The following is a 126,198-nucleotide window of genomic DNA, read 5'->3' as shown; positions in this document are numbered from 1 at the left end:
ACGTATGTGTTCAGTTTTCAGCAGATATTCTAAACAAATATTTACAAAGAATAGATAAAATGTGCACAGTGTCTTATTTCGTCCTTTCATATTGAATATTCTATTTGTAATGAATTATAATTCAGCAATAATCTGTTAATATGGTGATCATCAATTTCGCTTCACACTGTTTCTCCAGGTAGCTATGTATTTATGAAATCATTTCCCGTGATCATCTAATACATTACTGCATTTTTTGAAATCCTTGAAATGTACTTTCAAGGACGTAGTGCATCATAAATCTTTGTAAAATATGGTCACTTGATTTACAAATTCTATGTATTTGGCGTGTCTTCTACTTCCAAGAACGTTTTGTGTTACTTTGTTGCAACATACCTATGCTCGCTTTTGTTTGTTTATTAGGCATACTTTAAATCATCAATGTTGTTGAGAATGTCGAATCTGAGGATCCACAAATACACATTCTTTAGTTTTAGCATTTGATAGAGGAAAAAAATTTTCAGCATGTTGTGCAAATCCTCTGTGTATTGGACCACAGCCTTTACAAACGTTGTTTAATAAGGATCAGTTTCATGTGAAGGATGCAAGAAGTATATCTTTAAGAAACACCAGACTTTCCCGCTGCACATTTTTAAATTACTGCCCTAACACAACTTAATTCAAACATATTGAATACAAACACGGGAAAGAGAATTCACATAAATATACCGAATACACATTTACACTCACTTTCTGTTTAAGGATCAGAATAAATCTAGAAATCGACGATTTTTCACCGTGAGTTTGAACGTAAATCCTACAATAAATGAACAGTAATGTTAAAATCTAAAAATGTTAGAAATTTAGAAGCAATGTTACCAATTAGTTTAACAAATTGACTATATTTGCTGCAAATATAGCTAGATATATTATCCATTTGTTCAAATAACTGTTAAACTATCCATGATAGTAACACTACGATTTCAGATTTGAATTTACTACTGCAAATTTGTTTGGCATTACTAACTTTCGTCTCTGATATAGAATATTTGTAACATAGTGATTAGAGGTTCAATGAGGAAAGACTTTCTGGACTATTGCACGATATTTTATTCTGCAGCTATGTCCAGTTAAAGCAAAGTGTTATAAACAGTTGTAGGCGTTTTCCAGGAAGAGACTGTAAATCTGGACATATGGTATGGCCTAGCAGAAAATAACTTGCCTAGTGATCTTGATATTATCCCATATGACAGTGGAGTTTGCATCTCCAGCTTTTCAAACGCGAATCTTTACAGCTCACAGATGACGAGATGAACCCTAGCAGAAGTAGTGTGACGTAGGTATGGGCTCGCCCACTTTTCGCATGGGGTTTCAAATGACACCATGGAATAGCACACTTATCACCTTACCCGGAGTAGCAGACGACATCAAAAACCGAAAATGGACTTGAACGTGTAGTTGACGTTTCCCCTGTTTTAGGGTTCTTCTAGTCATCTGTGAGCTGTACTTACCCATGAGAGTAAAATCTGAATTCAACACTGGTTATAAGGTCAACATTCTTACTTGAGAAACATAGATAGTTTGGTGAAATGTCTATTCACCACCTAATAGCAAATGTGATTCATGACTGTGTGGTTTGGCTACACTGATCCACATATCAGTTGACAGTTTTAAAATTGTTAGAAATTAGGATTTACGTTTCTGTGTCATTGGCATCTGTCGCCATTTTAGCCCACCACATATTAGGACATTTCTCGCCGAGCACACTACCAAGGGAAGTATGGAAGCAGGCTTTAACCTTTATATTAGATACCATCCCGATATTTGCTTCGTGTGAATGAGGAAACTCCACCAAAAACTTCACTCAGGTTGACAGGGTTGAAAAGGCTTTTACACTTTTCCATCTGAGTGATCGAACAGGGAAACGAACCTGGGACCTCTTGCAGCACTGGGACTAGACTGTCAACCACTACACTACATGGGGTTACTACTTAAAAACTGTGTGAGAATTAAAGGAACTTCAATTGATGATGATATATTACACTTTTTTTTCGCAATGAAATAACGTTAGGAGATAAAGTAATGTTTATATCTGAATAAGAATGCATTTTATAAATTGAACAAATAAATTAAAACAGTCGTTGTTTTTCTTTGAAAATTGGAATACCAAGAATGGCAAGTGTGAGTGGAATGAAATTCGTGTCACGGATTTGTTACATGACTACACAGAAATGACGACAATTTCACAACTGTACTATGTCTCTAGTCCTGGTAAGGTCAATATGACATGAAGCCTTCATACAAAATAATTAGAACTACTCCTGTATATGTCGTAGTATCTATCAAGCAGGCCTTGGATTTGATTTGAAGGAAGGAATCAGCTGGCGTGAAGGTAGTATGTCATTCCCCAATATAGTAACACTACCTAATGGAGTTCCATGGCAAGCTACCAGCTATACATCCACACATGTTTGATGGCCGATATAACAGGTGACAGCAATGGTAGGAACTAATGGTACCCGTCGTTTTTCTGGCTTGCACTTTCCTATACATAAAATATATGCGCGGCTAGAGGGAAGATAAAGTTAAGCGCCACTTCCATCGAAATTGAGTTATTAGGCGGAAGGTATTGTGAACGGATCACAGAACACTATGTAGATAGTTTGGAAATGTATCTGCAGATGTAAAGCGAAGTTTGTTTGATATGTGTTATTGCTTTACATTGCATGCAAATATTGAACTTTCTTTTCCACTATACTCGGAAGTTAAAAAATGCCTGTACCATTATCTTCCTTCGAACCGATCGACTCTTCGAATAAGGTGTTAGGGACAGGCTTTTGAAAGGAGAATAAGATCTGGGACTCAGCGGTCACTAATAATGCCCCTCAATGTGCAGCAGTTGAGATCGCGTGTTCTACCCAATAGTGTCTCCACGGATCCAGCCTTCTTGTCTACGATAACGGCATATATTTCTCAACTGTTCTCTCCAGATTTTATAAATATTCAAATTAATTAATACAATACAACTTTTATACATTTCATTCCTCATGTTTCAATTAAGTGGAGAACTCACAAGTTCTCGTGATAGCACAAGCACTCTGACATACTATTTGGAACATAATTTTTGAATTTTAGGTAACAAGAAATTCAAAATTATAATTTTACTACGAAATTTAAGAAAGTATTAGGTTAATGAAATCTCCACCCCTGGTCTCTTATTTTCAAAGGCTAAAATGTAAAAACTGAAATATTTAGTTACTGAAAATAGCTGGCGTTTGCTGCCACACATTTTTGCTATCACGCAATTAACGATTGAAGTCCGCGGCGAAAGAAGTCTGAAGTCTGTCATGCGAAAAATTCTCAACTGCAAGTTGCACAGTACAATCATCAGGAAATATTTTCTCTGCCAAAACTGGTCAAGATTCTGGAAGAGATGATCGTCAGTGGCAGAGATACCAGGAGAAAACGGTAGATGAGAAATGGTTTCATACTACAACTTATGGAGACTCTGGACTGCCTTTTGAGCAACATTTTGGCATGAATTGTAACGCAAGATGATGACATCATGCCACTTGAACATTGCTGGATGTTTGCGACAAGTTTGGGGTTCATTTAATGGATTTCTGGACTATAATGAAAAGCAGTAATTATTTGGCCTCTAAGGAGAAAGACATAATGGACTATTCCCACCATAGGCCACTCTACCAGCAACAACATTTCTGTTGATGGAGAGGTGAATGTGGAAACTGTCTTGGACGTTGATCACAATCCAATCTTTGTCTTGATTGTTACAATTGTCATAGCACATCCATTTTTTTTTTTTATGAAGGAACAATTCCTTGGAGGAAACTTTTCCGATTTTCTCTTACAGTCAGCGATCAGCACACCTACAGATGGCGATTTTTGTTCACCGGTGTCAACTCGTATGATACCTATTAGTCAAACGTTTTCGCTTTACCGATCACCCGGAGCTAGAGAACAACAGTGGTCTGGTGTATGTCTAATTCATCTACAAAATAGCACGGACACTTCGATAATGTTTCTGAGCAGCTTATGCGAACATGGTGTTAATCGGACCCCGGTTGCTCAGTGGCAGAGTGCTTACCCCTGGTGTGTGTGTGTGTGGTCCCTGGTTTTATCCCGGCTCCTATAAAATGGGTTTTGTGACGCAGAAGCTCCGTGTGTGTTTGTTTTCTCGGGACTGTTCTCCCATATCCTCGCACTTCATTCATTCTACCACTATCATTTATTTAATTCACTGAACAACACGAAATTTTATATTTGCTTAAAACTATGAATTTCTAATATATTTTTTGCAAGCAAAACACGAATTTGCACAGTTTCTTGTGTCATGCACAGTGTCACCCCCCCCCCCAAATATATACATGTATTATTTAAGAAACGATTGTGTATTCGTTTAATGATTTCCCTCCAGCACTTGACAAAAATTATATCGCTATCAGTTTAGCATTGTTATAGAAAGAAATGTTAAACTGAATCATGTGGTGATAAAATTGTTATAACTATAATCGTGTTGGCACCACTGACGAAGAAACACTGCTCTGTTTTGTGCTTTGCAACATGAAGCTTGTGCATTGCAATTGCAGGGGTTTGTATTGTTTTAATGTTTGTATTTGCTTTCCATCAGTAAGGTGTGGTAAAAAGGGAGACTGTCTCCAGTGTATCAAAATGTCCTGTCAGTGTAATAATATTCCTGATTCATTTTGTTATACAGGGTGTTTCAAAACAACACCGACCAGCAACAAGGACCATATACACATATCATAAGAGATTTTAAAAATTCATCCGATTTCAATCACATATTTCTAAGCAAACCTTTGACCTTTAGTTCCCGAGTAAGTAACCATCAAAAATTCTGATTAGAACTTACGAGGAAGGTCCATAAACCGTAAGAATTGAATTTTGATGAAAATTAGCGACAAGATTTAGTTCGAGTTGCTAAGTAACGTACTAATAGTCACTCGATGCGCAAATGCTTCGTTGAGCTGCTACACCAACGCCATCTTGAAATTCAGAACGCAATGTCCAAGAATACCCTTTTGGCAAAAAAAGAACAAGTTTTTTTGGTAGATCTTACTTCATATTGTAAACCGGGATAGAGCATCTATATGTGGGAGTACTTCCAGTACATGATCACCATCTTGAAAGGCGCCATATTGAATCGCGGTCTAATATGATAAATTGAAAAGGGTCATGTGGTGTATCAAATAATACTGGAATTTACTCTTGAGTCCATTTCCGTAACCGAAGCTTACATATCTGTTTTCACTTCAGCGCTAAGAGCTGTCTCCCACACAGGAACATATAAAAACTGTCCAACGCGGTCGTGAGAGTAGTTGCAGGGTTTTAACTAATGCAGTAGTAGTCACTTGATGTACAATAGCCACTATACCAATCAGATCTTGAGCCTATTGAGAGAAATCGTTAATTAAATTGAAATGCTTGTCGTGCAAAATGGAATATCAGCATTCTACAAATTATACCTATTTCGAAGCGCGATGGAATAGACTGGTGGTTGATGAAACAAATGTTTAATAGTATTGACGAGTAGAGAACACCAAAGGGATTGTTCGGATCTATACTAGAAAAATGATATAAACTGGTGCATATTAATTGAACGACCAAAGTTGCTCGGATTCCACGTCTCCTTTAGCGTAGCAGGCATAAGTGTGGGATGTTAAAGTGAATTAAACCAAAAATCTATTTTAAGCAATTTTTCATGGTTCATTATAGAGTATTTTCTTCTCTAATCTTGAATCCTTACGCAAAGTCCTTCATTGTTGCAGAATATTGTTTTTTTCCAATACTGATACTTGACAACCTTTAATTTACCGTGCATATTACGAGTTAAAATACTTAATGCATTTATTGTCAGTTTGTCTAAATAAAATCTATTATTTTTTGTCTAAATAACGCTGACGTATTAAACAATGAACGGGATTTAAATTATGAGTTAGCGGCCTATTCTTAGAAGAAGATACACCTGGAAACTTAGAATTCACTTTTCTTGCGTCTGTTCTGGTATTAGTGATAAGAGAATGCATACACACCTGCTAAAAATAGATGGCAATAAAGATTATTGAAAGATTAAATACCAAGTTGCAATCCATAAAACAAGCTTCTTTCTTGCTTTCCCTTTCAATATTAAATAATTAAATGTCTGCATCTTTCCACCTTTAACGATAAAAAAGACTCGCTTATAATAAGGGCAAGACTACTTTTCATATCAAAACTGTGATAAATAACTAATTGTGGCAGGTGTTCCTTAAAGTCTGAGGATTTATTTATTATCTAAATCACGTACTTGACAACTCAAGAAATTCATCTTGGGACTTGTTAATACATTTGTTTTAACACTCACAATGATATATACGGCTCTTTTTTGTGTTTGAAATACTCTATGGGAATGTGGTGAATTCTACCAATATTTTACTCCGTATTATTGAAAACTGACAAAGTAGACTTAGTTCTCTTGACTTCAGACTATTGTTTAGGGGTTTAAGACTTAGCACGCAGAATTTAGAGTGCTTTCCTACAGGCAATTGCAACATGGGTGTGCAGTGAGATTATGGTGTCTGTCTTCGAATGACAAACTGTAGTAGTACAGCGATTTTGGTGCGGGCAGGCGTGTGACGTCGGTACGAATACATTTGTTCGACCTGTGAAACATTCATTACGTACATAAAATGCGAACAATTAATCCGATAAATGTAGTCAACAATTTAAATCAAACAGTGGTGGAAAAATAGTGTCGTGAGTGAAAATGGTTTAGAAGATAAGAGATTTGGAGGTACATTGCTTGCAATGATAGCAAGCAGATATGATGATGACGTTTCTCTAACACTTAGTGACACATTAGATGTAGACACTGAAACAGAGAGTGAACATGAAGATTCGATAGACGAAACAGATAACTAGTCCATCAATTAGTGACAGTGAGCCTTTTACGAGAGAGTATGATAAGTCATCTCCTAGCCGGACTATATCTGTACGTGTAACAGAAGTTGTCGTCAACAAATACAAACAAATTCAGGAGCACGTTGCAGTATTGAAAAGGAATGGGAAACGCAAAACTGTTGCAGCTGCAGCGAAGAAATTCAAATGAAATATGGCGTTTGTGTATAAGGCTTTGAAGTTCCATAACAAACCTCCTCGCTCTCATGTCATGTCAATACTAAAATACAAAGTACTAAAGACATTGAACATTTATCGCACTAAAGGACGTACGGTCCATGATTATCATTTGAAAGCGTGAGGAGGAAATTAAACTATCCATCCGTGCTTCTCGTGGTTTCATTAAGAAATTTTAAAAACAGCACAGGATTCGCTGACGAAGGATTACTCAATTTGTAACGAAGAAAGATGTTGAAAACGAAGGCTAATTACTTAATAATGCCCAAAATTTTGTGATTAAAATTAATAACATAATACATGAGAAACCGTACAACAGTGAATGTATCTTCAATACTGATCAGTCTAGGTTTTAGTACGAAATGACCTCTGGTTGAACTCTGTCAGAAATAGGTGAGAAACATACTACAGCAGTCGTTCAGTCTTCGGCATCAGTGTCCCACGCATACACTATCCAAATTCACATTTCCTTAGAACGGCTAGGCACACACATATATGGGTCAATTCATCTGAAGTGGTCGAAAGATGGTGAAAATGGTTGCTCGTCCATCTCCGAAAATTATGAAAATTTGAGTGTGACGAACCGTGTGTATGAGAAGGTCAATAACATCATTTACGTTGTCGTATATACAAGTGTTCCTGAATGGCGGTCATCTTTGTCGTCGGTGGAGTTCCAATTGTTGCATTTGCAAGCGTTTACGAAAACTTCAGTTGCTCAGGACATACGAATCAGACTAACACTAAACAAAATGAATGTTTACAGGGGAGACTGAGCTACACCCAGAATATAAACTTTTGTTTCTAAATAGATATGCAGGGTCTCAACCCAATACATGAAATCACCAGAAAAACTACAGAAAAGAATACTTTTAAAGGGGTTGTATTTTGGAATGTCATAAAGTGGGAATTCATAAGTTTTGTACTGAATACTACTGCATGTAAAGACTCTGCAGAAATATCCACAGCTATGATATTACTGGCACTGTAGATTTATGGGGCTCCAAAAATTGAAGTTTGTGATTTTGATGCCTTTTTGGGGCGTAATATCTCAGGAGGAGAAAGTGCTAACAATCGCTGCTTAGGTCACAAAGTAATTTTGTATGTGAATAAACTACTGCAGAAAAATCATGACTCATATGAAATGGAAAAAAAAGTGAGAAAAAGGTAAAAAAAAGCTGAAAAAAGCACGTGCCTGACGATGGTCGTAGCCCGGAAAAAATTAAATGTTGGATATATATTTCATACTACGTCTCAAAAACTACGCATGATTCAGCAATTAGTTCCGCTTTCGTTTGTGTTCAGTTGTGCAAATGCTTGCGAGTGGCGTTTGTTTCATCTTTCAAGCTCCATGATCATTGTGACGTCTATATGGTAAGGGGGTTAGCTCCTCCTTGAACTCACAACACCCATCGTCGAACTGGACCGCGGTATTAATGCACTTAATGTATCAGCAAAGTATCATTAAAATCCACACCCTCATATATATAGAGAGCACTCTTTGGAATAGGTATAATTTGTAGAATGCTGCTATTCCATTTTTCACGACAGGCATTTCAATTTAATTAACGATTTCTCTCAATAGGCTCAAGATCTGATTGATATAGTGGCTATTGTACACCAAGTGACTACTACTGCATTAGTTAAGATCCTGCAACTGCTTGCACGACCTCGTTTCATAACACAAATTTAACTCGCACAGTATTTATATGTTCCTGGAGGTGGGAGAGAGCTCTTAACTCTGAAGTGAAAACAGATATGTAAACTTCGGTTACGGAAATGGACTTAGGAGTAAATTACTTTTTCATTTTTGTGCCAAAAGGATATTCTTGGACATTGCGTACTGGATTTGAAGATGGCGTCGGTGTAGCAGCTCAACGAAGCATTTGCGCATCGAGTGACTATTACTACGTTACTTAGCAACTCGAACTGACTCTTGTCACTGATTTTCATCAAAATTCAACTGTTACGGTTTATGGACATTCCTTGTTAGCTAAATCTTCACACACATACACAAATTGCTATTTATTCATACCCTTTCTCTTTCTCCTCTCTGCATCTCTCTGTATATATATATATATATATATATATATAGTAGCATGGTGAGCAATTTATCACCCGCTATAACGAGAAAAAACAAAGAAAGAGAAACAAAAGCGAAACTTTGCAGGAAGCCTCTGTAAGGAGGGGTCATCTTTGTATGTATTAAACTTAAAGACCCAACACACAATGTTGGCAACCCAATATATAAATTCATGTTTTTCAAATTGCACTACGTCAGATTATTTCATATTTCAAATCAACATGTGAAATGTAAACTTAAAATACCACTTTTGCTATTCAGTGTTGCAAAATAAGGATGTTATAGTATCACAAACATCTAAAGTTTGGAAGCCTCTAACGGACTTACAACACAACGGAGATGAACAAGATAATGCACATCGAAAATACTTTAGTGTTGGATTCCATGGTCATGGTAGGCCTATGACTTGTTTCGAAATAACAGGAACGAGGTTACCAGACCTTCAAAATTTTTTGAAACCTTTATTTCGAAAAAAATGCTGAGATAAGTATCATATTTAGTTACTTATATGGTTTGTAATGGATGTGTAAATTATTTTGCCCTTTACTGGAATTCGATAGCTCAAACCGTTTCGGACAATGATAAACATTGCTGAAGTTTGCAACACAGCTTAAATCGTGTAATTGCTAGAACTTGTAATTACAGCAACTAAAAGCTTTGGCTGTAATGCTATAGAAGAGAAGTTAAACAACAAACATTTAAAATATTTCCACAAATACACCATTTTCAGCAGTGTTGCGAACTTTATCAATGATTATCGTATCTCCCAGACAGTTTGAGTTATCGAATTGTAAACGGCAAAATAATTTACACATCCATTTCAAACCATATAAGTAACTAAATATGATACTTATCTCAGCATTTTTTTGGAAATAAAGGTTTCAAAAAAATAAGATTTTGATATCCTGGTAACTTCGTTCCTATTCATTCGAAACAGGTTATACTATGACCATGGTATCCAACACTAAAGTTCTTTCGATGTGACTTATCCTGTCCATCCCCGTTGTGCTGTATGTCCGTTAGAAGCTTCCAAACTTTGGATGTTTGTGATACTATAACATTCTTAGTTTACAACACTGAATAACAAAAGTGGTTCGACAAGTTTAGGTTCGACAAGTTGATTTCAAATATGAAATAATCTAACGTAGTGCAATTTGAAAAAAAAAAAAACTTTTATTGGTTTGGCAACACTGTTTATTGGGTCTTTCAGTTTAATACATAAAAAGATGTCCCTCTCCTTATAGTTGCTTCGCGTAAAGTTTCGCTTTTCTCTCTCTTTTGGTTTGTCCGTTATAGCGGATGATCGAGATACAATATTTACCCTGTATTGTGTGTGTATGTATGCGATAGCTGGGTGCGTGTATGACTGAAATTCATCCCCGTCTGAAAAAAAAAATCAATTCGTAAACTTAACGTAGTATCGTTATTTTGAAGTAATAGAATCCTTTCGCAAAATCATTCAATTGTTGAATAATGTCATGCAGTAACTGAAGTAACTAGTTTAAGAGAAGTAATATAAACCACCATGCCTATATTGTTATCTTCCCATATTTTCCTATAAGTCCCGGGTTCGATTTCTGGTGGGAGCTTATATTTTCTTATCCTAAGTTAAACTGCCTTACCACGCTAACGCTCGTTCAGTTCCTTCTCTGACAGGAGGTGCATTTCGCCAGCCCCCCCACCTTGGAGTTTCGAAACAAAACCTATGCCAATCGTTTGTGCTACGTTTGTGCAGGAATGTACCGCAAAAATTTTCGTTTGTACCACTTCCGGTACGAAGATATAAGGGTTTTAAAGTGGGGGGCTGAGGAAACGGCAGTCCCCCATCTACGAATTTCAAAACAAAACCTATGCCAATCGTTTGTGCTACGTTTGTGCCGGAATGTACCGCAAAAATTTTCGTTTGTACCACTTCCAGTACGAAGTTATAAGGGTTTTAAAGTGGGGGGCTGGAGAAACGTCAGCCTCTAACCTCGGAATTTCGAAACAAAAACCTATGCCAATCGTTTGTGCTACGCTTGTGCCGGAATGTACCGCAAAAATTTTCGTTTGTACCACTTCCGATGCGAGGTTATAAAGGTTTTAAAGTAGGGGGGCTGGAGAAACGGCAGCCTCCAACCTTGAAATTTCGAAACAAAACCTACGCCAATCGTTTGTGCTAGGTTTGTGCTGGAATGTACCGCAAAAATTTTCGTTTGCACCACTTCCGGTACGATGTTATAAGGGTTTTAAAGTGGGGGCTGGAAAAACGGCAGCCTCCAACCTTCGAATTTCGAAACAAAACCTATGCCAATCGTTTGTGCTACGTTTGTGCCGGAATGTACCGCAAAAATTTTCGTTTGTACCACTTCCGGTACGAAGTTATAAGAGTTTTAAAGTGGAGGCTGGGGAAATGGATACACCTTACCTTGGAATTTCGAAACAAAACCTATGCCAATCGTTTGTGCTAGATTTGTGCTGGAGTGTACCGCAAAAATTTTCGTTTGTACCACTTCCGGTACGAACTTATAAGGGTTTTAAAGTGGGGGGCTGGAGAAACGGCAGCCTCCAACCTTGGAATTTCGAAACAAAACCTATGCCAATCGTTTGTGCTACGTTTGCGCCGGAATGTACCAAAAAAAATTTCGTTTGTACCACTTCCGGTACAAAGTTATAACGGTTTTAAGTATGGAGGGCTGTAGAAACGACAGGCTTCAACCTTGGAATTTCGAAACAAAACCTATGCCAATCGTTTGTGCCGGAATGTACAGCAAAAATTTTCGTTTGTACCACTTCCGGCACGAAGTTATAAGTGTTTTAATGTGGGGTGCTGGGGAAACAGAAGCCTCCAACCTTGGAACTTCGAAACAAAACCTACGCCAGTCGTTTGTGCTATGTATGTGCCGGAATGTACCGCAAAAATTTTCGTTTGTACCACTTCCGGTACGAAGTCATAAGAGTTTTAAAGTGGAAGGCTGGGGAAACGGCAGCCCCCCCACCTAAGAATTTCAAAACAAAACCTATGCCAATCGTTTATGCTACGTTTGTGCCGGAATGTACCGCAAAAATTTTCGTTTGTACCACTTCCGGTACGAACTTATAAGGGTTTTAAAGTGGGGGGCTGGAGAAACGGCAGCCTCCAACCTTGGAATTTCGAAACAAAACCTATTCCAATCGTTTGTGCTAGGTTTTACCCGGAATGTACCGCAAAGATTTTCCTTTGTACCACTTCCGGTACAACGTTATAAGAATTTTAATGTGGGGTGCTGGGGATACGGCATCCCCGAACTTTGGAATTTCGGAAGAAAACCTATGCTAATCATTAGTGGTACGTTTGTGCCGAAATGTACCGCAAAAATTTTCGTTTGTACCACTTCCGGTATGAAGTTATGAGTTTTGAAGTGGGGGCTGGGGAAACGGCAGCCTCTAACCTTGGAATTTCGAAACAAAACCTATTCGAATCGTTTGTGCTACGTTTGTGCCGGAATGTACAGGAAAAATTTTCGTTTGTACCGCTTCCGTTAAAACGGTATAGAAGTTTTAAAGTATGGAGCTGTGGAGACTGCATCCTTCTAGTTTAAAACTTTTATATCTTTGTACGGGAATTGGTACAAACGAAAATTTTTGACGTGCATTCCGCTACAAACGTAGAAAAATAATTGGCATATACTTTATTTCAAATTCAATGGTGGGAGACTGTGAAATCGGCAGCCCCATAGATTAAAACTCCCTTATCTTTGTACCGGAAGGGAAACGAATTTTTTTGTTGTACGTTCCGGTACTAACATGGTAAAAGGGATTGACATAAGTTTTGTTTGGAAACACAATGGGGGGGGGGGGCTGTGGAAACGGCAGCTCCCTAGTTAAAACTACTATGTCTTTTTAACAGAAGTGGTAAAAGCAAAAGTTTTGCAGTACATTACGTTACACACGTAGTACAAACAATTGGGAAAATCTACAATTTTGGAAATTGAAAGGGGGAGTTTCCTTTTCTATAGCCCAGACTTTTAAACTCTTATACTTTTGTAACGGAGCTAGTACAAACGAAATTTGTTTACGTGCCTGAAGTTGGCCCCCCACCTCTCCCAAATTACACCAAACGTTGCACATCGTAAGTGCATCGTTAGTGCACGTTAGTGCATTTAGAACTAACGTTAGTGCTATCAGCGTTTCCGAGATATTGAAGATTTTTGGTGGGGAGCCAACTTCATATGAAGTTAGCCCCCACCCATCTTTTTGCAGACAGATTTTCACAAAACTTAGCGCATCGTTAGTGCATCGTTAGTGCACTTAAACACACTAAGCACTACCGTTAGTGCTACCATATTTTGGGATTTATGCAAGATTTTCGGTGGGGGGGCCAACTTCAGAAATATCAAATTCTATACAAATAGAGGTAGAAACATGAGGTTAACGGCAATCGTTAGTGCACTTAAAAGCACTAAGCACTAACGTTAGTGCTATCATATTTTGGGATTTATTCAAGATTTTTGGTGGGGAGGCCAACTTCAGAAATATAAAATTCTATACAAATAGAGATAGAAACATAGTGTTAACGGCAATCATTAGTGCATCGTTAGTGCACTTAAACGCACTAAGCACTAACGTTAGTGCTACCATATTTTGAGATTTATTCAAAAAATTTGGTGGGGTGGTCAACTTCAGAAATATCAAATTCTATACAAATAGGGATAGAAACATGGGGTTAACGGCAACCGTTAGTGCATCGTTAGTGCACTTAAAACACTAAACACTGACGTTAGTGCTACCATATTTTGGGATTTATTCAAGATTTTAGATGGGGGCCAATTTCAGAAATATCAAATTCTATACAAATAGAGGAAGAAACATGCAGTTAAAGACAATCGTTATTGCATCGTTAGTGCACTTAAATGCACTAAGCATTAAGGTTAGCATTACCATATTTTGGGATTTATTCAAGATTTTTGGTGGGGCCAACTTCAGAAACATCAAAGTCTATACAAACATGTAGTGCTTTCTAGAAGCACTAACGATACACTAATGAATGGCATTAATTTTTTGTTAGTGCTTGAAGTTGGGGCAAGTTCACCGTGCCCTCCAAAGATATTGTACCTGTAGCACCTACACTAATGAAGTACTAACGTTAGGGGTTGGTGCACTAAGAACCACTAACAATTGCACTAGAAGATATCACTAGTGCTTTTGAATATGGCGGAAATTTGATGCAATTAAAAATTCCCAATAAATTTCTTATGGGAGTTTCGTGACATGTAATTGTCCATAACTACACTAATATTGAAGAACAAACGAAACTGTTAGTGTTTTCTAGAAGCACTAGCGATGCACTAATGATTGCACTAGAAGAGATCATTAGTACTCTTGAATTTGACGGAAATTTGATGCAATGAAAAATATCCCATAAATTTATTATGTGTTTTGTTACATGTAATTGGCCATAATTAAAATAATATTTAAGTACTAACTAAACTGTTAGTGTTTTCCAGAAGCACTACCAATGCACTAACGAATGGCACTAAATTTTTAGTTAGTGCTTGAAGTGGGGGCGCTAAGTTCACTCTGGCCTCAAAAGGTACTTTAATTGTAGCACATTTACTAATGAAGCACTAACCTTAGGTGTAGATGCACTAAGAAGCACTAACAATGCACTAACGATTGCTCTGGAAGAGATCATTAGTGATTTTGAATTTGGCGGAAATTTGATTTAATGAAAAATTTGCCTAAATTTCTTGTGAGTCTCGTGATATGTAATTGGCCATAACTACACTAATAGTGAAGCACTAACGAAATTGTTAGTGCTTTATAGAAGCACTAACGAATTGCACTATTTTTTCCGTTAGTGCTTAAAGTGTGGTTGCGAAATTCACGCTGACTTCCCCATAGTTTTTTTTACTTGTAACACCTACACTAATGAAGCACTAACGTTAGGTGTTTGTGCTCTAAGAAGCAATTACTATGCACTAACAATTGCACTAACAGAGGTAATTAGTGCTTTTGAATGCGATGGGAATTTGATACAATGAATAATTCCCCATGTGTTTCTTATGGGAGTTTTGAGACTTATAATTGGCCATTTCTACACTAATGGTGAAACACTAACGAAACTATTTGTATCTTCTAGAAGTACTAACAATGCACTAACGTATAAAACTAATTTTTTCGTTAGTGCTTATAGTGGGGGCTAAGTTCACGATAATTTCGAAAGTTTTCTTTCCTTGTAACATTAGTGCTTCCTAGTGCACCAACACCTAAGTTTCGTGCTTCATTAGTGTAGGTGCTACAAGTAAGAAACCTTTGCGGGCCAGCGTGAACTTGGTTCCCACTTCAAGCAGTAACGAAAAATAAGTACATTCGTTAATGTATCGTTAGCGCTTCTGCAAAACACTCATAGTTCCGTTAATGCTTAACTATTGATGTAGATATGGCCAATTATATGCCACAAAAATCCCATAAGAGATTCATGTGGAATTTTTCATTGCGTCAAATTTCCGCCAAAATCAAAAGCACTAATGACCTCTTCTACTGAAATCGTTAGTGCTTCTTAGTGCATTAACACCTAACGTTAGTTCTTCATTAATGTAGGTCCTACAAGTAAAAAAAAACCTTTGGAAGCTTTCATGAACTTGGCGCCCCACTTCAACTAATAACGAAAAAATTAGAGCCGCTTTCGTTAGTGCTTCACTATTAGAGTAGTTATGGCCAGTTACATCTCAGGAAACTCACATAAGAAATTTTAGGGGAGTTTTTCACTGTGTCAAATTTCTGCCAAATTAAAAAGCACTAATGATTACTTCTAGTGCAATCCTTAGTGCATCGTTAGTGCTTCATCGTGCACCAGCCCCTAACGTTAGTGCTTAATTAGTGTAGGTGCTACAAGTAAAATATCTTTGGTGGTCAGCGTGAATTTGCGCCCTCTTCAAGTACTAACAAAGTAATTAGTGCATTCGTTACTGCTTCCTGAAAATACTGACACTTTGTATGGAATTTGATATTTCTGAAGTTGGCCACCACCAAAAATTTTGAATAAATCTCAAAATGTGGTAACACTAACGTTAGTGCTTAGTGCATTTAAGTGCATTAATTACGCTCTAACGATTGCCGTTAACTTCACGTTTCTACCTCTGTTTGTATAAAATTTGATACTTTTGAAGTTGGACCCCCACCAAAGATCTTGAATAAATCCCAAAATATGGTAGCACTAACGTTAGTGCTTACTGCGTTTAAGTGCACTAACAATCCACTAACGATTGCCGTTAACCCCATATTTATACATCAATTGTATAGAATTTTATATTTCTGACTTTGACTCCTAATCAAAAATCTTGAATAAATACCAAAATATTGTAGAACTGACATTAGTCCTTAGTGCGTTTAAGTACACTAACGTTGCACTAACGATTGCCGTTAACACTATGTTTCTACCTCTATTTGTATAGAATTTTATATTTCTGAAGTAGCTCCCCCACCAAAAATCTTGAATAAATCCCAAAATATGGTAGCACTAACGTTAGTGCTTAGTGATTTTAAGTGCACTAACGATGCACTAACGATTGCCGTTAACTCTTATGTTTCTATCTCTATTTGTATAGAATTTGATGTTTCTCAAGTTGGCCTCCCCACCAAAAATCTTGAATAAATCCCAAATTTTGGTAGCACTAACGTAAGTGCTTAGTGCTTTTAAGTGCACTAACGATGCACTAACGATTACCGTTAACCCCATGTTTCTACCTCTATTTGTATAGAATTTGGTATTTCTGAAGTTGCCCCCCCACTGAAAATCTTGAATAAATCCCAAAATATGGTAGCACTTACGGTAGTGCTTAGTTTTTTTAAGTGCACTAATGATGCACTAACGATGCGCTAAGTTTTGTGAAAATCTGTCTGCATAAAGATGGGTGGGGGGCTAACTTCATATGAAGTTGTCCCCCCACCAAAATCTTCAATACCTCGTAAACGCTGATAGCACTAACGTTAGTTCTAAATACACTGACGTGCACTAACGATGCACTTACGATGTGCAACGTTTGGTGTAATTTGGGAGAGGTGGGGGGGCCAACTTTAGGCACGTAATTTTTTTGCGGTACATTCTTGTAAAAAAGTACCACAAACGATTGACATAGTCTTATCTTGAAATTCCAAGGTGGGGGGTTCTGGAAACGGAAGCCCCCTAGTTAAAACTACTTTTGTACTGGAAGTGTTACAAACAAAAATGTTTGCGATACATTCCGATACAAATGTTGTTAAACGATTGGCAAAGGTTTCGTTTCGAAATTCCGAGGAGGTTATGAAAACGGAAGCCCCGTAGTTTGAAACTCTCGTATCTTTGTACCGGAAGTGGTACATAAAAGAGTTTTGCGATACGTTCCTGTTCAAAAGTAGTGGAAACAGTGGGCATAGGTTTCATTTCGAAATTCCCACGTGTGGGGCTGCCGTTTCCACAGCCCCCCTTGAAAACTCATATAACTTCGTACCGGAAGTGGTACAAACGAAAATTTTTGCGGTACATTCCTGGTCAAACCTAACACAAACGATTAGCATAGGGTTGGCTTCGAAATTCCAAGATTGGAGGCCGCTGTTTCTCAAGCCCCCCCACTTTAAAACCCTTATAACTTCGTACCGGAAGTGGTACAAACGAAAATTTTTGCGGTACATTCCGGCACAAACGTAGCACAAAAGATTGGCATCGGCTTTGTTTCGAAATTCCAAGGTGCGGGGGCTGCCGTTTCCCCAGCCCCCCACTTTAAAACTCTTATAACTTTGTATCGGAAGTGGTACAAACGAAAATTTTTGCGGTACATTCCGGCAAAAAATTAGCACAAACGATTGGCATAGGTTTTGTTTTGAAATTCCAAGGTTGGAGGCTGCCGTTTCTCCAGTTCCCCCACTTTAAAACCGTTAAAACTTCGTACCGGAAGTGGTACAAACGAAACGTTTTGCGGTACATTCCGGAAAAAACGTAGCACAAACGATTGGCATAGGTTTTGTTTCAAAATTAAAAGGTGGGGGGGCTGCCGTTTCTCCAGCCCCTACTTTAAAACTCTTACAACTTCGTACCGTAAGTGGTACAAACGAAAGTTTTTGGGGGTCATTCCGGCACAAACGTAGCACAAACGATTGGCATAGGTTTTGTTTTGAAATTCCTAGGTGGGGGGGGGCTGCCGTTTCTCCAGCCTCGCACTTTAAAACCCTTATAACTTCGTACCGGAAGCGGTACAAACGAAATTTTTTGCGGTACATTTCGGCACAAACGATTGGCATAGTTTTTTTTCGAAATTCCGAAGTTGGAGGCTGCCGTTTCTCCAGTCCCCCCACTTTAACACCCTTATAACTTCGTACCGGAAGTGGTAAAACCGAAAATTTTTGCGGTACATTCCGGCACAAACGTAGCACAAACGATTGGCATAGGTTTTGTTTTGAAATTCCAAGGTTGGAGGCTGCCGTTTCTCCAGTCCCCCCACTTTAAAACCGTTAAAACTTCGTACCGGAAGTGATACAAACGATAAGTTTTGCGGTACATTCCGGCAAAAACGTAGCACAAACGATTGGCATAGGTTTTGTTTCAAAATTAAAAGGTTGGAGGCTGCCGTTTCTCCAGCCCCTACTTTAAAACTTATAACTTCGTACCGGAAGTGGTACAAACGAAAATTTTTGCGGTACATTCCGGCACAAACGTAGCACAAACGATTGGCATAGGTTTTGTTTCGAAATTCCAAGGTTGGAGGCTGCCGTTTCTCCATTCCCCCCACTTTAAAACCGTTATAACTTCGTACCGGAAATGGTAGAAACGAAAATTTTTGCGGTACATTCCGGCACAAACGTAGCACAAACGATTGGCATAGGTTTCGTTTCGAAATTCCAAGGTGCGGGGGCTGCCGTTTCCCCAGCCCCCCACTTTAAATCTCTTATAACTTTGTATCGGAAGTGGTACAAACAAAAATTTTTGCGGTACATTCCGGCAAAAACGTAGCACAAACGATTGGCATAGGTTTTGTTTCAAAATTAAAAGGTGGGGGGGGGGCTGCCGTTTCTCCAGCCCCTACTTTAAAACTCTTATAACTTCGTACCGTAAGTGGTACAAACGAAAGTTTTTGCGGGTCATTCCGGCACAAACGTAGCACAAACGATTGGCATACTTTTTGTTTTGAGATTCCTAGGTGGGGGGGGGCTGCCGTTTCTCCAGCCTCCCACTTTTGAACCCTTATAACTTCGTACCGGAAGTGGTACAAACGAAAATTTTTGCGGTGCATTCCGGCACAAACGTAGCACAAACGATTGGCATAGGTTTTGTTTCGAAATTCCGAAGTTGGAGGCTGACGTTTCTCCACCCTCCCACTTTAACACCCTTATAACTTCGTACCGGAAGTGGTAAAAACGAAAATTTTTGCGGTACATTCCGGCACAAACGTAGCACAAACGATTGGCATAGGTTTTGTTTTGAAATTCTTAGGTGGGGGGCTGCCGTTTCCCCAGTCCCCCACTTTAAAACTCTTATATCTTCGTACCGGAAGTGGTACAAACGAAAGTTTTGCGGTACATTTCGGCACAAACGTAGCACAAACGATTGGCATAGGTTTTGATTTGAAATTCCTAGATGGGGGCTGCCGTTTCCCCAGCCCCCCTACTTTAAAACTCTTATAACTTCGTACCGGAAGTGGTACAAACGATAATTTTTGCTTTACATTCCTGCACAAACGTAGCACAAACGATTGGCATAGGTTTCGTTTCGAAATTCCAAGGGGGTTATGAAAATGGAAGCCCCGTATTTTGAAACTCTTGTATCTTTGTACCGGAAGTGGTACATAAAAGAGTTTTGCGATACGTTCCTGTTCAAAAGTAGTGGAAACAGTGGGCATAGGTTTCATTTCGAAATTCCCACGTGTGGGGCTGCCGTTTCCACAGCCCCCCTTGAAAACTCATATCTTCGTACCGGAAGTGGTACAAACGAAAATTTTTGCGGTACATTCCGGCAAAAAAGTAGCACAAACGATTGGCATAGGTTTTGTTTTGAAATTTAAAGGTGGGGGGCTGACGTTTCTCCAGCTCCTACTTTAAAACTCTTTTAACTTCGTACCGTAAGTGATACAAACGAAAGTTTTTGCGGGTCATTCCGGCAAAAACGTAGCACAAACGATTGGCATAGGTTTTGTTTTGAAATTCCTAGGTGGGGGACTGCCGTTTCTCCAGCCCCTACTTTAAAACTTATAACTTCGTACCGGAAGTGGTACAAACGAAAATTTTTGCGGTACATTCCGGCACAAACGTAGCACAAACGATTGGCATAGGTTTTGTTTCGAAATTCCAAGGTTGGAGGCTGCCGTTTCTCCATTCCCCCCACTTTAAAAAAGTTATAACTTCGTACCGGAAATGGTAGAAACGAAAAATTTTGCGGTACATTCCGGCACAAACGTAGCACAAACGATTGGCATAGGTTTCGTTTCGAAATTTCAAGGTGCGGGGGCTGCCGTTTCCCCAGCCCCCCACTTTAAATCTCTTATAACTTTGTATCGGAAGTGGTACAAACGAAAATTTTTGCGGTACATTCCGGCAAAAACGTAGCACAAACGATTGGCATAGGTTTTGTTTCAAAATTAAAAGGTGGGGGGGGGCTGCCGTTTCTCCAGCCCCTACTTTAAAACTCTTATAACTTCGTACCGTAAGTGGTACAAACGAAAGTTTTTGCGGGTCATTCCGGCACAAACGTAGCACAAACGATTGGCATACTTTTTGTTTTGAGATTCCTAGGTGGGGGGGGGGCTGCCGTTTCTCCAGCCTCCCACTTTTGAACCCTTATAACTTCGTACCGGAAGTGGTACAAACGAAAATTTTTGCGGTACATTCCGGCACAAACGTAGCACAAACGATTGGCATAGTTTTTTTCGAAATTCCGAAGTTGGAGGCTGACGTTTCTCCACCCTCCCACTTTAACACCCTTATAACTTCGTACCGGAAGTGGTAAAAACGAAAATTTTTGCGGTACATTCCGGCACAAACGTAGCACAAACGATTGGCATAGGTTTTGTTTTGAAATTCCTAGGTGGGGGGCTGCCGTTTCCCCAGTCCCCCACTTTAAAACTCTTATATCTTCGTACCGGAAGTGGTACAAACGAAAGTTTTTGCGGTACATTTCGGCACAAACGTAGCACAAACGATTGGCATAGGTTTTGATTTGAAATTCCTAGATGGGGGCTGCCGTTTCCCCAGCCCCCCTACTTTAAAACTCTTATAACTTCGTACCGGAAGTGGTACAAACGATAATTTTTGCTTTACATTCCTGCACAAACGTAGCACAAACGATTGGCATAGGTTTCGTTTCGAAATTCCAAGGGGGTTATGAAAATGGAAGCCCCGTATTTTGAAACTCTTGTATCTTTGTACCGGAAGTGGTACATAAAAGAGTTTTGCGATACGTTCCTGTTCAAAAGTAGTGGAAACAGTGGGCATAGGTTTCATTTCGAAATTCCCACGTGTGGGGCTGCCGTTTCCACAGCCCCCCTTGAAAACTCATATTTTCGTACCGGAAGTGGTACAAACAAAAATTTTTGCGGTACATTCCGGCAAAAAAGTAGCACAAACGATTGGCATAGGTTTTGTTTCGAAATTTAAAGGTGGGGGGCTGACGTTTCTCCAGCTCCTACTTTAAAACTCTTATAACTTCGTACCGTAAGTGATACAAACGAAAGTTTTTGCGGGTCATTCCGGCACAAACGTAGCACAAACGATTGGCATAGGTTTTGTTTTGAAATTCCTAGGTGGGGGACTGCCGTTTCTCCAGCCCCTACTTTAAAACTCTTATAACTTCGTACCGTAAGTGGTACAAACGAAAGTTTTTGCGGGTCATTCCGGCACAAACGTAGCACAAACGATTGGCATAGGTTTTGTTTTGAAATTCCTAGGTGGGGGGCTGCCGTTTCCTCAGCCTCCCACTTTTGAACCCTTATAACTTCGTACCGGAAGTGGTACAAACGAAAATTTTTGCGGTACATTCCGGCACAAACGTAGCACAAACGATTGGCATAGTTTTTTTTTTTCGAAATTCCGAAGTTGGAGGCTGCCGTTTCTCCGGCCCCCCCACTTTAAAACCCTTATAACTTCGTACCGGAAGTGGTACAAACGAAAAGTTTTGCGGTACATTCCGGCAGAAACGATTGGCATAGGTTTGGTTTTGAAATTCCTAGGTGGGGGGCTGCCGTTTCCCCAGCCCTCCACTTTTAAACCCTTATATCTTCGTACCGGAAGTGGTACAACCGAAAGTTTTTGCGGTACATTCCGGCACAAACGTAGCACAAACGATTGGCATGGGTTTTGTTTTGAAATTCCTGGGTGGTGGGCTGCCGTTTCCCCAGCCCCCGTACTTTAAAACTCTTATAACTTCGTACCGGAAGTGGTACAAACGAAAAATTTTTGCTTTACATTCCTGCACAAACGTAGCACAAACGATTGGCATAGGTTTTGTTTCGAAACTCCAAGGGGGGGGGGGCTGGCGAAATGCATTTCCTGACAGGTGGGTTACGAAACAAATTTTGTTCAAGTATACGAAGTGAAAAAAGTCATTAATAGATTAAGACATTTTAAATATTTGTCCCATTGTTCTTTGCTAAATGTTTGATAAACATCTTTCAATGGGACTGTTCCAACAATCGATCGTGATAAACTATCGAGTAGATGGCAAAACTCTCTATGAAACAAGTAGTAATGTATCATGTACACCACACGAAGGAGTTTGTTTTGTATGAAGCTATATTTCCCAATCATTATGAAACCGGAAGTGATTGATTTCTACAACCACTTCTGGTGTTACTAAAGAGAGATTAGAGTGGAGATAGAATATTATTTTTTGACGCTTGATTGATTGCAGAAAACGACCTTTCACTATCTGTGATCGTTTTTGATCTTTATAGATCAATATTGAAAACGGAAATTTTATCAGTAGTGAAATTTTATCATTTCTGCTTTCAGTAGAAAGTTAAAGATGGAAATGAAATATTCCTGGGACGTTTAATAGATTACAGGAAACCGCTCCTCACTATTATCGTCTTAGCTGTATAGTGATCAACATAAAAATTGGAAATGACTGATATTTACTACTTCCGCTAAGAGTATCACATCTGTCAAGGAACTGAATATTTAACTTTTCCTCTACGTCCTGCCCAATTACTAGTGATAGATCAAGTTGTTCTTGAGATTTTCCTGTCACTCGGAAGGATGGTTAGAATTAATATATTTTCTGTATAAAGGAAGCTTTGGTAAGCCAAATGCCTTAAATAACCTTAAAGTGGAATTTCATACTCTAATCGCTTTTTAAAAAATAAAGTGAGCTTCAATTGAATTAAAATGATTTCGAACAAAAGGTCAAAAACGTACATTCGAATGAAGAATGGAAATATCATTTGGAAATATCATATGTCAAATAATTGCGTAAAGCTTGAAGTCATTAACTGTGTAGATGACGCTTCTTTACTGCAAGCTGACATAGATATGCTTAGTAACTGGTGCACGACCTGGAATTTAGTTTTAAACCCCAACAAATGTTCTTTCTACCTTTTCTATCTTTTTTTTTTTTTTTTTTTTTTTAAAAAAAAAAGAATGTGCTTCTTCAGACGTTCAATATCAACAATGTACTCATTAAACGGGTTTCATCTCAAAACGATCTAGGTGATGTCTTTGATGAAAAGCTCTCCTTTACGGATCACATCTCATCGATCTTATCCAGAGCTATAAAATTACTTGGTCTACTTTGTAGATTTCCCGAAATACAGTCTCCCTGGCCTTTCAATGTTTAACAAGGCTCATATTTCCTTGATCATTGAATTTTGTTCATCTGTATGGAATATGGCACTACCTACTAATCTATCACGCATTGACTCGATCTTAAACTTCTATGTATGAGTAGCCACAGTTAGGTTTAGAATTCCCGAGTTACGTGACCCACACGAGACCAGAAATAACGTCTTTAATAAACTTATGTACCCCAGACGAACGACGCCAAGCTGCAGAAATACTTTACCTATATAAGATTATCAATGGTAAAATTGATTCTGAATTTTTACTACCACATATTAACTTTCGAGTTCCTCCCCGGCGAACTCGTTCTATTAATTTGCTAACTTACGAGGCACCTAGATTATCAATTGTAAAACGTTCGTTGTTTTATAGACTAGCGCATGATTACAGTACATTGCTAACAGGATGTAATATTTTTACTTCTGAACAAAACTTTAGAACACAGCTAGAGAGAATATTGTAAATTTAGAGGTGAACCTTCTCTGTTTATATTTCTTTTTTACTTGTTATTGTTTTTTTTATTTTATTTGTTATTATTATGTTGTCCAGTTTCAGTCAATTGGTTTAATGCTGTATGGAACTCTGTGAATAAATAAATAAATAAAACAATTAGGAAAGTCATTACTCCACTTTGCATAACTTCGACTTCCCTTCTAGAAGTAAAGTAAAGAAAATGAAAGTGCAGAGCCATTGGCAATTTAATAGACGCCATCAAGATAAAGGGTAGATTATCGAAGGACTCTGCTAGATCACCAAAGATTGTTTCTTTATTTTTTTGCTTTGAACGAAAATCTAAATTAATTAAATAAATAAATAAATATCGAACTCCACGACCAGTGCGCCAAGCGCACATCCTATAATTGCGTCTCTAGATGCACTGTCCGTATAGAAATCTCATTTTATCAAGCATATCTCTGTAGACGCTCTCCTGGGTTTAGCGTCGTCTTCTATCAAGTTAAAAGACGCTCGCATTTTTCATTAAATTTATTAACATTAATTCCTTATTTTAAAAACATGTTTTTTTTCTGTTTAAATTTAAAAATTAAAAAAAATGTCTTATATAGTTGAGTTGATTTTGAGTTTAACGTCCCTTTCAGCAGCGAAGCTATATGAGACGGAAATGTCTTATAGAGAATTTATATAACATCATTCATATAATCTTATGTAAAGTTTAAAGCATGAGATAAACTTCTGTAGAATTCAATATATACTAATATGGTTAATAATAACACAAAAATAAATCCATTTTGAGTAAGAAAAGTATATATTTAAAAAGGTATATATATTCAAAAATATAAAAACGTATATTTCTACATAATACATATTTACAAAATTTATAAGGTTTGCAACTATAAAGATCCGGTCATACAATAATTAAAATATTTAATAGTATATTATTTAACATTACCTTATTTGTTAATTACATGAGAATGGACAGAGACAAGAGAAAGTATTCTTGCATTTTGACGCAGCTCTTAATACAATTTATAGCAGCTCCACCTTTACAGTCATACTACGCCCACTATTGTTTTTAAAAAGAATTAGAATTTTCAGACTGTGATGCTCTCTGCTGCTGATCGTAATATGGGCCTTCTTCATCTCCAATACTGAAGTCGTGAATAAATGCTTCTTCGTCTATTTGAGGTGATACAGATGCTTTAACTGTTGATACAGATACCTCAAATGAATAATCTCTTAAAGGCTGAGAAGATTGTGCCCACAGGTATTGGCCGAAGCTTATTACAACGAGAAATAAATATATAAACAAACCTATAAATACACAAAAATAAGTCAGTGTACTGTTATGTTGTAATGAATCATACACTCATATGGCAAAATTTTTTTGGCTGTATCATATGAAATGATTGTGGTTAAAACTCAATACCTAAAATTGGTTTCTAATAATTTTAGGATTTAAATTTCTGGGCTTTCGGCATCTATAGCCGTGTTAGCCTGTCATGTTTGAGGGATGACGTCCCTCAGCGAGCACATTATCCGGGGAAATGGAAGGAAGAAAGGGTTGGGAAATGAAGGAAGCGGCCTGGGACCTGTATGTTAGGTACCAACCAAGCGGCCTGGGACATGTTGGGATTTGTATGCCTCGCAAGACTCGAAAGATTTAACCTTACAATGAAAACATTATTTAGCCTCAGTTCGGTTGGTTTTTACTTACTTAAAAGATTACTTACATAAAATACTGTTACTACTTATTACGATTATAATTCAATGATGATTACACACTGTTTTGCAATCACTTAAATGCACTGTATTTTAGAATACTTATTTGTTTCACAGCGATTCAATACACTTCTGCATAATATGGCGTCCTCTTGCATTATATTTTTAACAAGTATAGATAAACAAGTCTGGCAACGGAACTGTTACCATAGTAACCGTACTATTGTCCTTAACAACGAATCAGCAAACATTAATAGCAATCGACTGAAAACATCTACAAGGTAAGATTATTCATAACATTATATCATTTTCTTCTAATTCTATTGTATAGCAAGTGCATATATTAAAGCACTTTTGCCCTACATATTAAATGAAATAAACAACGTAAATATAGGTTATCGTTGTAACCTCATGTAATGTCTCATTTACTCATATATTGGATAATGGATTATGCTTTATAGAAATATTAAATGACCTTTTTTTCTCATGTATGAATATACGCTTTCAACATGTATCATCACATTTACACATGTATGTTACATAATGTCAGTTTTAAGTCGAAGTTACCGATTGATTACAATACTTACGGGAGAATTTGAGGAATGAAGAGAGACATCGGATGTTAATGCCTCAAATATAGAATTGCTATGATTCTGCTAAACAAATCATGACTATTGCAACAGGAAAAACTAAAATTTGTTACACTATAAGATTTTTCAGTTAAACTAGCTGAACCTGCGCTCTTTACACAGCGCCTGATTCACATATGAGCATGAATCTCCTTGTCATTTCTCACAACATCTGTACATGCACCTTTACAGACACAAGTGAAAGACGTCTTGTTAAAAATCGACAAGGGCACCATAAATGGGAGATATTTTATATTATTTTTTCAATATCTCGCACCTTGTGCAAGATTGGACTTAATTCCGGTTGGAGTTTCTAATCTATGTGTGATCAGTGTTTTCTTTCTTGCATGCAGTATGTAATAAGCAAATATCTTACATACACAACTAATTTTAATGACAATGATATGTGGTGTTCATTGGTCAAAATACTCCAAACAGTAAAGATTCATCTTAGCCTAGAGAAATGGTTATCCTTCGTTTCTCATTATCATTTGGACATAAAACAAACGCCTGAGAGATATACGACTCCTGTATACAAACATGTTCTATTGGAATGTATAACCCATAGATATGATGCTTTACTTTTTTTAAATTTCAACACTTTCAGTGTACCCCTAAAAACTGTAATAAAGAAATAACGGCCATGTTTTTTAAATATTTAATTAGAACTGGACAATTTACACAAAATTTGGAATCAACCAGTGAAAACGGCACGTTTGTAGCACTTGTGGTTTTCGAGATTACATTATCGAAAGGATTGGAGACAAACATATAAACTTTCCTTTGGAGACAAATATATAAACCTAGCGTTTTAATATGTAGATTATAATGTATCATTGGGGAATACATAATATAAGTTGTATTAAATTGTAAATTATCATCAGATATTCTATTGTTAATGAATTGAAATATTAAAACAATGGTAAATAGTTATTGCTACAAGGGTTGTGAGTCGTAGGTTGGTTCCTCAATAATAATGTCAATTTGCATCGTTGCATATTCTATTACATTGGAGTAGGAAATTTTATCGCGATGGATAAAATTGTATCAAGTGTGACCAGGTTTTTGTATCTTCAAGGAATATCTAAGCGAATGATCCATGATGAGATCAGGAGTGTATGACAAGAAAAATCCATTATGTAAAACTATCATATGATGAAAGAAATAACTCAAATATGAGCACACAAATCTACATATAGGTTGACTTAAGAGAAAGTCCATCCATAGCCACAAAATCAAGAGTAGTGACGAATGTACAACTGCTAGTGCTTGAAGATTAATAGGGGGTTAAAGTACAACATCTTGCAAATTAGTAAGGTAGCTACTAGCTTGTTGATAGATTTCCCAGATAGTAATAGCCCTATGTGGCATGTGCAAAATTCCCTTTGAATCCTTATCAGAAAGACCAAGAGGTAACTTTAAACAAAATGAATTAAATTTTGGTATACTTATTTGATCTTGAAACAAAATGAGGAAAACAGCAAATATATCTCGTCATTCATCCACAAAACCGACTACAACGCAACAGTATACTCAATAAAATCAAGTTTTTTATGTTTTAAGACTACAGAGGTGCTGTAATATTGCTTGTTAACTACAATACATTCAAGTTGCAGAGCCTTACTGCAAAAGTAACGGAATGTTATCAAGACATAATGCTGTCTAAAGGTGTGTTATTGCCGAGTAAAATTACATCCACGTATCTCACTGAAGAAACGTGTACTATTCACCATCTTCACCAATGTGATATCTTCCGAATTCTCATGTTCCAAAACTTCAAGTTTCTTACAAGGAACATGATATTAATAACATTACAGAAGTCTGGAACGTGGCTGTATAATGCAGTTACAAAGTCGCATGCTTTCCAATGAATACGAAAAATAGTAATTAAGCAAAACCAGCAATGCAAATCTGTCTTCAACATTGGGGGCAAGGGGTAAGATCATTCCCATAAACTTTTAAGGGATGTTCAAAGTATTTATGAAGTTGAAAAAGAATGCTGTGGAGGATCAGGGGAGCAGAGTTTTCTTCAACATTGGTAGGCGAGCAGATTTGAGGCTTATTCTGGGAGACATCAATTTCATGTCACTTTCCTTTATGACAATCGGACACAAATCATTACATTTCTCCCTCCAAAACACATTTCAAATCGGATTATTGGGGGGACAGTCCCCCTCAGTTCTAAGATTGGGGGGACATGTCCCCTCATCTTCCCCGGGATTTATGTCAGTGGACAAAACCAATGGACATTTCCATGGATGTTTTTTTTATTGATTTATAAAATATTTTAGAGCTAGCTGATTACGGGAAGCACTTCCTTTTACTAATGTGTTTATTCTAACAGGTCGGAATTTCCGTTTGAATTTCGGTCTGCTACTCGTGCGATTAAAGTAATGATCGCTATGTTTGTATGTCATACGTCGGTTCAGGAGAAACTGCGCTGCTCAGTAGGGAAACTGCTTAACGAAAGATACTTTGCATGTTTTTCAATATGTACGACGTTGCTCATAAAACAAAGAATAAAACAGTATCGGAATTTAGGACTTCTTTTAAAAGTGAACTATTTGTCTATTTATTTATTTATTACCAATTATTTGAATTTACTCGAATATCTAAGGATAAAGCTACAATGCACTAATTTGCAAGATTATACAACAAAGTATCGAAATATATTACTGAAGTATTATTGAAATAATAAAGCAAATGCATTGAATTTCCGAAATCATTTAAATAATACACAACAAGTATTACTTTCCTTAGCAGCGCAACACAATCAGTGTCTATGAACATACGTACTCATTCAAGTTTTTTTTTTTTAAGTTATATTAAAAGCTTTAATGTAAACTACACGTAAAAGCACACGAAGACAGTTGTGATAGTAATTTTATTTAGTACTTTTACGTAATTGCTTGCAGCCTGAGTTAATAAACTAATTAATGTTCTCATGTTTGGGTCGCCAACTGACCCTACGAAGTGAATTTTATTCACTCTTAAGAATTAACAATATATATATATATAAAAGAGCATAGTGATTTGATAGTACAGTGCTAATTTCTTGTATAAAAGTTCGTCGTGAATTCGGTAGTTATGCATTCAGAGGTAAGTTTGAGGAAGTTTACTCATGAGAAAAAATTTCCTCAAGTAAAAATAACCAAAATTCTTTACTAGCAAGGAACGGACATGAACGTGTTATCAACACCTCCGAATCAAACCTAGTTAAATCGATAAACATAACAAAGATATGTACACTAATGTCCAAAAAAATTGTCGTATGTCTATAAATATGTTGTTGTACGAATATAACTTGATAACGAATTCGCCCGATATTTCTTATAATGTTACTAGGTGTATAATCGGCAAAGACATGTATGTGGCAAATTTCATGTCAAAAGAGCAGTAAATAAGAACAATAAAACGAAAATAAATCTGTCTTGTCCATTTAGCAACATTTTGTTTTACTTATTCTAATTTTAGTATTTATAATTCATTTCCTGTGAAATTTAACACAAATATACATTTCCCGATTATACATATAGTATCAGTATTAAAAGTACCCTGTAAAATCATTATCAAATTATATTCTTACAAGAAGAGAGTTATAGATATGCGACAATCATTTGGGACATGAGTGTACATGCACAAAAAATTAGGTGCCATGGACAACAGAGTAGGTTTGAGGAGTAGAAAGCTCATTGAGGGTTCAATAATTTCGATCCCTCTTGATATGTTTAATCTTATGGTTATATTGGAGATTCCTTGTGGATATAGGTTATGAAAGGTGTCTTTGCTATGGAATCCAAGAATTTAATTTCCGGTAGGATGCGATTCAGATTATACATTATGCAGTGGGCCTACGTGTTGATGCTGAAAATGAAGAGTCGAACGAAATCTCATTTGGTTTAGAAACGAACGAAATCAAATACATTTGAATTTCAATTCATTATGAGAATATTACAAATGTCCATATTTTACACACATTATCATGGCCCTACCATTTAAATAATTTCTTAGCTTTTTGTATTCATTTCAAATCACACTGTTAATATAGCCATTCAGGAGTGACCTACAGTTGGGGAATACCGACACATCTAAGCTTAAAGCGCTGCCAATTCTTCCTGGAAGTGAAGGAGTTGGCATAATCAGCTCTAAGTGAAACTGTGTGATTTATGGAATGTATATCTGTAAAAGTTTAAAACTGAATAGAATAATTTGACGAGAAAGGTCTAAATTTATGAGGTAAGGTGTGAGACATATGTGAGAAGTTAAGGTTCATTGTAAAATTTGAGTCTGTTTTGTTAAGCTCTTGTTTGGAAGCAAAAGTTGTATTGTTTAGTATTCATGGTGGAAAGCATACAGCTGAAAGTTGTGCAATCACAGGTAGTAGGCTCATCAGTGTGTAGTGTTTCTAATTTGCATAAAATATAATTAAGTGCAACATATGCATTCAGGGTAGTTCCGACACTCACATTTTGGATACTTTCGACAGATGCTTTTTTCCCTTTTGTTGTGATTTTTAATAATTATATATAAAAATACTATATTAGTATGAACATATAGATAATAGAATGTCTGCATCCTTTTTCAATTGCATGAGATGCTCCTGGAATTTGAACAAAATTCAGTAGCTATAGAGGCCGTAAAGAATGCAGTACTACTTGCTACTGCTTCAAGAGCTTCTGAAGTTTCTCGGATTCGTTACATGACAGGTTATTCAAAGTTAACTGCAAGAAACATTTTGGTGAACGTACATTTGCTGAAGCAGGCACACACGCACTAGAAGAAAAGTTAATTATACTAGACGCGTATGTGTTCACCCAAGAACATAAGATGTGGTACTGTAAAGCGAAGACTAATAGTGTCAAACTTTTAACATTTGCACAGAAAAATAATAAAATAGAAAAATCAAAAGGTAGTAGAAAGAATGTACACATAAAACAACGTATAGATACATAAAAATGTTGCGGCTCAGCTGATCATAGTGCCGAAAGGAAGCATTTTTGAACACAGGTTGATCTATACTTTTTGTCTTATCTTGAATGTCAAGAATCACCTCCAAAATGTTGTCAGTGTTATTTTCAAGCACCCTGTATATATAATGTTAAAGGATACATTTTAATAATAATTTAAGATACTTGCGTGAAATCTAACATTAACGTTTACGTAATTTCTTCACAATGCAGATACCTTCCCCAATTGTCAGTCCAAATATCGTCATAGCACCCTGAAGGTAAAACCCATTTGTGAAGAAAGAATACACTGCAATAAAGGTCACTGGAATTCTTATAACAAGGACGATGACTTGAAAAACTATCCATGGCAACAAATACCCAGCTTTGAGCTGAAATGTAACAAGCGCAATGAATGTACTCAACTTATAATAATCGACAAAACTATATATATATATAGGCTATATACCCAGTATATGTTACACATTCTGTAAACAACCTGGAAACAAATTACTAATTTGAGTTCGATTTCCCAAAACATGCTGAAAATTATTTCGCTCTTCTTGAAAATAAATACTAAATTTAGTAACGATCGTTCAAGGAAGTTACATCGGCAAATTTTAAAATTTTACCGCTTCAAGCGAAGAGGAGAAATTTTATCTAATGCACTACTTCTTGTATACACTTTATGAAGCTGTATAAGGCTTTCTTCATATAGTTTGTAGTGAAGAAAAAATATTAACATATATCACTTCTCTAAGTGGCTTCCTGTGCCAAACTAAAAAAAATAATCAAATTTGTTTATTCATTGAAATGTACTCAATAGGGTGGCCACAAAGTTCAATTACCCCTTGATTAATGCTAATGTAAGTTTACCCGTTACCTCGTTATAAATGCTAATGTAAGGTTTTCCATTGCTTCAAATTGTGTGAACAATGGCTCATACTTTCAGTGAACGCGGCAAAGTAATCTTTACCGATGAATGTGCAATTTATAGGAGTTATCGCGCACACAATGTAATCTTTTGGTCCAAGGACAATCCACACATTTATGAAGAGTTGGAACAGAATCCCTTGAATGTGATGATATGGGCAGGTGTGGACAGCAGACACGTGTATCGGCCGTTCTTTTCTGACGGTGTTGTGAATCACCAGTGATACCTAGACATGTTGCAGAACTTGTTTGTTCCTATCTTGGAGGTACACGGAATCAATGAGACATGTTGATTTCAGCATGATGGGCACTTGTCCACTATGCCCTCGCCATACGCGAATATTTTACTGAACTATTTCCTGGGTGTTGGATTGGTCGTGGTAGTCCGGATCTACCACCACGAGGCCCAGACCTTACCACCTGTGATAATGTGCTATGGAGGTCCATAAAGGGCATCGTTGCACAAAACCGTTACGATACCACTGCCGAATTGACAGAAGTTGTGAAACAAGTTTACACCTACAATACTCCGCAAAATGTCGCACAGAACCTGGCGGCGTATTATCCTTTGTCATGAGAATGATGGTCGACAGACTGATCCTTTGGACATTTGATGTTTCGTATCTCAATAAAACTTCTCGAAAGCATTGTTGTTCATGCCATTCAGTTATTTTCGTGTAGTTATTTACGTATGTTTAGTGATTTTTGTTCCTTATTTTCAGGCGGAACTTTGTGGGCACCCTGGAGAATAACATGCTTAAGGCGGAAATTATTTTTGCTATTACCTACACCATAACGTTTCTAATTTAAGATGCAAAATTTACTGTTAAAAAGTGCAAGAATATAACGTATGCAAATGGAGGTTAATTATAGTTCTGTTACGCAGATACAGATCGTTATCAATTCAAGAAAACATCTGGAAAAGGTGCAACTTATCATATTAATATGACGTTGGGCCACTTTTAGCCCTCGAAACAGCTCTGATGCGACGTTGAATGAAATCATAGACGTCATGGCTGACAGACAATTCCACATGCATTGCATCACTCAATTCCGTGAGAAAGACTGGAGGCAGAAATCTGCTCCTGATTTCTGTTTCCAAAACGAATCACAGTTGTTCAATTACTTTCAAATCCTGTGGATAGGGGTGCTAGAGGAGGTTTTCAAGTTCATTCCGATGTTCCTCAAACTACCATGGAACTGATCTAACAGTGTGAATAGGCACATTATCATTCTATAAAATGGATGGCATCATTGCTCGGCAGCAACATTTGGACCATAAGATGCCTATGATCCTCTAAAGTAGCGTCCTAATCAGAAGCAATGGCGCGACTGGGAAGCGCCAATACAGAACTCACAGAAACCAGGATATTGTGGCTCACAGCAAGACATAACCGCCGTCATGTTTCACATTGTTTAAAGATAGTATGGATCATACGGTTTTTTAAGTGTCCGTCGTACATAAACAAGGTACGTGGTCTGGAGAAAGGCGAACGATGATTCTTTCGATCATATCATACGTTTCCATTCATCAGCGATTCTCGGCACCATTGGTTTCATACTAAAGCTTTATCTGCAGTTTTACTCGTGCAACCTGACACCGTATGCAGTGGCGGATCTAGATGGTAAAACCTGGGGGGACAACAAGAACCTAAACTATGATAGGTATATCATGATTTTAATATAAACGTTCAAATATATATAAACAATATCTTCAATGTTTCTGTCACTCAAAAAACTGAAGGGCATAGGATCCAAGGCCCGGGGCAAGATCCATCACTGACTGTACGTCATGTCATCTAACTGACTAGGGATGATTCCATACCGGGACCAAGTACCTGGGGAAAACCTATATATCGTCTGAAAGCTCTTGCCATGGGAAGTACGAAACTGTTTTCAAATCACGAGCAAATCCGCAACTTGAGCCTATAAGGGGCCGCTTTGTTGATGTTTGTGACCCTATGTTAGACATATTCGACAGAATAAAAATGAATGTTTAGATGTATCACGCGAAAGCGCCTGAGTCCATAATGTTATTTTTTGGCTCACTGCTAGAATGTGACTTGGGCAAGGGTTTCTCAATATCACTTCTCACCCAGATGTACCTATTTGGTCAGTGTTGCCAATGAACTGTAAATACAATGTGGAAGATGGTTTCTGTACTACTGGATGTATATCCATGAAACGTGGCATAAACATCAATTGTCATTGGAAAAAATATACTGTGGACGTATTCCTCTCCCAAGTACTCCAGTTTGTCAGTGTTGCCAACTAATTGTAAAAATGAGAAGTTGTAAAACAGGTTTCGTAGGATGAGACTTTTATACACCAAGCTTGGCAGAAACATCACACGACACTATAGCAAAAAGACGTTGAGAATTACCGTCTCCCAACCATCCTGGGTTATCAGTGTCTTCAACCATTCTAATATACAATTTCCCGAAAGGTTACCTCACCATGTCATAATGAAGCTCCTATGACCAGATGTATGTATGACTCATCCAACCCTTTCTTTCTATATGAGCTCCTAATCAGTGCCGTTCGTTGCTGTGTGGTCAACAGTCATGTCCCATGATATATGTTCAGCCACATGTTCATATTATTAGACAATGTAAAAATACCGTCAAGCTAGTATACTGTTATTTGAAGCACTTCCATTTTGAAAACGTTAGCAATACGGAAAGACGGTTGTTTGGGGAATGGTACCAACCACAGTATGTTGGCTGTTGTGCCGAATGATTTTTATTTCAAGTTTTGTCTCTATGCATGCAAAGGTCAGGCAACCTTTCGAGAAAATGTATTTTAGAATGGTTGGAAACACTGACAATATGAATGCTTGTGGGTTTACACTAACATAATACAAATTAGTATCGGTCGCAGTATAAATATGTAAGCCAATGCTGTCGACTTCATGTGAAAATCTTGAATGTTCGCATTGGATGACAACACTGCCAAACTGGGGTTTTTGGGAGACGGAAACATTAACACTATGTTTTCCATTGTCCAATACTGCTTCTGCCACATTTGTTCTCTATTCGTTCAATGGCACGCACACCATTTTCAGCATTATTATGTTTACACTTGGTTGGTAACACTGACAACCTAGGATAGTAGGGAAACGATAATACTTAACGTCTTTTTGCTATAGAGTCGTGTGATGTTTCCCCCAAGCTTGGCGTATAAACGTTTCATTGTTCGGAACCTGTTTTACAACTTCTCATTTTTACAAAACTTGGTTGGCAACACTGACAAACTGGGGTACTTGGAAGAGGAATACGTCCACAGTATATTTTCTCCAATGACAAATTATGTTTATGCCACGTTTCATGGATATTCATCCAGTAGTATAGAGACCATCTTCCACATTGTATTTACAGTACATTTGCAACACTAACCAAATGGGTACGTCAGGGTGCAAAGTGATATTGTGAAACCCTTGCCCAAGTCAAGGTTCTAGCAATCATTCAAGAAAAAGAACATTATGGGCTCAGGCGCTTACGCGAGATACATCTTAACATTCATTTCTATTTATGCCATACATAGGGTCACAAAACCAACAAATCGGCCACTTATAAGGTCAAGTTGCGGGTTTACCCGTGATTTGAAAACGGTTTCTTACTTCTCATGACAAGAGCTTTCAGACAATATATAGGTTTTCTCCAGGTACTTGGTCCCGGTATGGAATCATCCCTAGTGAGTGGTTCTCAACTTCTTTTGACTGACGGTAAGCTTTACTAAACTAAACTGTCCAGGACATCGCGATACAGTTGTTTGATATTTTTATTATAAATAATAATCATAATATCTATTATAATAGTGAAACCAACTAGTTTTATAATGACTCTATATAGTGCTGAGCATTATTGCTACCTCTCGATTTTGGCTAATTATTATTAAATTCTTCATAATTTTTAAATTCTAAAATTTCCCAACACACCTTAGGGGTCGTGACACATTGGTTGAGAACCATTGCTCTAACTAGTGGCGGAGTAAAATCGTCGATACGACTCAGCGAGGTTTTGCTTGAGTTCCTACATTACTTGCACCGCAGTCGCGCGATGGTCCTGCGTGACAATCAACTCGATGGGATCTGTGACTGAGAGCTTTCTTCTGATCATTGTTCCTCTTATACTACTCTTCACATAATACGGAGTTTCCTCTAACATACGAACATTAACAGTCTGGTGATGATGTCACCGCCCGACCGTTGCCAATCCAATCACTCGAAGTGTTTCAAACTGTAGATGTTTCCACAAAATTACAATGTGTATTTTCTAGAACGTTTTTAGTATAATGCCTAAACGAAAAACTTTCATGAATCGGAGAATAGTTAAAAAAAAAACAAAAAAAAAAAACGTTGCCCTGTTTAAGGGACAAAGTTACGCATTTCTGTAACTTTCCTCTATGAAAAACATTTCTAATGATTCTTTTCTTTTCTTTTTATTTCTATAAGGCCTGATTACAGCAGAACGCATGTGGTAGTCAACCCTTTTGTGTGGCACTAATCACATGTCAGAAAGACTCTGCATAAGGCCCTATATGTCTCTGTTTAGAGGATGGTTCAAAGTGTGGAAACCAAAAAATAACATTAGAACGTACAGAAAATACGAAATCTTAGCCTAAGGGTTGATATAGGAGAGGCAATAAATGCGAAAGAAAAAATGAAATATTTAAGTTTTACGTCCCACGGTTATGGTAAAGGAGACAGTGATGATGAGTGAAGTGGTGGTATGACGAAAGTGAGAGGAAACGGGAGAACCCCGGGAAAACCCACAAAGTCCACACGGCGCGAGCTGGGATCGAACCAGGTCACGGGGCACCGATGGTGAACGCTCTACCACTGAGCCACCGCGCCTCCTGATAAATACGAAAGAATATACAATTATTGTTAGAGGCTGAGAACACGATTGATTTTTCAGAATTTTACAAATAAAAGACACTGTGTCCATATAAAACCATGTTTATTGTGCTCGTTTTTGATAATAAACAGCGTTATTTATATATAACGAAGTATAAATTCATGGTTTTGTTGACATCGAAACAAATTTAATGAGGAAAGCTGCTTCGCAATAGTTAACTATGAACAGACAATTAAAATCACTATTTCTTTGATGATGCATCGCTACAACGACACCTAGGGCTCATGAGCGGGGTTATGGGGGGCATTGCCCCCCAACTTTTTGACAAAAAACAAAAATGCTACTTATAAGATCATTCAATTCTCATTTGTGATTGCCGTGCCCCCCCCCCCCCCAAGCAGACAAAAGGTCTGCCCCCCAGCAGAAAATTCCTAACTCCATCTATGCTAGGTGTGTGTGTGTATATGAATCTTTGTCAGTAGTAGTCTCTTTATTCTAACGAACAGTTGTGTATGCGCTATCCAATTGTGTCGTAATATGGGGAAATTGGATGAAAATCTGTAACATGCGATCTTACTGTTTTCATGGTGTGAACCAGTTGGATCGTGTGAACAACATACAAATACTATAAAATGCGGAAAAGAAAACTGCTAAGAGTCGAAGCACTCCTTAAGGTGGTAATTTTGAGAAAAGAGTCAGTCTCTGTGCAAAATCGTTGAGCGGTCTGGCGGAGCAGCGTGTCGGACTCTTGAAAGATACAAGTGGTATAAATATTACACGGAAACGCATGGTTCGTCCTTTTAACAACAAGTTCACTGAAAGGACAAGGAAACGGAATAGGTATTAACCGCTCCGGAAGAACGAATAGAACTATGAAAGAGCCATTTTCAATCGGTTTCGAATAAGACGGAGGCTCAGCACCTTCAGATCCAGGTCTTGCGAGTAGGGTTTCGGCAAAGAAACTATTTCTTCAAGCATATAGCTTTACCAAAAGATACTTCTGAACCAAAAGAATAAAACAAAATAAAGACCGGAACGATGAACAATGAAAGAAGTCACTCTGAACCGACGAATCTATAATGTAACGTTTCGTCTTCCAATGCTAGAAGTTTGTGCATCGTCATCCCGAAGAGCGCTTTCAACCGTGTACAGCGAGGCACGGAGAATGTAGCGTTCCTGTTTGGGGATGCTTTACAAATGAAGTTCATTAGTTCGAATTAATGGAGTAATTGAAGAAACGTGTTTCATAACGTTTAAGTGATACATGTAATCCCATCAGGAACGTGTATTTGAGACAGGAACTTTGTACTATAACAGGGTTACCATCCTAAACATTCTTCCAAGCTTTTCAGTAATTATCGTCAAAGAAAGTGCTTGCCTAATCAACAAATGGAATAGTCTTCACAGTCAACGAATTTGTTACCCATCAAGCTCTTGTTAAGATGAATTTGACAGTACAATCCATGAATAGATACCAATGAATACTGAAGGTCTTTGGAAGGCTCTTCAGAGCTATTGGAGACGCATAGCTTCGCAAAAGTTGGATAAATTAATCAAGGCAATGAATAGAATTTGTAAAAGCTGTTATTAAGGCTAAGGTCGGCATTTCATCGAACGCAAACATACTCAATAAATGTCTGAGTGGATACGGGAACACCTGTTTTAATTTCTTTATATGAGCCATTATGTATATTTTACAGAACATGTCCAACAAACTGGGTTTTGTATGGATATCATCTCCCTCCTTTTGCCTTTCTTTGTTTCTTTTTCTTCTTTTTAAGATTCTGGAGAATCAGTAGTGTGCTCAGACTTTTGACAATGAATGTATAAGCATCTCCATGAATATATAAGGAGGAAACAATCTTGAAGCTGTCATATTGCACCTGTGTCTGGTTTCGTTGATCAGAACCATATGATGTGATACGATTTTTTGGGAGCACGTGATCTCAGAGGCGCATTAGTGCAATTAATTGTGCTCACTCTTATTATTCACAGCTAAATTATTTTCATAAATATGATGCTTGGTTTATTAAGGGTGATCAGTGAAAGGTTTATAGAAAAAGGGAAAGAGGTTGGTTTATTAAGGGTGATCAGTGAAAGGTTTATAGAAAAAGGGAAAGAGGTGTATGTGGTATTTATTGATTTAGAAAAGGCTTTTGACCGCGTGAATTTGAAATGAAATGAAATGAAATCTTTGAGTTTTACGTCCCGCGGTTATGCCGGTTAGGCTAAAGGAGACGGTGATGATAAGAGATGAATGAAATGGTGGAATGAAGAAAGTGGGAGGAAACGGGAGAACCCCGAGAAAACCCACGCACACGGTGTTTGTCCACCACAAAGTTCACTTGGCGGGAGCAGGGTTTGAACCCGGGACCCCAAGCACCAGAGGTGAACGCTCTACCACTGAGCCACCGCGGCCCCAACGCGTGAATTTGAGTCGTTGTTGGAAGTTCTAAAGAAAGTTGGGTGGGAATGAAAAGATCGAAGACTCATAAGAAACTTGAATGTGAACCAGCAAGTAAGTATTAGAAAAGGAAAGGAAATAACAGAGGAGAGTGCAATTGGAAGGGGAATTCGACAAGGATGCTGTCTCTCGCCCATATTATTTAATAGCTATCTAGATCAGACAGTGAGAAAGAGCCTAGAAAATGAAGACGGCATTTCAGTAGGAGGTAGAATGATATGACGCTTCTTGCAAAATCTGAGGAGAAAACCAATAAGATGTTAGAAAACTTGAGGAAGGGCTGTGAAGAATACGGAATGAAAATAAAGTTAGAAAAACAAAAGCCATGGTGATTGGAAAGAAAGGGTCCGTGTCAAATATAGAAGTAGGAAGGGAAAAAATAGAACAAGTGACCAGTTTTAGGTACCTGGGTAGTATTATTATAACGATATGAAGTGTGAACGTGAAATAAAAGCAAGGATAGGAAAAGCAAAAGAAGTCTTGAGGAGGAACAAAATTCTGTACTACCTGTATTTTGTGGGATCTTGAACAAAGAGTTGAGAAAAAGACTTATAAGGTGCTTCGTGTAGAATATTGTACTGTATGGGTCAGAAACATGGACATTACGCAAAAATGATGAAAAACGATTGGAAGCTTTCGAAATGTGAGTGTGGAAAAGAATGGAGAGAATTAACTGGGTAGAGCGGAAAACGAATGAGAGGGTGTTAGAAATGGTGGGAGAGAAAAGAACAATTTTAGATATTATTAAGAAGAGGAAGAGAAACTAGTTGGGACATAGGCAAAAAACATATCGTGAGGGACGTTTTTGGGGGTATGTTTGCAGGAAAGATAGGGAAAAGCGAAGGAGACTACAATTAACGGACGATATCAAAACAGAAAAATCGTACGTGAAGACGAACAGATTAGCGGAAGACCATGGAGTATAGAAGCTTCTCTGTTGAACAAGTGACCTGCCAATAATTACATAGTACCTATGATAACGATGTCTATTTACAGTTAAGAAACGAAGATGGCGTTGATACAAGCAGAATATTTGGAGAATCTGCTAATATCAAGAAAGCACAGCACACAGGCTATTGTAGCTTATTTCAATTCAATATCGTCATTTCAAATTTTGCTTCAGGGGGAGGAAGGGGCAAGATTCTCCACTGACAAAAGAGTACAAAGTATTTTATTAGCATAAGATTGATTAAAAGTATGAATTTTTAAAACTATAGGGGAAATTTGCTTACTTCCAAATACCGGCCCCGTTTAAATCACCATCAATCAGAGAAGCCCCCATTGCTCACAGTGCTGTAGGAAGGTTTTGTTAAATTCATGGTAACATTAAACTAAAATTGACCATAGACTCTACATTCAGTATAAATAACAATAAAGCAAAGATAGTTACTCCGTCTTTAGTTTCCATTTACGAATTTTTACCCAAATCCAAATCCAAACCCAGTGCGAGTAACATTGATGCTTAGTTGCACCAACCGAGGATTAATCTGTGAATAGGGATATACCTAATGTTAGTAATTGAAATGAGGATGTTGCAACAACACTGATCTCAAGATTATTTCGACAAATTGACGGATTAAAATAAATCGTCGAAAACAGGAGATTCGTCCGTGATCATAGTTGTTGTGGAATTGCTTCCAGGAAATTATATAAATAATTTAAACGTTTATGTGGTTATTTGGATATAAATTATATAAATGATGTTACTGTGGTTATGTCAATTGTTCCTAAAGCAAGGAAAATATTTGTACTAATAATCTACATTCTGAACTGAAGAAAATTCGTTTTTAGTATCCACCTAGTACAGGTGGACATAGTAGGTTAAATTTATGTCGCACTTAACATGATTATGCGATTTTGCCCTACTCTATGCCACTCTCTTGGACTAAATTATATTTTATGACATACACGGCTCCAGCCAGAGTTGGCGTGGGTCAGTGAAAACTTGACCCACGACCCACCGTGACCCACGATCCACTGATCCACCGTCCAGCGTGACCCACTCTGACTCACTACCCACGATGACCCATTGTGACCCACCATGACCCACCACCTACCGTGACCCACTCTGACCCAACGTGACCCACCACCCACCATGAACCTTTCTCATTCACTGTGACCTACTCTGACTCACCAAAATCCAACGTCATCAACTCTGAACACGATCCACGGCCTCTTCTGTACTGACTAAAGAGTTTACACTTGTAATAATACAAGACTGAAATTGTCACTAATCGGAGTTTGAATTTCTAGTCAATCGCTCAAGCACCACTCTGTTACAGTAACGGTGGATCTGACCTTTACGATATAATATGGTTAAGTGTTTGTCAGTGAGGAAATTGAAACAGTCCGAAGTGGGGGGAAATTAGTGTGTGCCTAAAATATACTTGTACTAAGAGAGTATTCTTGTAAGTGTTAATTTCTGAAAGCATTCCAAACGAAACTTCTATTCGCAGGAAAATACCCCTGCACAATATGGGAAAGGTTATGGTTTCTCAGTTCACAGTATTTTTCTCACAAAAGACTTGAAAAGTCAGTTTTTCATAGTGTATAAAGGTGCTCGGGTACCCTATGTAAGAGCATCTCCATAAACTATGCTCATAATTGTAATTTGTGTAATCACTAAAACACAACGTTTAATTTAAGTTACAAATATGCATAATTGCAATTATTATGAATATTTATTCAAAGTAGTTTACCTAAAGCAAAGAAGAGACTTATTAAAAATTAGGTACAAAGTTGAATAACACAAATAAGCCATTAGTAATACAAATATACATTTTCCATAACTTCTAATTTGCCACTTTAATACAAATCTGAATAAGTGTTTATTTCCTGTTGGCCTTCAGAAGTTTTTCGTGGTAAATCATCCGCAGTGGAATGATGTCCATCCTTCAGCCAAGAAATAACTAGCTCGTTTACTTTGAACTTGTCTAGCAGTAGTCCATTAACATTAATGAACAACAAGTTAGACAATGTTTGAGCACTTAGTCTATTTCTAATATCAGTCATCTGTAAATTCATAAGGGGAAATCCTCGTTCGCACTCTGTCGTGGAAATTGATAATACTTCTACCCGATTTCTGCAACTCCTCATCAACAATCTGCTTGTTAGACTTAAGTCTGATAACGATTTTTCTTGGTCAGTTTTGTAATATTCAGCAAGAAGTATCATCTATTACCATACAACATTTTTTCCATATCGACCATGTCAGTTTACAATGTCGACTCATGGAGAACAGAAACTTCATCTACCACGCATTCGATAGGTAATCTTGTGAATAAATTATCAATTAAAGCCTGATAAACTAATGATTTCTTATTTGTTTATAAATTTAATTTTTATAATTACACATGAAGGTTTGATGCCATTACCAAGTTCCCTCTCCACTCTAGAAAGCGAAAGGGAACGAGGTTCCTGGAAAGTGTTCGGAGGTGAATGGGAATTTTCTTCCTTCTTCCCCTTCAAATACCACACTGCTGTTTGCCATGTGCCAAATTACGATGAATTTCAATTAAATTATCATAGTATAATTATTTCCTTGTTGAATTATCGATACTTTTCAGTGGAAAAAAGGATGAAATTTGGAAGTTCCAAATCAAGGCAAGTAAACCAACGTAAAGGGGAAAAAAGTGTAAAATTTTCCATATAATTATGCGAACAATCCAAACTTAAAATTTCCGTGTAATTAAACTTAGAGTACAAATTTTATGCCTATTTTTCTCACAACTTTATGGGTTGATTGTCCTATGCTGTAAGCGCTCCATATAATAAACATAAGCTTCAGCAATTATTGTAGTAGAAAGCAATGGATATATGAAGCCAAGCACTGTATTTTTTGTTCCAGATTTTTTTCTTAAATAACATCGATCGTTTTCGATCATTTTTACAAACCAACTCACTACCAATTTTCCATATAGAGAAAGTGCCTCCCCCCATAAAGGAGAATTTTAAAAAAATGCAAGGATACATTCTGTATATTTTCAATAGACTGAATTTCAGCTCCGTAAGTTTAACGGGATTCGCAAAAATTCGGATCCTCACTACCTCCTTATTATGCATTATGCATTATGCATTATAATGAAAGCAATATAATATCCCAGTTTGGATTAAGGCCTAACTATATACCAAAAGTAATGTCATTTGACTTTGCAATTTGACCGTGATGATCAGGCACACATAATTACATTCAATTTTTTATATAATAATTTATGTATTACAGTTATTCAAAAATGTGTATTTTCCAGTAGTTAGCTCCTCTAAAAACTCACAGGTCTAGAAAGTCAAACAGTAATAAGTCCTATTGCTATTATTACAATTAAAAATATCAATATCCAAAAGTACCTGAAGTTCTTTTTTTCACTTGGTTAGATATACTCACCTCAGGTAAGTAAACAGAAACAAATGGGAAAGGAAGGGAAATGAAGGTCTTGAAAGTAAAACAAAGACAAATTTACCAGTCTGCAGAAGATACTGTCTACAATGCAGTGAGCAGAGTGGGTCGGTAGATCATACTGAGTCGGTGGGTCGCAGTGGGTCATGGTGGGTGGTGGGTCTCAGTGGGTTACGGAGGGTGGTGGGTCGCAGTGGGTCATGGTGGGTGATGGGTCGCAGTGGGTCACGGTGGGTGGTGGGTCACAATAGGTCACATGCTGTTAACCCACGACCCACTGACCCACTCGGAAAACTTGACCCACTAAGTCTCTGGGCTCCACAACAGACCTATTGGCATTTTAAATCTTTATAACGTTGCTTTGAGTTGGATATATCCTAGTACAGGTACGGGCAAAATAAATGACGCGTCTCTTTATTCTGATGTTTTTAATCTCCATTTTCTTTGTATGTTTGAAATTTTTAAAGATTTCCACATTTGGAAAGGTTAGAGACAAACACAATTTTAATGTTTTGTGTTCAATATTATTTTAAAACTAGCATCAATTACCCGCTTCGCTGGGTTAAATTAAGAGAAAATAGTAATATGTTTCGTTAGTCAGTCACTTTTTACTATTAGTAAAGCGCTCCTTGACATTGGTAATTTTGATTATATATACTGTATATATTTGTATACCTTTCGAGTCCTCGTCTGGAGACATAAATTGCACTATGTGGCGACGTCGCAAATAATGAACCATAGATTAGATCTACCAATATATCAAATATTTTTTTTCAATTCTTTCCAGATGCCAGCTAAAGTCGATATTAATTGAAACTAGCATAACTTATTAGTGTTGCAATCGATCCAGCTGCTTGTTATATTCGTACAGTAATACAAACGGTTCAAAGTTAATCTGCGACGTTGCCACATTGTGAAATTTTGATGCCCCGTAGCTGCTGAAGGAGGCCCCGGAGAGCATTTCTTCACATTTTCGCTTTATTTTGGCCTGTAGAATAGTGCTCTATGCTCTATTGCTACCAGATAGGATGATTTTTAAAGGTGTTATATAATTACAGTAGCTTTTATAGGATATAATAAGAACATATCCGTTTTGTTCACAGGTACATTATGGTCATGTACCATTGAACAGACCCTCTTGTACCTTTGAACAAAATGATAATTATAACGTTTCCGTGGTAATAATATAAGAGGAAGCCACAAATTTTACTAGTTATAAATTGCAATAAAACGTTTAGCTATAAAAAGTTCCCCAGAATTGAAATTTTATTAATTAAATTAAAAACTGAAGAGAAGTTCTAACATAAACTTGTGAACAATTATGTTGAGCATACACAACATAACCTTATATGTTATACAATAAGCGAATATTTAGAAACTACTTAAAATCATGATTAATAACTATATATCCTAACCTAACCTTTATAAAATATATAATTGTTTTAACTACTTACATTGTGTAGCTTTAAACAGTATTATTTATCGTTCAAAGGTACACGATGCATTAATGTTCATAGGTACAAAAGGGTCACCATTACGAAAGAAATTTCTCCACTAGCTTAAATATTGAACAGATGTCAAAACTAAAAATATTACTGTATTCATCAATGATTCTACCCCAAGTTTGGACAAATAAATATAAGAAGTTGCGAAAACCAAAGAGCACAAAACTCAAAAGATAACTACAAAATCTTCGTTTCGGGGCTGAAAAAAATTAAAAGGAACATTACTCGGCACAACACTCAGTAAACAACAACCAAACGCGTTTGTAGCGCTTTTTTTTTCATTCAATATTCCAAACGAGTTTTAATCACTGCACCTAGATAGCTCTGAATTCGAGAAAACCACAGGTGTTCAAAGGTACATTGTTTCAAAGATACAACGCCTTCCCCTATTGAAAGTTTGATCGAGATCGGAAGGGTGGTTCAAGAGTTATTAAGTTTTATTTATTTTTTTCTGTCCCCCTCTGCCCCCTAAGTTGTACCGTCAATGTAAATAGCTATAAACACTTTCAGGCCAGAACCACATCTACGTTGAGAATTTGATTGATATCGGTCGGGGGTTCAAGAGATTATAAGAGTCACAAACAGTCATTTTCAATTTTATAATATTGTTATAGGATGTAAGAGGATGTCATATTATACTTTAGGATATTTATGGAATATTATCAGATATTATGGTTTTAGATTTCAATTTTAGTAAAGTTACAATATTTTATGTCATTTAGATTTAAGTTTATTCACATCATCATTTTACTCATTAAATCATGTCACACAAATATTAGGAATAACATTATGTCATGAAAATCATTTAGTTCGCTGACGCTTTATTATTTCATTACTAAAAAAGCAAATAAAGCAACCTAGTTACATTATGTTAACGAGAGAATTTATATGTAGTTATTACGTTTGTCAGACAATTACAATTGGATCAGCGTTTTCATTTTCAAAATTGAGAACAGAATGTTTATGTTATTGTAAGAATTATGTATCTTTTGTTTTTAAAAATTCTTGGATTGACAAAATTTAAATCATCCGAGAGATTGTGTCTGGAGATTCTAGAGATCTCTGGTCAGCAGAAAGTCCTGTCCCAATTGAGTTTCTCAAGAATTCCACGTGCTATCTGGAGCCTGTTGTTGTCATGAATATCTTCAATGTCTGCAACCTCATTTCTTAATCATATAAAACCGTTTCCTTGAAAAGAGAAGGCAGTTAAAAGGAAGGAGTTAATAAGAAGCAGTGAATAAGAATCAGTTAACAAGAATCGAGTTAATAAGACCTCAGATAATGAGAAGTTATTAAGAGATCTATTCATGACAAGCCGAGATAGTTACTTTAATCTAAGTTTCGGAAAGCTCGTTTATAAATTTTATTCGCGCACACTATCGAGTGATAAGCTCATTTTTCCATGGACGATTTATAAAGTTTGGAGCTGAACTGCAGATGGGATTACTTGACAACATAGGACCAGTAGTCACCCAGGTATGATATTCTTAAGGCCAGATTTCCCTAATTTCTTTCCTCATGACCTTTCAGATATTTAATCAAGTCAATCTCAGAACACTAAATTCATTGACTAATAAACTGTTACAAATCGAACAATATGTCTTTCTCTGAGTTAAATAACGCTTCCGTTGTTCACAACTAAATTAGTCTTAAATCTCATATTACATACTTGCCTAACTTTTAGGGGCATGTTGAGAGAGAAATTCCAGATATTTCTCTTAGTTTAGTTTGGTCTTCTCATTCTTGCTACTATCCCCACATTCGTTTCCGACAAGAGTAGACCAGGCTAACAATATAGATAAAGAAATTAGAAGCAAAAAAACTTAATTTGGCCGAGATTATGAAAATTATCAACACTGTTGGAAAGGGTATCAGTACTGAAATGATTAAGCGGGTAGTGGAGTGACATTTTATATTTTTAAGGCAGGGGCGCGGTGGCTCAGTGGTTGAGCGTTCATCTCCGGTGCTTGGGGTCCCTGGTTCGATCCCAGCTCGCGCATTGTGGACTTTGTGGTGGATAAATACCGTTCTCCCGTTTCCTCCCACTTTCATAATTTCATTCATTTCTCCTCATCATCGTCTCCTTTAGCCTAACAGGTATAACCGTGGGACGTAAAACTTAAAGATTTTATTACATTTCTTCTATTTTTAAGGCCGACAGACAGATTGCGTCAAAATCATTGAAGGAACAAAAAACCTCCAGTTCTGGGTAGCTACCTAGAAATGAAACTCATTTTATTGTTAACTGAAAATCTCTTACCTTGTAAATACCTCTCATCAACAATAAAGTAAAAGCTGCTTCTCCTGATCCTGCTCCGAAAAGTACCCAGCCAAGTGCATTAACATCTGCAAAGATAATGTATTAGCATATTACTACATACAAACAAACCTTTATGGCAAATGGCGGTCCGTTGTGAGTACCAATCAAGAAATACAACAAAGAACAACGAATACACGTGACAATTGAAACTTTCGGTCAAAGAACGGGACAAGCGTCAACCTCAGTAAACTTGTGATTTGTCAGAGGAACGTCGAGATATTAATATAAAACGAGATTCTCACTATAGTACGCGGCACCAGAACTGACGTATGACCTTCATCGCGGTGTTCGTAGGTTTCCTGAAGAAAGTTTCCCTTGTCTGGCACAAAATTTTCCCTTTTCTTATCAAATTTTCTCTAGTCTGTCGAGTGTCCAATTCCTAGGACTAAAGTTATGATAAGATTTATTTACCTATATTAAAGGAAGGTCAACCGAATTTGTTTTTTGCTTCTATTTTTATTTTTTCTTCAGTTTTCTCTTATAAAAGAATACACGAGCTCATTCGTGCCTAAGCGGTTATAACGTGTTTGGTTGCTAGAGTGTGATGCTGTGAGTTTTTGTTTTCGCCTTACTCCATATAATGAATCTTGCTTTTATAGTGCTCTTTTTTTTTTTTTTTTTTTTTTAAGTTTACGCTTACACAATTGAATACTGTGTGAAGATGTCAACTAAACACTCTAAAGTTTGATTTCGGCCCTCTCTCTGAGCGAACTGCGTCTCTTGTAATTCATGAGTTCTTGCACAAAACTTTCTCCTTTACTGTGGATCAGGTGTTGAGTATCGAAATGGATATGTATCGTAAGTGTAGTTTTGTCAAACTGGTTCCTTTACAGTTATGTGAGAAAATTCTTCGTGATATCAATGGTGGTGTAAATTTCTCGATTCACAAAGTTCATATGATATAAAAGTGACTTGGGCAAATGTTAGCATTCTAACAGTGAAACTGCTTGTCAGGGATGTCTTTGAGAAATATGGTAAGATATATATATATAGTATACAGGACGAACTTTATTCAGCTGAACATGTCTACCCTATTCGAACTAGTTGATCAAAATATAACTGAAACATGGCATCTCTTCGTTCATCAGTATTCAGAACAGTCGATATTGTGGTACCTATCCTGGTCAACAAAAGCAATTCTCTCCAACATCTACACTCGGCTTGTCCACTTCGTCCTCCACCACTGGTTATATCTGATACCTCGCTGGTATTATGCTGGATGAGTCTCTGTTCCAAAGCCCTTCCATTTGATATGTACGCCCGATTTTGTTCCAAAATTTTCCAACGTTGCCCCACCTATTCTGCCGCGAGGAAGTGAAGCGAGTTTACCTGCAGTGTCTCCAAAAGTTTCAGAGTCAGGAAATGGCGTTTCAAATATTGTGTGCATAATACCATCACGCCTGTGTCATCTGATATCTACAATACCAGTGAATTTCCAACTCCCATGTCTCAATATGCTGCTGCTCGTGACAAATTCTTTTCGTGTGATACTGAGACTGATGGCGGCCAATTTCTGAACGAACAACCAGCTGATCTCCCAGAAGCAATGCTGCCACCTCAACAATTAACTCCCTCCCCAATTGGCACCCCTTCTAATATGATTACTTCTTTCCCCTTTCGTTCAGAAGTGACTCCAGTACTCTGATTACCGATGAATGCGTAACCCCAATTTACTCAACTATAGGAAATCTCAGTGTTCCATCTCTGTCGTTCCCCGCTCTCAGTCTTCCAGCAGATGATCAAGTGCAGGAGCACCCCTCTCTACGAGAATCTGTAAGAAGTGCACCCAGCTCACCCGATCGTACTAAACGGAAACGCACTAAACGACAAAAGTTGAGTTAAGCTCTCCCTCAGAGAACTAATCAACTGTCTGAACATAGCGTTTCTACATGCTCCTCCCATAATAAGTAAGTACTATAACCTTATGTTAGTTGTATACCGTTTTCACTTCGTGTCTGTTCCTCGTTTGTTAATTTCTTGACAACACTGAACGTTGTATGACATTTCCATCCAGCAATAGTGAAGTTTATAGGATATTTCCATTCAACATATTGATTCCACTAGATTGTGTAAAACATGGTGTACTTCCCAAGCGATTTACATTTTCTGTTATGTTTCTCTTCATAATTATCATGTTTATTAAAATAGCTACCATCAATATTAACAACCTACAGTCACCTACGAAAGAATTTTCTTTACGTGTTTTTTTTAATACAGTCGCACATAGATGTTGCGCTATTACAGGAACTTGGCTTAGAAAGGCTAAATATTGGTGCAGATTACAATACAATAATTACAATGCAATACAGTATACAATAATTATACCACAAATGGCACAGATACTGCATTAGTGGCAAAGAGTGACGTAAACTTCACACCTGAAGAATTTCATCCAACCAGTAGAATAATGACTGGCACGTTAGGAGACATAAAGATCGTAAATCTGTGTTCACCATCTGTATCACATCATCGTGTAGAAAGGAATGAATTTTATGTACATGATGTTCCTTCTGCCTTCTTCCCAAACAATGAGCATTTTTAATGGCTGGAGATTTCAACGCCGTACTCTGTCCTGAAGACCAAGGTCCTGGTTTTAACCACTGTCCTACCTTACATGAATTTTTTAAAGGGTTTCTATTGAAACGTCCACATGAATTACGTCAGAAATAATTTCGTTTCGAGAATTGACTGTATCTATCTGTCACCCAGCCTTGCTAAAAAGATTATAGACGAAGAAGTTACTACTACCATCTTTTCTGATCATCACGCATACGCCATATCCTTGAAAATTCCTGATGTTAAAATTGAACGTGGTAGAGGATACTGGCATCTCAATACTTCTCTTCTCGCTGGCAGAAGTTACTGTGAAGAATTTACAGCTAAATAGCACTATTGTGTGACACAACGACGACATTTGCGAACACTCAGCGAATGCTGGCATCAATATCTGAAATCTCGAGTTTCTAGTTTTTCCAGATGATACTCCTCGGAGAAGAGTCAAGATAATCGTAACCTGTACAATTTTTATTTCAGATGTTTATGTGCTGCTCAACATTCAGCGATTTCGATCGTACGTTTCTACCTACTGTTAATAAATTTAAAGCAAAACTTTTAACCATGAACAGAAACAGAAGGCGTACTTATCAGAATTATATCTCCTATATTCGACCTCGATTAAAAGTCATCACTACATCATGTTCTGCAGGAGTATAAGCGTTGTACGAGTAAATTAATAGCACGCATTCAAGGTGGTGAAGGGAACACATTTTTTCCTTCCCTGAAATCAAAACAGCATTTTACACCTACTATAGTACCCCATTTGGTGAATGTGGCGAAGAAAACACCCACAACAGATCTTCCACAACCTTTCTCCAGTGCTCGATTATGATTCAGCTAGAGCGTTGGACACTCCGATTACGAAAGAAGAGGTAGAATCTGCTGTGATGAACGCACCTTCTAACAAATCTCCTGGTTTAGATGGCTTCCAAATTGTACCAAGGCTTCTTCCTTTGATTGGAGACACCTTAACAGACCTAGTCAATGAATATTTCAGCACAATTATAAATCTCCAAGAGTGACAGTACTTATTCCCAAAGTAAATACTGCAACTTTGGTCGCCGATTACCGACCCATCAGGCTAATGAACTCTGACTATAAAATTCTGGCCCGGTGCTTGAGTAACAGACTATAACCATATTTGATATCCTTGGCTGGGCCGTATCAATTCGCAAGTGTAGGAGATACGAAAATCTATCATCTTCTGCAAATGATTCGGGATGTAGTTGCTAGTTGCAACGATTCATCTAGCAGTCCTGTGATTTTATCTATTGATTTGCATCAGACATTTGACAGAGTCAATCATGCCTATTTATGGGCACTTCTACAAACGTTTGGCACAGGGGAGAAATCCATACGATGGATCCGTGTATTATATGATGAAGCACAAACAAAGCTTAAAATCAACGGATTTCTGAGTGATCCCATAAAAATCAAACGCAGTGTACGACAAGGCTGTTCTCTGAGCATGACCCTTTTCATTATTTCCCTTAGTCCTTTACTTGGCCACTTTGCCGCACATATACAAGGGATTTCTTTTCACAACAATGGATTAAAAATTTGCAGTTATGCGGATGATGTTACGGTGTTCTTATGTGACCAAGAAGATCTTCATTCTGTAGAAACTTGCATTGAAGACCATGTGAACATGTCCGGCACTCTGGTAAATCGTGCAAAGACTAAAATCCTGCCACTTGTACACAACTCTTACAACACGCAAATACGAACAATCGACCAACTGATGATTCTTTTGATAGCTTTCACGCCTCTCCTTACTAAGCATACAGTTAAAGGGTTTAGGATTTACTTTTCTGGGCTTTCGGCATCTAAAGGCATTTAGCCCGTCACGATTTGAGGGACGACGTCCCTCGGTGAGCACACAATCCAGGGAAAGGGAAGGAAGAAAGGATAGGGGAAGGAAGGGAGCGGCCTGGGACCTATAAGTTAGGTACCACCCCGGCATTTGCCTGGTGTAAATGAGGAAAACCCAGGAAAACCTCATTCAGGGTGGCTGGCCTGAAAAAGCGTGTTACACTTTTTCGCCCAAGTGACCAAGTCGGGGATCGAGCCAAGGAGACCATACAGTTAAACTATAACAAGTTAGTTAATACTGTGCGACATGTTCTCCCACTTCACAGGTTCCGTTCAATAAGCTTACAATCCAGAGTGTATTTTCTAAATGTCTTCGCATTTTCCAAACTATGGTATCTAGCCCAGATCCTACCTATGTCCTCCCGCATTGAGAACGTCTTACCAGTGTTGGTTTCTTTGGCACGGTCACGTCTTCAGGGTCAAATATCCATATAGCTGCCTACCAACCGGCCATGTTTAGGGCTTGTACATATTGGATGTAAAGCAACTGCCTTATTCAAGTTTCGTCATTTCAAAATATTCAACACAATGTGAATTAGGTCAGCCATGGCATCTTAGCTGATTGTATTAGTGACCTGCACGGTCCGAATTTTTCGGCCCGAACCCAATCCAGCCCAAATGTATCTAGGCCCGGCCCAGCCCGGACCCGGAAAGTTTTGGAGATTTTCGGCCCGAGCCCGGCCCGGCCAGATAAGTTTTTAAAATTTTTGGCCCACGCTCGGCCCGGCCCGATAAAGTTTAAAATTTTTTGGCCCGACCCCGGTTCGATAAATTTTTAAAAAATTTAGCTCGATCCCCAATCTTTCTCAAAATTTAGCATTAAACTTGACCTAACCCTCAGAAACATTTTCTAAACTCTGGTTGACAACCTGACGCTTGCCTCCCGAATGGTACTATTACCTCCTAGAAATTTGCCTGTTATCGAGAGAACAAAAACTCCATTTCCTGTAACAAAAATCTAACTTAATTGATTTCTACCATAAAGTGAAAATGGTAATATAGTTTAGCAACAGGTGAAATTTTCCCACCCCTTCTTTTCATATTTTGGGTTCAGTGAAGGTCAAGATCAGAACTCAATTTACCGCGCAATGGCTGGAATCCTCTATATTGAAAGTGGAGCCGCTAAGCCACACAAACTGTAAATAGCTTTGTAACATTCTTTGTAATATTTTTCACCGGCACACTTCTTCAACGTTTGTCTTTATTCCCATTATCGTTTAACGAAAGTCAATAATTATTAAACGAAGAGAAATCAGTGTTGGCCCGCCCAAGTCCGGCCCGGCCCAAAGAAATAACAGAATCGGCCCGCCCAAGCCCCGGCCCGTTCAGATCTCTAACACCGCTGCATTGATGTAGTATAATATTCTAGTTTATGGGTTTATTTGCTTCGGCTCTTCCGAACTTACGTTGGTAAAATCACATTAAGATCAAATAAAGACACTAGTTTACCTGATGCATAACAATAAGAAATGGTATAAAATGCAATGTATCCACCCTCAATACATACATACTCACACACACACACACACACACACACACACATATATATATATATATATATATATATATATATATATAGTGGTAGACAAAAATCTAAAAACACCTCATACAGGACACGCAAGTTTGGCCGCCACTGCACAACGCGTGTTGCGGTTGCCGATTGTTTTTTGTTTTCAATGTGTCATGTGGACCTTCCTCTTCCGTCAGCAGTAACCGTTCACCTGTGAGTGTCATGGTGTGAAAGTGGCGCGGTAAAATGGGCGACCTGACAGACTTCCAAAGAGGCATGATCGTTGGTGCCAGTCTGGTTGGAGCTTCAGTGAAAACAGTGGCGAACGTTGTGGCGGTATCGAAAGGCACTGTGTCCAATGTCACGAGAGCATACACAATTCATGGGCCAACGACATCTGCAAAGCACAACAGTGGTCGAAAGGCAATCCTGTCAGGTAGGGACCGGAGGGCATTAAAACGGATTGTAGCAGCTAAAAAGAAGACCACTGCAATGAAAATTAAGTCGGAACTCAGTTCCGGCCCATAGAACCCGGTTTGATTGAAAACAGTGCGACAGGAACTTCATAAAATGACAATTCATGGCAGGGCTGCTATCGCCAATCCCCTGGTCACAGCAGTAAGAGACGTATCGAGATGTGCAAGGACCACAAGGCGTGGACTCATGAGCAGTGGAAACACGTAATGTGATCCGATGAATCGACCTTCACCTTGTTTCCAACAACCGGTCGTGTTTACGTATCGAGAACATCGTCGCAGGCCTATGATACAGACTGTCTGCTCCCAACTGTAAAGCATGGGGGTGGTTTTATTACAGTATGGGCAGTGATATCGTGGTGATCCGCAAGTCCCATCATAGCCCTGCATGGAATGATGAATACTAAGGCGTGTGAGGCCATTTTGGGGGACCAGGTTCTACCCATAGCCCAAATATTGTTCCCTAATGGTGATGGCATCTACCAAAATGATTTAGCACTCTGTCACGCTGCAAAAACGGTGAAAACATGGTTTGAGGAGCATGACCAGGAGCAATCACACCTGCCCTGAGTCCCATAATCACTAGATTTGAACATCATTGAGCCATTGTGGTCTGAGTTAGAAAGGCGTGTTCGGTGTCATTACCCTCCACCAACATCCCTTAAGAAACTGGAGCATGTTTTGGAATAACAATGGTACAAAATTCCACACACCACGATTCAGGAGTTGTATACGTCCATTCCACGTAAGATCCAAGCTGTTTTTGGACGCAAAAGGAGGCCCCACACCATACTAGGTATGATTTTCACACTTTTGCAAACGATTTAGAATTTTTGTCCAACCCCAGTGTATATTTATATATCGAAAGAAAGGATACTGATGAACATTCCAACTTGATAAAGCACGAATGCTTCAGTGAACAATAATGCACTCACACTCACACTTGATACAACAAACAACAACAACAAAAAATAATATTAAGATATTTGTATATAAAAATAAATGAACTTTGAATATAACCCCTAACACATAGTTATTCCTCACGTCAAGTACACTAGAACACTATTCACGTGAATATGTGGCTTTCGCTATTAAACTAGGTAGTCCGGAATAGATCTAAACATTGAAGATAAAGACAGATCAGAAACAACAAAAATATTTTAACATCATCTGAATTGTAAAATATTATATTGAATAATAACAGTAAACTAAAACAATGTACACCTTTTCTTATGTTTACTTTTGATTTGAGAAAGAAGTAGAAAAAAGTGATAGTGCGCTAAACGTGAGTGGAAGTTTAGTTTTTCGTAATGTCTGCTTTAACATGACTTTGGACTTCCTATCAAGAATGCTCCATTCGAGCTATTCCGATGGCTTCTTTCTAGACACAGGTAAGTAGAATATACTTCTGTGCAGTAAACCTTGATGAAGATGTCTTGAAGTAGGGGAAAGACTCTGAGCTTCAAATCAAGGTGTCCTGTGTTCTAATCTCCCCTATAGTTGTGACATTTTAAAAAAACATTATTTCCCTATATAGTGATTGGAGCCCCTGCATTCAAATCAAGTTAGAAATCTTCTGGAATATATTTGTTAGCCCTCAAAAGACTGTTTTGGTTATCCGATTAATAGGCGATCCAATATCCCTCGGCATTAATATCACCCTTGATCCTCCTCGACATCCCTTAAATGAGAGTCCGCAGGTAACGCTCTCCCTCAGAAACTTCCTCCCAGGCATGACAAATTAAATTCCACAACTGTTTTCGTGGTGAGTGACGGATTAGGCCATTGTTTCTGCATAACTCTTTTAACTTCCGCCTACACATTGTCGATCGGGTTCATGTCGGTACCATTGGGAAATCAATCTAGAACATGATCAACCTGCTGCGCCAGTCAATCCTGAACTACCCGAGACATATTGGCGGGTGACCTGTCGTGCTGCAAATAGATCACCCAATCAGGATAAAGCTGTCGAGCAAATGGCAGCATGACATTCCAAAGAAAGTGCACATACTGTTCACCTGTTAGACTTCCCTTTGTCTGATGGAGTACTCCTAAGTCCTTTGACTTAAAGAAATCCCAGGTTGACACCGAAACACGTCCACAGTGCCGTCTGTGATAGACATACCGTGGGTCATGCCTGGTTCCTTTTGGTCTATACACGAAGACTGGTCCTGATCTTTCAGAGACAAACACGCATGTATCTGTGAAGATCATATTGTTCCAATTCCGATGCCTGTTCGTCTCTGCAAATTTAAGACGCAGTCGAATATGATCTTATGAGAGGACTTCTTTTCTTCCAGCACGACGAGCATGAAGGCCTGTTTTCCTAAGCCGTCTTCTAGCAGTAGATCGGGAAGGAGAGAGATTCGCTATCAGTCTCACTAGCCGGTAGGTGGTATGTGGTCTTTGCTATGCAACAGCAATGAGCCGGTTATGTTGCTCTTGTGTTGTTACACGTTTTCTCTCAGCACTTGGACGCCTACAGATTCTCCACTTTCGGGATATCGCTTTACACTTCGTTGAGCAGTCCTTGTGCATATGCCAACATTTATTTTTGCTTATGTGATACTGAAGCCGACTTTTACGAGGGCTAAAATGCGGTCTTTTGGATTTTCATCGATTACCCACAACAACGTGGTTTGGTTAACCTATGTTACCTCGTATAAGAAAATGCTTGGAAAGAATTGGAAATATTGACAGAATTTCAGTCTTCGTTTTAGCAACGAAGGTGACCTTATGAAAAATCACGTGGCTTTCTACTTGTTTCTGTGTCTTGTAAGTTTTAACATTGTGCTTAAAAGGGCAAATAGAAATAAAATCAATTGCTTAGTTCTTGTAAAACAATCTATAAGACGTTTTTGACTTTTATATCAATCATATTTGTCAAATTGCTGTTTGAAGCCTCTTTATTAATTATAAAAAGCTCCCCCATATCCAGATTCAGGGAAATCCACAAGCATTTTAATACAATGGTGAACAAATATTATCATTCAGATGCTTTAATATTTTATTACATAATATTTTTTGTTACTATTCATAGCAGTTAATATTCAGCAGGAAATTGACACTAGACTTAGTAGAACAGCTTCTCTTTGTTGAAAAAAATCGTAATTTGGCATTTATTAAAAGCAATATGGCTGGGTCTAGAGGCAGAAGAGAGAAGATCTTGAAAGTTACTATCGCCAGATATAAAATGAAAACCGTCTTCAACACTGGCTACGTATAAACCACGGAAATATTTTTTCTTAAAAAAAAAAGTATTGTTACTCCTTTTCAAAAGTAAGATTAATAAAATTACTAAAACCTGCATTCATTGAAAAACTCAGGGGTTGCAAGTTCATCCTCTTAAATCCGCTTCAGAGCGTTCGGGTTCAAATTCAGGTCAAGTTAAAAGAATGAGAAAGTTTTCAATTGTTTTGACGTGTGCAATTCTACGTTAAATGAAATTACATATTTGATAATGGAAGCACCGTCAGAAATGCAGTATCCAATAGAGCAACACTTTCGATGAGGCTTTTGTCTCAAGATAAATAGTAAAAACACCTATTAAATTAGTTGAGAAAGGTGCGTAATGCAGAAATGCTATTTTCTCGCCTGCGAACTTGAGGCTTCTGGAAGTGCAAGTTTTGACCACAGGTATTAGCATCCATGGTAATCATAATATTGAAACCAAATTATATTACTTAACATTCACAGACGGCATGATCAAGCACTGAAATTATTGAAAACTTACTACGTAATAATTAATGGGTATCTGCACTTTTTCTATTAAAGCACATAGTATAGGCTATATAATACTATAAATTGTCACTTATGTAGTAAGTGCTAATGTAATTTGTGATTTAAAAAAATGTTTAAAAAAGCGAAAGGATTAAGATGGACTCGAAGTGCCATAAAACGCATGCAATTTACTAACTCGCCTTGCAAGTCACTTGGCCAAACACTTTGGTTATAATGTTTACATGTTTTTCATTCTATCTAAAGTATAAGCCAATCTTAAATTGGCATTGCCGATTCGGGTTTTCTAACCAGAATTATGTTGCAACTTAATTTGGATGTAACATCCTGACTTAATTAGCATTTAAAAACGTTCCAGTACGATATGCATTAAAATAATAACAGAAGTGTAGTGAAATCTCAGTTTCAAACTTCACTTTTACCTTGATTCCAAATACCTGTACAGTTGTTTCTTTGTTCACCTAATGTTGGTAGGAGGCGAAAGTTGCTACTGATTTCTATTTTACGCTTATATCATCTTTATTTCTCACTATTTTTGCATAAAATTTTAATGAAATATTAGTTACTAACTTCGTTCCCCCTAGTGATGGGTAAATTCCCGGGAAGATATTTTTCGGGAATATTCCCTGGGAAGATTCCCAAAATGGGAATTTATCCGGAAATTTATGAAAGGAAATTGCATTCTATTACTATATTATGATTTCAAAGTTGAATTAATTTTTGTATCACAGCATATTATTACTGTTGTCCACAGAGGATTCTTTAAAATGTATAATCTGTACGGTACTATGTTACTTTATTAACACTTTATTATATTTAGAAAGAACGCATAAATATATATTTATTTACAATATATCCTATCAACTAAATATGTGTGGGAAAATTATATAGTAATAGTTTAAATTTATATGTAAGTGGATTTGCTCAACTTGACTCTATTACTGGTAACCAATTAGATTGGGTAAATGCTAGAAGATACATGTCTCACTAATTTATCAACATTTGCGCATACATATTTATGTTCACAAAATTTGCAAGATACTTACTTATCTTTATGATTTAGCACGTAACATTGCCATACACGACCTTTCATTCTACATATTTCTCGAAATTCCATACGTTAATTCACATGTAAAAGAAGTCCGAGTACTTCTTGAGAAATTCGAGTCAGAGAGAGGAGACAGCCCGACGTCTATTACTAATGGTGGTTCAGGGTTTATTAATAGTACTTCATCTCTATTTCTACATAATTCTAAATTACTTTACAAAATGGTTCCTTTTCATCATTTGTAAATTAGCCAAGTACTAATTTACAAATGATGAAAAGGAACCATTTTGTAGTACTTGGCTAATTTTGGCTACTTTTTAACATTGGGGGCCGGCTTTTGCACCTACTTTTTTGCGATATTCTATTCCGATGCGTTTGTTTTATGGTTTCATGCGTTTAATTACGTTACAAATATTAAATTCAGACAGCGTTGCAGAGCGAGCGTTAGCGAGTGAAGGCGGTTAGAGCCCCATATGCCACGTCGTTTTCCATCTTCGTTAGCAACAATTCAGTTTCTTTTCTCACATAAATCACTTCCACTTACCTTTCCGTTCTGTATAAATACCCTACTGCCCTAAAAAATGTGCTCGATACTTTCTTGACAACTTAAACATCACTATCAACTCATTTCTTTCATAAATCATCCAACTTTTTGCTAGCTTTTGCCCCCAATTCTAAACAATTACCTTACTTTTTAGTGCAAATGGAAATTGAACTTTAAAAAATCATATTATTAGTTATATAAAGTACTGTCAAATAATTTAAATTTTTTTAACCTCCAAATTCTTTAAAACCTAGAAGTAAAGCATAATATATTAAAATAAAGTAGTCATATGGTTCTTATAATTTGGAAGATAAAGTAAAGAAATGAAAATAAATTCCTTCCCGGGAATTTATAGGCCAGAGAAAAAACCCGGGAATATTCCTATTTTTTAAATTCCTTCCCACCGGGAATATTCCCTCTGCCCATCACTAGTTCCCCCATGAACACTCAAAGTAAAAAAAGAAAAAAAAAACGAAAACAAAGTCATTGCGAAAAAATATAAGTTACACAGTATACACGACACTTTTTGGGGGCATGGTTGTACATTCATTTCCTTATCATGTGAATATTCGAACCAAACGAAATATAGTTTTTATACCATATTTGTAACAGAAAATAATATTATTAATACGATACATACATTAATGATCCTATTAGTGTCAAAGTTTTTTTATTGTTATGATATACTGGATGTCGTTAGCGAGACGCATACCTTTGATATATGCAATATGCGCCCACTGGAAGGTGGTTTTTCATCGGAGGTTTGGCAACATCGCGCTGTGGACTCATTGGTTGACGCCATACGCCAGCTCGTACCACTGCAATCTTTCTGTTTCTGCGAATTTGAATGAAACAACGTACGTGCACAGTTCGTTTTCAGTGGGTACAAAAGGTACTAAAGGCTTTTAAATTGCCTCTCCTGTTGTTATAGATTAGTGCAAGTGCAACATGAGCTGAAGTGTTTGAAGTTTCCTCTTCAACACAACTTGTTTGATGGCGTTTGTCCTGTTGTTCCCTCCAATGTTTCAATTCATTAAAGTACAGTTGACAATACGGATGAGGTAGCGCGCCTGCTTTCTTTTCTTTCTTTCAGTTTTCTTTCTAAAGGGTAAGCGCCATACAGTTATAAAATAAATACTAGTGGCACAGACAGCACTATTATCTATATGACTTCGGTTACTAGCGCAACGCAAATTGAATAGTCATTTGTCTTTCAGTTGTATTGCAAACAGGGTTGCCAACTGGCCAGTTTTTTACCGGCATGGCCGGAAATATTGCTGTTATTTTGATTAAAGTTGGTGACCGGTACAAACTTCTTACCAGTTCGTTTATGACCAGTTTCTTTTTCAAAATTGTATCTACTTTGAAGTAATTTCATCTAGTTTGAAGTATAGATTTAAGAAGTAACTTTCATTCTGTAAATCCAAAACTGTTAATTTTAATCACCTATCAACGATTAATGTATTGTACATCTGTTTAGATAATTTTAAAGAGACTGTATCAGGGAAACGTTGAAATTTACTTGTAAGCAATTTTATACATTTATTGAAAAATGAAATGAAATTTTTAAGTTTTACGTTCCACGATTATGCCGGTTAGGCTAAAGAAGACGGTGATGATGAGAGATGAGTGAAATGAAGAAAGTGGGAGGAAACTGGACAACCCTGAGAAAACCCACGAGCATAGTGTTTGTCCACCACAAAGTACACACGGCGCGAGCTGGGATCGAACCACGGACCTCAAGCACCGAAAGTGAACGCTTTACCACTGAGCCACCGCGCTCCCTACATTAACTGAGAGTGGAAAAGTACTTAAAGCAATTTCCTGTAGTTGGACTATAAGTTTAAAGAACCCAAAATCCCAAAATTGTCACATAAAGATTAACTTTTGTTCATCTTTTTTGATGATTTTAAAGAAGTGGCAGTTACTGGTAAATACAATAAAATGATCAATACCGATTTCAGTTTATTAGTAAAGGTACTAAGGATATGCAGAATACAGGTGCTTTTTTTTATTTTCCAGAGCTGGTAACCCTAATTGCAAAAAAGCAATCGCCTCCTATTTGTTTCAATGTGTAAGCGATGATATCAAGTGAAGATGGAAACAAGATTTCTGATTAGCACTCATTTAAAACATATCAATTATTTAAAATCACAATATTACTAATGGATTAAAAGAGAATTATGTTTTTGGAGCGTGAGATAATGCATTGCTTTTATTGTTTTTATAAATTCACTCAGACAGCGATCTGAATGTGGACTAAGAAAAGCTATACACATAAGCACAGATTACAAATGATATAAAAACATGATAAATATGTCAGGCTTCTGGACACCTCATACAATACACTTTGCTACATGCATATTAAAATAAGGTATTCAGATTTAATCTCACTTGCGTGGTTAATCTTGATAAAACGAAGAAATAATGTATTTAATTGTGGGTAAGCGAAATATATTAATATGTTGTGTTTTTGCGAAATATGTTCATCTATAAATTAATTAAATAAAATACGTACTTCTACTAAGTAAAAGAAATACCCATTAAGAGTGTATCATTTACTCTATGTTTTAACTGAACAACTAAACTTAATGTGTAAATTACCTGGAGGATGAATGATAATCTCCCATTGTAATTAATAATAATGATTTCTATTATACAATATAGTTCCCAAAAGAGTTCTACAAATTAGTATTACTTCCGCTCTTAAATAGTATATTTTGTTTAAAAAATTAATTATGTCGTTGAAATAAGTGCAAATGTTTAATCCACATACTCGTAATTTAATTATTACGAATTCCGAGGAAAAAAAATACCTTGATGCATATTAACCAAGCAAAATCACTATTTTAGCATTTAGACTGTCGTCGGGAAATAAAGTTGGGACGGGAGTTCATGAAGAAAGGACTCTCCTGGTTTCATTGATTGGAGGGATTAATGACAGATTTAATTAGGAAACACGAAGATTCTTAATTACAAGTTAGATTAATGGTTTTCAGGAAACTAATTATCAAGTGTATAGCCATTTAGAGTACGAAAATGGGATTGTCGATGTTTTGTCAAAATATTAATTAGAATTTTTGTGTTTAAATTCATGATCGGCATAAAATTATATTTTTTTCTTTAACACACAAACTCAGTGATAATTTAAGAAGTTTTCAAGCAAAAGGGAATTCGAAATAACAGTGTATGAAACTAGTACTGTGAAAAACTGGTGACTTGGTTGAGCCCAAACTGAGAAAGTCCCGGGGAATGTCTTTGTTTCAGGGTCAAAATTTTCCCCAGGGAGACTCCCTAAAATTATCAGTGTTTAGGATTATTCCTTCACACGATATGTACAACCTCTGTCAATAAAGTTCGGTAAATGAAGTCGCTGTGCTCTACCTGACAATATTGGCTTAACGAAACACTACACACAAGTAGCGACAGGTGCCGCCATTGTAGACCCACCATTGTTCAGTTGTGAGTCAACTGTGATCTGTGTGACACGTGTTACACCAAGTGAGTGTTAGTGTGTCTGGTTCCAAATTGACAAAAATAAAATGAACGAACAAAGGATAAATTTAAAATTTTGTTTTAAGCTTGGCAAGACACTAAAAGAACTCATGATATGTAGGTATAGGTTTATGAAGACCAAGCAGTGTCCTTTAAGTGTGTGTACGAGTGGTACCTTTAATTGGCGATAGTTCGGGATTAATGTCCTCACTTTTTCAATGTTTTCGTCTGTGCGAGAACTTGACGGCCTTCCGCCACGGGGTTAACACAAACACTATCCAGTCCTTCTCGAAAACGGCCAAACAACTGGTAAACACACTTCAAGGACATTACTCGATCTTCATAAACCTATACTCGCATATCATGGATAACTGAGGTGCACGGTTAAGGATATGCATATAACAGAACGGTGGGCATGCTGAACATGTCATGCGATTGTAATTGTCTTATGTGTGTTAGCTCTCTCCTTTCCTGGTTATTTTAGAATACGTAATGTGAGATTTTACAAAGCTTGTTTTTTACTTTATCCTTCAATTTTAAATTTCGCACAACACATTTCACAGCATTTCACACGTAACATATTCTAAATCTATTCCCAACTTCACAACCGTTGCAGGGCTTGGAAAAATAACCTTACCGTTGGGTTTTTCTTCGAACGAGGAAGTTGTTTAATATGTCACACGAATATGTTACTATTTAAAATAAACAAATTTATTTCCAGGTGGCGGCCACCAAGATGGCGGACGACAACCTTAAACACGTCATAATGTTTCGCCCCTCCCACCAACATTGATCGCAATTGACTTCGGATCGTCTGAATTTACAGTTTCTTAAATATTTATCCCGGTTTATTTGTATTTAACTTAACAAAATATCATTTTTCAATTGGTTCGGACATTTGGACATTTTCTAATATGGCGAACGAAGAAGTTACGGAATTTTAGTATGTCATTTAAATAATCTTTACCAACATCTATGTCAAATTTTAACTTGTAAATAATTTCTTCCTAAGTTCAATAAAATTTTAAATCAGTTTGATGGTAGTTTTCGGAATTTTAGATTTTAGAGCTAAATATTTCTAAAACTATGGGTTTTATGAAAAATTGTTTCGCTATTAAAATATTGTGTTATCTATGTTCTATAAAACGACACTAAGTTTATCTCTTTATGTTCAACCATAGCGAAGATATTGCTATTTTTATGTGGGTATTACTCATTTGACACTTCCAGCGGCCATTTTCCAATATGGCGGCGAATTTCACATGGGATATCAGGGGACTTTTAGTATGTTGTTTAGAACATCATTCCCAACATCTGTACCAATTTTCAGCTTGTTGTTAATTTGTTCCTTTCTTTATTAAAATTTGAGCTTCATTTGCTGCACTAAAAGACAAGAATTAATCACTTGAAATGTTTTACAAGATACAACAATGCATTAATGCACTTATGACGCTTGCATACTGTATATTCAACTTTGGGGTCAAATGGCTAAGGCTTTTGGTTACTATTCGATTTGAGTTTAATGTCCCTGTCAGTAATAAGGGTATATGGGACGTAGACCTACAACTTCACAACCGAACCACATGAGCTCTTACTAGAAACCAAACTTGAGTCTCCAGCGCCAAAGATGCATTTGCTAACCGTATAGCTATGGGGAACTCTGCGTTTGGTTATAACTTTGATCTATGGTGTGGGAAATGTAATTTTGTATGTATCATAATCCGTATTAAGTGTCATTACACGTAATATATCTCATAAACTGATTTTTCTTTAATTGCTCATAGGATTGGTTTTGAACTTGTTGTTTACGTTTGATTTAAGCTCACATATATATTTAGATGTTCAGTCGTTTAACATTTTTACCGTACTTATCTTTTACCCCCCCCGCTTCCCAGCTCCGGGTGCGATAAAATATAAGTATTGGATAAGTCGAGTTTCGTCGCGGTATAGCTGGGAAGACGAGAGAAAAAAGGGAGGAAGACAAGTGATGATTTGTTTGTATTCGTAGGAAACTCTATCCACACGAAAACATCGATTACACGTGTTATGTATTTTAAGACTAAAATTCTTCAACATAATTCGGAAAGACAAATAGTTTGGAATTAATAATAACCACTGACGGCGCCAGAGGGGGGCAAGGGGGGCGAGCGCCCCCCTGGTGGCTATTCCTGGCCCCCTGACTGACATCTAGACTGCCCCCCCCAGACTCGTACAATCATAAAACATTCTACATATAGTATTTTATATCAGTTTCATAACCAATCTCATTGTCAGATCGTACTATCTATGCATTTACTATGTACCGTAGTAGATTAGTTCTCAAGCTTTCTTCTTTGAACGTCTGGGTATCCACGAATATTTCTGTTTTCTAATTTAGCGACTTTTCCGGTAAATTTTAGTTTTAGTTCTTTCTAATTAATTTTAATTATTGTGCCTAGCGAACAATAGTAGATTTGGTCCACTTGTTTTCTTCTCATTGGATCAACTTCGGTTAGAAACAAAAGAAAGGTAAAACCAGTTACGTAAATTGTTTGTATTTATCGAGATTTGAAGTTTTCAGTTTCATATTTTGTTTTATTTAAAGGATCTATACTTCTATTTCCTGAAACATTATTCTCTGCTTTCAATATTCAGAGGATGGGCTTATAACAGCTTCATTTGCGACTACCAGGACTTAATTTTTTGAAGGAAATAAAAAGAGTTGTGTTTTCCCTTCCTGCAAATGATAATAATAATAAATGTATAAAATAAATTGATATTTAGCTCCCCCTCCAAAAAAGGTGTCGTCAGAGTGCTGATTTTTAGTTAGTAATTGGTATTCATTACTGCTCCCTTACTTATTTTGTTTCAAAGTACTGACGTGACGTTTACCATATTGACTAGGAACTGCTTAAAAATTCATAGCCCCACCCAGAAGGAGTGCACGTGCAATGGTGAAGTTTTACTTCTACACTTCCCCCAAGAGTCAATATTCATATTCATATTCATATCGTCCTTATTGCAGAAACTTCAGAGGCCATCCAAAGCATTACCCTAATGTATATGAATTCTCGATTGTAATTCGAATACAATACAAAGAATAACGATTAAAACACAATACAATAGATAACTACTCGTACTATACATGTCTATTCATTTTTCTCATAGTTCTTCAATGCTATGTTATTTTTCACTTTAACTGCATTGTAATTTCCTAAAACTCTTCTATATCATATATTGGATTATCTAATAAGAGTGATTTGAGTTTACTTTTACTATCTTATACAGTGCTCCAGTTTTTGCATAAAAGTTAAAACAAAATCTGGAGACTTCCTCGCACTACTGTTCGTAGCACTACCCTTATCAGATCTAAAATGGCGTCCTTTCAAGTGTTATTTAAGTTGGGAAATAAGTACAGGCAATAGTTAGACAGAGGTAAATCTGGGGAATAAGGATGATGATCTAGACATTGCAATCCTAGATTATGCAATGCCAAGTGTGTTCGCAGGGGCTTGATGGACAGGTGTATTCTCCTGAAGGAACAGAATTTCTTTCTTTTCATTTTCCGCGGTGTTGAACTTTGAATTTCTCTTTCAGTTTTGTGAATAATGTGGATATTCTGGATTCAATATCTGATCGTTACGGAGGTAGTCTATGAGTACGACTCCATACTTATCCCAGAAGAATATTGCAGTTTCTCAACCTACTGCTGTGTCTTGAACTTCGTGGGGCGAGGGAGAAATAAGTGCTACTACTCTACTGACTGTTGTTTCGTCTCACGATCATAGTGGTACAACCATATTTCGTCCATGGTTACTATTCGTGAGCGAAATGATCAGCATTACAGTCAAATTGGAATAATACTTCTCTTAATGCCCTCACTCTTTTATTCTCCTGACAGATCTTTTGGGAACCCATTATATCGAGAACTTGCACATACCCAAGTCATTCTGAACTATGCTACCGACGCGTTCCAAAGAAATGACCACAATCTATGAATCAAGAAGTTTTGCTGAGACGGTAAAAACTATAGAAGGGGGTTGCAGCCAGATCCCAGACTATAATAAGTACCGTATATCGTGAGTTTACTATACACTTTAAAAAGTATATAAACAGTAGCTTAAATTATTTTTGTCACTTAAAATCTGGGGTGGAATAGGCTCCCCGGCCCCGGGCTATATCCACCACTGGTTGAAATTTTGAAGAATAATGTCACAAATTGCATACATGATTTCGAGAACAGTCACTGCTTTAAGTCATCCTGGATGTAAAGCATAATTTGTTGAGAAATTGTCACGTTTAAACTAAGCCACTCACTTCTTCACCACTGTATTTAACGGAGGAGAGTATCGTACTGTTTCATTGATTTCCTCATTAATTTACTTTGGTGACTATCCTTGGTGGAACAAAGGGAAGATTTAGGATTTAGATTTCTGGGTCTTTCGGCATCTAAGGCCATTTAGCCCATCACGTTTTGAGAGATGACTCCCTCGGCGAGCACACTATCCAGGGAAAGGATTGAGGAGGGAAGGAAGCAGCCTGGGACCTATAAGTTAGGTACCGCTCCGGCATTTGCCTAGTGCCAATGGGAAAAACCCAGGATAACCTCATTCAGGGTGGCTGGCCTGAAAAAGCGTTTTACACTTTTTCGACAAAAATGTTATAACAGTTGTGATCTGGATGTTCGTGAAATTCGCTGTTTGGGCACACATAATCACTTCAGAGGCCTGAGAAGGCAATAAGAATTTTATTATTAATATGAAAATTTGTGTTTGTACATACAGAGAGATGTTTTTCAAAACTACAGTTTCATCTCTGTACCTAGTACCTACATTTCTTCTGGGTTGGCCAACGAGATTTTCAGCAGCAGCTCCCCGTGAATTATATATATATATATATATATATATATATATATATATATATATATATATATATATATATATATATATATATATATATATATTGGCGGATATTATCATGGGAGGGGCTAAACCAAGGGAGGTGCTTTATCCAGTGTAAAACAGGATTGAAGTCCATTTTATCCAGTGTATACCTGAGCGTCAAGGGGGGCTATAGCCCCCATAGCCCCCTTGGATCCGCCACTGTATATATATATATACATAGCATATAGTACTAGACAAATGTGTTACTTGTAGCATACGCGAAAGTAATTCAATTTATGTTAAGGTTTAAAAAGTTGCATTGAAAAATATTTCATGTGCAGACGTTACTTATTTGTTAGTTACAAATTTTACTTGAAATAAGTTTATCATATAGGTCTAATATAAACAACAACGAAATACACAATGTAATATAAAGTAAGTCAAACATAATAAATGTCATTTTTTGTGTGGAAAATAACCGCCCCCCCTCCCGAAAATGTATCTGCCCCTCCTTTGCCCCCTAAGAACTTAAAGCTGGCGTCGTCACTGTTAATAACACAAATGCCCTGCATTCATTTGAAATTTTATTTTTTCATGGATGTAGTTATGCTCTATAAATGCCCACTCCAGATGTTTGAAGTGTCAACTTTGTTCAACAATGTTGCTTCATATTTTGACACTTTCAGAGTTTGTAGTATTACAGTGACAGCAAAGTTTCATGCATTTAGTTTTCTCTTTATTTACTTCTATTTAATATGGCACACGTGGTTTATTATAACTCACATTTCCGTTCTTTTTCTCCCAATCTATCCAGATACTGACGTTCCTTAAACCATGCATACCAATATTTCCAGCGGTTTGAAACCATCAAGTACGTGATACCAAGCAAAATAAGTATCACAGACGCAATCTGTAAAAATAAGCAAGAACATTACATCTATCAAATCTAATAAACACTTCATGCAATCACACTTATTCAAAATGGTTATAATACATCGATCGCGAACCAGTGAAGACGCTAGAGATGCACAAAAGAGGAAGGCGCCCCCGGTAGCATGGTCCGAACCCCGACTTTTCCCCAGGCATGTTGTATTGTAATTTAAGTCATGTAATGTAAAACTATTATTTTCAGTACACAACTGCTCTCCAAAAAGTGTCTGCCTCTCCGCTTTGCCCGTCAAGAAATTAAAACTGGTGTCATGACTATTGGAAGCGAACTTACCGAACGCATGTCAAAGAAAGGTCAATATTTTTACGTGAGGTTGACAACACTCATGAAGTTGAGCATGCATAGAAGCATACTTTAGTACTTTGTGCTTGCAACAGTGATAGAATCACCCGAGTTGAATTGCGTACGTGAAATCAGCAGGAAGGTGAAATGGCTGCCGTAATACAAAATCCTGCCAAATGTAAAGTGAGATCTATCATAGGATTTCTGAGTGTGAATGGACAGTGTGCAACTGAAATCCATCGGAAATTGTGTGCCATTTATAGACTAAAAGTAATGAAACAAGTATAGGTCAGGTAATGATGCACAGAGTTAGGGAAGGGCGTTCAAATGTTCATAACAATAAGCGTAGTAGAAGGCGTAGTTTTCAGACGGACGAACTGGTGGAACACGTTAACGAGAAAGTGTGATCCAATGACCGGTACACAATAACTGATCTCGCGAAATAATTTCCAGAGAACTGCGAAAACATACGGAAAAAATTAAAGATTAGAAAGTGATCAGGCAATCAGATTGCATCAAGGATAATTTTCCAACAATGATCTTAGACTATGACTTGCAATTAAAGATCAAAGTGTGAAATTGTTACTCGTGCATAAAAATAGGTTCCAAATCCGACACTGAACTTAGACTATGAGACATACTTACAATCCTCAGATACAAAGTGTCAAATTGCTAAGCAATATAAATAGGTCACGGTAATTTACTATGAGGTTTCAAGGCCGAAATTTGGAGACAAAGGTAAGGATTAACTGATCACATATCACCAGAGATTGCACTCAACCACATAATAAATTATCTTCTCTTAGACGCAGTCAAAATCCACAAATTGTAAAATTTGGTAATATTTCGTTCATGCTAAGGAGAAACTTGAATCATTCAAACTTACAAAACTATACCCAAGTCCTAGAGAACAATATTATCAATTTTATTTTTTTAACAATTCCGAAATTCAAGAGTGGAACTAATTCAAATTTCCTGCCAGAATATAATGTTACGTATAGTATTAACAGTTACTATCATAGGAGAATCAAGGTAAACCAATAAAATTTACTTACTTATATGTTGGAATCCTAGAGAACATTTATAAAATTTTATTTATTGAGAAGTCCTATATTTAAAGGTTGGAACAACACACCTTTCCCAAATTTTAAGAAGGAAAAATAAATGTACCCACGTCCATTGAAAGATGCCTCCTGTACTCATCTACATAGCCAATCAAAGAAGACAAATCAGATCCATTGTACATTTACAGTGTACAAACTTAATCATATGGTATGTAGGAAAGATATTATACGAATATGTCATTTAACACGAAAGACATAAGCCAAGAAATTACTCTTCCAAATATTGATAAGATAATCTGGAGAATCATTTTACAGAATTAGAAAACACGTGTTTATTTCCAAGCGTGAATCATTTTGTTTTCGCGAGTTGTCTGCTAATTCACTGAGGCTACGGAAGTGTAATACAGATCTGTCAATGTTTTCCGATGCATTCCTTTATTATCATGTGTTGCCACATATCAGACTTCCCCATTGTACATTTTCAGCACACGTAGCTCCAACAGTGTCCAACACTGTACTGCTACACTTCACTGTTATGTATAGCGATAATAGTGCGTTTTCAATCTGTGAGCACTTGTATATGGTACTATTTGAAATAAAATATTTTTACGCTGAGTTGGCAACACTGCTTCATCTACGGCAACATTATTTATGGTGTCCGATAGGGCATTTTGTTCTCATTAAATTGGGCAACTTTTGTTTTGAGTGCTTTAACGGTTTTCAAGATATTTACTTTAAACGTACATAATTCCATTATATAATTTTTCTGATATTAAAATTTTGAAGCCCCGTGGCTTCTATCCTTCTGGTTCATAGCACCTTATATTTTGCTCATTTTCATTTTTCATGATGCTCTATCAGATGTGCTATATGGCAATCAGATCTTAGTGACAACTTGTGGAACCCTCCCGTGTCAGATTTTCAGTATAAAACGTGGATTCATTTTTCCAGAGGAAGCTAATGTGGTACCAGTCTCAAGTTTACGTTCAAGATTTAAATAATACACGATATTAGCGATAAAACGTGACGTGAAACCATTTAAACAAAAAAAGAAATTTTTAAAATGGCACACGCAATATACACTTTAAAACGACTTTACTACACTGAGAAAAAAAATTGTAGGAGGCGTATTTAAGAAGGCAGGGTACCCTCATGCGAAAAAAAATGCCCGTATACTGTAACCTACGATTTTTTCACAATTATTCCATTTTTCTTCTGTTTATGGGTAAAATTCAGTAATTAGTAAGTGGAGATAATAGAAAGAAATCCATCTAAGAAGATATTTCCGAAAAAGATGATAAAATAATAAAAAAATATAGCCAAAAAACAAAATTATGCTTGGTTTTGTGTATACTGGCAATAATGCTTTCGAGGAAATTTTTCAGTAGCAGAGCACGACCGCAGAGGGAATTTCACGATTGGTAGTATCGTAGTATCCAGAAGTTGAATCAAGGGACTAGAAAGTGGAGTAAAATTTTGCATTTATTGGTTTAAACCTAGGGTGTAAAATTGTCTGCCAAATATAAATTAGATTAACAAAGATGTCGTACGGAAATATAGAAACAAAGAGGAAAGCTGTTTTCTTAAGTTTGGAAGTTTCATACTCTATAGCCATGAGCATATATTTGTTAAAAAGAAAAAAGACATGTAACTAAACGTAGCCTCTGTGTTCAAGTGGATAAAGTGGCGGACTGGTAGTTCTTATGCTGTTTTGACACCAGATCGAATCCCATCCCATACATTTTCCTTTTTTCTACAAAACGTTATAGAAAGTGTATAATTTTTATGTTAATAAGAACCGAAACAATATAATAAGGAAATAACTTTTTTTCCTCTAATGACGTATTTATTCAGAATTAGTGTACTATTAGTAATAGCGACTGTTTTCAGTTTATGGTATAGTATGCCTATTTCTCCTTTCTCCGTTTTCGCACAGCAGAAGAAACTTCAACTCACTTCGAGTGTGTCTACCAGTCAGGAACAGAAAAAAATGCGCGACCTGCAGCCTTACAGTCACAGCGAATGAAGTAGACCAGCTCGTTGTCATAAAAAAAGCTGATGTTAACTTATTGTTATAGTGTTTGTTTGTTTGTTTGTTTGTTTGTTTGTGTGTGTGTGTCTGTGTGTGTGTGTGTGTGTGTGTGTGTGTGCTTGTTTTTAGAGTATTGACTCTCTGTCTCTCCTTGTCTCTTCATATCCACAAGTGCAAGAAATGCAATCATAAGTCTGTGTAAGGAACAAAGAAAGCTTACTTTAAACAAAACTAAATTATACAGCTCTTTTTGTGAGGAACATGAATGCTTGAAAAATATGCCATGGATATTAACTATAATCATACCGTTGTTCCGAATTATACAGTAGCGTGAAAAACTGATAATAAAATGATGTAACAGGCGTAAGTTTTTTTTTAGCGTGACAACACATTAAACATAACAAATTAAATTTTTGGGATTACAAATTATCACTTTACGTGTCGATGTAGGCCTATTCATTTTCACATTCGAGCGACGAAAAAATAAACTGTGGTGATAGTTATAAAACTCGAATACGAGATTTCAATGAATTCAAGTTACATGGCCCCTACATATCGAAAAAATAATTTTTCGATGTGTGCCCATCTATTCGTCTGTCGGTTCGTCACGCATTTACATGCACTCAATTAGAATCCATACTGTTCAACGTATCTGGACCAGTGGCGGCCGGTGGATTGTAGTTTCGGGTGTTGCAGTACGAACGATAAGAGACAGAAGATATAAAGTTGACTCATTGACTAATCAGCATAACTTTAGATGCAAATGCTATGTGACATGTTAAATTAAATAAAATTCTGTTTTTAAAAAATAAAACATGCAGAACATTTTATCCGATTAATCACCTTAATTAATTAGTAAGTTCATTATCCTCTCTATGATTGGAGCAAATCTGTCTAATACATGCTGGTTGAACTCTGGTATTCTTATTGTCAGGTCTTTTTCGATGGAAAGCATAACCAATGGTGATAACCTTTCTTGGGACATTCAATTCCTTGAAAGTGTCAATTCTTTTTCATGAAGAAAAATTCTTTTCGTCTTTTGCTGACGCCATAGGTACAGTTAATATTAATTTCAGAAGCTTTGTAGATTCACTAAATATTTTTTCTAGATTATTGCGAACGATTCATTCTAGCAAACTCAGTCTCTGACAGTGATCAGAATTCCTCTTCAGTGTTGACTGAAGAGACTTCGTAGCAGAGATTAGTGTTATAAAAATGTACATTGAACACACTTTATTCACAGTTTATCCAGGAAAATTTAAAATAAATTGAGGAAATGTATCTGGTGCAAACAACACTATTGCCATAAGATATCCTGTGTAGTGGGCCGTAAATTCGCAAACTCTTTTTGCGAATAAATATTTCTTTTTTTTTACATTTTTAAAACTGCAACAGAATTCGTATTTCATTTACTTCTTTTAAAATACAAATTCGTGTTGAGTGTTCTTTTTTTCTCTTAGTTAGAACGAAAGACTTCTTGTCTTCCCGTTCTGAGTAACCGAGTTCCCCCTCCTTGACCTCAGGGTCAACCTTCTGGTAGATAACGACATTCCCTCTGTAACAGGGAAATGTCTGGCTCTGTGTCTGATATATATGTATTCTTGTTATTATTATTATTATTAGTGGTAGATTACTGTTAAGAAAACCCATATAGTCTTGTGTATCTTTTAAATGTCATTTTTTGCTTCTAAAAAGAAGATTCTTTTTCGTTCTTCGGAACATTAAATATATATGTATGTCTTTGGTCGAAAACAAGCAGATAAACTGTCGAAGGGTCTTGAGTTCATTATGTATAAAACCTTTCAAGTTTATTACTTGAAATCTTTTATGTTTAGTATATGTTTTATAGTTTAAGATACTATTTGTACAATTCTCTGTAAATCTCGATGTAAAATCATTCTTCCAGAGAAAGGGGCTCACACACCTAAACTCAAGGACTACACATCACACGCACACGCATGCGCACACACAAAATCTTATCTTTTGCCTGGCTCCGCCCAAGGCACCTTGTTCCAGCCAATCTAGATGTTAATGGCATGGCTTGTTCCAATAGCTAGTATCTCCGCCCCTCAGAGTGGAACCCTTCCGAGCTCTTATGCACCCGAAATCGTGTGCAAAACCAATAATCCTTCTTTTCAGGATACTGGTCCCCCTCGGGCTCCGCCCTAGGTACTTTTTACATCTCCACGCATGCTCAACCTCTGACCTTACGGTCTTGGTGCAACGTTTGCTCACGTTACTATTTTGCACACAGACCGTAAATTGGTGCCGGTTGCACCTCCGATCGAGGCCCTTAAAAACGCATGTTTTGGGCTCTCTCGTCGGACAACGTCCCTCTCCTGAACCCCTCAGAGACGTGCGGCCTACGAGGAGTACGCAATTCGTTAGGTACGTCTCAGTTCATAAACTTATCACGAAGAAGTCTCTAGTTGTCCATCCCTCTGCCTTCCAACCTCTCTGCCTCCACGGAGGCCTGCCTACTCACTCTCTTAGTTACCTACCTCACTCTCTTGGTTTACCCAGTACTTGGCAATCTGTTTCTGAAAGCTCGATGGCTCAGTCAGGGTTCTCCCATAATTGCTGGTCGGCTTAGGAAACTGACGGTCAAAGTACTACCCTACCTAATCCTCACGGTAACTTGGCAATCTGTTTCTGAAAGCAAGACGGTTCAGCCAGGATTCTCCCATAATTGCTGGTCTGCTTAGGAAACTGACGGCTAAAGTTACCTCCTTCCGAACTTGGCAATATACTTCCGCAAGTTTCGCTTCAGCCCGGACTCGCTCCAGAAACTGCTGGCAAGCTTAGGAAGTTGACGGCTAAAGTTCTGTCGCACCCCTATTTGATGTGTGTTTTGACAGACTCTAAGTTTATTGCTTAGCTGGCCTAAACACACGGGTAATCAAATAGTTACACCCTGTTTGATGTCTGTTCGCAGACCGGTAGATCAAACGGTAAACCTTTACACCCTCCTTGTTTGATGTCTGTTCGCAGTCCGGTAGATCAAACGGTAACCTTAATTCCTTCAGGTAACCAACTTTGTTTGATGTCTGCTTAGCAGACCGGTAGATCAAACGGTAACCTTTACACCTACCCTGTTTGATGTCTGTTCGCAGACCGGTAGATCAAACGGTAACCTGTTCCTAACCTCTGGTAACCTACCCTATTTGATGTCTGTTCGCAGACCGGTAGATCAAATAGTATACCTCTTACCTACCTACCCACTAGGACTGATTCGTGCCCTCCCAGTCTAGTGCAGTTTTGTTTTCCTTGTGACAGTGCTCTTTTAAACAGTGCAGTTATTTAGTGAGTTATTTTTTTACTATCTATTGGAACACCGCCACCTAAGTTAAACTCTTTTATAAATATACAAAGTACTTACACTATCGCCCCGGCTCTGGTTCTTGTAATTTGCTTAGAGCCAATAAACTGCAGGCTTACTGCAAGGAACATATTTGTCGAGTTTTGTTTCAAGAGATATCCCAAAGGATTGTTTGGTTATCAAACCTTAATCAGGATAACGATTCCATTGTTTCCACTAGAAGTTAAGTCTTGGCCCAGGCCAACGCTACCGTGCAATACTAAGATTCTTCAGACTGTTTTGTTAGCTGAGTTCCTGTTTCCAGTATAACTTTGCCGCTCGAGTTATAGTGGGTGTTTTGCAGAAACTTTGGTTGACTAATTAGAAGTATTTTGGTAAATTACAAAACTCTCTTGTGTGGGTGCCGGTCTAGGCAAACGCATACCGCCGGCCCGCCACATAATTTGGTGTTAGCTTTGTGGGATATCTTGAACAACCCTAGGATATCTTGAACAACCTAGGATATCGTGAACTTTTTGCACAGCCTTAGGATATCAGGAATAATCGTGACATCGTAAACTTTGATACCAGTTTAAGTTATTTAAGTGAACTGTGTTTTGTGCATGTGCATTTTGCATGTGTGATATTTATTGTGTGCTGAAAGTTTTTCCATCTGTTTAACTTTCATTCCATCCTCCTTGGCGGAAGCGAAAAAGGGAAAAGGGCGCTTTTGTTGTTTGACTGGCCATCAATCAGCAAAACATCCTGCTCACTGTATCGTGACGCCAAACGCACATTAGTGATTTCAGTTCATTAGTGTTTAAATAAGTGCAGTGCATTTTAGTGTTGAAATTAGGCATTTTAAAGCCCGAATAGGTGAATAAATCCCTCGTGATTAAACTCACAGGTGAATAAACTCATCGTGAATTTAGATTTAGTTAGGTTAAGTGAGAAATTCCTCTCAGAAACCATTATTGCTCAAACCTTCGAGTTTTCGCAAATCTAAGAGGTTCATTCATTTATTTAATTTGTTGTTTCCACGTAGAAACGTAATTTGAATTTTTAATCATGGCAGAAGCTGACGGAAGTAACGTACAGCCAGAATATGTTAAAGTTTCTCAGGCAATTCAAGTTATTGCAGAACCATTTACAGGAGATCGTTCTAAGTTGAGGCAATTTATTGATAGTTGTGAAATTGCTCAAGGGTTAGTTAACCCCCGTGATAAGCCTGTATTATTGAAGTTTATTAAGTCGAAAATTTTAGGAGAACCTAGAAATCGTATTTTAGTTAGATTGAACGTAGATACTTGGGAAGCAGTTAAGACAATTTTAGAAGAGAATTATGCTACACATAGATCTATTGATTATTATGCTTGTTTATTGTTTTCTGCCAGGCAAGGCAAAAATGAGGGTATTAGCTCATGGGCTAGCAAGTTAGATACAATTCGAGCTGATCTGAAAGCTGCTGCTTCGAAAATATGTAGTGAAACTGAAAGAGCTGGTGCTCATTCACTTATTGATCATTTGACAAAAGTATCTTTTGTCCAGGGAATTAGCGATCCCCGCATTCAAACAGTAATTCGTGGTAAAAGTACAGAAGATGATAGTTTCGCTCAATTAGTAGATTTCGCTCTAGTTGAAGAATCGCACATATTGTCTCAGAGACGAAAGCCATTAGATTCCAAGAATGAAGATAGGGCAAATTCTTCAAATCATAACCATAAGTCAGAGAAGAAATGAAATAGGAAATTTTCCCAGAAAAAGCATTCTGAAAGTAAATCTAGAGATTCTCATAACTCTTCTCATTCCCGTAAGGATAGGAGAAATTTTAAGAAAAAGGTTCATTGTTTAGAAGATTGCGATCATTCAGTAGACTCGCATGAAGAACCGCATGATAAACATTGTAGTAAAAATAGTGATAAATTTGAGGTTTCCAATTCTTGTTGTGCTTTACGTTGTACACACTCCTATCATTGTCGTGAAAAGCGTAACCATACTTGTGCGAAGAAACATATCCATGTTTGTACCCGAAAGAACACAAGTTCTCCGCGTTGTTGTCATCACCGCCAAACGCGCAGTCCTTCTCCGCGTAGTTCTCGTTGCCGCAAAACGCGAAGCCGTTCCCCGCGTCGCATTCAGCGTCGCCCAGCGCGAGATCCTTCTCCGCGCCATCCTCAGCGTCATCGCACAGCGTGTGCTCATTCTCCGCGTCGCACTCAGCAACGCCCAGCGCGTAGTCCTTCGCCGCGTCGCCCAGTGTATGTGTGTCCCCAGCGCCGTACACCGCGCAAACTCTCTCCGCGACCAAAACCGAATAATGTCTCACCGCGTCGTCATCTCGTCGTTGACACACATGATTGTGAATTGAAAGAGAAATGCCGTGCTGACCACAGCACCAAGCCAAAATCTTGTAGCAAGAATAAGTCTTTATGTTGTTTATCGAAACACAACTCCTCAAAAGTTAAATTAGAGAAACGTGTTGATAGTAATAGAAATCAGAATGATAGTGTTAAGAAGATTTTCCTTTGTTCTACTGAACAAACGAGCAATAATTGTACGAAGGTGTCCCCACCTCAGAAACCTGATCGAAATTCTGTTAAGTCTGATACAATTGGACGTTACGCCCAATTATGCGAATGTTCCACTAAGAGTATAATCGACGAAAAGGGTAAAATTAAAGTACGAATGATGGATTTAAATAAGAATTACGAAATGTTATTAGATTCAGGCTCAGATCTATCGCTTATTAAGTATAGCCATTTACGTGAGTCAATGTTGAGAAAGATACGTAGATGTGACCACTCCAGTGCATGGATTCAATAATTTTCATGCCCATACTTTAGGTACATTAGATCTTAGGTTAGAAATAGGCAAGAATAGAGTGACTCATACTTTTCATGTAATGCGTAGTGATTTATTACCTCCTAATGTAGCCGGTATAATAGGCAGAGATTTTCTTCTTGAACATCATTGTGTAATTTCGTATGACGGACAAGCTGAATTGAAAATTGATGTAGGAACTAAAGTAAAGATCCCAGCACGTACTGAAAAGCTAATTGAAGTTAAGACTGAAAATAATGGGATAGGATTTTTGTCCAAACGTACTTTGGCAGACGCTGTATTCCTGCCAGACGCTATAGTTAAAGCATCCGATAACAAATGTGTTACTAGCATTTTGAATTTGACTGAAAATGAGGTAGACGTACAAATTCCTCCAATCTCTTTAGATTTTGAACCACTTCTTGATATGACAAAATCTCATAGTGTTTATGCATTGAGCAAATCTGACAATGCAAGTCAAACTAAAGGGTTAAAATCGCGTTTAGAATTACTTAGGCAGAACTTGCGATTAGACCATTTGAATCCAGAAGAGAAAGCGTTAATACTGTCGCATTGTGAAGAATATCATGATTTATTTTATTTAGAGGGAGACAAACTCTCCTATACTGATGTGATTGAACATAGCATCCCCATTCATCCCGACAAACGAGGTACAGTCGTGACTCAGAAACCGTACCGTATTCCCGAGGTACATAAGGCAGAAGTACAAAATCAAATGGACAAGATGTTAGATGAAGGTATAATTTCCCCAAGCAAGAGTCCTTGGAATTTTCCGATATTAATAGTGCCGAAAAAGATGGATGCATCAGGCAAACCTAAGATTCGTATATGTTTAGATTTTCGTAGGCTTAATCAGATTACTATTGGAGATAGCTTTCCTTTACCGAATATTACAGAAATACTAGATCAGTTAGGGCAGTCGAAATACTTTACGACCTTGGATTTAGCCAGTTCGTACCAACAGATTAGAATTAAACCTGAAGACCGTAGTAAGACCGCCTTCAGTACACCATATGGTCATTACGAGTATAATCGCATGAGCTTTGGATTATGCGGTGCCCCCGCAACATTTCAGAGAATGATGAATATTGTTCTATCCGGATCGCAAGGATTAAAGTGTTTTTCGTATTTCGACGATTGTTGTATCTATAGTAGAGACTTAAAGGAACATATGTCAAGATTGAAACTTGTATTTGATAGGTTTCGAACCTACAACCTCAAACTTCAGCCTGATAAGTGTGAATTTCTTAGAAAGGAAGTAACATATTTAGGACATCAAATAACAGATCAAGGTCTGAAGCCAGACCCTCGCTTAATTGAGAAAGTGTTACATTTTCCGCATCCGAAAAATGTCAAGCAATTGCGTGGATTTTTAGGATTAAGTTCTTATTACCGTAGATTTATTGAAGGCTACAGCAATATAGCCAAACCTCTCACACTTTTGTTAAAGAAAGATGTTCCATTCAAGTGGGAAACTAAACAAGAACTAGCGTTCCAAGCTTTGAAGGAAAAATTGACATCACCACCTCTCCTTCAATATCCTGACATGAGCCGTCCCTTTATTATTACCTGTGACGCCTCAGAAGTCGCAATTGGAGCTATCTTGTCTCAGGGCCAAATTGGCTAAGACAAACCAATCGCTTACGCTAGTCGTACACTTAATAATGCTGAAAGAAATTACTCCACAACCGAACGTGAATTACTTGCGATAGTTTGGGCTGCCAAACTATTCCGTCCATACGTCTTTGGAAAGGAAACAACCTTTGTGACTGATCATAAACCTTTGCTTTGGCTGTTTAGTGTAAAAGATCTTAGTAGTAGACTTTTAAGATGGAGAATTAAGCTAGAAGAATATAATTATAAGATTGTTTATAAAACAGGTGTCCGTAATACCAATGCTGATGCATTGAGTCGCATTGCATATTTAGACCCCGATCCAGGTCAACCTTCTACCCTTGACGAAGAAACAAAGAGTAGGATTCTGAAAGAGTTTCACAACCTTCCTGCCGGTGGACACCAAGGTATTCATCGAACTATAGCTAAAATCAAATCGTACTTAGAATTGAACAATATCGATCCGAAATCTTGGAAAAGACTAAACACCGATGTCGAAGAATACATAAAAAAATGTGAGTCGTGTCAAAAGAACAAACTCATCCAACCTAATGTCAAACTTCTCATGGTTTTGACCACCACTCCTGATGTAGTATTTGAGAAATGCGCTTTAGATCTTGTAGGGCCGTTTCCTGAGAGTTCTCTCGGAAACAAATACATCTTAACATGCCAAGATGAATTATCAAAATATTTAGTGACCATTCCCCTACAGCAACAAGATGCAGAAACCGTAGCTGAAGCATTTGTGACGAAATTTGTTTGTGTTTTCGGTATACTTCAAACCATTTTAACCGATCAAGGTACTAATTTTATGAGCGATACCTTTAAGAAAATGTGTCGCATGTTCCAGATTAAGAAACTACATACTAGTGCATTCAACCCTCAAACTAACTTCGTTGAAAGAGTTCATTGATCTCTTGCTGAGTATCTGAGGCATTATATGTCTGAAAACCAACTGGACTGGGACGTCTGGTTGCCATACGCTGCTTTTGCTTACAATACAACTTCACATTCAGTAACTAACTATACTCCACACGAGTTGATGTTTGGCCGGATGGCTAACATCCCTGGTATATTACAGAAACAAACTACCGACATTGGTTACGCGTATGATGATTACATCAAGACCCTAAAGCAGAAGCTTCAGAACAGTTATGAGTTAGCTAGATCAAAACTGAAACAAGCTAAGGTTAAAAACAAAGAACAATATGATAAGACCGCCTCTCATAAAGAACAATTGTTTAAAGTAGGCGATCAAGTGTTACTTAAAGATGAATCTGTTAGAAGAGGACGATCCAAGAAATTGGGTTCATAGTGGATCGGCCCATACAAAGTAGTTAAAGGTGTTAATTGTACTATTGCTAATCGAAGAAAAACATTTGTAGTTCATGCTAAGAGGTTAAAGTTATATTATTAGTAGATAATATTAGTAGGTAATGTAGTTCCGTTTTTGTTCGCAGCCATCATGAGACATCCTCTCTCCTTGTCTGCTTGCTTGATTATATATATATATAAAAACTTTTGGTTATATGTTCTGGGTATTCTCATCGAGAACTTTAATTAAGTGTAATCACCCGAAAACTCCACAAGGTTGAGCAAAATAAAAAATATATACATGGTGAAAAACCAAAGAGGAATATTTAATTAACTTCATAAATTTAATTTGGTTGTTTGAAATCTAAAAAAAATTTCATTTTGGTATTTCAGATGTTAATTATCAATGACTCTTATTTAATTATTTACGATAATTAAATCAGATGTCATTGCATATGTTAATTATTATCAAATAATCTTTTAAAAACTATTCATGACACTGTGTTGTCTATTAAACGTAGTCAATACTCGTAGTCAGACATATATGAATTTGCATGTCATACATTAATAAAGACATCTAGATCAATTGTTTTTATCAATCAGAAAATTCTTGGTTTTGTTATTAGTTTACCTTTGACTGATGGTTTAAGATTTAATATGTATAAATTAATTCCATTTCCAACTGAGCTTAAAGACAATAAGTATTTCTTTATACAGCCTCAAAATCCGTATTTGATTATTGAAGTATCAAAGCAATATTATGGTAAGATTGATGAACATATGTTTAATACTTGTAAGGAATTAACTTCAATTTCAAGGGTTTGCAAACAAACATTTCCGCTAAAACCTACACATAGTAATGAAGACCGTGAAGTAAAACTTATTGATTTTGTTAAATCAACTCCAGCAGATTGCAACAAACATATAGTAGAATTAAGAAATATTTTATGGATTTCATTAGATAATAATGAATAGCTATTTGCTTCGCCATTCCCAGAAAAATTAACAACAGTTTGTGGAAATGATGTATCGAAAACTGTTTTGATTCATAAAACTGGAAAATTAACTTTAGATAGAAACTGTAAAGCTTATGGTCCAAATTCCTTAATCAGTTCTCAGGAAATATATGTAAGTAACAGTACAAGTAAAGATTTGCTTCCACTACTAAATAATAGCATTGATTGTTGTATATTCTCAAACTCAAAGATCAATATTAAGAATATGGAATTTACTTTACCGTTAAAACATATCATACACAAAGTTACAGATTTACAATATGCCAGCCATCGTGTTGAGGATGTTGAAAAAATAAATTAATGAACAAGAATGGCAGATAAGACAAAGTAATCATGTATTTTCTTATTCTATTTTGACTTATATAATCATGTTTACTATTCTGATATTTCTTTGTGTGTATTGTAGTTTCACGTTTAATTGTTGTAGACATAGAATAAATGGTGTAATTCAGACTGTATTAGAACCATATGTTTTAAGCCAACAATCATTGCAGGTGTACAATCAAATAGTCCAGCTCTGAATGCTACTTATCGAGCTGCTTCTGGTGAAATAACTTTTAACGAGGAATCACAAGATGATGATTCACCTCACCTCAATCAGAGAGTTACTAGGTCTATGAAATATTGTTAAAATTTAATTTTGGAAATTTTTTTTCTTTTCAAATTTTGATTCTTGCCAGTACGAAAAATTTTTGCCTTACAGTTAAAATTTTTCTTTCCCTAGGAGGAAGGACTGTAGTGGGCCGCAAATTCGCAAACTCTTTTTGCGAATAAATATTTCTTTCTATTTCATTTTTAAAACTGCAACAGAATTCGTATTTCATTTACTTCTTTTAAAATACAAATTCGTGTTGAGTGTTCTTTTTTTCTCTTAGAACGAAAGACTTCTTGTCTTCCCGTTCTGAGTAACCGAGATCCCCCTTCTTGACCTCAGGATCAACCGTCTGGTAGATAAGGACATTCCCTCTGTAACAGGGAAATGTCTGGCTCTGTGTCTGATATATATGTATTCTTGTTATTATTATTATTATTATTAGTGGTAGATTACTGTTAAGAAAACCCATATAGTCTTGTATACCTTTTAAATGTCATTTTCTGCTTCTAAAAAGAAGATTCTTTTTCGTTCTTCGGAACATTAAATATATATGTATGTCTTTGGTCGAAAACAAGCAGATAAACTGTCGAAGGGTCTTGAGTTCATTATGTATAAAACCTTTCAAGTTTATTACTTGAAATCTTTTATGTTTAGTATATGTTTTATAGTTTAAGATACTATTTGTACAATTCTCTGTAAATCTCGATGTAAAATCATTCTTCCAGAGAAAGAGGCTCACACACCTAAACTCAAGGACTACACATCACACGCACACGCATGCGCACACACAAAATCTTATCTTTTGCCTGGCTCCGCCCAAGGCACCTTGTTCCAGCCAATCTAGATGTTAATGGCATGGCTTGTTCCAATAGCTAGTATCTCCGCCCCTCAGAGTGGAACCCTTCCGAGCTCTTATGCACCCGAAATCGCGTGCAAAACCAATAATCCTTCTTTTCAGGATACTGGTCCCCCTCGGGCTCCGCCCTAGGTACTTTTTACATCTCCACGCATGCTCAACCTCTGACCTTACGGTCTTGGTGCAACGTTTGCTCACGTTACTATTTTGCACACAGACCGTAAATTGGTGCCGGTTGCACCTCCGATCGAGGCCCTTAAAAACGCATGTTTTGGGCTCTCTCGTCGGACAACGTCCCTCTCCTGAACCCGTCAGAGACGTGCGGCCTACGAGGAGTACGCAATTCGTTAGGTGCGTCTCAGTTCATAAACTTATCACGAAGAAGTCTCTAGTTGTTCATCCCTCTGCCTTCCAACCTCTCTGCCTCCACGGAGGCCTGCCTACTCACTCTCTTAGTTACCTACCTCACTCTCTTGGTTTACCCAGTACTTGGCAATCTGTTTCTGAAAGCTCGATGGCTCAGCCAGGGTTCTCCCATAATTGCTGGTCGGCTTAGGAAACTGACGGTCAAAGTACTACCCTACCTAATCCTCACGGTAACTTGGCAATCTGTTTCTGAAAGCAAGACGGTTCAGCCAGGGTTCTCCCATAATTGCTGGTCTGCTTAGGAAACTGACGGCTAGAGTTACCTCCTTCCGAACTTGGCAATATACTTCCGCAAGTTTCGCTTCAGCCCGGACTCGCTCCAGAAACTGCTGGCAAGCTTAGGAAGTTGACGGCTAAAGTTCTGTCGCACCCCTATTTGATGTGTGTTTTGACAGACTCTAAGTTTATTGCTTAGCTGGCCTAAACACACGGGTAATCAAATAGTTACACCCTGTTTGATGTCTGTTCGCAGACCGGTAGATCAAACGGTAAACCCTTACACCCTCCTTGTTTGATGTCTGTTCGCAGTCCGGTAGATCAAACGGTAACCTTAATTCCTTCAGGTAACCAACTTTGTTTGATGTCTGCTTAGCAGACCGGTAGATCAAACTGTAACCTTTACACCTACCCTGTTTGATGTCTGTTCGCAGACCGGTAGATCAAACGGTAACCTGTTCCTAACCTCTGGTAACCTACCCTATTTGATGTCTGTTCGCAGACCGGTAGATCAAATAGTATACCTCTTACCTACCTACTCACTAGGACTGATTCGTGCCCTCCCAGTCTAGTGCAGTTTTGTTTTCTTTGTGACAGTGCTCTTTTAAACAGTGCAGTTATTTAGTGAGTTATTTTTTTACTATCTATTGGAACACCGCCACCTAAGTTAAACTCTTTTATAAATATACAAAGTACTTACACTATCGCCCCGGCTCTGGTTCTTGTAATTTGCTTAGAGCCAATAAACTGCAGGCTTACTGCAAGGAACATATTTGTCGAGTTTTGTTTCAAGAGATATCCCAAAGGATTGTTTGGTTATCAAACCTTAATCAGGATAACGATTCCATTGTTTCCACTAGAAGTTAAGTCTTGGCCCAGGCCAACGCTACCGTGTAATACTAAGATTCTTCAGACTGTTTTGTTAGCTGAGTTCCTGTTTCCAGTATAACTTTGCCGCTCGAGTTATAGTGGGTGTTTTGCAGAAACTTTGGTTGACTAATTAGAAGTATTTTGGTAAATTACAAAACTCTCTTGTGTGGGTGCCGGTCTAGGCAAACGCATACCGCCGGCCCGCCACACCTGTAAACATTCGAACACTCCTGAATTGCCCTTTGCTTGTTTTGTCTAAGCCTTAATTGCAAATTTTTCCTCAGTGGAAAGATGGTCAATGTTTTTTTTAAAGTTATTTACAGAAGTCATGGTATACAATTCATTCAGAATTTGTAGGTTATTTACAGAATTAAAGCACACACAATAAAATTAAACCTAATAATTAAAAACCAAAACAGCTGATACAAAAGAGGTACTGGTATATGAATTCCGAATGTCACATATTCATACACCAACACAAACACATGCGCGTAAAAGAAAAAAAAACTACATTCCAAATCATCCGTCTTGGTTGTTACGCAATGCACGATGAACACAATATACTTCTTCATCAGAATCTTATCTTATAATGTGGTTTCAAATTAAATGAAAGATGTGGGCTTAGAAGTAGCCATTATTTGTAATTTTGTTATAACTTATTTGAGTTGTTTATCATATTTTATTGCATTTAATTTATTATTGTACTATTTGTCCTAAATTAACTAGGACAATTTATAATGGTGTTATTAGTATATTGGTGAGAATGGTTAAAGGAATTCGGCAAAAATTTCCTCCGCCTGTTTATCAAAAACATGTCCTTTTGTTAAAATAGAAGGTCTGACCTGCCCAGTGAGGTTTTAAACGGCCGCGGTATTTTGACCGTGCGAAGGTAACATAATCATTAGTCCTTTAATTGTGGGCTTGTATGAAAGGTTGGACGAGTGGAAGACTGTCTTTATTTGTAATGTTGAATTTTACTTTTGAGTGAAAAGGCTTAAATGATTTAGGAGGACGATAAGACCCTGTAGATCTTTATATTTAAGTGGCAATTTTTGTAGTTGTTAATAAATAAATTTGGTACTTGATTATTGCGTTGGGGCGACGAGAAGGTAAAATAAACTCTTCTTAATATAGTTACTTTTAAGTATTTTTATGATCCTTTATTGATGATTAATAGACTAAGTTACCTCAGGGATAACAGCGTAATTTTTTTTGAGAGTTCATATCGACAAGAGAGATTGCGACCTCGATGTTGGATTAAGATTTTGTCTAGGTGCAGAAGCTTAGTGTATAGGTCTGTTCGACCTTTAAAATCTTACATGATCTGAGTTCAGATCGGCGTGAGCCAGATCGGTTTCTATCCTTTATTTAGAAAATAGTACTTTAGTACGAAAGGACCAAGTACTAATAATATTTATTGTTAGGGAATAAAAATAATAATATTACTTTGGCAGATAAGTGCATTAGATTTAGGATCTAAAAATGGATGAATTGAGTTCAGGTAATAATGTATTATGATTATATTATAGGTGTGGTTTCTTACTTGATTTTAATTATTTGTGTTTTAATTGGGGTTGCATTTTTGACTTTATTAGAGCGGAAGGTTTTAGGATATATTCAAATTCGCTGAGGTCCTAATAAGGTAGGTATTTGTGGTCTACCTCAGCCTTTTGCAGATGCAATTAAGTTATTTACTAAGGAACAAGTTTTTCCTACTATATCTAATTATTATCCTTATTATTTAGCTCCTGTTTTTAGTTTATTTTTATCTTTGTTGGTATGATTGAGAATTCCTTATTTGAGTGTTATGTTGACTTTTTCTTTAGGTTTGTTGTTTTTTTTGTGTTGTACAAGTATAGGTGTATATACTGTAATAATTGCTGGCTGATCTTCTAATTCTTCATACTCTTTGTTAGGAGGTCTTCGAGCAGTAGCACAAACTATTTCTTATGAAGTTAGCTTAGCATTAATTTTGTTATCTTTTGTATTTTTAGCTGAAAGATATAGACTGCTGAGTTTTGGTTATTATCAGGAAGAGTTATGATTTTTATGAATTACATTTCCCTTGGCGTTAGTTTGGTTTGCTTCTTGTTTAGCCGAAACTAATCGCACTCCTTTTGATTTTGCGGAAGGGGAATCAGAACTTGTTTCTGGGTTTAATATTGAATATAGAGCGGGAGGGTTTGCACTTATTTTTATGGCTGAATATGCTAGTATTTTGTTTATAAGAACTTTGTTTAGTATCTTGTTTCTGGGCCATGATATTTTTTCTGTTTTTTTATTTTTTTGTATATTTATATTTTTGTATATTTTTGTAAGGTAGTATTTATTTCTTTTGGATTTATTTGAGTACGAGGAACATTACCTCGATTTCGGTATGATAAATTAATATATCTTGCCTGAAAATGTTTTTTACCTTTATCTCTTAATTATCTTTTATTTTTAGGAGGTATAAAGCTTCTTTTTATTTCTCTTTTAATTTAAGTGTATTAAATTGAGGATAAGTTCTTAGAGCTTTGCTCTGTTGTATGTTTTCAAAACATATGCTTATTCTCAGCCAAAGAACTAGGTCTTATTTAATAGGAAATCTCATAAGGAGGAAAGGTAAGGTACAAGTAGGAAATAAGCAAAATAAATAACTGTGAGAATTTGGCCTGTTAGGATATAAGGATCTTCTACTGGCCGAGCCCCAATTCAAGTTAAAAGGATTACTGTGCTAACTATAACTCAGAATATAATTTGATTAATAGGATAGAATTGTAAGCCTCGTATTTTTCTAGTATGGAAGAATGGTATAATTATTAAAATGAGGATTGATATTACTAAAGCAATAACTCCTCCTAGTTTATTAGGAATAGAGCGAAGAATGGCGTAAGCAAATAAGAAGTATCATTCTGGTTGAATGTGTACTGGTGTAACTAGGGGATTAGCTGGAGTGAAATTTTCAGGATCTCCTAGTATGTAAGGATTTCAGAGGCTGAGTAATATTAAAGCTATTATTATAGTTAGAAATCCAATAGTGTCCTTAGTTGAAAAGTAAGGATGGAAGGGAATTTTATCTTGGTTTCTATTAAGACCAAGAGGGTTGTTAGATCCTGTTTGGTGAAGGAATAGAAGGTGCACTATTGATATGGCGGCTACAATGAAGGGTAGGAGAAAATGGAAAGCAAAGAATCGGTTTAAAGTGGCGTTATCTACAGCAAATCCTCCTCAAATTCATTGTACTAATATTGTTCCTAAATAAGGGATGGCTGATAATAGATTTGTAATGACTGTAGCACCTCAGAAAGATATTTGACCTCAAGGTAGGACGTAGCCTACAAAAGCAGTTGCTATTACTAAAAGTAGAATAGCAACCCCCACTCTTCAGGTATGGAGATAAAGATAAGAGCCATAATATATCCCCCGGCCAACATGTAAGTAAAGGCAAATGAAGAAAAATGATGCTCCATTGGCGTGTAAAGTGCGTAAGAGCCACCCAAAATTTACATCTCGGCAGATATGAATTACTCTGTTGAAGGCTAATTCAATACTTGATACATAGTGTATTGCTAGGAATAGGCCGTGGCAATCTGAATAATTAAGCATAAGCCGAGAAGGGAGCCAAAATTTCATCAATATGAGATGTTAATAGGGGCTGGGAGATCTACTAAGGCGTTATTAGCAATTTTAAAAAGAGGGTGATGTAGGCGAATTGGTGTTGACATATGATTTAGAGGGCCGAAGAGGACCTTGGTATAATGAAGTAATCTTTACTACTGCAATTAATGTAATAAATAAGTATGTTGCTAATATAATTGTATTCATTAAGATTGATGTTATATAAAATTTTATGCCAGGAATTTCTTGGTAGTTGGTTATATAGTGATGTGGGTCTGGTAATGAAATTATGTTTGGTAGTAGAAGAGGATCAATAATTATTATAGCAATTAGGAGTAACGGAGCTAGGAAAGTTAGTAGGAAAAGGCTAGGTGTTAAGGTAAATATTTCATTTGACGCTAATCTTGTAACGTAAATAAATAGAACTAATATTCCCCCTAGAAAAACTAAGAAGAGAATATAAGAAAATCAAGGAGACTCTCTCATAGTTGAAATAATTAGGCAGGTAGTAATAGTATTGACAATGAGTATTAGACCCATTGATAGGGGGTGAGATATTTGAATTAGAATGAATCTTAAAACTAATAAAATTATAAGTAATATTCAGGTTATTTTAATTTCAAGAGGTAGTTTATTAAAATATTAGTTTTGGGGACTAAAGATAAGTTCATACTTTCTCTTGATGCTTTTAGAATTTTATTCATTAATGGTTTACAAGACCAACGTTTTAGTTAAACTATAAAAGCTTATGAAAATATTATTTATTTTGTTTTCTTGTTTTCTAGTTATTTTAGGAATAGCTTGTTTTGTTGTTCAGCGTAAGCATTTATTAATAGTTTTATTAAGACTTGAATTTATTGTATTGATAAGTTTTTTGCTTTTGTCTTATTCTTTGGGCAGCTTGTATGTTGAAAATTATTTTTGTTTATTATTTTTACTTTTAGTGTTTGTGAGGGTAGTCTAGGTTTATCAATTTTAGTGTCTATTGTTCGAACTCATGGGGGGGATTATTTAAATTCTTTAGTTGTGTTACGATGCTAAAATATTTAATATTTATATTGTTTTTAATACCTTTGGGCTTTAATTTTAAATTATGGTGAGTTGTTCAGTTTTGTCTTATTAGAGTTTGTTTTTTATTTATAATAAGAAATTGTATGGGATTGGTTCCTTGGGAGGTGGGCTATTACTTGTGAAGAGATAGTCTAAGATATTCATTGATTTTATTGAGTATTTGAATTGTTATTCTTATAATTATGGCTAGAGAAGGTGTACTAAGAAGTTCATTTTATAGTACGAGTTTTATTCGTTTAGTTTTAGTACTACTTGTGTTACTCTATTTGAGATTTTCTTCTTCTAGATTATTTATGTTTTATTTTTTTTTGAGGGTTCATTAATTCCTACATTATTTTTAATTTTAGGCTGAGGATATCAGCCCGAACGAGTGCAGGCAGGCATATATTTGTTGTTTTATACTTTATTCGCTTCCCTGCCCCTTTTGATTGGTATTTTTTATTTAGAATATGTTAAGGGTAGTTTATTAATAATTAATATGAGAAGTGTAATAGATTTAGGAATTACATATTATATATGATATTTTGCTTTAGTTGTTGCTTTTTTAATTAAAATACCTATATTTCTGGTTCATCTTTGATTACCTAAGGCACATGTTGAGGCACCTGTAAGTGGCTCAATAATTTTGGCGGGAGTTTTATTGAAATTAGGGGGCTATGGACTATTACGTATCTTATATTTTATGGAGAATGTAGCTGTAAGTATAAATTTAATTTGGTTTGGTATCAGAGTTGTAGGGATTTGGTCGGTTAGATTAGTGTGCTTGCGACAAGTTGATGTAAAATCTTTAATTGCTTATTCTTCTGTTGCTCATATAGGCCTAGTGTTAATGGGATTATTAACGATGGGACTATGGGGATTTAGAGGTGCTCTTACATTAATAATTGCTCATGGCCTATGTTCTTCGGGGTTATTTTGTCTTGCAAATATTTCTTATGAGCGTTTAGGGAGTCGAAGACTGTTAATTAATCGAGGAATGCTATCTTTTATACCAAGCCTAGGGCTTTGATGGTTTTTATTAAGAATTGCTAATATGGCTGCTCCTCCAACATTGAATTTATTAGGAGAAATTAGTCTATTGAATAGAATTGTTGGTTGATCTTGATTGAGTATGTTAGGATTGGCCTTGTTATCTTTTTTTAGAGCTGCTTATAGACTATATTTATATTCATATACTCAACATGGAATACCCTATTCTAACTTATATTCTTGTTGAGGAGGAAGTGTGCGAGAATATTTACTATTGATGTTGCATTGATTACCTTTAAATTTATTAATCTTTTTTGCAGGACCGAGATTTCTATGATTATAAATGCTTGAGTAGTTTAGAATAAAATTTTAGTTTGTGGAACTAAAGAAGGCTTATTGCCCTTAGGCCATGGTTTGACCTTTTTCAATTTGTGTGACTAGATTTGCCTTTTTAAGTAGAATGAGTGTTTTTTTTATTTCTTATAGGTTTGAATTTTTTAGTTAATAGATATAGTGTATTTATCGAGTGAGAAGTTATTTCTTTTAATAGAAATAAAATTATTATGACTCTTTTATTTGACTGAATATCATTTATATTTATGAGATTTGTACTTTATATTTCTAGAATGGTAATTTATTACAGTGGACAGTATATAGGATCTGAACGGTACCTTAATCGATTTATTATACTTGTATTAATATTTGTTCTTTCAATAGTCTTACTGATTGTTTCTCCTAATTTAATTAGAATTCTCCTTGGATGAGATGGATTGGGATTAGTTTCGTATTGTTTAGTTATTTATTATGAAAATGTGCGATCCTATAATGCTGGCATATTAACTGCGCTTTCTAATCGTATTGGAGACGTAGCAATTTTATTAGCTATTGCTTGAATACTGAACTATGGAAGTTGAAATTATGTTTTTTATTTGCATAGAGTTTTAAGTAATAGTGAAATAGTAATTATCTCTAGTTTAATTATTTTGGCAGCTATAACAAAGAGTGCACAAATTCCCTTTTCTGCGTGGCTGCCGGCGGCAATAGCTGCCCCCACACCAGTATCAGCATTAGTACATTCTTCTACACTTGTGACCGCTGGAGTTTATTTACTAATTCGATTTAGAGACGTTTTATTAAGTGTTTATGCGGGAAATGTATTACTTTTATTATCAGGATTGACAATATTTATAGCTGGTATTGGTGCTAATTATGAATATGATTTGAAGAAGATTATTGCTTTATCTACTTTAAGTCAGCTTGGTCTTATAATAATAATTTTGTCCATAGGATTTCCTGTATTAGCTTTTTTTCACTTATTGACACATGCTTTATTTAAGGCGTTACTTTTTTTATGTGCAGGAGCAATCATTCATGGTGTGGGAGATACACAAGATATTCGTAGAATAGGAGCACTTGTAAGTCAGATGCCTCTTACTTTATCTTGTTTAAATGTAGCTAACTTGGCTTTATGTGGTATGCCATTTTTAGCTGGCTTTTATTCTAAGGATCTAATTTTGGAGATTTCTTCTTTGTCCTTAATTAATGTAGTCAGCTTTTTCTTATTATTTTTTTCTACAGGCCTAACTGTATGTTACTCAGTACGTTTAAGATTTTATTTAACAGGTAAGGGATTTGGAGGCACTAATATTCATTCTATTAGTGATAACGAAGGTTGGACTATATGCAGGGGAATATTAGGATTAGTGGTGATAGCAATTTTGGGAGGTGCTACATTGAGTTGATTAATTTTTCCTACTGTTAATTGTGTTGTTTTGCCTTTATATTTAAAAATAGGTGCATTGCTTGTAAGTGTGGTAGGTTTATGGGTTGGTATTTTACTGTCAAGTTATTCTATTGCACAACCTTTAATATGTATGAAGTTTTATTTTAGATCTACAATAATAGGAAGCATATGATTTTTACCTTATTTGTCAACAAATTATATTATTAAATTTCCTTTATATGTAGGGGGTGTGTATTATAATAATATTGATCAAGGATGGAGAGAGTGTCTTGGTGCCCAAGGTATATATAGTAGTTTTAAGGATGGTTCAATATTAATTCAACAATCACAAGACAATTTATTTAAAATGTATTTATTAATTTTTTTATTTTTTACAATTTTCCTTTGTTTTTTTATATTTGTATATTTAGGTAGCTTATATTGAAAGCATAGTATTGAAGATACTAAGAAGAATAATAATTCCCTAAATAATACTCCCTGAGAGTACTCTCTTTTTTACCCCGAAAAGGTAATGTAATATTTATACTAAGGGGGTTGTAGTTATTTATATTAAGAGATGTTAACGGTCTAATCCGCTAAAGATAAAAGTTAGCAGCTTCTTCTTGATTATTTCACATCTCCTTAGTTGGGGCAATGAAGAAACCCAATGATATCATTAACAGTGAAATGCCTCTTTTTGGCTTCAACTAACAAGTAGAGGTCAAGGGACCAAAGGCTCAGGTCGAAACTGAGTGCAACCGTTTGCTTTCTACTTGTGAGATAAGTTGATAACAACACCTTTTGGATGCAAACCAAATATTATACTTAACTATTATCCCGTTTTATTAGTCAGCTCATGTTAAGGATCCTTGATTTCATTCGTGATAAAGACCTATTAGGAGAATTACTAAGAATATTAGTCTAACTAGAGATCAAGATAGTGTATTAGTGTTGTTAATAGTAATTGTTATTGGTAATAGAAGGGCAATTTCTACGTCGAAAATAAGGAAGATTACAGCAATAAGGAAGAATCGTAGGGAGAAAGGAATTCGGGCTGAAGATTTAGGATCAAATCCGCATTCAAAGGGAGAATTTTTTTCTCGATCGTTAATAACTTTCTTGGAGAGAAGAGTTGAAATGGCTATAACGATTAAGCAAATAATGATGGTTAGTAAACCGGTTGTTAAAATTGTATTAATTGCCTATTTCATTTAATGATCCTTTTGATTGGAAGTCAAATATACTATATATATTAAATAGGCTAACCTCCTCATCAATAAATAGAAATGTAAAGGAATAATCATACTACATCTACAAAATGTCAATATCAGGCAGCGGCTTCAAATCCAAAATGGTGAGTAGGAGAGAAATGTGATAAAAGATGGCGCAATAAGCAAGTGGCTAGGAATGTGGAACCAATAATAACGTGAAGACCGTGAAACCCTGTTGCTATGAAGAATGTTGAGCCGTAGACAGCATCTGCGATGGTGAATGGTGCTTCATAATATTCATATGCTTGTAGTGCAGTAAAATATAAACCTAGTAGGATTGTAAGTAGGAGGCCCTGTGTAGCTTGGGTGTGATTACCCTCTATTAGTCTGTGATGGGCTCATGTTACGGTAACTCCTGAGGCTAGTAGAATTGCTGTATTAAGAAGAGGAATGTGCATTGGGTTAAATGGAACAATGCCTGCTGGAGGTCAGAAAGATCCAATTTCTACTGTTGGTGCTAGTCTACTATGGAAGAAGGCCCAGAAAAATGAGACAAAAAAGAATACTTCAGAAATAATAAATAAAATTATACCTCATCGAAGACCTAATGTAACTTGTATGGTGTGTAATCCTTGGTATGTTCCTTCTCGAGTTACATCTCGTCATCATTGAATTATAGTTAGTAGTGTGATTAATATACCTAGGAAAAATAGAGAGGGGTCATATTGGTGGAACCATTTAGTAAGTCCTGTAGTTGTAATTAAGGCGCCTAATGCTCCAGTGAGTGGTCAAGGACTTTGATCAACAAGGTGGTAAGGGTGATTTTGTGGTGCTGACATAAGTAACTTCTCTTGAGTATAACGTAACTAGAACTGCAAATACATATGATTGAATTACTGCGACGGCAGATTCTAATATTAGGAGGGCAATTTGTCCAATTATTAGTAGTGAGAGTATGGAGAGAGATAAGGAAGGACCTGTATTACCTAATAAGGTTAAAAGAAGATGTCCTGCAATTATGTTTGCTATAAGTCGAACAGCTAGGGTTCCAGGTCGAATGATGTTGCTAATTATTTCAATGCATACTATGAATGGTATAAGAGGGGCTGGAGTTCCAGAAGGGACGAGATGAGCAAATATGTGTTGGGTGTGATTGACTCAGCCATAAATTATGAAGCTTATTCAAAGAGGGAGGGCGAGAGTTAGTGTAAAGGTTAGGTGACTAGAGCTAGTAAATACATAAGGGAATAGGCCTATAAAATTATTAAACAAGATGAAAGAGAATAAGGAAATAAATAGGAAGGTTCTTCCTTGATAACTAGTAGGACCGAGAATAGTTTTGAATTCCTTATGGAGAGTTAAGGTAATTTTATTTCATAGAATGTTTGGTCGTCCTGGTAGAAATCAGAATGGAATTGGAATAATTAGAAGACCAATTACCGTTCTAAGTCAGTTAAATGATATGTTTATAATTGAAGTAGAGGGGTCAAAGGTTGAAAAAAGGTTTGTTATCACTTTCAATTTACAGTTGTTTTCTTAATATTAGTGTCACTTAAGGAAGGATCGGGTGTATTTGAACTAAAATATATAATAGATGCAAATAGAAGGTAGCATAGAGAAAATATAATAAATAAGATAAGTCATTTTAGGGGGGATATTTGTGGAATAGAAAAATACTATTAGGTAGTAATTTAAGCTTGACATGCTTATGTTATAATTTAACTAATTTTTCCATTGGAAGTAATTGTTATTTTACTATCTTTTGGTTTAAGAGACCATTGCTTACTTTCAGCCATCCAATGAAAGTTCTTGTATTATTTTTGTTATTCATTTAATGAATACTGAATGAGGGCAGGCCTCAACAACAATCGGTATGAAACTGTGATTTGCACCACAGATTTCTGAACATTGACCGAAGAATAAACCTGTACGTGTAATGTTGGCTGCTACTTGATTTAAGCGCCCTGGAGTAGCATCTGCCTTGATACCAAAGGCGGGCATGGCTCATGAGTGGAGAACATCGGCGGCGGTAATTAGAATACGAATATCAATGTTAATAGGCAATACAATGCGATTGTCTACATCTAGTAAGCGAAATGAGTTGGCATTTATTTCATTAATAGGAATTATGTAAGAATCAAATTCTGTTAAGGAGAAGTCAGAGTATTCATAGCTTCAGTATCATTGATGCCCGATTGTTTTAAGGGTGATTGCTGGTTGATGAATTTCATCTAGTAAGTATAGGAGTCGTAGAGATGGGAGAGCAATAAAGATTAAGGTAATAGCAGGTAAAATTGTTCAAATAGTTTCTAGAGTTTGTCCTTCTAATAAATTGCGATTAATGTATGTGTTTGGCAGAAGGGAAGCTAGTAGATAGCCTACAAGAACTGTAATTATAGTTACAATGAGTATTGTATGGTCATGAAAAAATGTTATTTGTTCTATTACAGGGGATGCTGCATCTTGAAGACCTAGTTGATTTCAAACGGCCATTTCTAAGGAAGATGATTATTCTTATATTTGGGGCTTAGACCCAATGCACTTATCTGCCACCTTAGAAGTTTGTTAGTAGAGGAAGTTCTGCATAACTATGTTCTGCAGGGGGCAGGTTTTGAAATCATTCAAGAGATGTTGTTTGTTGATCTGAAAAGATTACTGGCCGAGCTCTTGCGAAGGCCTCTCATATAATAATTACAAGTACTAGAACGGCGATGAAAGAAAGGAATGAGCCAATACTTGACACTATGTTTCATGTAGTATAAGCATCTGGATAATCTGAGTATCGACGAGGCATTCCTCTTAGCCCTAAAAAATGTTGAGGGAAAAATGTGATATTTACTCCTATAAATATTACTAAGAATTGAATTTTTAGTCATGTAGGGTTTATTGTTGTTCCTCTAAATAAAGGAAATCAATGAATAAGTCCTGCTATAATAGCGAATACGGCACCTATAGATAGCACATAGTGAAAATGTGCTACTACATAATAAGTGTCGTGGAGAACAATATCTAAAGATGAGTTTGCTAATACAACTCCTGTGAGACCACCTACAGTAAATAGGAAAATGAAGCCTAAGGTTCATAAAATTGAAGGTGAATAAGTTATTTGTGCTCCGTGGAGTGTAGCGATTCATCTAAATACTTTAATTCCTGTAGGAACCGCAATGATTATTGTGGCTGCAGTAAAATAAGCGCGAGTGTCAACGTCTATACCAACAGTAAATATATGGTGGGCTCATACAATAAATCCTAAGAATCCAATTGCTAATATTGCATAAATTATTCCTAAAACACCGAAAGTTTCCTTTTTACCACTTTCTTGGGTTACAATGTGTGAAATTATGCCGAATCCGGGAAGAATTAAAATGTAAACTTCCGGATGTCCAAAGAATCAGAATAGGTGTTGATATAAAATTGGATCTCCCCCTCCTGAAGGATCAAAGAAGGAGGTATTAAGATTTCGATCAGTTAAGAGTATTGTAATGGCTCCTGCTAGTACGGGAAGAGATAAAAGAAGTAATACAGCAGTAATTACCACAGATCAAACAAATAGCGGTATTCGTTCTAAGGTTATTCCGGGAGTTCGTATGTTAATTACAGTTGTAATAAAATTTACTGCTCCTAAAATTGAGGATACACCTGCTAAATGGAGGGAGAAAATAGAAAGATCAACAGAGGCTCCGGCGTGAGCAATGGCTCTAGAAAGAGGAGGATATACAGTTCATCCTGTTCCTGCACCACTCTCTACAATTCTTCCTGTTAATAGTAGGGTTAATGAAGGTGGTAGTAATCAGAATCTTATGTTGTTTATTGTGTTTAGCGTGTTCAACAACGCTTACCAATGTGATATGTTCTGGAAAGGAAACCTCGAAACCCGCCAGATGAAGGATCAACATGTAACACAAGCCAAAAATCAAAAAACATCAAAACAAACAGTACTGCCAGTTCTACACCCAGAGATGTTAACTGGGAGGGATCCAAAGTATTTGAGGGAGGTCCAATACGTATCATAATATGGAACCTGTCTTATACTGCACCCGAAAAGACGATAAGTACTTCTTACTTATTGTCACCAAAATTTTTAGAAAAAAAATGATAGAACGATTATTTCTATAAGAAAGAGTACATGATGAGGCGTAAAATAAAATATTTAGCGTACATCAATCGTTTGTTAAACAAGTATATTTCGTTAAGAAAGTCTACAAATGTTAGTCAAGTTTCGAAATTTTGGGGAGGTCCGGACCCGGTGGACCTCCCTCATGGCTACGCCCCTGAGCATTGCTAACTAGTCCCAAATTCAATGTGGCGTTCCCTATCATAGAGTTTTATGTGGAAATTATCATAAGTATAAAATATACTTATTTTATAAAAGAAATATGTATATACTAAAATATTAGGCTACCCACAGAGGGAGGGGGGCGAAACTACATACTGACTTATTAATATTTGATTCACAAATTACTGTAGAAGAAACCTTTATTATCAATATAAGCTAAGAATTAACTTGTAAATGCGGGTCTACTTTCATTTGTTTTCTCCTCTACTAAATATTTTCTTTCTTATTTTGTAATTCTGCAATCACTTTTTTAAATTGTCATTATATTGATTTGCTTCAGTATGGTCCCGTAATTTAAATATATGAATGCATAAAAACAAATTCCATTTGTTAATTGCTAGTGAAAGAAAGTTCAGAAATCTTATTTAGCGCGAAAAACCTTCTCGTTCACTGGAAACCGTGCTGTGTTGCAGAAGCACTGCAACGACCAGTCCCTTTAACTTCTGAGATAGGGGAAAGGAGACTTAACATTCGCTCCAATTCCCGCGCTGAAGAAATCTGGTCGTTGTATGCTCGCTGCAACACAATATAAATTAGAGACTCTCTGACGGATTATTTTTTGCTTTTTAAAACGGATTAACGGAACGGACAGTTACAGAAGTAAAAAATATGTTATTTAAAGTGTATATATGCGAGTATTAAAAGTAAGTTTTCTGTTCTTTACTACTATTGATAATAATATTTTTTTTCTTGAAATACTTTGGTCGTTGCGCAACGCTGCAACACTAACATTAGCCGCCACTGATCTGAACCGAATTCTAGACATAATGTTTTAATAACCTACTATCGTTTCGAAATTCATATCCTTCGACACCTAACAGTAAAGGTAGTTTACTGAAGGATGAAAATTTAAAACAATTCAATTTTGTCAAAAAACAAAGCAGCTGTGACGAATTTATTGATTTTTTATAAATATTTATTTTATTAACACCTCTCCACCGTAGTATCAATCATTTTTCTGAAAAATACATACAGGGTGAGTCAAAAGTCCTTGGACACCTGCATAGGTTTTTAAATCGACGGAAAAAGTAAAAAGTGATGATGGGAACAGAGCTTTGATGAGGATCCGCAACCTTTGGAGTATATTTAATTCATGGCCGCCATATTGAAATCCGCCATTTTGGATTCAAGTCAATTTTTAATTGAGAAGGGAGTGTATGACACATCAAATAACACTAGCTTGAGCTCAGGAATTTAGTGGTGTAATTTGTTTTTTCTATCTTGTACAGTTTAGAAGTTATTAATGCTCAAAGGTGAGAAATTACCTTGATACTGACCCATTCCTCTCTTTGTTCCAGGTGATCTGAAATGGGTCTGGCACGTGAACAGAAGATCGAAATAATCCTTATATCCCGGGAACGCAGCTACCGAACAATAGCAGCTGACTACAACAGACGGCACCCAGACAGAGAACCGGTATTGCACAGCATGGTAGCTCACGTGATCACCAAATTCCGGGAGACGGGTTCTGTTCAAGATAGGGCAGGTAGGGGCGACCAAAGACTACCACCAATAAGGAAACTGCAACGGCGGTTGTTGCGTCGTTTTTGAAAAGTCCTAAACGAAGTACCCGTCGTGTGTCCCTAGCATGTGCAGTATGACAATCCTCCGTTGTCTGGATATTGCACGCCAATCAGTGGCATCCTTACAAGCTGCACATGCAACACAAACTGAACGAGGATGACCCTGATCGCCCGTTGGAGTTCTGTATGTGGGCTACTGAACAACACGAACTGGATCCTGCGTTTGCCAAGGGCATACTGTTCAGCGACGAGGCATATTTCACTTTGAACGGGGAGGTTAATCGACATAATTGTCGATACTGGTGTGACGCAAATCCGAACTTGGTTGACCCGAGTTGAGAACATAGTCCAGCGAAGGTGATGGTGTGGTGTGGTATATGGGGCACCCGCATCTTTGGGTCATTTTTCATTTACAACACCTTAACTGCACCACAGTATCTGATGCTGCTGCAGGACTTTGTGTTCCCTGCCACACTGAACGCAGACGGCATTTTCCATCTTATTTTCAGCACGATGGAGCCCCTCCACACTATGAACTTGGTGTCCGTGAATGGTTGGATGAACAACTGCCAGGGAAGTGGATTGCTCTCCGTGGTCCAGTGGAGTGGCCGCCCAGATCCCCTGACTTAACGCCCCTTGATTTTTATCTATGGAGACATCTTAAACAGATAGTGTATGCTGAGACAATCCGTGATTTGAGACACCTGGAGGAACTCATCCAACAAGCCTGTGACCAAATTTCAGAACACATTGCACGGGATGGACAACAAGTAGAAGATGTGTATAACATTCAGTATCAAGGTAATTTCCCACCTTTGAACATTAATAACTTCTAAACTGTACAAGATAAAAAAACAAATTACACCACTAAATTCCTGAGCTCAAGCTAGTGTTATTTGTTGTGTCATAAACCCCCTTCCCATTTAAAAAAATTGACTTGAATCCAAAATGGCGGATTTCAATATGGCGGCCATGAATGGCATACACTCCAAAAGTTACGGCCCCTCATCAAACCTCTGTTCCCATCATCACTTTTTACTTTTCCCGTCGATTTTCAAACTTATGCAGGTGTCCAAGGACTTTTGACTCACTCTGTATAATGTAATTTACTGTATGGTATGCGTTCTTTTTGCACAATTTTTTCAACCATATTTCATAAATAAAGTATCATTAATAACCTAACAATATGACAACTCGTTCGTCTTGTAAACATTCAGAAGGAATAGTTTACTCTTAGAGTGAGCTTTCCCCCGATGATTTTACCATTAACGCCTCAGGCAATTTTGTTCATATTTCGTAAAGAAATGTTTCATTAATAAACTAACGTTTAGCATAAATCGTTTACCCCGATAACATACAAAAGGAGACGTTTTCTCAAGGGTTGATTTTTTTTACAATTTTCTCAGTAATAACTGAGACAAATTTGTTGATTTTAGTAAAAATACTTTCTGTAGTAATCATACAATATAGTATAACTCGCTTCTTCCTAAAATAAAAATCCAAAAGAGAGAGTTTACTTTGACAGTGAATTTTTTCCCGACGATTTGCTTGAAAATTACTCGATATACTTGGTGCAGATTATAAATAATTACAATCTGGCATAAATCGTTTATCCTCAAAATTACACATAGAATATATTACCTTTGGGGGTAAGTTTATTTCGATGACCTTCCCAAAAACAACTCAGAAGATGTTTGTTGTTCATATATCATAAGTAAATGTTACCTAAATAACATAGCTATATGATATAATTCCCTCATCCTGAAAATCTAGAAGTGGTATATTACGTTTGACAGTAAGTTTTACCCTGCGCTTTTCTCAAGAACGACTCAGGCGATTGTGTTCGTATTTCATAAATAAATGTTTTATGAAAACACTAACAATATAGCATAGCTTTGTTGTCCTGAAAAGATCCACAAGGAATAATTTATTCATGGGGTGACTTTTTTCATGATTTTCTCAGAAATTACTCAGACGCTTTTGCTAATACTCCACATAGAATTATATCCTTAATAATTCTAATATATGGCTTAAGTTATTTCTAAAGGAAATATGACCAATGGGTACTTTACTTTTAGGCCTAAAGTTTCTTCTCGCAATGTTTTCCAAAACAAGTTATTTTATTCGCAATTTCCCAAATAAATGTTTCAATAATAGCTGCAGCCTAACGTGAGTCAGTGTAAGAAATTCGAGCGAGAAAGTACAGTACTTTTGCTCCGTACCCTTTCTTAAATATATTTTTAAATGTTACACTTAATCACAATTTTCCGAAAAAAATCGAAACTTCTTTTTAAATGTGCCTTGTTGTGGTCAAATGTTTCAAGTGTATTGGTTCTGGATTTGATTTCCAGTGAGAGCTAGTGTATTTTCATCCATGAGATGTGACACGTCGGTGCAAAGAAAAGTGTTTAAATAAGCTTAACCAAGATAATCAATAATAAAAGGAAATAATACAATGTTACGAAATTATCGAAGAAACGTGGTTAATATTAGGTAGGTGCGACTGAAATGTCCAAACGATGATTGTCAATTCCAGAGGTAAAAAAGTGAAAAATACAATGCCAGGTTAATCGGTGGCCTCTAGATAAAGCTACCCTACTAAGAAGTGATTGAGATACCAAAAACTATTGTAATCGCTGATAGACATGTTAGGAGAATACAGAGACTGAGAGAGAGTTTAATACTGCAAATCATGGATAGTCTGCACCTTCGTTTGAGGACGAGTATTGAAGTCCGTAGGCCTACATAGGTTAACATTGAAATGAACATTAGAACACAATACCTGTTTAATATTGATAGGGGCTTCCTGACAGGTTTGCAGTGTATTTGACGAGGTTTGATATTGTAACAATCCTTGTGAACTACTGAGCCTTCCTCACTGTACACTGTAAGTTAAATTCGTGCTTGTTTAAATTTAACTATATTTTTTTTAAATATATTTGTTTAAATTTAAAACTGTTGACCGTTATCACCTGTGCATCACGGATAGCAATCCGCCAGTAATTATTTGTTTCCGCCCGGTGGGAGTTCATGTGGTTCGGATTCCACGTTAATCAGTAGGTCCACGTCTCATATAGCCTCGCTACTGAAAGGGACGATAATCTCAAAATCACATCACACATCTTTATTTTCGCCTTTGTTTTAGCCCATAAGTGACTTTGTTCATGAGCTCCTTCGTGGCTAAGCGGTTAGCGTACACGCCTTTGGCGTGGGAGACTCGGCGGGAGCTCACGTGGTTCGGAGTCCACGTTAATCAATAGGTCGACGTCTCATATAGCTTCGTTGCTGAACGAGATGTTAAACTCAAACTGAATGTCTTTGTTCATAAATTTCTTTGTGTGTGGTTTTGCATATACGTGGCGTGGACATTAAATTTTGATTTCTACGCCCTATGTATCGAATTACATATACACCTATAGAACGAACACAACAAACTTAAAATATCTATATTGTTTGTATATGGAAAATCATCACGCGGCGCTGCATGGGAGAGCCGTGTGTATGGAATTCCCTTTACATGGCAATCAAAGTGTTAAGAAATGTATAATAATAATAATAATAATAATAATAATAATAATAATAATAATAATAATAATAATAATAATAAACAGAAAACGATACGATCACTTACATAATTTATAAACATCAGTTAACATTTATTAAAGCATATAACTGCAATGGAATTAAGTTGTGTCTTTCTCTTCCTGAACGCAACAGGCCTTGTTGTGCAAAGGTGTAGAAGAGAACTTGTGGCACTCACGACTTTGGGGCGGTGTGTGGTTAGAACATCGGATCCCTTTGTTTTTAGTGCTAACTTTCTAGACCGATGCAGCTATTTCCGGTAGAATATACAAGCAAATAGACTTTTCTATTACTATTAAAGTGAATAATTATACTCATTCCTCAATGTGATACTTGTGGTTACTTAACCCTAGAACGCAGAACATGGGTCAAAAATGACCCAGCAGTAATTTATGTATAGATTTTTGTTTGCAATATTTGTTGCACAGTAGTTTTTCTCCGTGACATCTTCTATTGGTTTGTTTACTACATAAAATAATGTATTTAAGTATTTGGTTTTGTATTTATTTTTTTACATTTTATTATATATATTTCTATACGTAGTATACATAACATGGGTCATTTCTGACCCGCGGTATATTTTAGTATTAGATTACTATTATATATTAGTATTATTATATAATACTAATACTAATCTTTATAGTAGTATTAGATTAGTTCTTTACTATAACAAATTAGTATTTGTTTTACTAAAATGTTATTATATTTGTAGTAGTATTATTACCACTAGTCTTGTACTTTGAATTGGATTTTTTTAGAAATATATACTCTGAACAGACTAATTTATGGACCATGTTATGGACCCATGGACCCATCATAAAGACCCATGTTATGGAAACTAAGGTACAATTCATGTCATGCGTTTAAGGGTTAACTGTATACAGACAGCTGATCCATGGAAGAATCGTTGATAATAATAATAATAATAATAATAAATAACAGAAACTCGACAAATATTCTTGCAAATAATAGGAGAAAGTTTGCGTCACACTATTCACTTTGCTGGACACACCAGTGTGCCGCGTTTTACCGATTGTGGCACACTGGAATATAGGGTATGGCTTTTTAATTTTTCCCAACTATTTCAACTGCTTCAATTGAAACGGATCTATAATAATAAGAGAGTGAATTTAGTCTTCTTACCCTTCGATATAGAAATAAGCTTCGCGAGAATTTCATTTAAAAAAAAAAAATAATATACTCAGAATTTTATATAGTAGTTTGTTTTATTCGAAATTACATACTTCCTGCAACTGTTTTTTGATTCAAATTATTTGAAATGAAATCTTTAAGTTTTACATCTCACGTTTATGCCGCCTAGTCTAAAGGAGACAGTGATGATGAGAAATGAATGAAATAATCGAATGAAGAAATTGGGAGAAAACGGGAGAATCCCGAGAAAACCCACGCATACGGTGTTTGTCCAGCACAAAGTTCACTTGGCGCGAGCAGGAATCGAACCAAGGACTCCATGTACCAGAGGTGAACGCTCTATCACTGAAATACCGCGGCCTCTGAAATTATTTAAAGGAGAAAGGGACTATTTTATGAAAACTTAATGATGAACACAGTTGTGAAAGAATACCAACTTTTCGTGAAATATTGCGTATAGACAGGGGCGGATTAAGGGTTTTGAGGTCTTGGAGCCGACTATTTTAAGAGGGCCCTATTTTACGAGTAGTTCCATCGCATAAATCTTCTTTGCTGCCTTCTAATGCCTCATAGGCTTAGAGAACCACCGAGAACTATGCTGTAATATTTTAATGTACTCCAAGTTTACAATAAGTAGTTTAGTTACATTCATTATTAACAGTTAAATAATTATATTCATTATTAACAATTAAATACTACTGATGGGAAGACTTAAATTTAGCGATAGCGCGAGCGTAACGAGCCGAAAAAAAATTAGCATATTTCTGAAGGCTATAATATAATAAGTTGATTGCTGTATTTTATTATTAAACAGAGGGATTTTAAGGAGTCCTGTAAGCTTGGGGTCCCGGAGCCTGGGTTCCATTGGCTGCGCCCTTAATTAATATAGATTCAAGGGGCCGGGCTAAAAATTCCGGTCCCTGCAGACCTCTAGCCCCTGTGTATATGCTATCTTTGGAAATATAGTAGAGCAGTTTTTCTTCCAGACTTGTTTTTGAGAGGGATCTCCGCTGAGAGTGCCCCCCGGAGGTGATCAAAATAATACGTCTATAATAATAATGAATAGAATAGTACTAGCAATGCCCCCCGGAATACTAAGTGTGCCAATCCGAAACATTTTTTATGAAAGAACGCCTTCAGTAGAGTTTCACTTATCCGACATAAAACAGGTAGGCAGAACGCCGGAATTTATGAATGTGTTAAGAAAAGACCGATTAAAAGTCAAACTATGATATAATTTTACATATTACACAATTAATAATCATATTTTGTAAGAAATAAATATAATGCATTGAACCAGGGACGTGTCGAGAGTGAGGTCCTGGAAGTTGTCCCCTTCCAAAACTCAAGCACTTTTTAATAAACCTTTTTCTCTTTTGAGGTTCTTTTATATCAGATTATTTTCAGGCAGTGTCCAAACTGTGGGCAATACGTTGTTGTTATAATTCTAAGAATGCCATTGATACCAGGTAGAATTAAAAAACACTTTTAAATTGGATTACAATTTCGATTCCGTTCTGTTTATAACGTTAATGTATTAGAACGAACACTCATTGCCATTTGCTACTTTTGTTATGTGATACTTTTGTTATGTGTGTTTCCTTACACGTGTCTCAAAAATATTTTTTGATTTCGTTTGTGCTACAATGCAGTTTGTTTAAAGTAAACCGGATCATAAATGAAAAGTAAGAAAAAGTTTAATAGAAATACAGAACTGTTGCATTATTATTATTATTATTATTATTATTATTATTATTATTATTATTATTATTATTATTATTATTATTATTATTATTATTGATATTTTTGAAACATTGGAATTTCGTGCTTACAAGGATTCGTGTTGGGTCCCCTCCGAAAAGAAAACCTGAATACGTGCCTGCACTGGATGATAGACGCATGAGTCATGGTGTAGACGAGCGTGCTAGCCGATAGAGTCCAGAGCATCAAAAACAGACTAAGACCACAACTTGTAGTTCTTCTTGCCGATTTATCCTACTTTTTATCTGCAATGATATGTCGGATAATACGGTATGTGAAATAAACGAAGGTCAGATAAGAGACACCATGACGTATTGGTATTTCATGCACCTAAACCTGTAAAATATTTGGACAGAAAACCTATTTCACTCACTAGCTAAATTTGTGGGTATGATCGCACATTATATATTGTATATATATAGCATGCTGAAAAGCTGAAGAAGACCTACTTCAATAATTTTCTATAGCTTTCTTTCTTAATAACGGGGAACTTGTTCATTTCATCACGATAAATCACGTTTGGTACTAAGATATCTGTTTCTGTCTATATATATTTTTCACTCTTTATTGGAGACAAAATTGTTCTTTTTCCAAGAAAAGAGGACGAGAGAAGAAGCTATACAATAGCATAAACTGAAAACAATCGCTATTACTAATAGTACACTAATTCTGAATAAATACGTCATTAGAGGAAGCAAAAAGTTATTTTCTTATTATATTGTTTCGGTTCTTATTAACGTAAAAACTATACACTTTCTATAATATTTAAAAATGAAATGGATGGGATGGGATTCGATCTGGTGTCAAAACAGTATAAGGACTACCAGTCCGCCACTCTACCCACTTTTTTTTAAAGTTCGTCCCAACCAAGACACTGTTCGCCATGGGCAGTTCGCGCAATTTCTGCGTAATCCGAAGACGACAGGGACACAAACGCAAAGAGATCCCCGACAGTTAAAATTTCGACCTTGCTCTTCAGAGGGATTCGAACCCCAGTGGATTGCGCCTCATGATCCGAAGCCGAACGTCCGAGACCACTTGGCTATTCCCACCGGCTACCCACTTGACCATAGAGACTACGTTTTGTTGCTTGTCTTTTTCTTAACAAATAAATGTTCATGGCTATAGAGCATGTCACTTCCAAACTTACGAAAACAGTTTTCCTCTTTGTTTCTATATTTCCGTACAACATCTTGGTTACAGAAGCTAATTTATATTTGACAGACAACTTAAACCTTAGATTTAAGCCAATAAATGCAAAATTTTACTCCACTTTCCAGTTCCTTGATTCACCTCCCCCCTACCAATCGTGTTATTCCCTGTGCAATCGTGCTCTGCTACTGCAAAATCCCCCGAAAACAGTATTGGCAGTATACACAAAACGGAGCTTAATTTTATTTTTTGCTTATATTTTTATTATTTTATTATCTTGTTTGGAAATATCTTCTTAGATAAATTGCTTTCTATTATCTCCACTTACCAATAACCGAACTTTACCCATATACGTAAGGAAAATTGAATAATTGCGAAACATCGTAGGTTCCAGTATACGTGCATTTTTGGGGGGGGGGGTGGATGAGGGTAATTGTAGTTTTTGGACTTAACGTACAACAGATATATAAATGAATACGCATGTTTTATAATACTTTCGGTATAAGTGTTCCATCTGTACGTACTTTCCGTATGAAACAATACAGGCGGTCAGGATCTCACATACAAATAGACGTATATAACATAGTCTATAGCTGAGGAATGTAACATAAGTATATGCATGTGATATACAGAAAATTGTTAGATGTCAGACATCCTGCAACGGCACGATGTAACATCTAAGGGCAGAGCGTATGTAGCATATGGATAACGTGTGCTCCATACTGATTTCTGTAGTAAGCAAGAGGATTCCGTATATTTGAACAATATACCGCTGCCGGGAGAACGGATGTTTCTCAGAGTAAGTAATTCCTCAGGCCATTGAGTTTAATTTCTGACTATAATTTCCACCAAAATTTTAGAGAAAGTAAGTATATGTAAGATTAAAATTTGAATGAGAGAGTTATGATCTAGTAATTGCGTTAGATAAGTTATTAATTGGTGATAAAAAAGAGCTATGGTATATTAACCCACGACAAAAAGAGAATTCTGTACAGTTATTGTTAACTTGCTACCTCGAAATTCCTCTGATGATAATAAATAAATCAGAAATTAGAAATTAAAAAGAAGTAAATATCGGCAGAAAAATGAAATTCGCCAGATAAGCAGGCTACATTCTGCATCATACCCCTAACAGTATATTTCTAATTTTTTTCTTATTTCAGGGGCCGCGGTGGCTTAGTGGTGGAGCGTTCACCTCTGCATGGGGTTACGGTTTCAAATTCTACTCCCGCCAAGTGAGCTTTGGGGTTGACAAACACCGTATGCGTGCGTTTCCTCGGGGTTTTCCCATTTCTTCTCACTTTTTTTCATTCCACCATTTCCTACATTTCTCACCATCACCCTGTCCTTTACCCTATCCGGCATAACCATAGGCGTAAAACTCAAAAATTTCAATTTCTTATTTCAAAACACTGTTTTTGATTTTGTAACTTTATTATACTCTACATGCTGGATCTATATACTGAGAACTATATAAATTTCCAGCATTTTTAACAGTTGAAGCATAAAATTGCAGAACATGCTTCTATTAAATATTAAAGTAAGTTCTGGATAATGGAGCATTGTGGAGGAAATTCAACTTCTAACCAAGCAAAATCCGCATTCAACTTAATTGAATTTTCAAATTCTGAAGTAATAAGGGAACACATAGGCACGCTTTCACAACCGGAGAAATGGCAATGAGAAACTCGAAGAGCTAAGGAGAAGAAAGAATGAATTAGGAGAGTTGAATATACCAATGTTGGTAGTGTTCTATTATAGACATGGATCCACAAATACTATGGGGCAAAACCATTAACTAAACTATCGATGCCCTTGTTTGCATTTATGTCTTTGTTTTTCGAAGCCTGATTCGACAGTTCTCATTGTTCTCTTCGAATGATCTATCGAGAAGGAGACCAAAATAGTGTGATGCCACAAAGTATTCAATCACAAATGACGGGCTAGAGTATCAATAGACAAACTAAGCTTCGTATGGCACGCTTACATTTCCAGCGTGTTTCGCACAAAAGAGTAGAGAGCGACGGCAGAGAAGTTAAATAAAGAAAAGTACATTTGAAAAGTTGTTTATTGTTTGTTTATTTTCTGAAGTTGAGTCGCTTTTCAGCACCGAGGCTATACGAGACGTGAATTTACAGTTTAAGATGGAATCAGGGGCGTCATTTAGGGGGGGCAGGGAGGGGCAATTGCTCTCCCCCTGAGTTTGAGATTTATATGGACTTTATCAAAAGAATAATGGTAAATCAGTGAAAAACGAGAAATTTTACTTAAATCAAGGGGTTTCCCCCCCCCCCAAGCAAAATCTGAAATGACGCTCCTGGATGGAATCCGAACCAAAGTAATGGTTTCTAAACCCTTAGTAATTTAAATGCGTGCGCGCTTGCTACTAGATTACCCGATAAGCGTCAAAGGTTTCGGGTTGAATAAGAGAGCACTCTGAAGTTGCTCATTCGTGAGCTAGAGATTATTTAAATAAAACCGCTTAAATTTCTTTTGTGGATCCATTTGTAAGAAACGGTTCAATATTGTTTCACCCAGCAAACATGCTTTACAAAGAATTAGAGAAGTGTTAATATTTCCGAAAGTATTTTGGTAACAGTTATACAGCACACATGTTTATTTAAAAATTAATTTAAGTAGGTCCAAAGTCAAGTGGGCCGGTCCTTGGAGGCTGTCTCAGCGAATTGCGAGTTAACTTCTAGTATGACCTTCGGGCAAATTGCTCAATTCATTTTTATCTTTATATTACGTCACAACATTACATGCCACTTTTGAGATTCTTATCATACAATATGTGATTTGTAGCAAAGAAAAATTGAAGAATAACTTGTAAGACGTCATTATCTAACAGATTACAGCTTGTGCAATGAAAATAATTTTCATTACTAATGCAAGGGTTAGAAACAGCAACTTTAAACAGTATTAACAGGTGTGTGTTAATCAATCTTACGCCCATAAACAGTACATCTCGTTTTAAACATATTAATTCACAACCACGGGCGCCTGAACGCGGCGTCAGGCTGGGGCCGGCTCCCTGGCTCACTAAAATGTATAGGTAATATAGCAAACCTTACGGTAGTGAGTCTGTGAACATATTTGAGTGCCGATTAAGAATCCAGTTCCACATATTTCGAAAAATTTATCAAAGAAATTTGTAATTTTACCTAAGGGACGTGTGCGAATCGTGACAGTTAGATATTTATGAAAATTAGTACCCTGACTAATCGTGGGTCGTTAATCATCCTGGTTATAGTCACTCGATGCGGAAATGTCTTGTTTACCCGCTACGTATAATACCTAGGTACATATACCATGTCACCCCACCCTCTACCATAGGTATCAGGTTACCTGCATACATTTTTCATTTACTGCGTTTTCCCAGCGTTTTTAGGGTATAACTCGGCACAGCCCCACCCGGTCACTGCATGGTATATATACTTAGGTATTATACGTAGCGGGTAAACAAGTCATTTCCGTATTGAGTGACTATCACCACGATGATTAGCGATCCACGATTAGTTAGGGTACCAATTTTCATAAATATCTCGCTGTCACGATTCGCATGCGTTCCTTGTTAGTAGACCAGTGTGTAAATAATGAAATATGTTCTTACCTGTAAGATCTGTATATACGTAGATTTACATTAATGAACATCTATCCGGTTAAGCATGGGTTTCTCCATAAGGTAGCCATTAAACAAAGCCATTATATCATTGTTTATGCATATACCCAATGCAGTTAGCACGCCTGCTTTCTACAGACGCACTTCCGCGATACAGAAGTTGCCTCCTTCAGTCTCCTCATGCTTATTAGCGCTTATTAAAGTCTGGGACAAGTTCAGTACTATATTCTTATAATAAATTTATGGCATACGAAAACTGAAACATTCATAAAGTGAATGTGCGCCGAAGAATGCAAATCCACACTTGAAAAAAAATTAAGTACAAACAATGAGTTTACTGAAAAAGGGACATGTATGCAATGAATGTATATGTGGATCGTGATTCTCAATTTGCACTAATATTTTGCGGAGGATAGATGGTTTGAAAACGCATTGATATATTGCAAAATCTGTATGAGATATCGAATATCTCAAACTAAAACGCTAATTTTGCTTTGCGGTGGCGCATGCCGATATGGAATGACATCCTATACCAACAAATAGTTTCTTTTTTAAGGGTCTTCTGCAATAAGATGGTAAGTCGAGTTACCTCGATTACTGGTAAAACATAGATAAGGAAGGCGTGTGGACTTATTTTCCTTTTCCGTCACCTCTAGTGCATATTCGAAGTGTTTATTGTGAGAAAAACACAATTCATCTGCATCTAATCAACGTTTCCCGATGCGGAGAATAGAGGGCGCCGCTGTATGTGGCTTGTAAAGCAAGCACTGATAGGAGGTGCGTCGACATGTCTGTAACTTTGTTTTTAAGGGTCGGTTCGAGTGAAAGCAGTGGTTCGGAGACACAATTGACCATTTTATTTCAAAATGGATAAAACCGAAACAGTCGACCCTGAATGACAGAAACGGAAGGGATGAAAGAGAAAGATAAATCGTGAACTCTGGGATGGCATAGAGAACTGGCCACCTGGAGCTCTAACCAGGTTAAAAAATAGGGTATCTGTAACTGGTGGAGAAAAATAGTGAGTCACTTAGTATTTCCATCCCCATTGGTTGAATTGAATCGCGAACTTCTTATATACGGTTTTATTACTTGCCTGTTTGAGGTTCAAGGAAACATTCGTCGAGATGATTTTAAGCCTCCACGGAGGCTTACACACGAACTTGATCTTCACTATTGACGACTTTGCTATTCTTTTGGCTTAACGATTTATTTTTGACACTCTCTTCTTCGGGGGAAGAGATACCTGAAAAAAAGTAGTTGACGACTTTGGCATCTCCACCGACGAACGATTACTTTTCGTTCTTCCCCTCCGGAGGAAAGAACACCTTAATAAATTATAAACTTAGAGCTTTGCTTAAAGACCACACTATATACAGGGACCGTTACTACCTTCCTTTGTGGTAGGCAGGTGCCATCTCCCACCCTAGTTATAAAGATGGCTCTACGCAACGTTCATCGCATGCCACGCATTTAATATCTTTCCATAGATTGTAATGACTTATTATCAGCTACTCTGCGACAGTTGCAGATGTAAACTCTCCGACATAACAAAACAATAGTAATACCCAACAAGCCATCTGCACATATGTATTTGTTCTTTATGCCATCTTACTCATGGAGTCAGGGGTTTCGGCCCGATACTCTTCACAAAATTTCAACATTACCTTGACCGTGACCCTGGCATAGAAATATAGCAAAATCAGGGCGAAATGCAGTGTTTTGTTTGTTTCCTCGAGGTTAATGTGGAAAATCAAACAGTGCTGTCAAAAATGTGGATATTGGAATATTCAGATATTGAAAAATTCGAATTCCGGATATCCGGATTCAGATTTAAATCCGGATTTGAAAATCAAGTCATGAGATGTAATTTGTATATCTAATCCGAATCTGGTTTACGGATTTACTAGTAAATCGAGCAAAGGGGAAGGGTGAAACCACCCCGACATGGACCTGTGTCAGTTTCGGAAATGTATGGTGGTGTAGGAGAAAAAGCTTGTTCGTTGCAGGCACTACCACTGGACACCAATCTGTTCTTCCTCAAGAAACCAGCCAAACCGGGAATCAAGATTTCAAAGAAGGATATGGAAGCTCTGCTACGATTTGTTACTCTTGCCAAGCAGCAGTTTTAGAAGAACATCCCGAACACTGCTATTTTTTTTTTTTTTTTTTTTTTGTATCTCTGCTCCCGGATTCTAAATCTGAAATGGACGTACTAGATTTCGAGTTTTAAACAAGGCTTAGGACAGTGCAGTTTCCGGATTTTTTTTTTTTTGTCTAAAACGCTTAGATTATTGATATTTGGTATCCTTCTGTGTTGCAATACATATACGTTGTCAGACACGTTGTTATGTGTTCCTATTTTCTCTTTCTTTTCATCCTTAATTTAAGTTATGCAATATCAAAGTAAATGCTCACTTTCCCAATTTCATATTTTATTATTCCGCATTTTCGGTATTCGCTATTTTATGCTCCAAAGCATAAACCAGGTGCTACACCACTTTTCTTCATAGGCATATATAGACAGAGTTACTCCTGTTAATTACCACGTTGCATTTTAAATTTGTAAGCTTTGTAACTCAAAACCTCCATTTTTAACTTATCTTTTTATTGCAGAGGGCGACCCTTCAATTATACTTGAAGTGTTTGGTTAGTTAAACCACGACTCAACAAAATGTTGACTCTTCTTTTTGACATTTATTACGCTAACCCCCGATAGCCTCCAACACGACAATAATAACTTATAAGTAGATTAGATTAGATTAGGTTAGGTTCCTTATTTAGTACATAGATTAGATGCGGTGGGGCTTATTGGAATTTAACCCCCTTTTCTTGGTTTCGACTCTATATGCGGATGTGCTTTTTATACACAATATTGTATCTCAATATTTAAAAATAGCATATATAGAGAATAGGGTAAGATTACTTACTAAATGGAAGATAGCTATATAAGTTGTTCCTGCTTTAAGATCGAAACAACAGCATTTTTTCAATATTGGCATCTTTTATATCAGTTAAATATTCATATCCAAAGTGGATAAAAGTTATTTACAATCCTTCAAATTTCTTCAAAATACTAAAAAAAGTTATCAGTAATATTATGAGAAGTAAGTTTGAATATTTACAAACTAAAATCTTGATATTTTTCCATTCCCTTTCACTTCACTTACATGTTTCTCATTTGAGAGAAATTCTTCTTCCTTAACTTTTACAGGCATGTTTTCGGTTACGTGCGAAATTAGTTCACGTTACCTGTAACACTTTCTTATTAAGTTGCTAGCAATCTTTTAAAACATTTGTAGTTCCTTTTGACTTCATTGAATATATCAAATGTCCATGCTTTACATTTTTAAGTATACCTATACGATTTCATTATATTTATGTATGATCTGTCAGGAAAGTAAATGTACACCTATTTTTCGAGTCTGGCATTCCTGTGCTCCATCCGTGGAGAGTATGAGAATTAAATCAATCAAATGTTTACTGAGGGGCAAAAAGAAAAGCTTAATCTGAATAAGACATTGCAGAGGGGCACAAGCTGTGAATACGAATAGTGCATTGTGTAAATAAAGGACGACACCGAAAGAGAAAGCCAGAAACAGCTGTTAAACTTACAAAAAAAGAATAAATATTGTCGAAGTGGGAACATAAAACACAAATACAACGACAACTAAACGGTCACCATGCCATGATCTTGGTGTAGTGGTTAAGGTGCTGGCTTACAAATGCAAAGGACGCAAGTTCGAATCGTCGGGAAGGACATTTTTAAAAATTTTTGTTAATAATACATACAACTCATGAGAGATGGTAAAAGAGGTCGTATTTAGGTTTTCGTAGCAATTATTATTGGTAATGTTTAGTACTGATAATACTTCTTGTCTTTGCGTATTGCTTTTATTCTTTTCTTCATTTCCAAAGAGAAGAATATCCGAACAAATGCCACCAAAATTCCTCATATTTTGAATGTAAACGCCATTTGCAATAAGTGAAGAATAAAAATTGAACGTTCCGAAGTAGCTGCAAAAAGTAAAAAAAAAAAAAAAAAAAAAAAAAAAAAAAAAAAAAAACATGGAAGTGGACCATACTTATGGTTATTAAAAATACAATTTCTACATGCCTTACACCTCCCGACCACGTTTCTACGTTAGCAAGTAAGAGGTTTGTGTTTAGGTTAGGTTGGTCAATACGTGTTGCAAAGGGGCCCGGTTTAGCTCTGACGCACCACAGGTGCGAGAAGGGAGAAAAACACTTTTTCTCTCTCCCTCTGTGTGTCTACTTATCTATCTATTTGTATATATATAACGCTATTTGTGAATGAAATAACCACCCTAATTTTCAGCGAATTGAGACGAAACTTGGCACAAACATTAATTGTTGAAATATCTTGATGAGTTCGTTAACCAGAATAATCAGATGAAAATGTTCAAAATGGTGGCCCTTCAAACTCTTAAAAAGTTCCAAGGGAACCAAATTTCCCCCATAAATAGGTATTCAGAAAGTTTGAATAAATTTTCCTCTTTTACTGAAATATTTGTGTGCAGAAACTTATTGAAATATTGGACCCGATTAATCGCCTAAAGAAGGTTCACGCCCTTTCGCTAGTCAGGTTTTTTTTTTTTTTTTTTTTTTTTTGCAGGAGGGGGTTATCTTCCTATTGGAACAAGATGATTGTTACTGATGATATGAAATTACACATTGAAAGTGAAGTAACTTGTGTAACGTGTTATTTGAAAGAATAATATAATAAATGTGCATTCCTCTAACACAGAGAACTCATGTATTTCGAGTTCGGGAGCCTGAATGGCGAGGAGTGTTATTTGATTTGCTTTTTAGTAACACATTGCATTGCAAATAAAGGTAGGCAACATTAGTGGTAAGTAAAACAACAACAATAATAATAATAATAATAATAATAATAATAATAATAATAATAATAATAATAATAATAATAATAATAATAATAATAATAGGTGTTGTTTGTGGCAAGGCAATATCTTCCTCAGTTCTTCTTCAAACGTAATGATTGTAACGCCATATCTCCCTTACAAACAAAATATTAGCAATTTATATCGAGAGAACGGGAAACTGTAGAGCGATGGGACCAACGTTGGACAGTATGCACTCATAGTACTCAGAAAAGTAAGCGATTTCAATGTAAAATGAACGAAGAGTCATTGTCATGGGTACTCATGGGGCCACGGCAGAGCCCTCTTTAGGAAAAATGTCGATAGCTTATATCGAGAAAACAGGAGGTGATACTGGGATGGGACCAACGTTGGACACCGTGGACCCATAAGGCGCATCGAAAAAATTAGGGAGGCGGGCGCCAGCCAGACTTACTTATTTCCACATAATAATATAAAATTATATTGTCGAAATACACACACGAGTTAGCTACTAATATTCATATCATTATTATTATTATTATTATTATTATTATTATTATTATTATTATTATTATTATTATTATTATTATTATTATTATATTATTATTATTATTATTATTATATTATTATTATTATTATTATTATATTATTATTATTATTATTATTATTATTTTTATCTACAGCGTCTTTTCATTACGTGAGCATGTTTGACATGAAACCAAAGAGAAAATCCATCCTGTAGCGAAAGGAAACAATACTTTCTCTCAAATGGATAAAATATCAAGCTGAGATTGATTCGAACGCATGGACTTCGCGAAAAGCCAGTGCTTTGTCCACTATTTTTTTAACTGACTCACCGAACGCGTTTCAGTAACTTACTTATTGCTAATTTTACTTGCTTCACTCGTTTAACTTGCTTTTTCTAATAACTTATAACGACAGGGACACGAACACAGAAACATCGAGAACATTTAAAAATCATAGATGCTCTCCCGCCGAGAATCGAACCCGAGACTCCATACACCCAAGGCTCACGTGCTAGCCTCTAGACCAGCGGCGATGGCAGCACTCTCTCCCTGTGTCGTTAGGGATTACGACCACTGTATTGCCAGCTATCACTTCTGTGGGTTGTATACTATGATCACATGTTTCTTCTTTGCTGGAAGAGTAAAACCTACATTATATGTAATACATGAGGTATTTAGACCTACATGCTCTTCATATAATGTAATAAAAGGGTCATGGTGTCGGATTTTAATACATGACGTATTGCAGTATACAACATGCTTTACATTACTTGTTTGTTTGTAGACAGCTACTAGCTTAGTGTTCTGAAAGGTTGTGTATAAACTAGGGATAGCCCGTTCCGGAATTATTAGTTTTCGGACTCCCGAAAGTAAAGCCGGACAAATTCCGGAATTCGGAAAATTCCAATTTTGTAATAATTTCGGAATTCGGAAAAATCCGGAATTTAGAAATTTCTGATTTCGTTAACATTCCGGAATTCGGAAAATCCGGATTTTTTCGAAAGTCGGAGTTTTTCTCAATTCCGGAATTTTCTAAATTCCGGATTCTTTCCGAGTTCCGAAATTCTTCTGAATTCCGGAGTATAACTGAATTTCATAATTTTTCGAAATCCGGAAAGTGAAAGTTCCGCTTCCGAAAAATGAATTTATTTTGGTTAATATGAATCGTGGCGGAAATAATTCTTTGACCAGGTAATGGCGACTGCTTTGAAAGAAATGGGGAGTATGAGAATTCAATCTGTCATATTTGTAGTTTCGTGTGGAGAAAGAACGAACTTGTGAACCAGTGGTTTAAGAAAAACTCAAGTTATTAATATAAACTTTGCCGACTTCATAAAAGAAATACGAAAAACATTTTGAATCGAAAAATATAACATACAAGTTTGCAAGCGGAGACAAAGAAACCTAACGTAACCAGACTAAAGACGGATCGTTTACCGCGTAGCGATCGCGGTTCAGTGGTCAAGGTGCTTCTGCGAATGCACGTTGCAATTTTTTTTTCTTACTTTAGAATTTTTGATGGCGATTGATCAGCGATAACATACGTTTTATTATGTTCAGATATTTGAATACTCGGATGTTTCAATACTTGAACTATCAAATCTTCAGGAATAATAATAGTAATAATAATAATTATTATTATCTCGTAGAAGATTAAAAGCTAGAAGCTAAATTATCGCTCAGGTCATACCATTACAAGGAGAAACGTGACATTTGGAAAGAATATTTCGGTTTGGTTTAATGTTGCTCACGAGAAGAGGAGTTTCTCATCTCGTTTCTAAAACAAATAAAATAACATGAGAATTAACATTTTACATTCGAGACGGGTCAGGGCTAAATCAAAATTTTCGTCTCTCTTTGGAGATGAGAATCGAGACGAGACGAAAAGTATCTTAAAATTTCCCGTCTTGTCTCGATTCTCGAAATAGTGTATGTCCATTCTTTAAGTAACAATTCCTCTGTAGACTGAATCTCATAGGCTATTTCGTTACATTGTATTTCAGAGCTCATTGAATTATGCTCTGTGTAGGTATTTTTGTAGCAAAGCTTTTATATTTACCTCTGCATATTCTAAAAATTAGTTTATTATATGCCTTACTGTCGCGTGATATTCAGTTATATTTATTACAGTTATTTTCCTCAAAACATACTTTCTACATGAAACTTCAATAAAAGGTTCTAGTTTAAAATGTTGGTAGTTGCAGAGGTGTGTCTTGAAGGTACGGAACCCTTTCCCCGAAATCTCTACTTTTAAGTAAAGTTTTGCCAAATTTCAGGGCAAGTTTAAAACTATTATTATTATTATTATTATTATTATTATTATTATTATTATTATTATTATTATTATTATTATTATTATTATTATTATTATATCAACTCCATGTATAATCTTTAAAAGATATACGGTTTGTATCTGAATAGTAAAAGCTAATTGACTGTCGATCTCGGTCATCTGGAATTCTTCAGGAGGCAAGGACATCGGTCACGTTCTGGGTTTGAGTTCCGAAGGGGCAAGTATTCGGGCTCGAGCAAAAAATTGTTAAAAGTTATAGGCTTCATCCAAACATATTCAAAACAGCTGGGACCGGGTTTGGGCTTCTCAACGGCTCGAGCGGCTCGGCTTACAGCAATAATAATAATAATAAAACATTTTCATCGGTCGTGCACGGAAAGTGAGAATTAAATCAATCACATGTCAAGTCAATGTAAGGAGAAAAGCCTAAACTGAATAAGACATTGAAGCGGGTCACAAGCTGGGAATAAGAATAGTGCATGGTGTTAATAAAGGACGACACCGACAGAGAAATCCAGAAACAATAGGTAAACGAAGAAAAAAAAGAGTAGAAATTGTTGAAGTGGAAACAAAATACAAATACGAATAGGGATGAGCAGGAGTCGAGCCAAAATTCGACTCGACTCGAGTTCAATCCGAGTCGAGTCAAAGGTATTTTTCTTGTAGTACTTAAAATTATACTGTAGTTCTTAAAATTAAGGCTGAGACCTGCACGGTCGAATTCTTGAGCCGAAGCAGAAGACCAATTCGGGTAGTGATATCAACCGGCTCGGCTCGTATCAACTGAGCGAAGTTGTTGTATTACTATACATCTGCTTCCGCCCCTGTCAAATCTGGTCGATCTCTTTGACGCGACATATTTGCTTTTTTATACCCCTTTCTTCGTTTACTGAACAAAACAGTAACTATTCTGAAATATACTACTGCGCATGCCTCGTAGATAAATATTTCTGATGCCAATAGTTTCCGTTTTGTCCAAGGAATGTTCTTTTTCTTATTCCCAGCATGACCCTTTTATTACATTATATGAAGAGCATGTAGGTCTAAATACCTCATGTATTACATATAATGTAGGTTTTACTCTTGCAGCAGAGAAGAAACATGTGATCATAGTATACAACCCACAGAAGTGATAGCTGGCAAGACAGTGGTCGTAATCCCTAACGACACAGGGAGAGAGTGGTGCCCTTCCCGCTGGTCTAGTCGCTAGCACGTGCGCCTTTGGTCTATGGAGTTCCGGGTTCGATTCCCGGCGGGAGAGCATCTATGATTTTTAACTGTTCTCGATGTTTCTGTGTTCGTGTCTCTGTCGTTATAAGTTATTAGAAAAAGCAAGTTAAACGAGTGAAGCAAGTAAAATTAGCAATAAGTAAGTTACTGAAACACGTTCAGTGAGTCAGTTAAACAAAAAGTGGACAAAGCACTGGCTTTTCGCGCCGTCCATGCGAGTTCGAAATAATCTCAGCTTGATATTTTATCCATTTGAGAGAAAGTATTGTTTCCTTTCGCTACAGGATGGATTTTCTCTTTGGTTTCATGTCAAACATGCTCACGTAATGAAAATACGCTGTAGATAAAAATAATAATAATAATAATAATAATAATAATAATAATAATAATAATAATAATAATAATAATATGAAATATTAGTAGCTAACTCGTGTGTGTATTTCGACAATATAATTTTATATTATTATGTGGAAATAAGTAAGTCTGGCTGGCGCCCGCCTCCCTAATTTTTTCGATGCGCCTTATGGGTCCACGGTGTCCAACGTTGGTCCCATCCCAGTATCACCTCCTGTTTTCTCGATATAAGCTATCGACATTTTTCCTAAAGAGGGCTCTGCCGTGGCCCCATGAGTACCCATGACAATGACTCTTCGTTCATTTTACATTGAAATCGCTTACTTTTCTGAGTACTATGAGTGCATACTGTCCAACGTTGGTCCCATCGCTCTACAGTTTCCCGTTCTCTCGATATAAATTGCTAATATTTTGTTTGTAAGGGAGATATGGCGTTACAATCATTACGTTTGAAGAAGAACTGAGGAAGATATTGCCTTGCCACAAACAACACCTATTATTATTATTATTATTATTATTATTATTATTATTATTATTATTATTATTATTATTATTATTATTATTATTATTATTATTATTATTATTGTTTTACTTACCACTAATGTTGCCTACCTTTATTTGCAATGCAATGTGTTACTAAAAAGCAAATCAAATAACACTCCTCGCCATTCAGGCTCCCGAACTCGAAATACATGAGTTCTCTGTGTTAGAGGAATGCACATTTATTATATTATTCTTTCAAATAACACGTTACACAAGTTACTTCACTTTCAATGTGTAATTTCATATCATCAGTAACAATCATCTTGTTCCAATAGGAAGATAACCCCCTCCTGCAAAAAAAAAAAAAAAAAAAAAAAAAAACCTGACCGTAGCGAAAGGGCGTGAACCTTCTTTAGGCGATTAATCGGGTCCAATATTTCAATAAGTTTCTGCACACAAATATTTCAGTAAAAGAGGAAAATTTATTCAAACTTTCTGAATACCTATTTATGGGCGAAATTTGGTTCCCTTGGAACTTTTTTTAAGAGTTTGAAGGGCCACCATTATGAACATTTTCATCTGATTATTCTGGTTAACGAACTCATCAAGATATTTCAACAATTAATGTTTGTGCCAAGTTTCGTCTCAATCCGCTGAAAATTAGGGTGGTTATGGCATTCACAAATAGCGTTATATATATACAAATAGATAGATAAGTAGACACACAGAGGGAGAAAGAAAAAGTGTTTTTCTCCCTTCTCGCACCTGTGGTGCGTCAGAGCTAAACCGGGCCCTAAACACAAACCTCTTACTTGCTAACGTAGAAACGTGGTCGGGAGGTGTAAGGCATGTAGAAATTGTATTTTTAGTAACCATGAGTATGGTCGACTTCCATGTTTTTCCTTTTACTTTTTGCAGCTACTTCGGAACGTTCAATTTTTATTCTTTACTAATTGCAAATGGCGTTTACATTCAAAATATGAGGAATTTTGGTGGCATTTGTTCGGATATTCTTCTCTTTGGAAATGAAGAAAAGAATAAAAGCAATACGCAAAGACAAGAAGTATTATCAGTACTAAACATTACCAATAATAATTGCTACGAAAAACTAAATACGACCTCTTTTACCATCTCTCATGAGTTGTATGTATTATTAACAAAAATTTTTAAAATGTCCTCGCTTAAGATTCGAACTTGCGTCCTTTGCATTTGCAAACCAGCACCTTAACCACTACACCAAGATCATGGCATGGTGACCGTTTAGTTATCGTTGTATTTGTGTTTTATGTTCCCACTTCGACAATATTTATTCTTTTTTTGTAAGTTTAACAGCTGTTTCTGGCTTTCTCTGTCGGTGTCGTCCTTTATTTACACAATGCACTATTCGTATTCACAGCTTGTGCCCCTCTGCAATGTCTTATTCAGATTAAGCTTTTCTTTTTGCCCCTCAGTAAACATTTGATTGATTTAATTCTCATACTCTCCACGGATGGAGCACAGGAATGCCAGACTCGAAAAATAGGTGTACATTTACTTTCCTGACAGATCATACTACTTGTGATAGAAGTTGCATTCCTGGGTGCGCCTGGTTCAGATTGACCTTAGGAGGGCTTAACCGTTGCGGATATAAATACAGCATCCGGATACATGCCGTAAACATTACAGAACTTGAAAACATGAACCAACCTGTCCTCGAAAAATTTCCACCAACTCGATTCGAATTCGGGTCAAGTTTCGAGTCGAGTCGAGCCAAATCCTGTGTGTAGTTTCAAGTACTCTCTTCAAATACCCTACATAGAGAATATAATTATTATCAATGATATTACTACTACTGCTACTTATTACTATTATTATTATTATTATTATTATTATTATTATTATTATTATTATTATTATTATTATTATTATTATTATTATTAGTAGTAGTAGTAGTAGTAGTAGTAGTAGTAGTAGTAGTAGTGTAGTAGTAGTAGTAGTAGTAATAATAGTAGTAGTATTATAACATCATCGGCTATAAACATGAATGATAGGCGGTTTGTATCTGAATACTTAGAAACTAGTTGATTGCCAACTTCAGTAGTCCTGAAGTCTAGAGATCAAGGGCATTGTCCACGAGCTTCTGAATTTAGGTTGTGGGTTTAGGTTGAGTATCCAGGCTCGAACCAAACATTGTTAAAAGTTATAGAGTACCGGTACTGGTCAAATATGTTCAAAACTGCTCGATCCGGGTTTAGATTTGTCAACGACTCGAGCAGCTCGGCTCACAGCTCATTCACTATCAATCCAAACCGAGAACTGAGCCAAGCTAGCAGTTCACCCAAACGAGCCGGCTAGAGCTGTCCTCTCAGTTTAGCCGAAGCAAGCGAAAGGCTCATCCCAACCAAGAGGGTTCGAGCCGATGGTTCACCCAAGCGAGCCGGGTCGAGCCATCAGCTCAGTTGATCCGAGCCGAACTGACCTCGTTATAAAAATCTCTTGTGGTCTCGTTATCGAGACGAGATGAGATGCGAGCAGTATCCCCTCTCGTGAGCAACACTAAAAGTATTCCACATGTCTGCTTACACATCTCATGGCTTTGCTTTCCAGTGTAATCAGGTCAGGATTTCAAAACGAGTTAAAACGAGCCGAACGTGCGAGCCATTTATCAAACTCATCTCGATTCGAAACTCGACTCGAGAAATTTACCTTTGGGTCGACAAGAAACTCGAATTGAATTCTAGTCGAGTCGAGTGGAGTTTTAGCTCGACTCGCGTCCATCCCTATGCGTTAGGAAAAATGGCTGCTTATTATTATTCTGCTAAACAAATTATATAATAAAAACAATGTTGTTATGTAAAATTAAAAATATAGAATATAGAGAAGTGTTACACTACAATTAATAAAATGAAAACACATTAACTGAGGTGATCAAAACTTGCCAGTAACTCTAAAATCTATACATGTTTTTTAAAGCTAGTTGTTCCAAACCCTATAATCAACGGGCCTCTAGGATACGCAAACTGATCTGAAAGAGCTCCAATATTTCATACCATCAACAAACTATTTTCTAGTAATAAATTAGGCCTGCTCATCAGAACACAGTTTATTCATATTAACCTCGTACTGTATATCGTTAATTATGACACCCTACTTGTTGATAAATATTTCCCGCCGGGTCACTTCAGACACTTTACTTTTAAATTCTGTCTAGCATCATCCTCAGCTTTTAAGAAAAAGTATTCTTTTAAATGTTCCAACCGGTAAAGTATTTTCGTTCTCCATATTTATAAATCAACATCAATTAAAGTAAAATAGACCACCGGCACCATTGCACTCGTGGAGTTGTCAAAATTTGACAAAATCTTACAGATACTTGCAATCAGTACATGTGATTTTCCTGGGGCTGTCCTCATCTTCAGAAACAGCAAGTAACACTATGATATTATCTGATTTTCTGTGAGTCGGTGACTATCGATCACTGACATATGTAGTTCATGCCCCATTGTCCTATTCTGAGAAATTCACATACAGGAAAGGAACAGCTGTCTCCGAAAAAATACATATATTGTAGTTATTCATCTGAAATGTAACGCGAAAAAAGCAACGCAAACTAGGTACGTTACTTAAAAAATTGTAACGCGTTATCGTTACAGTTACTTTGAAAAAATGTAACGCCTTACCAGGAAACGTTACTTAAAAGTAACGCGTTACTTCCGTTACGTTACTTTCCAAAACTGAATAAATTATAACTTTCATAATAACATTACGTATTTTAAAAGAATTACATTTACCTGTATTAGTGAGGTAAGTAACACATGTGCTATTATAATGGAAATTTTATTGAACAGTTATATTGTTTATTTTCCTTCTTTTTAGCGGTCGGGGTTGTGACATAATGTTGGAATGGCAAGGGATAGCAGGGTTGGTAATTGAATGGTATTTACTTATTGATATAATGATTTCATAAAAATATAAAATCGAAAACCAAGTACAATATGTATGGGTAAATTACACTAACCAACAAAATTTTGCTTTTTTTCTGTAATTGGCATGAAAACAGCTAATCTTTATGTTTTCGGGTGTGTGCTGATAACGAAAATGTTAATGAAGATGCTAGATTAGCTCTTGTTTTGAAGTTATGATAACTTTTTCTTTACCTATATAAGCTAATGTATGTATTTACCTTGTTGTTATCCCTAGGAGAAAGGTCACTGAAGGCGCAACTGCTTTGCCTAGCGTTTGTAGTTTTCTGCTGGTGATTCGCTGATTAGTGTCCAACAGCAACCGGCTAACGTTGATGAATTCCACTTTCCCTAGTATCTCATTTCCATGTCCGAAATTTGCTGGTGGAAGCATTCCTCATGGTCATCGCCTATAGCATCACAGTTGTCAGAAAAGAAGTCCAAATGATAATCTAAAAAATGTAATTTTAAGGCATGTTGCACCCCAGTCTATCGTAGCATTGCAGAAGATTTGCCATCCTTATAGTTTTTTGCCTTCTTATTTCCTAGTAAGTTTGTTGACACTTGAACAAAGACATTCCAAGCTAACTTTTCATAACAAATCAGGATGGTATTGGAATGCTCATCTTTATACAATTTGCGTATCTGGTAACCCAAGAAAATCAACTCTTTTATTTTCGCCTCTCTAAGACATGGAAATTTCCCGCTAAAATGGAGAAATGCGTCCTTAATTTTGTTCATGGCCTTAACGAAGTTTTTCATTAGGCCCAATTTTACATGAAGAGCAAGGAGAATTATGTTCTTGGTTTCGACAAGTGCTTCGTGCGTAACATTTTAAGGTCCTGGTTCAAGTGATTAACCCTTAGGACAATCTTTCTTTTTATAATGAAGTGATTTGGCGCGGCTATTTCAGAGGCACAAGAAGCAACAGAACTTGATGTAGTCCTATTGTAACCTAAGTAACATGCCTATGACTTTCAGATCCCCGAAAATTTGATATTTAAATTTGTCGGAATTCAATCGCAATAACAATTGTTTCATATGTTTCATGTAAGGTGCATACCCAATCGGAATCGATGGTAACACGTTGCCATTATGCAATAGGACATA

The 126,198-nt window shown here is 36.6% G+C and overlaps 1 protein-coding gene and 1 pseudogene across 2 annotated transcripts; one reads left to right on the top strand and one right to left on the bottom strand.

Annotated features, from left to right (window-relative positions):
- Positions 1-25,212: 25,212 nt before the first annotated feature.
- Positions 25,213-114,805, bottom strand: LOC145663747 (uncharacterized). Of its 2 annotated transcripts, none has more exons than XM_081729836.1 (5): positions 114,545-114,805; positions 69,083-69,209; positions 48,139-48,224; positions 31,963-32,116; positions 25,213-25,741 (listed from the first exon to the last, which is right to left on the bottom strand). In XM_081729836.1, the coding sequence occupies exons 1-5, from the start codon at positions 114,590-114,592 to the stop codon at positions 25,503-25,505; spliced, it is 654 nt and encodes a 217-aa protein (XP_081585962.1). In that variant the 5' UTR covers positions 114,593-114,805; the 3' UTR covers positions 25,213-25,502. The 2 variants fall into 2 exon arrangements, with proteins under 2 accessions (XP_081585962.1, XP_081585961.1); XM_081729835.1 differs by lacking the exon at positions 114,545-114,805 and adding an exon at positions 114,305-114,536.
- Positions 90,526-93,480, top strand: LOC145664439 (NADH-ubiquinone oxidoreductase chain 5 pseudogene; annotated as a pseudogene).
- Positions 114,806-126,198: the final 11,393 nt, after the last annotated feature.

Source organism: Thermobia domestica, chromosome 11 (assembly GCF_964235325.1).
Source record: "Thermobia domestica chromosome 11, izTheDome1.hap1.1, whole genome shotgun sequence".
Lineage (NCBI taxonomy): Eukaryota > Metazoa > Arthropoda > Insecta > Zygentoma > Lepismatidae > Thermobia > Thermobia domestica.
This window is presented reverse-complemented; position numbering and strand designations above follow the sequence as displayed.

Bases quoted from the DNA above. Each gene is read 5' to 3' on its own strand.
- LOC145663747 (XM_081729835.1), bottom strand. From the start codon at position 114,376: ATGCCAATATTGAAAAAATGCTGTTGTTTCGATCTTAAAGCAGGAACA. The intron at 48,225-69,082 runs GTGAGTTATAAT...TTATCTTTGCAG, and splicing joins GGGAGAAAAAGAACGGAAAT to ATGTTAATGCACTTGGCTGG. The intron at 32,117-48,138 runs GTAAGAGATTTT...GTTACATTTCAG, and splicing joins TGATGAGAGGTATTTACAAG to CTCAAAGCTGGGTATTTGTT.